Source organism: Sciurus vulgaris, assembly GCF_902686455.1.
Source record: "Sciurus vulgaris genome assembly, chromosome: 14".
NCBI classification, from domain to species: Eukaryota; Metazoa; Chordata; class Mammalia; order Rodentia; family Sciuridae; genus Sciurus; species Sciurus vulgaris.
The window spans coordinates 95592203-95736381 of NC_136475.1; the positions used below are offsets into that span (position 1 = coordinate 95592203).

Consider the following 144179-nt stretch of genomic DNA (forward strand, 5'->3'; position numbering starts at 1 on the left):
CTGACTCTTATTTTGTATGAACTGATTTCTGTCTGAGCCCTTTCTGCCACCCAGAGGTGACACATCCCCTTCTCAGCTGCTGTCCTGTCCCCTCCAGGGAGTGGCTTTGTCAGCAGGGCCTGCCACGATAGCACCAGGGGCTGGCAGCCTGTGACCATGCTGGCTTCACAGTTCCAAGGACCGGGAGCCTGTGGTTGGTGCAGCGGGTTGGGCTCCCCCAAGGCCTCACTGACCACCTCCTCTTTACTGTGTCCTCACGAGGCCTTCTCCCTGTCCCCGTACACCCGGGCGCCTCTTCCTGCAGGGATGACAGTCTGCTGAGCCCCCTCTCCTGGTCTCCTTTAACCCCAGTGCACTCCTTGAGAGCATGTCTCCCAACACAGCTGCATCTAGTTAGGCTTCCAGGTGAATCTGGAGAGGACAGTGCTGAGTCTCTATTGGTAGCTTCCTCCCGTCCGCGGTGGGCCTCGTTCCTGGACGACATGCCCAGCACAGTGTGTGATGCGTCGTGTTCACTTGGCCAGTGCCAGTCCTTCTGGGCACACACTCATTTCTAAAGCAGTCTAAGTGGGGCCTTAAGAAACCGAATGTGTTCTGCGGATTGTTCATGTAGGGAAATGCATGCTTCCAGAGGTCCCGGGTCCGTGTTTCAAGGCACGGTCAATTGCGGACTGGACACCATCGGTACTGAGGCCACTGACGCCCCCACTCTCTGACTGTCAGGCATGATGCTGTCCTCCGCCCACCACAGTGGCCTTTCTCCTCACTGTCTGGGGAAGGACTCCAGCGTGGAAGCAGGGAGCCATGCTGCAGGACGGGCATGGAAAGGCCTTGGCATGGACGGCTGGTCTGCAGCCCGGCCAGGGCCCCTCACTCCCGCTGCTTCCCTGGGTGCGGTGCTTCCTGGGAAAGGACCTTTTGCTTCGTTCGTAGGTATCTGGTGGTCACCTGAGACGATGTGAGAGGCAACCAGAGCTTTCACGAGGACAGAAGGCCAAGTGCCTAGGATGCTGAGCAGCACGGGACTGTGATTTCCGGCCTCCTAATAATGAGCCAGAAGCTGTTCCTCTGGTCCAGTGCCACTTTATACTCTCAGAAGGGAATCAGACCCATCATCCACAGGCATGGCTGCTGTACCATCTATGGACAGGAATGAGAGCCAGGACCCCAAGTCTGCCACAGATGGGTGATGAGGTCGGAAAAGAGAACAAAATGTGATGGGCTGACAGATCTGGCTCCATGAGAATGTCATAGACCAAACTCTAAGGAAAATAACTGGACAGACTCCATGTTGCTCTGAGATTCCATGTTATGTAGGAAATAAGCTTCTCCCATGGGAACACCCGCCTCTGTGCCCATCATCAGTTACTTGGTGTGACATGTTTAGTGATATACAATGGCAACTCCTATGTAGTAAGAATTGCTCTCTTTTGATCCCTATTGCTCCTAAACAATGTACCATGTGAACAGTGATCATGTGGATGTTAGCAACTATTCTTTAGTTTGTACCTAGGTAAGGGTCAGTTTGACCCACTTCCCCCTCTGTCGATGATCTCATGATGTTAATGTGTAATTTCGAATCATAGCAACAGACACTTATGATTGTTGTGATTTTTGGTATAAGAACCCCTACAACCCTGTGGTCGGGGCTGTTCTCCCAATAGCCAGTTTTTGGGGCATTGTGTGAGACAGTCAGCGGCCAGCTTAATAAAGACTCTCAAATTTGGACTTCTCAGTGGTGATCGGTCTGTTCTTAAGTTGCGCCCCACAACAAAAGAACATAAAGAGGTGGCGGTGGCCGGGTTGGGTACCGGGGAATCTGCACACAAACAGCCCCACATGGCATGAGTTCAAATAGTTGTATCCTCTCGGGAAGAACAAAGATTCTAAATAAACCAGAAAATAATCGACTGGTTATCGATTAAAGACTCTAAGAACAAACCTCAGGAGAGTCAAATTTCAGTTTACATCAAAATATTCAAGTCAGACCCTATGGACCAACGTCAGCAGTGAACTAAGAAATAAATGCAGAACATGAAAATGTGCCATTCTGACTAATCCTCCTGGAAAGAGAAAAGGAGGGTGGTGAGTTTTCATTTAACTTCCATCAGAATCAGGGGCTGCCGCTAAGTACCGGAGACTCAGGTCGCCAGATCTAATCTCAGCCTTTGATTCACTCAGACTCAAAGCAAAAGAAACATGAAAACAAAAATTCTCTTGGCTCTAAATAGCTTTCCCTCCAAATTAACTTTCTCTGCACTCCATTGCTCACACAGACGCCTACCCACCCGGCCTGTGTTTACAGAGCTGAGATTGTCTTTGCTTCCATTCCGAATAATTGGGAGTAATCCTATAATGCGGCCTCACCTTCAGAAAAGCACGCAAGGAATTCCTCCACACTCCTTGGAGGCAAAAAGATCGTTCACATTTTTAAGAAGTCTCTGCCTTCTGCTTTTGCCTGGGATGTTCCTGTCCTGGCAACTTCTAGTCAGCTGTCAGGGGTTGCTCTCTGCTCACATTTGTAAGAGCAGAGAGTAGACACTAATTAAATCTCATAATTTTCAGATATCTCGACCGAGTAAACTGACAGAGATGCTATCAGTGGGCCTGTGGTCCTGCCTGATCGAGTCCTCCACACAGCCCTACGATCTCCGAAAACCGTCCCAACAGTGCGGGCAGGAGAGCTTGTACGGGACTCTCCTCTTCCTGAGAACCTGGGAGGGCAGGGAGGGTGGGGAGATCCTGACTGAGGATCCATCCCTCATGCACTCATCCCTAAACTCTGTGTTTCAAGGGAAAAAACAGCTCCCTCACCTCTGACCTTTACTGTGTTGCCATAACCCTCCCACCCGGGGCAGAAAGTGGGGCATATTTTCACTTACAAATAGAGTCAAAGAATGCAGCTCTTCAAGGGTCACCTGTTAACACCGAAATGCTTTCAAGGTCTGCTACCTGCCAGGCGCACCCAGGGGGCCACCGGCACCTTCTCCTCTGCCTCCAAAGACAGCTTGAAGTGTTGCTCCCCTTCGGGGTAAGGAAATTCAGGTGTGGGACCAACATGCCCAGGCCCAGTGAAGCACCGACCTGTGGACTCGAGAGAAGAGGGGAAGGGACCTTCCAGAAAGTAAAACTAGATGGACACATAGAAGTCAGCTAGGGCCCCCCAGGAAACACCCCAGCAGGAGAATCCAGAAAGGATTAGGCACAAAAGGAGGATGGTCAGCGTCAGGGTGGGCGTAGTGCCATTGGGCTGCTGGCAGCGGAGGCTTACCTTGCCTAAGCCTGGGGGGACGTGGGGAGACAGCAGCTGGGCACCTGCACGGCCACACTGATGGAGAAGCAGCTTCAGAAGGATCGAGGACCTTCACTAGAGCAGACAGCCGGCACAGTGACCCTGCAGGCCCAGAGCCAACCTGTCCCCCAACCCAGGGGCAGGTCAGAGAGTGCTGATACCACAGTGCCAGCCTCGGGCAGCCTGGGAGTAGCGGAGCCCGCCTCCGCTCATGCCCTCCCTGTGACTCCTGCCTTCCTGGTGAGCTATGGCCTCTCTGGGCCGCTGTCCCTTCACGTGTGTGGGCCCCTCTCCTTCTTGGACTCATTTGAGGGAGACAGGTGGTCCAGGATGCTGAGAAGGGCAGGGACTGTAGGGGCAGGCATGGAGGAGCACATCTGAATGGAAGCTTGGGGAAGCAGGAGCTGGGAGTGGAGCTACCTGCTGACAGGGTCCCAGGCACAGGGCCATCATGCTCCACCTAGTGTGGACAGTGGCCATCTGAACAGAATCCTGGATCAGGTCTTCATGGACATGGAATGTCACCGGTGTTTCCCGGTAAGCGGCTCCTCTGGTGGGGGTCAGGAGGTGACTGCTCCTCCCCACCACAGCTTCACTCACTGGCTCCTCATCTGCTCAGTGGACCTTGGTCAAGCACGTGCCGTGAGTGCGTATTAACTTAGCGCGTGCGCAAAGACCTCTGAAGTCGTCCGTCTTTGGGGCGTTTTTAGACTACGTAGAAAGACAATCTTAAATCCCACAAATAACTCTAATTCCCTTTCAAAACTGGTAAAACCCACAGCGTTAGACGAATGAACGTAGGAACTGTCGAAAGGAGTGGGAGGCCATTCTAAATCTCAAATTGGAAGCTCAAGGTCCAATTCTTCTCTTGTGAAAATTGTCTGGAAGCAGCTGGCTCTAAACCTGAGCTAACCCTGACCTGACCTTGGCCTGCGCACTCTGGGGGTCCAGAAACTGCCGGCCTGCCCGTCTTCGCCCCCCAGCATGTGCCACCCAGGCTGTTGGGTAGCGCCACCAACAAAATGGTCCAGGACCTGGGCACACGGGCAGTGAGGAGGGCGGGTGGCATCAGCGATCTGAGCCCTCCAGGCTGAGCAGGGCCACCGCCACCACCCAGGCCCGCACGCCTCCCTGGCTCGGAGCTGGGCAGAGTGGAGCCGAGCCTCCCTTTCATTAAGGTGAGACAGGCTCGCTACGGAGCTCCCAGGCACCATCGCCTCACGTCCTCCCTGAAGCCTCCTGAAGACGCTTGCTGCAGGCAAAAGGCTTCTCCGCGGCCTCCAGTCTGCGCCTCGTCAGCCCCGGGGCCGGGATCCCGGTCTTACTTGTCTTTGAGTCTCCTGCACAGAGAGTGCTGGGCACGCGGAAGGGCTGGTAGAGGCCTGGGAGAGACAGTGCCCGCGCAGCTCCAAGTCTGTGGCTCCGCCTCACAGCAAACACTGCCCAGCACCTGCTCCTCGACGCCTCCTCTCCTTCTCCCTCGGGCGAGGCTGTGGTTGGGGATAGCAGCAGCCAGTTCCCTGGCCCCCACTCGGCCCTCCTGCTGTCTGGAGCACCTCGCGTGGATCCTCCTGCTTAGTTTCCATGACGAATTCATGAGAGAGTTGAAGCAGAGTCTCCCCAACTTCACGTGATGAAACCAAAGCACAGAGATGTCAAGTAAGTGGTCAGTATTGCAGAGCTCTGGAGTGGAGGAGCAGGACAGCGGGACGGTTGGGGTGACTTCAGTGCTCCGTTCCCGCCGAGCTCAGCTCACGGCCTTCAGGACAGGCCTATGCCAGCAGCCACATGGACCCTTTGCTAGTGCCCAGGAGAGGCGGAGAAGCTCTTCCCTCCACAGCTGGGCTTCTTCCTCTTCGGCCTGTAGTGCTGCATCCACCTGGTGAAAGCAGGTCTGACCCCCCAAGCCCACCCGCAGGCGGCTTCTCACCTCCTGCTTGGAAAACATAAAGGTGTGCCTCTCTCCTGCTCTAGAAATGCCAGCGCCCGAGGTGACTTACGGGCTTCCCAATCTCTCCCCCGTGCTGGGATGGAACCCGAGGCCTCCTGCATGCTTCAGAAGTGCTCCGCCACGAAGCCGCACCCCCTACCCAATCCTCAGCCTTTCGGACCCACTAGGTAAGCCATCTTCTTGTCTCGTTTGAGAGTCAGAATAACACTGGGAAAATGAAGATCTCGGCACGTCTTTATTTTGCCACTTCATGCCTGTGCGGGCCTTGAGTCAGTCGTATCCGTTCTGTGCCTTCGACACGCCTCACCTTAAAGACAACGCTGATGACAACAGCGTGGTGGGGATCTGAGCGGCCAGCAGCCCGTGGAAACAGCGAGACCAGATCTTTGAAGCAGCACTGGCCGCGGAATACCGCCAGGTGACTGCTGAGAGCCAGGCGCTCCCAGCTCAGCCCAGCCAGATCTCAGACTCAGCTCCCCTGGACGAGCTGTGAGTCCTACGCAGGAGACGGCAGCTGGGCCTCGGCCTGCTGTGCTGCTGGCCAGTGTGCAGACATCAGGCCAGTGAGATCGGGGAGGAAGGGCCCGGGGTCCACAGAGGGACGTGGAGGGGTGCACGCAGGCTCCCTGGGCAGGCGCCTCTGCAAGGCAGGGGAAAGCCCCTCCTGGGCTGTGGATGGAACCCGGGTCCTGCTCAGGGTGGGCGGAGGAAGCCCCTTTCTCCTCCCTTTGGACAGAACTGTTTTAAAAACAGATGATGAGAACTGACAAGCAAATTCCCCAATTTTTTGTTTAATCCAGTGTCATGAACAAAATTGTAGGAGTTTTTCACCAGATGTTGCCAGCATTTTGATCATTTTATTGATTTCAGATTCTTTCTGTGGCCAGGGAGCCCCAAGAGAGAGAGCGCCAACAGGCACTGTGCACTCAGGAAACGCAGGCCTGGCCTCTGTGACGGACGGCTTCCTACCAGAAGCCAAATTATCTCCCGTTCTTTAGGACCACCAATTCAACTGCACCTCTCTTCTCATATAAAAACTAGCTTAAATGTTAGAGAATTAGAATAGGTTTGGGGAACTGGAAGTCATTGTTTAATTCCAGGTCAATGATTTTCATTTATTATACCATGGGAAAAATGTTTTATTTGTTGAGTCTCAGTCTACTCATCTATGAAATGGGAATCGAGTTACAATATAAAAGGTTGTAGTATAATGCCTCATATATAGCAAGGAGTTTATAGGATTGTATTTTTCCCCTTGAAGAGTATAATTTGAACTTTGACATAGTTGTATATGGCTAGCAATATGGTCTATGAAAAATTTGCAAATATCCTTATGGTAAATATTTAAGAAATTAGACTGGGTTTAGATAATATAGATAATGAAAATAAAATATAGAATATAATATTTTATATTATTAAAAAAGCTTCCTGCCTAACATTTGCATATTTTGAATGTATGCAATACAGTTCTAACGCAAAATCCACAGCACTCAGACTTTATTTTATTTGTCATTGGATTATTTGTTTATGTTCAAATCTCCTTAAGTGAGACCACAGAGTTTCATGGAAAGGGTACACAATTTAATGTTAGAGATGAATTTAAGCTCACCACATTTCATTGGCTGAAGTCATTTATCATAAAATACGCACGTACAATTGATGAGACATGTGTCCCCAGCACACCCAGGCATGACTGCTACCTGTGACATCAACACTTACCTCAGAGATGTTCAAAGGAGAGGAACAGGGATCCAGTGGAACAAGTCATTTAACTAATACGATCTCTAATTTCCCCACCAGAAAAATAAGTCTGGCAGTGACAGCTAAGAGGATATTGAGGGAATCACACATAAAAAGTATATGAATGTCCTTTTCAAATTCCAGAACATGCAGAAACTATTATTTATAAACAGAGGTCTGGTTGGATGTGATTAGATGGAGATAGGAGGTCTCTTCCTTCCTCCTGGTCTGTCTTATACTAAGCCTCATTTCTGGGTATTCCTTCTGCTGATGAATATTCTTGTTGGTTGTTCATGTGATGCCCTGACCTGAAGGTAACAGGTTTTGTGTTTATATCATTGTAAATGTGACAACATGTAACAGATCAGAACAGATCCTCTGAATTTGCATTACTTTGTCTTAGAAGATGACTTCTCAATTTTTTAAAAACTTTTTAACTTTAAATTGTTTTGGTGATTTTTGAAACACAGAAGTAAAGGTATAGTAGTTGTTCAAGAAAAAATTTAGAGCCCATTAAGGTTATTCACTTGAAAGAATTGACATTAGATTTCAACCATATCCAGGTGGAAAAAGGAGAGGAGAGGAAAGGAGAGAAGAGAGGAGGAAAGAAGGAAGGGAGGGAGCGAGGGAAAGGAAAGGAAGGAAGGAAGGAAGGAAGGAAGGAAGGAAGGAAGGAAGGAAGGAAGGAAGGAAGGAAGGAAGGAAGGAAGGAAGGAAGGAAGGAAGGGAAAGAAAGAAAGCATAAAGAAAAAAAAAAAAAAAGAAAAACAGAGAAAGCCAAGTCCATTAAAGAAAAAAAAAATTACCCAGTTTTGGGAAATAATTGGACTATTTAGATAAAAAAAAATTGTTGGAATTTTTTTTTAAGTCTAAGATATGAACAATTTTACAGAATCCTCAATGGGCCACCTGACTTTGAACTTGTGGACTGGGAAGGCGGAAGGGTTCCCTGGGATTCCTGTACACTGGGGGTCAGGTGACATGTCCCAGGACTGCCCAGTCTGCCTCCTGGGCTTTGGCCGACACCCCGTGACATGAGCAGCTGCAGTGTGGACAGAGCAGGACTCGGCCTGTAGTCCCTCCGGCAGCCTCTGATCTGGCCGCTGCCCTCGGCTCCCTGGAGGAAGGGCCTGTCCCTCTGCTCTGGTTCTTTAGTGGTAAGTTCTGGTGAGTAACCTAGTTCAGATGTTCTGCTGGTTACGAAAGGCATGCAGCCCACAGCACAGTGGCAGGGGCGGCACTAACAGAGTCTCCATGACACCAGGGTATTTTTGAAACATGGGTGCCAGGGCTCTGGCGTGTCCTATCAGGTGCCCCGGGGTTATTCCAGGGTCACCTCCAGGACATCTCAGACAACAGAAGGACTCTGTTTAGACCACTTCCCGTCCTTGAACCTTCCCTCAGGGTGTGTCGCCAACCGACAACTCTTCTCCTTGACTTGTCAAAATCCTGGGTGAGCTTCACCCAGGACCAGCTTCACTGGTCTCCCCTTCAACCGTGAAACCCTCTCATCTCTGCCATCCCGACAATGCCCTTCCCAGCTAAAGCACCTCGCATGCCTCCCTGGGAGCTGCTCCGGCACCCAGGGATTCAGAGATGTCTGTCTCCCTTATGAACTGAAGTTCAGTGGTATTCTCATTGAAAATTCCAGAGCTCAAGCATAGAATTTCTCAGTAGCTGTTGGTTAACTTTGGTTTGGAATAATAGAGAAAAACACCTTTGGAAATTAGCATGAGGAAAGAGACAGGAAATCAATATAAAAAAACGATGGTTTTCACAGAAGAGTGTTCATAGGGTGCTCCCTTCCCTTGCCTGACTACTGTCCTGTTAAAGTGAACCCCATGGCTTCATTTCCAATAGGGAAAAAATATACATGTATATGCATATATACATATATATACATGTTTATATATACACACACACACACATATATACGTGTGTGTGTATGTGTGTGTGTGTGTGTGTGTAGGTGAATCCTAATGAGTGAGAATAAAAGAGAAACCATTCGATCTTCCACCCTGGTACTGTTTACCATTGCGAACCAGAGGCATGCTGGTTTGGCCTAACAGTGAGCTCCAGGGTATGAGCAGCATCCCTGGCCTGCCCCTGAGATTCGAGTGACAATCATCGAGTCATGTCATCAGAAATGACTCCAGACATTCCCAGAACTGCACCAAGAAAGGGGAGGTCTCCCCAGCTTGCAAAAGACTCTCCTGGCTGTGCTTCTTCAACTTGGACAACTGAGACTCTCAACACAGTAGAGACAGGAGGACCCAGAGACCAACAGGGTCAACTTCCCATGAAGGGTCAACCCAGAGGAGCTCAGCATGCTTCCAAAATAGACCAGCAGAGGCAAGTAAGGCCATGTCGCCCTTGGTGTCTCAGCTCTCTCAATGCCACTGAGTCCTTGCCTTGGCGCCCCGTGTCCCCTGCCCTGCCCCGCCCCACCTCTTGTTTCCCAGCCACACTGAGCTGCCGCACATATTTGAAGGCGCTCTGTTCTCCAAAGCCTGGACTTGAGCTATGTCTGGCAGACTTCTCTGTCGGTAGGTCTCCTGCTCTGAAGTTTCTCTGTGTGTGTTTGCTTCCCACAGCTAGTGGGAGCTCAGAGGCCACACACCTCTTCCCCCTTATTAGCTGGCTTCTCCCCATTCAGTGACGTTTGTAGAAAATGAACTGAAAGGCCATATTTTGCCTGGTGGAAAGCCTTCTCTGCACTCATCACTCTTGGGCTTCAGAGAGCTCATCAAATCGTGCAGGATGGAAGCACGTTTCCCGTGATGTGAACGTGCCCCGTGATCCTCCCCAGGGCTGGGCGTGCTGTCGGGAGCACCTGCCAGCAGCCGTGCCAGCTGGGCACCTGGCCTCTCTGGCAGCGGGGACGCGAGGCCCCACCCCTGAAGCCGTCCCGCCCAGCCCTGGGATTCAGCCGGCAGCGAGCATTCCAGGAGAACGTGCACATCTCTGCCCATAGGTCACTCCCCTAGTGGACTCCTCTGCTCCTTTTTCAGAGTGGACACCGTGATGTGACAAAGAGGACTCCGTAGCTGATCCCTGCACCTGTCTTGCGGTCTCATCACTCAAAGCTTCAGGAGATACTGCACTGGAAGTCTCGAGGTTCTCAGCTGCCAGGTGCTTGTGTCTCCAGAGCTGTGCACCTGCACTCCGAGACCACGGCGCCCGCTGCCGCTCTGTCGCTCTGTCTGTGCAGAGACCAGTGCGTGTGCAGGGCCAGGGTGCACCCACTCCGCTCCCAGCACCTGCCCAGGGGGCAGCACAGTGTGGACGCCTGACCTCTGGTCCACGTGTTGAAAGACAGCTCACCCCAGCCCCCTGCCCCACCCTGTGGGCCACCCTGTGAGCTTGGCCTGCATGGCTCCCTTGCTTTGCTTCTGTTTCCCCACCCTCAGCTGCTCCCCTGGGAACATGCCCTTAATACATTGCTGGCACAGGCTCTTGTCTCAGGATCTGCATCTGGGACCCAACCCAGAGCGACCTCTTCCTCAGCAGGGAGGAGGGTGAGTCAGAATCACTAAAGGATGTGAGTGGCCACGTAAGCTGTGGGACTGTGCTGTCTCTTCAAACTGAACAACAACACGCCACAACCGAGTGGCCAGTTAACAACAGAAATGCATTTCTCATAGTCCTGGAGGCTGCAAGTCCAAGATACAGCATCTGGTGAGGGCGCCTTCTCGCTGTGTCCTGGTGGTGACAGGGGCGACAGAGCTCATGCAAGGCTCAGTCCAACGCTGGCCTCCTGACCACCCCAGAGGCCTCACCTCCCAATGTCACTTGGGGATTGAAATTTTAGGCAGACAAGCAGACCCTCTTGGCGTCCTCGTGTTAGGCCTCAGTACACCCATTGGTAAGCACTTCAGAGTCAGTGGCATCCGGCGTCACACTAAGTGTGGGTCCCTTCTGAGCCAGGGACCTAGGAAGCAGCAAGGTGGGGTGCCCAGGAGGCTGACTCTGCCTGGCAGTCTCATGGTTTTCCATATCCAGCTACCTTCCAACAACCTCTAAAATCTAATAACACCGGTTACAGCTTTTGGATGATGCATTTTTTTCTCTCTAAACAGCTTTTATTTAAAGCATTATCACTATAAAAATAGCCGTAGAAATAGAAGACATATGGGGAAACGTTTTTAAAAGATCAAAAACCTCAGTAAAATAATCTATGATACAAAGAGAATTTTGGAATTCATTTCTCCTGGCAAGATTCTGTGCACACAGTAGTCACTCAATAAATACTCATTGACTGATTACAATTCCAAGTGTTTCACATTTTTATTGGTTTCCTTTCCACTTGGCAATACTAGAAGCACAACAAATTTGAAAATATGAATCTTAGAAAGGGCCAAGGATCCGAATCCAAAGTGATGACTTTACAGATGGGAAGACTGAGACCAATATATTTTAAGGAATTCTCCACGGCCGTGTACCTGACTTACGAGGACAAAGAGCTGTGCTCCTGCTGCTCTCGAGAGCAAGGGCCTTGATTTATAATTGTGGACATTCCAGTAACATAAACAAAGTCTCACTGGGGGTGTGAAGGTGTGTTAGAAGACACATCTGCTGGGGGCCGTTTATCTATAGACATAGCAGAACATAGCAGCACGCATTTGACCGGAAGTGGGGATTTCAACGGGCAGAGGTGGGAGGAGAGGGTTTCCACGTGGACAGGGCAGGGAACGCTGGTGCAGAGACCCAGGTACATCTGGAGAACACGTCTGCTGCTTCGATGAAAGACCTCATCTGCCGGCGATTTGGAATAAAGCTATTTGTCTATGAAAGGGGCGTGGCCCATGGTACAAGTCAGAAGTTATGCATCCGCTCTGGGAGGAATTGGAGGAAGCAGACGTGCAGGGAGTAAAGGTTTCCCGGGCAACGAGAAGGACAATGAGGAGGATGAGCTGGAAGGGGATGAGGTGGCAGCCAGGACATGTGGGACAGGGAGGTGGCTGCCACGGTGGCAAAGGGGACCAGAATCTAATCTCCAGTCACTCAAGGAGATAGCGTCCTGCTCTCAGCTCTTAAAGGTTCTTTCCTTGTGATGAGGTGGTAGAGCAGCTATTCTCGGGAGGTAGACATCGGCAGGAGGAGTCACCCCAGGTTTAGGAACCCGTGGCTTTGATGCCATTGAGAACAGTGGGACTCTGGTGACAAGACCCACCCCATGGTGAACTGACTCAAGGGCAGGTTGGACCCACTGTGGACATAGGCAAGAGCCATGCTGCCAGAGAAGTGGTGGAGCCATGTGAGAGCACAGGCCAGGGTGTACTGCTAGGGGTGACCACCAATTCCCCCACACCCAGCAGATTCAGAAGATACTCAAGGTGGGGACTGAGCTGGATGCTCTGGCTCCTCATCACTCCAAGGTCTCCCTGTGCAGCCAGCTGGGACCGCAGTCTGTGAAGACCGGGCTTGAGCTTACAAGATGTGCACACCCATGGCTGGAGGCTGGAGGCCTCAGTTACCCAGCAGCAAGCCTCTCCCAGGGCAACCAGCTTCCTAGGAACCATGTGACGAGGAGGGCAGGGAAGCAGGGAGCTGCCCAGGCTCCATTGCCTGGGCTCCAAATCAGATGCCACCACCTCTTTCTTTCTCTGTTAGATCACATCTGTTCCTCACTCAAAGGGAGGAGACTAAACCCCATTCCTGAAGGAGGAGGAAGAAGACATCTGCAGATGGATTTTTGAAACCATCATATTGGCTTAGCTGGGCTGGGAATGAGAAGTATCCAGGTGGAAAGGGTCCCAGAAGGGTGACAAGGAGGAGTGGCAGAGAAACTGGACACTTCTGGCAAAGGTAGACCCAAGGTGGTCAGAAGTCCATACAAACAGTGCCAAGGCATTGTGGGCTAATGACTGTGGGCCAACAGGGAGAGGTGGGCAGCTTCATGCCAATGTGCCTTTTCCAGGTATGTGAGTCAATTACACCTGCTTCCTCTGCAAGCTGAGGTGATATTTTGTTTGCCCAAATTTTCTTTTTCTTTCTCCCAAATTGATGCAGAAACAAACTCCATTATCAAATAGTAAGAAAAGCTTCAGTGTTCCTCCTTGGAGTCTCTTTAGTGCACCAGCAGGCTGCACAGTGCGGTCCTTTGCAGGAGCAAGATGCTTCCCAGCCCCAGTCAGCCCTCCGCAGGCCTCTGTTCCCCGTTATCTGGGTCCATTCACCAGACTCACCCTTCCCAGGTGCTGCTCCATCTGCATAAGGGATGAGATATTGCCTCTGCATCTCACGGTCAAGAACAACTGATGGACATGCAAAATACTCGGTAGCATGACTAATAAATACCCATGTGCAGTTTCCTGGCTCCAAGTGAAATCCTGCAACTCACTTAGACTTCTTTGACTTGGATGCTGAGCTCAGCCAGCACCATCTTAGTCTCAGCACCTTCCCTCCTCTTCAGGCTAAGGAAAAAAAAAAAAAGTGCATACATCAAAAACAATTGCAGAGCATTTATAACAGAAGCATCCAAGAGTTCATTCTCTAGTATCAGGGGGTGGAGGAAAGAGAAGGCAGGATGACGCCATGGATAAGGCCCTGGACTTGAGACCAGAGCCTGGACTGGGGAAATGGCTCTGGCCAACTAAGGGGGAACTTAGGAGTCTGGATTCAGGATGATGCTTCCTTCTGGTTTGCCAGCTGTGTGCTTGCATTAGGTTGGCAATTCCCCCTCTCCAGACTCCTGCAGTGCGGAGGTTTCCCCAGCTTCTGTGTCTTCTAGCACAGCCAGCGGAAGTTCCCCTGAAGCCTCCTGGGGTAGGTTATTTATTTATTTTGGTTCTGTTATATTAATCTGATTTTACATTACCTTCTGCCAAGAAGTCCAAGATCAGAAGGACGGAATTTGACCATGATTCTGTGTCCCTTGGTCAAAGGTGGTCCCTTGATCAAGACCTCTGTGTGCCTCTGGAAGGCACCTTAGTTCCTCACACAGACTTTCCCACTCGACTGGTCTTCTGATCAACCTGTCACTCCAAACTCCATCAACAGATAATAAGAAAATGAGTGCTCTGAGACTCAGCGGATTCACAGCACTCTGGTCCAATATCCCAGCCACTGCTAGCCTGTGCTGTCTCCTGGGACCCCAACTGTAGAGCCACTGACAGGAAAGATGGAGGATCCTGAAGCCCATGTTTGGCTACTCTCCATTTCACAATAGAAAAATTTAAAAAACAAACAAAAAAATAAAAAACCAGGATGCAGTTTGCCTGCTGCCTCCTGATACATTTCTTTTTTATGCCAGAGGTTTCTTAGAATGTAGAAAAGCATGCTTCAGCAAAGGGAGGCCAATTTTCAAAACCACTCATTTGGCAAATACACCAGCTCTCAAGCTGGAAAGACCTGCTTCTGATTCCTCGCAGTTTACCTAATTCAAAAGCAGTGGTAATCCTGTTTTAAAAAAAATTATCAGTTCTGCCAATAGCCTTGGGCTTTACTTGCTGCCACAGTGCTGTGCGTGGAGGGAGAAATGGTGATAACGGGTCTGATGCAGTGGAAATGCACCGTGGTCCACGGGGAACAGGAACGTCTGCTTGAAGAGCTACCGGGCACAAAATTTATGGCACCCTTTACTTTACAACTGCAGGGCTCTCACTATAAATGCTTTTGTGGGATCAGCCATTTATTCCTTGGCTAATAACCTATCCATCCAAATAGCAAAGTCTGAATAAAGGTTTCTATTCCTAAAAGGTGCAGCGTTTGACCAGACGACAATCAACATAACCGCACTTTACTATCACCAGGTCAACTTACATGATAAATTCTGCATTGTTTTATGGATCGAGTTCCCCAGCATGACAAAGACCTTGGAAGAACACCAGCACTGTTAAAAAGTGGGCGGGCGTTGGAAGTCTACAGGAATCTCTATAAATCTTCTTTCCAGCATTATAAAACGATGTGTCTTCAGCATGTTCTTCCTTCCTTGATGTAGGACTACATGTGCTTACCAGAGTAAAATCCACGAGGGACATCAATGCTGCAGGAGATCTGGCTAAAGCCATTCTCTTCTAAGTCATACATTTGCAAGGAATTGACTAATTAAATCATGCCGCAGGTCTTCGTTCAGCAGGAAAATGAGTTGGCTAATCTGAACTCACACAACAACAGTAGAAGCAGGTACCTTCCCATGGGACCGTTCTCTGGAGTCCTGCAGAGCACTCTTACTTGTTTGTATTTAATGTCTAAGGTGATGCACTCTTTCTCCAACCTCATGGTAAACGCATGATCAGCATGGAATGATCCTGTAAGAAAACCCATGTCCAGCATGGACCTACGGACTGCACTGCTGCTGTTGCTGGTACGTATGGCTGTGTGCTTTCCCCAGGACCACAAACCGGGTGATGTGGAACAACAGAAATGTGTCATCTCACGGTTCTCACAGTTAGAGGTACACAATCAAGGTGTGGGCAGGGTTGGGCTTCCTCTGGGCCATAGGAGGCACTCCGCCCCAGGGGTGGCAGTCTTCCCTGTTCCTTGGTTGACAGCCACATTGCTCTGATCCCCCTCTGTTGCCCAGGGCCATCTTCCCTCTGCACACCTGTATTCTCCTGGGGCGTCTTCCCTTCTGTCTCTCTTCTCTTGCATACCCAGGGTTCTACTGGGGAGAGGTCAATAGTGGACGTGGGAGCAGATGCCACTGGCTAGCCATAAGAGCCCCATTCTGTGTCTGACATCACCTTGACAAGTCCACGTGAGCTCAAGGGACTTTGGTCCAGAAACAGTCTTGTCTTTATACCCAGAATCGCTGTGTACTGGGGAAGATGGCGTTGACTCAATTCTTAATGGCTGAGCCACAATATCAGTGTGCTAATTTTTAGTGGGAAATCAGTGTCAGACAGACTGAAATGTTCATTTTAATGTGGGTGTGAATTCATGTCTGAGGCTGAACTACACAGGCAGTGAACTCAGAAAACGTCTTATGAGAATGGAAATTAAGCAGGAGGAGTCACTTGGTGATTCAAACAACATATTACCTGAGCTTGGTACTGCCATCTTCTCCGACTTGCTGCTTGTAAAAAGTGCATAATAAAATGATCACATCTGACATCTATTGCAAAATTACTTTGTGTTAAGCATCATGCTGAATACTTCTCATACATTTCCTTTCATCTTCTCACAATGGTAGGAAGTCGGCCGTGCTCTCATTTCACAGAGAAGGAAGAAGTCTGCTGAGTCTTTGCTGACAGTGCACAGTCAATAAAGGGCAGACCCACGATGGGACTCTGGCCAGATGGTTTCCAGAAGCCAAACTTCACCTGTCGCACTGTCCACGGGGAACCTCTGCTTGGGATGGTGGTGGTCGCACTGCTTGCTGTCCCTCTCTGCCAGCCTTCACTGTTCTTCCCTGACTCTGTGTTCAGGATCTTTCTTGACAAATGCTAGTTAGTTAGTATCTGTGAGTGGTCCAAAGAGAAAGCTCGCTAGTCGTGATTCTGACGTGAAAGAATTTTGTTCTTAATGTTGACGTATTGCACACAATACAACCCTGTGCTCAATAACTGGTAGCAATAAGTCTTGGAAGAAAAACGAAGCCACCTAAGAGGCCGCAGGGTGACACGGTGACGATGTTGGAGAGTGTGGTCAAGGGACAGTGTCTGATGGCAGCCTAATGCAGCCAGAGGAGATGTGAGAAACGCAGGAGCAAAGGCATCTTGTGCCACCCGAGGAACAGCAGCGTGAATGTCACTCAGGAAGGGGAGGAGCCGGGAGAAGTGGGAAGGGAGCCCACCCAGTGCTGGGCCTGGGCCCTGCCAGGCCTTCTCTCTGGTCTCTCGCGGGATGCAAGCAGACGGAGGCCTTGAACGAAACGCCCCGCACCGGGCTTGTGTGCCTGCCCCAGTACCTCCCTCCTCCTTCCCGTTGTTAGGAATCCAAGCTTCTGCACGGTGGGGGCCAAGCGGCAGCACGGCGAGCGAGGGAGGACCAGAGCGCTCACTGTACCCCGTCAGCCCGCGCCACCACCCAGGAGTGTGCGAGGAGAGAGCACGCTCACCTTAGCGGATGCCCGCCTTGGAGGACAGTTACCCCGGGCATTTTTATGAATCGTCCCTGCCTCTCCAGCTCCAAGTCTGCGCTCCCCCCTCTGAGTACCATTTCACTTACAGCCTTTAAACAGCATCAGCACTTGGCTGTGCCTCAGTTATTGGTGGGATGCGGCTACCCAAGCACCCTGCAGGCCCGTGAAGAGGTGCGCGATGTGACTCTTCATCTTAATCACACATCCATAGAAACGATTCCATCCCGGACACCTACTCTACCCCAACACTCCTTCAGGTCTTTCACTTGTGTTAAAACTCACTTAATGCTTACAGCAAAGCTGCCAGTTAGGTCTGTGGCACTCGGAATTTCTAAGTGAAGAAGGTTTGACCTCTGACCTCAGCCAGGACACAGACCACACACTTTGCTCCAGCATCTGCTTTTCCACCAGGACGCCCGGTCGTGTTGCTAGCGCTGGGCTTGGCCCACACTCAGAGCATGTTTCTGAAAGCAGTTGTTTTATTTAGGGGTTGAACAGCCGCTGATCAAACTCTGTAGCAGTGCATCCATGTGCATGCCAGAAAGAACCGGACAGGAAATAAGAAGACAGGAAGAAGAACACATTTAGAATGTCTAGAATATGTTACTCCATCCCTCAAGGACCTCGCCTACAGATGATCCACCTAGAAACGGCCTCTGCGTGCAGTCAGCGGCTTTTCCTGGCATCTGGACCTCGACCCTCTCATTGCAGCTTGGGTAACAATCCAGGCGCACTGATGTCATTGTCTTTTTCCTGGTGATAGTTTCACTCAGGCCTGGAGCTTCTATCCTGTTCTACATTTAGCCTTCAGATTTTATTGTCCTCAGCTATAACATAGGCATGTCCCCTGGGCTGTTTTTTGAACAGAAAAAACAAATAAGATATATGTAGAAAACAAACGAGATATATGTAAGAAAACAAATGAGATATATGTAAGGTGATTTAAAAATAAAATATAAGACTGAAGTTTCTAGCATTAACAGATCAATTTTCTGAAATCGCTGGCATTGGCTGTGTGGACCTTCGCACCCCACCACGTGCATCGTTTCCCCCTTGCTGGGCTACGTAACCCCTTGGCAGCTATGCTCAATCCTATCTGCTCGGAATTTTGTTTTCCATCTCCCTAGTAAGTGTAAAGAGACTACATTTTCTCTCCGCGTTCCTTGATGCAGTATAAGTTAAAAATGTAAAAATTGTTACCCAAGAAATAGCAATTCAACCTCAAAATGCTAGTGAGGAAATGTACAAGATACAGAGAGAAAGCATGTTCTTGCTTCTCAATTACCTTTCAATAATACCACCAGATATCCTACCAGTGTTTTTGAAGCACCTGCTATGCGGTTGACGTGTTCTGTTAGGCGACTGGGACATAGGGAAGAAGATAGATAAATCCTCCTGTGTGTCCTACTGTCTAGAGGACAGCCAGCACAATAGGACAAATTCTGATACCGACAACATAAGAAAATTCCATTCAAGACGAGAGAAAATTAAACTCGAGATGAGAGAATGAAGAGTTAAAGAAGAGGCAGAGGCTGCTCTCTCGAGAGTTTCCACAAAGATCTCTCTGAGATCAGAAAGGTAAGAGACTCGTCACGTGACTGTCTGGAACACTGTCTAAACCACAGAACTGCACATGCACCCGTCTGTGCTGAGTGGAGTGGGGGTGTTGCAAGAACAGAGGGAAGATTCCCTGGTGGGGCTGCAGTGCAGCCTGGAGAAGGGCCGGAGGTAGTGGAGGGGTCTAGGCGGTAGAGCAGCCTGCAGACCAGGACGAGGTATTTGCATTTTATTCTTATTGCACAGAGAAGCCAGCTGTGGTAGCAGGTGATTAATCAAGAGTGTGTTATGGTAAGACTCTGTGTTCCCAACAGATTGCTCTGGCTATTGTGTGAAGAGCTGTAGGGAGTAGGCTGTGGAGAGGACACTCCAGCATGCAGGGCTGCAGTTGGGAGCAAATCCTGAGAGGAATTCATGTTCAGGAGGAGCATCTGCAGAGGAAAAACTAGGCAAACTAGAAGTGTCCAAATATGTTTTCTGCTCCTTCTACATGATTGAAAAGAAACTGCCTAAAGCAGTAATTATAAAATCATGTTGATGGGCATATACTGTACAAGAATGTCATTTTCATGATACAAGCTCATATGAAGGGGTGAAAATGGAACTTTGTAGAAGAAAAGTTTGCACACAATGAAAATTAAGTAGATACCATGTGGACTAGGTGTTATAAATTAAGAAGCTAATTGTAACTTCCAGGAAAATCTCTGAGAAAACACTTCAAAATATATAGTAGAATAAACAACAAGAAATTTAGAAAGTTCCATAAAATATGTATTTAACATAAAAGAAGTCAAGATAGAGGAGCAAAGGAGAATTTAAGAAGACAAATATTGAAATTGCAGACACAGATCTCATCTTGTCAGTAATTACATTTAATACAGATGGATTAAACACTCCAATCAAAAATAAATGGTGGAAGAAAGGATTAAACAAATGATTTATCCACAGTAGTGTCCATTTATCTGAAACTGAACTTTCCACGTGTTCAATTACCTGCAGTCAAACACAGTCCAAAAATATTAAATGAAAAATTCCAAAAATAGATAATGCGTATGTTTTACAGTGCATGGTATTATGCTCGATATCCACCTGCTGCACCTGGATGTGAATGAGCCCTTTGTTCAGCATGTCCACCCTGTATATGCTACCCACCTCTTGGTCATTCTGTAGCCATGTCAGCTGACAGACTGCTGGTGCTCAGGTGGCCTTATTTTCCATAATAATGGCTTCAAACCACAAGAGTAGCGATGCTGGAATTCAGATATGCCAAAGAGAAGCCATAACATACATCTTTTCAGTGAAACGTTCACTACTTAGAAAAGAAAAGGAAAAAAAAAGTATGATAAAATTTCCAAAATCTATGGTGAGGGCAAATTTTCTACTTGTAAAATTGTGAGGAGAGTAACAGTTGTGCTAGCTTTGCTGTTGCACCTCAGATTGCCAACGTCGTGGCTGTGGTGAGTGATAAATGCCTGTTTATTCATGTCATTTCACTTCATCTCTTAGATACCAGCAGAAAAAGAGGGAGGACAGTGTGCTCCAATCTGTGGAGAGACAGAGGGAGATCAGATGCTGATAACTTCATTACAGTGTGTTGTTTCAATTGTTTTATTTTTTATTAGTTGTTTTTATCTCTTACCGTGCCACTTTATAAGCTAAACTTGCTGTGGCTGTGCATGCATAGGACAGTCCATGGCATGCGTGGGGCTAGGTGCCGCCCAGGTGTCAGGCTCAGGAGCACACCTTCTGTGGATGAGGAGCACTGCAGCACACGCTGTCTATGAAGGACACATGAGGTACACTTCATACCAAAGGCTTGAAGAGGCTAAAAATAAAGGTGACAAAACTACAGGCCACGAACATGAGGACCATGAGGGAACTGGAGAGGCCATGCTGTCCTCAGACAAAACGGAGTCTAGACAGAATTGGTAGGGACACTAAGAAGGACATTTCACAAGGACAAAAGGGCCATTCCTTAGGAAAACTTGTCTGCCTTGAACCACTGGGCCCCCAAACCCAAGAGGGAGATGTGGCAGGATTGAAAGAAGAACTGGCCTTCAAGAAACAGTGGCAGACTCAATGGCCCTTTGTCAAGAATGGATATAAGAGCTAGGGAGAAGACAGAAGAGGGAGAAGATAACCCGAGCAGCACCGGGACTCAACTAGATCTGACCAGTAAGCGCAGAACGCACAGACTGTTCTCCACAGCAGGTCACGTGCTGACCCATAAACCAGTCTGCTAAAGCAGTCTTATTGTTTGTTTATATTGGAATAAGATTAGAAATCAATAACAAAAGGAAACTTGGGTAAATATTTCAAATACGATGAATTTAAATACTACACACCTCAATAACATATGGTCCAGAGGAAAAAGTCACAAATAAGATTAGAATGTACTCTACATATTTTTTTAGAATATACTCAGATTATGGGAAAAGAAACAACATAAAAACATTTCTGGAATATAGCTAAAGCAGAACTGAGTAGGAAAATTATAGATATGAATGCCTTTTTAAAACTGAAGAGAAATTTCTCATAAACATCTTAATACTCCTCTTAGAAAACTAGAAAAATGAAATAAACAGCAGGAAATAGACATACCAACAAAACCAAGAGTTGGTACTTGACAAACCAGATTAATCAAAGAAAACAGGGAGAAGACTCTTCAGTTTTATAAAAATAAAGAGATTGAATCAATAATTGAAGAAAAAGCAAAACACCCCACTTAGAAAATACAGGCCCAGTTGCTTTGTAAGTTATTTCTACCAGATGTTTAAAATCTTTTACAAGCTATTGCAAAGCTGAGGTAGGAAGGAAACACTTACCCTCTAGTTTTGAGGTCAGTGTTACTCTGATACTAAGACAATGAGACATTGCAACGAAAAAAAAAAAAAAATATAGACCAATATCTTTATAAAAGCAGATGCAATAATCCTCCACAAAATACCATCAAACTGAGTCCCGAAAATACATAAAATGTGATACACCATGACCAACTGGCATTTAACACAGGAATGCAAGGTTGGCTCAACATACCAGAAATGATAAGTGTAATATGCCACATTAATATAATAAAGGGAAAATACCCCATCATGATCACACAGAGGACAGGGAAGGATGACAACATTCTACTCCCTTCCACCACAATACTCAGCCACAGGACTAGGGAAAAGCTTGCTCAGCATGATAAAAATATCTGTCAACAGAGGCGGGGGTTGGGGGGGCGAGAGAGAGAGAGAGAGAGAGAGAGAGAGAGAGAGATAGAGAGAGAGAGAGAGAGAGGGAACTAAGATAATGCTTAGTAAAGAAAGACTGGGGAAAATGTTTTGCCTTAAATCAGGAACTTTCACTCTCACTACTTTTCTTAAATATTGTAGTGGATGGTCTGGGCAGGAAAAAGAAAAAAATAGAAGTCATCCAAATTGGAAAAGGAAAAAATAGTAAAAGAATTTTTTTTGCAGATGGCATGATCTTCTATATTAAAAAATTAAAGAATACATATAGATGATTATATATAATAATGAGTGATGGTACAAAACATAGGATTAATATAAAAATAATTACACTTCTGCACATAATAATAAACAGGTGAAACATGAAATTAAGAAAACAATTTCATTTAAAATAGCGCCTAAAGGAATAACATAATTAGGATAAAATTTAACAAAACGCAAGTGTTGTTTGCTGAGAACTGTAGAAATAAAAGAAAACCTACCCAAAATGAAAGACTGCTTTTATTCATGGATTAGGAGAGGTAACATTGTTAAAAATTACAAACTGATCTACAGAGTCAGCGTGACCCATACCAAACTTCCAGCTGATGTTTTAAATAATAAATTAACAAACTCATCCTGGAATTTGTATTGAGAAGGGACCAAGAATAGTCAAATAATGTTTAGAAAAAACAAAGTTGAAGCATTCACATTCCCAAAGCTGACGGCAGTGTGGCATTACATCAGATTAGAGGTACAGAGCCACAGACGGGATCAAGATTCTGCTTCCTTCTTTGCATGGGTGGAAGTTCAGTTTTCTATCATTATTTGTTGAAAAAATATTTCCCTATTTAATGTTCTTGATACCTTGTGAAAAATCAACTTACCATGAACATACAGGAGTATTCCTGAATTTTATTTTGCATTATCTTCCACAATTAACTCAAAATTCATCAGAGACTTAACTATAATACTAAAACTGTAAAACTCACAGAATAAAGCATCAGGGTAGAACCCTGTAACTTTGATTTAGGTGATGGTCTCTTAACTACAACACCAAAAGCCCAAGTGATTAAATTAATTTGGATGGATTTATCTGTGTCTAAATTAAAAGCTTTTTTATTTCTAAATAAACCTTCAAAACCTGAGGACAGTTTACAGAAAGGCAGAAAATATTTTCAAATCATATATGCAATATGGGACTTGGATCCAGAATACACGCATGAATAATTCTTACAGTTCAACAATAAAAAGATGAATAACCTGATCTTTAAACGAAAACGTATTGGAATAGACATATTTCCAAAGGAGAAAGGCAATAGCAAATGTTGGCGGGGAAGTGGGGAATTTGAACCCTGGTCTACTGCTATCATAGGAGCAAAATGGCACAATCATTCTGGAAAGTATGTTAGCTTCTGCGAAACGTTAAGCATAGAGTTATCACACTGCTCAGTGTCCTGCACAAGAGAACTGAAAACACGTCCACACAAATACCTGGACAACAATGTTCATGTCCGTGTTCTGCTGGGCAAAGAGGAGGAGCAAACCAAATGTGCATGGACCGAGGAACGGATGAATCGATGTGCTCCACCCATACAGTGGTGATTCATTCAGTCAAAAAGGAAAGGAGTATTGATATTGCTACCTGTGTGGACCTTGAAAGTACACTAAAAGAAGGAGTCAGCAAAATACGATCTCATGATGCACAATTCCGTTTATAGGAAATGTCAGGCACAGCTGAATCTGTGCAACAGAGTGTGTGGTTGGTGGTGGGGGTTGGTGTGGGAGGAGCCACAGCTACTGCTGTGAGTACAGGGTTTCTTTGGTGGTGGTGGGGTGGTAATATTAGATAGCGGGCAACTGTGGATATCATAATTTTTAAACATTGACTTTTATAGTTTAAAATAATATTTTTTATGGTATATAATCTACATTGCAATATAAACTATTATTTTTTAAAAAGCATGTATTTATTAGCTCACCAGTTGGTAAGTCCAGCTGGAATCTGGCTGGATTCTCTGCTCAGGGTCTCATAACGTCACAACTGGGGAGTTGGCAGGTGGTGTTCCACTGGAACCTGAGCTCCTTTTGCAGGCTCATTTTTATCCCTGGATTAATTCAGGTCTTGGCAGTGAGTAGGTCCCTGTTTCTTTATTACAGTCAAATGGGGCCTCTGTCACTCCAGGGGTTTCCCATTTTCCAAGCTTCCTTCCCCCATTGTCTCAAAGCCCCCGATGGAGAATCTCCTTCTGTAAAATCCCTTACATGCTTGGGACCTGGTTTTCAGGATGACACTTGTCTCCTGGCAGGCCTCATCTGCCTGGACCAGTGCTGGCCAGGATGGGCTCTCGTTGCTAAACCTGCTGTGCCATGTGATCCACCCCAGTCAGGGGAGCTTCCACCCCATTTACAGTCCTGAGCATCCTCTGGTGTGCAGGGCAGGAGTTCATCCATCCTCTCTTCCCCCTACCTCGCCCCTGTTGCTTTACCTCCTCCTGACGTCTGCCGATCACTCCAAGCTCTCCTCTTCAGGATTGCCCTGCGGATGTTCTTGAGTACCACCACACAACCTAACACAGAGAAGAACATTTAATACTGTCCTGAAAGTAGTTTAGCTGAAAACCCAAGGTGACAGGTCCATAGCCCTCACTCTCAGCCTGGGACATGGAGTGACACCCCTGGGGCTGCTTCACGCCTAGTCTAAGCACGGTGCTGAATTTTATCAGCCTCTAGGAATGGTCCTGTGGCTGTTCTAGGACAATCTTGGTCTCATTTCGCATATTCAGAAACTGAGCACTCAGAATTACTTGTGCTTGTATGTAGGTGATGGTGAGAACATGTGTGGGCGGGAAGACAGATGACTGACAGAAACGTTGCTTTATTGCTGCTATTGCTTCACCCTATTCTGCTCAAAAATGGGAAATAGCATGGAAGTCAACAGAACATAGTGGAAGTCATCACTGATGTGCACAGGTCTGCTGCTGATCCAGCAGCTTCCCGGACCTGGCCCTCTCTCTCTCCTGTTTCCTGTTCCCTACCCCTTCCATTGGGGTGGATTTATCCACCATATGCCTGGATTTTGAAAGCCTAATGGCAGGGAAGTCTAATCGCAGCCACATGAAGCCCAAAGGGCTTGGCTTAGTGACAAGGCCTCCCTGCAAGAAGCACAGACCTGGCCAAATGATCATAATTGACCCAGACTATGGTCAAAGAGCACTTCAGCTCTGCAAAGGGATTTTATTCACCAATCATGATCTCAGATAAAAACTAGGGATCTATGTGTCTTTGAAGAAAGGTTTTTGCCAATTTGGCAAATGGTCTTAGGCTCAGCTCTCCCAGTCATATAATGGAGGCAAATAAAACTAACCCCATTTTTTTGTGAGTTAAATTTAAGAGACATGTATTGTTCAGAATATATGTTTACTTATAGTTTTAATAAAGAACAAGCAATGTTTTCATAGATTAAAAAACATCACTATGTGCCAGTTGGGGATTTTATTTATGATACATTGTGCAAATCCTAAAACAACCCTTTGAGAAACTTCCATACTATTCTTTTGCAAGACAGAAGGGGAAGCTATCCAAATAGCAGTGCTGCTTTCGAACACTGATCTTACACAAACAAGCTCTGCAGCCTGCAGTTGGCATAGGCTGCTCATTCCCTCCGTCTAGACCACGGGTCTCTGTTTCATTCTGTCACACTGACTTGTTGCCTTTCCATAAGCTTCCTAAAGAAATGCTCATTTTTTTTCAAAGAAACTTGAACATTTTACTATTGTGCTTCTTTTTCTAGAGGAAACGCCTTTTATCACCAAAGGTGCACTGACTCATTGGGTAATGCAGAGCGCTGAACACGTGGAACAGGTGCTTTCTGAACAAAACCATCCAACTGTTCATAATGCACCAGTAATTGCAAGTTTTCTTTCTAAAGAAACACCTCAGAATATTTTCAGATGAATATCTCATGTCACTGAGAATTCAGGTGACAAGCACCTCATTTTCTTCAAAAAGTAGCTAGACTCCTCCTTCAGAGAAATTGCTAAGAAGTACTCAAATCTCCTTCTCAGATCCTTGATCTGTCACCTGTCTTTGAACTTTAATTAAGGGAAGCCCAGACTCCATCAGAGCTCGGAAGGGAGGAGGGGAAGCAGGGAGTGCCCCAAGAGTCGCTGCTGTATCTCAGTCACCTCTATAGTGTTCTGGGAACCTCAGGGAGAGGGTGGGAGTGTCTGCCAAGAGGGGAGACTGAAAACTTGTCCCTACCCCAGGGCAGCATGCAAATAAGCGGCTAACACTTGAAGAGCGCCCAGGAGGTAGGCAGATGCCACCTGGGTTCCACCTGCCATTGGCTGTGGACCTGTCTCCCCAGTAGGAGCCAGCGCTTCCTGGGAGGGTCCGCATCACCCCAGAGATGTGTCTCCCTTCTCTACGAGGGCTGTCCTTCCACTGGGAAGGTCTGTGCTTCCCTCAGAGGTGTCTGCCTTCCTGTGGAGAGCTGCTTCCCTTCCACACTCTGGAGCAGCAGCAATGCCTGTGCCTTGGGTCTCCCGGCTGAGCCTGAACCGTGGGGTAGTGAGCATTTCAACCTAGCCCTGAGACCAAGTGCTGATTTAGACCAGGTGGAGTTTTTAATGACTGAAATAAGTTCATTTTTAATGCCTGGACATGATAACAAACTCTGAAAACTGCCCAGTCAGAAAAGGGAAAAACCAAACATAGTAATACCTGAGTTCAAAGACAGCAATCAGAGAAAACAATTTCTTAACTTTCCTGTCAACGTCAGCCCATGACACTTGGAGCCAGTCATGTGTGCTCAGAAATGCCTTCAAATAGAAAATACTCTAGTGGAAACAGTAGATAGGAACATGCCCTCAAAAGTTCTGGATTTCCGTAAAAAAACATCGTTTGTATTTACATCCATTTGTCTTCCGATCCTGCCTTCTCTACCCTTTCCCATTTCACTAATCTGTTTCAGTTCAGAATATTATTAAGTTCCTACTATGGATTCAGTACTGTGTTATGGGCATACAGGAAGCAGAGGCCATCTAAGAAGAACTGGACTCAAAATAAAGATTCAATAATTTAAAACAATGGATTAGTAACCATATTAAATATGTCAAAGACTGGATATAAGGTGAAGAACACCAAATCTTCAAAATGTGTGTTATAGTTATTTTACTGTTGAAAAATGTCTCTGTCGATGGCCAGTGAGGCCCAAACCAGGTTACTGAAAAAGGAAAATAGGTAACTTGGTTCATCTAGACATTTTTAAAGCCAGCGATTATGTACTCCTCTAGCAAAACAATTAATGTCATTAAAACAGGATGTTAGGACCAAAGAATATATTCTGAAGTTCAGGGCGGTGAATTTTAACCTTAGCTCCACATTAATTGCCTATCAGATCCTGAGCAATTCTTTTGACGTCCCCGAGCCTACTTTCTCATGGATAAGCAGAAGGTCTAAACCTAAACATACATCCCCAGGTTTTCAAAGTCAAAGAAGAAGTGCTATTTCCTGTTTGGTAACCTACATATTTTAATGCTTAGGTTGGGTCTTTTCCATGACAATTCCAGAAGGTAAGCAAATTCACTCATATCAAGCCTCCCACTGCAGTTTTTCCAAAAGATAAACTGAATTTTAGGGTAACAGATGTTTGCTTATTGTAGGAAGACAGGGCTGTGGAATCCTGGCAGCCTGGGGCATTTATTTGTTTCCAAGCAGAAGCATTTGAGACATTCTGACTATTTGTAAGGAGTCATAGGTTCTGTCTGTAAAAACGTGGCCTCTGTCCATTCTGTCTTCTCCTCGGCATGAGATCACTATAGCAGTGATCGTTTAGGGAAAGGTAAATTCAGTAAAGGCTGTTTGAAGGACACCTACCACTGTCAAAAAATATGGCTGTTTTTAATGAGGCATGCTCTTTTCATCTGAAGTTGCATTTCATCAGCAGGGTAAGTTTTTCAGATTGTTATGTTCTGGGTTCTGCAGGTTAGCTAGCTAATCTCAAATGTGATTGGCATGCACAGTCTCTTAAACCTGTCAGGCCACCTTGCAATTAGGCAGAATGCCACCCTAGCAGATGGCATGAATGATGCCAAACAGCCCATACTCATATCAGCCCTGAGCACTCAGAGAATTTCCTCTCGCAGAACGTCAGATTGCGGGTCTGTCGCGCCGTCAGCAATGATGCATTTCATGTTACACATTTTGGAAAAAATCATACTGTTTTCATTTATGGCCAGATTTGGAACCAGAGAATCACAGACGCAGAGATACTCAGGGTTAAGAGGTACTTAAAAGGCAATGAATGCAACACAGCTTTTGCTGCTTCATTCATTCACTCATGCACCCAGCAAATACTGAACATCCATGACCAGTTAGACGCCGTCCGTCTATCTACCAAACCATTTGGCCATGCCGTTGCCTAACTCATTTTGGCCACCTCTGCTAACAGGGACCTCACTACTGCCATGCTCATTATCCTTGTCACCCTCCACTAACTAGCATAATGTTGACAACATCCTCTTACCCTCCAACATCCAGATGCAGATCTGCTGCTCTATATGAATGGGTTCGCAGACAAAACGCAACCAGTGCAATGACTCTGAGTGGAATCTCAAAGTTGGCTAGTAGCTTTTCTTGGACTATTAATGACTCACTACTGGAGATTATCATTTCTTCACTTTGTTTACTTTTCATAAAGTCTAACAACCTTTGCAATTCTAAGAGAGAACAACAACAACAACAAAAAGTCTACGGTATTGAAAGTGTCCTCACTGTGACCTGTGTAGTGAGGTGATGCAGGAACAGCTGCTTCAGTACCAGGTGCATTTAGATCACAAAACTCCATTTACCAGTTTGGTGCCTTGGTGAGCTACTTCATCTTCCTGAGGCTTCATGGCCTCAGCTGTGAAGTGGAGACACAGCTGCAGTGTGTGACATACCTAGTCCCTCTTTTAGCATTCATATTCTGCAACCATGTGTGCATGCTTCATGCTCGGACACGTTCCATTCATTACGGAATGTGAGGAATTCACCTCAAACCAGGTAAACACTACTTATTGCTCTTGAGCCCTGGTAAAACAACTTGTTTGACCAGTACAATGTACAGACAGCATGTGTGAAATGAAGGAGAAACATAAAACTCTGGGCATGAAGTAAACTCACAATCAAATGCAGGCTTGTCTGTCTATATCTGAAGAGGGTACACCACTGTTCAGCAAAGGTCCCCAAAGAAAACCCACCACAAGAAAGAAAACTTTGAACCCATGTACTGAGGTCATTAGAATATAGGAAGCACTGTTTGGCCTGCTTTTAGGACCTGCTCACCTTCCCAAGGCCCCATTCTCCTGACATTGCCAGGTGGCAGGTGTGCCAGAATCCAGTGCATGCTCCTACATTTGCCTCCTTCCTCTGCACTGTTTTCTGTCCTTGCTCCAGGCACCTTAGATTACTGGATGGAGACTAGAGAGAAAGGGTCTTCTCCCAAGAGGCCTATCCTGTGGTCCAGACTCCAAGGACCAGGGTGGCTCCCACGCAGAGAGGGTGCATGAGGGTGTGAGCACACGTGAAGGCTGCTCTATAGCGGCCTCCTGGAGACTGGGGGACTTGAGGCCCAACAACTGCCAGGAGCTTGAGGCCCAGGCAGGGCCACCCTTGGAGGAAAAGGCACCAGTGGTGGCAGCTGTGGCTGGGGGCCTTGCAGCAGGGAGGTGCTTTGGGCACCTTGGTGTGGACCTTCCCCATCGCTGTGAGTATGCATGATGCTCTTAGCCAGATGGTCTTACGGGATGGATTGCATCTCCTCAAAGTGCACATGTTGATGTCCCTGTCCCATGTTGATGTCCCTACCCCCATGTTGATGTCCCTATCCCCATGGTGATGTCCCTATCCCCATTTTGATGTCCCTGTCCCCATGTTGATGTCTCTGTCCCATGTTGATGTCCCTATCCCCATGGTGATGTCCCTATCTCCATGTTGATATCCCTATCCCATGTTGATATCCCTATCCCCATGCTGATGTCCCTATCCCATGTTGATATCCCTATCCCCATGTTGATGTCCCTGTCCCATGTTGATGTCCCTATCCCCATGGTGATGTCCCTATCCCCATGTTGATATCCCTATCCCATGTTGATATCCCTATCCCCATGTTGATGTCCCTATCCCATGTTGATGTCCCTTTCCCATGTCAATGTCCCTATCTCATGTTGATGTCCCTTTCCCATGTCAATGCCCCTATCCCATGTTGTTGTCCCTGTCCCATGTCGATGTTCCTATCCCATGTCAATGTCCCGGTCCCATGTTGATGTTTCTGTCCCATGTTCATATTCCTATCCCCATGTTGATGTCCCTATCCCATGTTGATGTTCCTGTCCCATGTTGATGTCCCTATCCTATCCCCATGTTGATGTCCCTGTCCCATGTTGATGTTCCTATCCCATGTTGATGTCCCTATCCCATATTGATGTTCCTGTCCCATGTTGATGTCCCTATCCCCATGTTGATGTCCCTGTCCCATGTTGATGTCCCTGTCCCATGTTGATGTTCCTATCCCATATTGATGTTCCTGTCCCATGTTGATGTCCCTATCCCCATGTTGATGTCCCTATCCCCATGTTGATGTCCCTGTCCCATGTTGATGTCCCTGTCCCATGTTGATGTTCCTATCCCCATGTTGATGTCCCTATCCCATGTTGATGTCCCTGTCCCATGTTGATGTCCCTATCCCATGTTGATGTCCCTATCCCATGTTGATGTTCCTGTCCCATGTTGATGTCCTTGTCCCATGTTGATGTTCCTGTCCCATGTTGATGTTCCTGTCCCATGTTGATGTCCCTATCCCCATGTTGATGTTCCATGTTTTATTTGTGCTCTTATATGGAAATAGGGTCATTGGAGAAGTGATCAGTTAAGATGAAATCATGCTTGAGTAGAGTGGGTGGCTAATCCAGTCCTTTATAAATGGGAGAAATCTGGAGACTGACACACTCAAGAAGCACATCTCCTGAGGATGAAGGCAGAGCTATTGCTGAGGAGCGCCGGAGATGGCCGGCAAGCTGTCGGAAGCCAGGAAGGAGGTCCAGAGCACATTCTCCCTCAAAGCCTTGGGCAGGTACTCACTCTGCCCACACACTGATCTTAGACTTCAGCCTCCACGGCTGGGAGAGGGCAAGTGTCTATTGTTTAAGCCACCATTTTGTGCCTCCTTGTGACATCATCCTAAGCAAACTAACACGGATGGGAATAGACCTTCCTCTCACCCATAAAGCAGGGCCAGAGAGAAGTTCAGGTGCTCTGGGACAGCAGAGCAATTGCCTCAGGTGACACCAGGGATCCCCTGATGGGACGAGAGAGTGGTTAAGGATATTTGAAGAACAGCAGCTTTCATATGTATGTAGACAGAGCCAAAGAAATCTGTTAACTGTCTTTATCAATCCCAGCTTTACCAATCGGTTTGTAAGGTCCTCACACAAGCAGTCACCACCATGCATGCCCCACCATGCACCATCAGTCTTTGAAGCTCATCAGATCTGCCCTGGTGATGGCTCTCCTATCTTTCTTCTTCACTCCTACTGTCCTGTGTTTTGGAGATGTCACCATTTCTTGCCTTGACCAGCGAAACTATGTTCTGACTGCTCCTCTAAAGTCCAACCTTCCCAAATACAAATGCTATAAGTGCATTGAGGGTTCTGTAAAGTACACATGATAAAACCCTTAACCTAAATGTGAAACTGCAGGAATCTCTTCTCTCCAGAATATGCGTGCTTAAAAATCCAAGCTGCTGACTGAGCTCAGATTTTCACACCCATTCCGTGATCCAGGGAGCCTGGGTTCATCTTTGTAAAACCAGAGAGTGATGACCGTATCTCCTTCTAGTCTGGTGGGTGGAATGAATTTCCCATTAGAGAGCACCTGGAGTACCATTTAACACAGAGTTGCTTGATAAGTAACAAAAGCCTCTGTAAGTGTCTCATGTTTCAGGTCTCCGCACTCCGCACTCCGTTACAATCACTCCAGAATGCTGGCACTTCCAGGACAAATCGAGTCATATTGTTTCATAGATGGCTGCCATGGGCTTCCCAGGCCTCTATCTGCCTTGAAAACTGATTTATTTTTTAAATGCCTGGGGTCTCTTCATGAAGCCTTTCCTGCCTACAGGTAGACTCCGTCACACGCCTGCCTGTGTTCAGCACAGTTCTGTAGAATTCTTTCTTGGCAGAGGACACCACACAGCAAGAGTCGACTTAGGTTTTCCTCCCAGGGGCCAGGGATTTGCACTTGACCAGCCTTAGAAAGTCCTCACTGCACACATTAAAAATAAAATCCGTCTCGTTTTTATAACCAAAGGTAAAATTTCTATGTCTTGTCCTCCGATGTGATCAGCTCAGGACAAACTTCCTGATGCAGTAGTTAAGAAATAATAGATTTGGTAATGTATTCTTAAGAACTGCTGCGTTCAGACCCTAAGTGACAGAACCAGGAACAATGGCTCAAGTCTTCCAGTAGTCAGGTTAGACTGGTCATCACTGTGACCAAAATACCTAACAAGAACAACTTAGATGGGGGAAGAGATTTTGCCTCACAGTGTCAGGGGATTCAGGTCAGCTGTCAGTGGATTGACCCACTGGTGAGGACCAAGCCCTCTTGATCCAGTCCCTTCCCCAAAGCCCCACTGCTGCACAGGTTGCTTTGGGGACCAAGTCTTCAGCACATGATTCTTGGGGGACACTTCAAATGCAAACCACAGCAAAGGTCAATATCCCAGGCTGGTTTGACATAAGCACACAAGTGTGAGAGCGTTGGTTAGAGCTGGGCACGAAAATCCAGCAAGAAGCAAGCCCCTCTCTTTTCCACCTATGTTCTTCTCAAGTGGAAGTCATCATGGGATCATCCTCACGTTCCTCAGAGTGTGAGAAAAACAGAGCAAGTTGTGAGTTCAGTGTTCTATTTTGCAATTCTGTGCTCTTTTCCCAAGAGCCTTGTGTATCTTGTTTGAAAGAAACGGGAAAGAAAGTGGAGCTGGGGCCTCCCCGCACAAGGGGAGGATCATCCTGCCAGGGTCCCCCTTGTTCATGAAGGGGAAGAACAATGCCTGTGGGACTCGGGTGCAGATGGCATTGCCCACACCTCCGAGGCCGAAAGGGTGGATGGCCACTTGTGACCAACCACAATCAGGCGTTCAGAAACACCTGAGGCGTCACTCAGCCTGGGTTCCTCTTCCCGTCACATCCCGCGCCAGCATGAGCGTCTGCTCTCAGTACTGAACGCAATTGCAAATATTTGTGAGCCTCACTGAAGGTGGCAGTTTCTTCCTGTCAAGTCTCCAAAGCCTAAGACAGGTCTGAGCTTGACCTATGTTTTGTACTACATATACAAATATGCAGAAATAATGTCAAGAAGTGACTAAGATCAGAATTAGCCATTACACACCATCAGGAGAGTGTTTGGTGAGCTTCTGGCTTTTCTTTTATATCTACCATAGTTTCTTAAAGTAAAACTCAACTTTAAACATTCATTGGGAATGCAAACTCTTATTCTAAATAAACACAGGATCAGGCACTGGGCAGACATCAATTTGAAAAGTAGTGTCCTAAGCCTTAGAACTTCTGCTCACTCTGATTGATGGTCTATGGGAACATCGGCGATTTAATGAGACATTAGGTAATTTTCAAAATATTAAAATATATGTGAAATCCAATGCAAAACCCCTGAAAGAAAGAGAGCAGAGTGCATGCTGAATTCCTGCATGCTGATTATTGTCCTAATGATTCAAGGGTGCCACCCTGGGAGTGCTCGGCAGAGGGCCTGGCACACACTGGCCTCGGAGAGTGCCGCTTGCTGCCCTGTGGCAGAGTCTGCACACACCCTCCCTTGCACTCCTTCCTGCAGTAGGGTCTGGGACGTGGCTGTCCTGCTGAGCAGCTCAGAATCTTCAGGTTTGTTGAAGGAACGGCACTTACCTCAAGTTCAAGGGCAAATACCCATTTTTTGGCAAAATATCAGAAGATCATAAGTACTTCCTAGGGGTACAGTTAAAAAGCAGAGAGAGTGAGAGAGAAAGAAAGAGAGAGAGAGAGAGAGAGAGGCCCGCAGCTTATCTATAGTGCACATGGTAAGTGATCCACTGCTGTGCAGCTGAACCCTGTTCTCCCACCGTGGGTACAGGACTGTCTGTCTGCTCAGACCGCCTTTGGTTCTAAGTCACATCTCTGAATTTTAAACATGTAGCCCGCTCCTATACCTGGGCCAACCTCAAATTTTGCAAGTGTTGCCTATTTAAAGACAGAGTGAGAAGAGTTCTCCTCTTTGACTATTTTTCTGACACTGATCTGAGATTTTATATATGCACACATATGTATATATTTGTGTATATAAATACATATTTATATATACATATATGACTTTCCTGATAAATTCAGATGAACATGAGCTTCTGTAAAAACTAACCTCAGGCTGGTGCCTGAGAGGACAAAGCCTCTGAGTGAGCCACTGAAAGCCACCGTGCTCTTCAGACGCATTCACAACAAGGACAAGGTCGTCAGAACTAAAAGAACAGTGATTTCTCTTTTTCTTTTTTATGCACTGGTCAGTGCTTCTCAGAACACAGATAAGAAAGGGCCTCCTCCCCTTCCCTGTCCCCAGCAGAGGGATCCAACCCAGCACATCCTGGCACAGGTCGTGTCTCCTGAGCCGCCAGAGCCATGGTTGCCAACCATATACTTCTGTGTGCATGACCAGCCAGCTGCCGACCTCCAGGAGGGAAAAACAAAGAGGAAAGGAGGCAGGTGTGTGGAAGGAGGCCTCGGAAAGTTCAGACCAAGGGAAGGACGGAGCAGGAGGCAGGAAGGTGTAAGACGCAGGGAAAGACGAGAAGACGCAGAACACACGCCAGAGGATGAGGGCGGCCCTCAGGGAGATGCCAGCGGCACCTGCCGTAGGCAGGGATGGAACCTCTCAGTCGAAAGCCTGGGGGGCTTCTGTGCAGGAAGTGCTTGACCCATCCGCCCACTCCTCCGACCCTGCATTCATCGGACAGATCTTTACAGGCAAGTGGTGCCTTCCAGGTACTGTGTCAGGCTGGGGCACAGCTTTGTCCTGCTGTCGAGGACTTCAAACTCTAGCAGGAGAAGGACTGTAATCTAGCAAACCAGCAAAGAAGTAGGACACTCCTCGTTAGGGGTTCCCCGGTCGTATCTTAAGGGAGGTACCAGGAGCGAGGGTCTCGATTCCTTCAGGCGTGTGTGTGGAGACCCCTCCGCCCGAGGCAACGATACAGGTGGTAGGGCCACCGAGAAGTGACGGCAGCAGAAGCTCCGTGAGGGCGCGGACCTCCGGAGGACCTAGCGCCTCTGTAGGAAGAGGCCACAGAGCAGCCTGTTCTCTCCATCGCGAAAGACGCCTCGCCAGAGCCAACCAGGCTGGCGCCCAGACTCCAGCCTCCGGAACCAGGAAGCACAGACCTCTCTTGCTCAGAAATCACCCAACCACAGCGACTTGCTGTGGGAGCCCAGCGGATGGAGATGGTGGGAGAGGGCGAAGAGTAAGGCTGGGACGGGCCTCGGGGAAGGCCAGGCCAGCTCCCTCTCTCTGCCTCCGCGATGCTGTCCCAGGACAGCATCGCTCAAAGCTCCCAGGCGAATTTTCAAAACTCCAATGTCTCGAAGGAAGAAAACACTTAGAGGTTAGGAGTCCAAATGCAATGTCCATGACCACTGTTTTCATTATACTTTTCTTCTTCTTTTTTTTTTTTTTTTTTTCAAAAAAATTAAAGAAGAAAGAAACTTAGGAATGAACTAACGGGGTAAGCCTTTCCCAGTGTCTGCCTCTAATGATTCCCTTCATCCTGCCCTAGATCTCTAGTGACAACCTCTTTATCACATGTGTTTCTTAATGACAACAGACAATCCAAGGTCAGTTTGAAGAGTAAGCCATGGGCAGGTCCAAATGCGACATGGAAGATGTGTGCTGGACTCCGTTCCACAGCGGGCCGGGGCAGATCCACTGATTGACTTCCAGCTTCCAAGCGCTCTTTTTTTTTTTTTTTTCTAATTGAATAACAAATTTTTATTTATTCGAGAAGTTTGTTTCCTTAGACTATAGTTGTTTTAAAGAGTCTCACCGAAAAAGCGTTGAATTTAAAAAATTCCCTGCCTAAATTCTATTTAGCTAATCCCTGGTAGTCTGAGTTGGAAATTCTGTTTTTTTTTTTTTTGTTTGTTTCTTTGTTTTTTAATAATGTATTTTTTTTATTGTAAACAAATGGGATACATGTTCTTTGTTTGTACATGGCGTAAAGGCATACCATTTGTATAATCATAAATTTACATACAGTAATGTTGTTTGATTCATTCTGTTATTTTTTCCCTTCCCCCCATCCCTCCCACCCCTCTTTTCCCTCTATACAGTCCTTCCTTCCTCCATATTTGCCACCCTCCCTAACCCTAACTCTAACCTTAACACTAACCCTACCCTCCCCCCATTATATGTCATCATCCACTTATTAGTGGTATCATTCGTCCTTTGGCTTTTTGAGATTGGCTTATCTCACTTAGCATGATATTCTCCAATTTCATCCATTTGCCTGCAAATGCCATAATTTTATCATTCTTTATGGCTGAGTAATATTCCATTGTATATATATACCACTGTTTCTTTATCCATTCATCAATTGAAGGACATCTAGGTTGGTTCCACAGTCTGGATATTGTGAATTGAGCAGCTATGAACATTGATGTGGCTGTATCTCTGTAGTATGCTGATTTTAAGTCCTTTGGGTATAGGCCAAGGAGAGGGATAGCTGGGTCAAATGGTGGGTCCATTCCAAGTTTTCTAAGGAATCTCCACACTGCTATCCAGAGTGGCTGCACTAATTTGCAGCCCCACCAGCAATGTATGAGTGTACCTTTCTCCCCACATCCTCGCCAACACCTGTTGTTGCTCGTATTCTTCATAATCGCCATTCTAATTGGGGTGAGATGGAATCTTAGGGTGGTTTTGATTTGCATTTCTCTTATTACTAGAGATGTTGAACATTTTTCCATATGTTTGTTGATTGCTTGTAGATCTTCTTCTGTGAAGTGTCTATTCATTTCCTTAGCCCATTTGTCGACTGGATTATTTGTATTCTTAGAGTAGAGTTTTTTGAGTTTTTTATAGATTCTGGAGATTAGCGCTCTATCTGAAGTATGATTGGCAAAGATATTCTCCCACTCTGTAGGCTCTTTCTTCACATTGCTGATAGTTTCCTTTGCTGAGAGAAAGCTTTTTAGTTTGAATCTATCCCAGTGATTGATTCTTGCTTTTATTTCTTGTGCTATGGGAGTCCTGTTAAGGAAGTCTGGTCCTAAGCCAACAAGGTGAAGATTTGGACCTACTTTTTCTTCTATAATCTGCAGGGTCTCTGGTCTGATTCCGAGGTCCTTAATCCATTTTGAGTTTAGTTTCGTGCATGGTGAGAGGTATGGGTTTAGTTTCATTCTGTTGCATATGGATTTCCAATTCTCCCAGCACCATTTGTTGAAGAGGCTATCTTTTCTCCATTGCATATTTTTGGCATCTTTGTCTAGTATGAGAAAATTGTATTTATTTGGGTTTGTGTCCGTGTCCTCTATTCTGTACCATTGATCTACCTTTCTATTTTGGTACCAATACCATGCTGTTTTTGTTACTATTGCTTTGTAGTAGAGTTGAAGATCTGGTATTGCAATACCTCCTGTTTCACTCTTCCTGCTAAGGATTGCTTTAGCTATTCTGGGTTTCTTATTCTTCCAGATGAATTTCATAATTGCTTGCTCTATTTCTGTAAGGTACGTCATTGGGATTTTAATTGAAATTGCAATGAATTTGTATAGCACTTTAGGTAGTATGGCCATTTTGACAATATTAATTCTTCCTATCCAAGAACATGGAAGATCTTTCCATCTTCTAAGGTGTTCTTTAATTTCTTTCTTTAGTGTTCTGTAGTTCTCATTGTAGAGGTCTTTCACCTCTTTTGTGAGATTGATTCCCAAGTATTTTATTTTTTTCGAGGCTATTGTGAATGGGATGGTTTTCCTAATTTCTCTTTCTGAAGATTCATCACTTATGTATAAAAATGCGTTGGATTTATGAGCATTGATCTTGTAACCTGCTACTTTACTGAATTCACTTATGAGTTCTAAGAGTTTTCTGGTGGAATTTCCAGGTTCCTCTAAATATATAATCATGTCATCAGCAAACAGGGATAGTTTGAGTTCTTCTTTTCCAATTCGTATCCCTTTAATTTCTTTGGTTTGTCTAATTGCTCTGGCTAGAGTCTCAAGAATGATGTTGAATAGAAGTGGTGAAAGAGGGCATCCCTGCCTTGTTCCAGTTTTTAGGGAGAATGCTTTCAGTTTTTCACCATTTAGAATGATATTAGCCATGGGCTTAGCATAGATGGCCTTTACAATGTTAAGGAATGTTCCCACTATCCCTGTTTTTTCTAGTGTTTTGAGCATGAAGAGGTGCTGTATTTTATCAAATGCTTTTTCTGCATCTATTGAAATAATCATGTGATTCTTGACCGTAAGTCTATTGATATGGTGAATTACATTTATTGATTTCCGGATGTTGAACCAACCTTGCATCCCTGGGATAAAACCCACTTGATCATGGTGCACTATCTTTTTAATATGTTTTTGTATGCGATTTGCTAAAATTTTGTTGAGAATTTTTGCGTCGATGTTCATTAAGGATATTGGTCTGAAATTTTCTTTCCTTGATGAGTCTCTGTCTGGTTTAGGTATCAGTGTGATATTGGCTTCATAGAATGAGTTTGGGAGGGTTCCCTCCTCTTCTATTTTATGGAATATTTTGAGAAGTATTGGAATGAGCTCTTCTTTAAAGGTTTTGTAGAACTCGGCTGAGAACCCATCTGGTCCTGGACTTTTCTTTGTTGATAGGCTTTTGATGACATCTTCTATTTCAGTACTTGAAATTGGTCTATTTAAATTGTGTATGTCCTCCTCATTCAGTTTAGGCAATTCGTATGTCTCTAGAAACCTGTTGATGTCTTCGAAATTTTCTATTTTGTTGGAGTATAGATTTTCAAAATAGCTTCTAATTATGTTTTGTATTTCAATCCTGTCTGTTGTGATATTTCCTTGTTCATTCCGAATTTTAGTGATTTGGGTTTTCTCTCGTCTTCTCTTTGTCAGTGTGGCTAAAGGTTTATCAATTTTGTTTATTTTTTCGAAGAACCAACTATTTATTTTGTCAATTTTTTGTATTGTTTCTTTTGTTTCAATTTCATTGATTTCAGCTCTGAATTTAACTATTACCTGTCTTCTACTACTTTTGGTGCTGGTCTGTTCTTCTTTTTCTAGGGCTTTGAGCTGTAGTGTTAGGTCGTTTATTTGTTGAGTTTTACTTCTTTTATTAAATGCGCTCCATGAAATAAATTTCCCTCTAAGTACTGCTTTCATAGTGTGCCAGAGATATTGGTATGATGTTTCTTTGTTCTCATTTACCTCTAAGAATTTTTTAATTTCCTTCCTAATATCTTCTGTTATCCATTCATCATGTAATAGCATATTGTTTAATCTCCAGAGATTGGAATAGTTTCTGTGTTTTACTCTTTCATTTATTTCTAACTTCAATCCATTATGATCTGATAGAATACAAGGTAGTGTCTCTATCTTCTTGTATTTGCTAACATTAGCTTTGTGGCATAATATATGGTCTATTTTAGAGAAGGATCCATGTGCTGCTGAGAAGAAAGTGTATTCGCTCTTGGTTGGATGGTATATTCTATAAATGTCCGTTAAGTCTAAATTATTGATTGTGTTATTGAGATCTATGGTTTCTTTGTTCAATTTTTGTTTGGAAGATCTGTCCAGTGGTGAGAGAGGCGTGTTAAAATCATCTAGTATTATTGTGTTATGGTCTATTTGGTTTCTGAAATTGAGAAGGATTTGTTCGACATACATGGATAAGCCACTGTTTGGGGCATAGATGTTTATGATTGTTATATCTTGCTGATTTATGCTTCCCTTAAGCAGTATGAAATGACCTTCTTTATCCCTTCTGACTAACTTTGGCTTGAGGTCCACATTATCTGAAATGAGGATGGATACTCCAGCTTTTTTGCTGAGTCCATGTGCATGGTATGTTTTTCCCCATCCTTTCACCTTAGTCTATGGGTATCTTTTTATATGAGGTGAGTCTCTTGCAGGCAGCAAATTGTTGGATCTTTCTTTTTAATCCAATCTGCCAGTCTATGTCTTTTGATTGATGAATTCAGGCCATTAACATTCAGGGTTATTATTGAGATATGATTTGGTTTCCCGGTCATATGGTTCATTTTTAAATTTTATTTATTTATTTATTTGACACAACTTGGTTCCTCCTTTATTTGACAATTCCTTTAGGATAATTCCTCCCTTTGCTGATTTGCTTCTTTGTTTTTAATCTCTTCCTCATGGAATATTTTGCTGAGAATGTTTTGCAATGCTGGCTTTCTTTTTGTAAATTCTTTTAGCTTTTGTTTATCATGGAAGGATTTTATTTCATCATCAAATTTGAAGGTAAGTTTTGCTGGGTATAAGATTCTTGGTTGGCATCCATTTTCTTTCAGGGCTTGAAAAATGTTGTTCCAGGCCCTTCTAGCTTTTAGGGTCTGGATTGAAAAATCTGCTGATATCCGTATTGGTTTCCCCCTGAATGTAATTTGGTTCTTTTCTCTCACAGCCTTTAAAATTCTGTCTTTATTTTGTATGTTAGGTATTTTCATTATAATGTGCCTTGGTGTGGGTCTGTTGTAATTTTGTGTATTTGGAGTCCTATAAGCCTCTTGTACTTGATCTTCCATTTCATTCTTCAGATTTGGGAAATTTTCTGATATTATTTCATTGACTAGATTGTTCATTCCTTTGGTTTGTTTCTCTAAGCCTTCCTCAATCCCAATAATTCTTAAATTTTGCCTTTTCATGATATCCCATAGTTCTTGTAGATTCTGTTCATGATTTCTTACCATCTTCTCTGTTTGTTCAACTTTGTTTTCAAGGTTAAATATTTTGTCTTCAATGTCTGAGGTTCTGTCTTCCAGGTGTTCTATCCTATTGGATATGCTTTCTATGGAGTTCTTAATTTGGTTTATTGTTTTCTTCATTTCAAGGATTTCTGTTTGGTATTTTTTCAATATCTCTAACTCTTTATTGAAATGATCTTTTGCTTCCCGTATTTGCTCTTTTATCTGTCGATTGGTGCGATCATTCAATGCCTGCATTTGCTCTTTCATCTCATCGTTCAGTGCGTGTATTTGCTCTTTCATCTCATCGTTTGCTTCCCTGATCATTTTAATTATGTACATTCTGAACTCCTTTTCTGTCATTTCTTCTGCCATGCTGTCATTGGGTTTTATTGATGTAACATCTAGATTTGTTTGCAGCATTTTCTTTCCTTGTTTTCTCATATTGTTCAGGTATCAGTGGACCGCTGAGATATTGCAGATTTCCTCTATTGACTTACAATGTCCCTGAAGATTTCTATATATATCCCCCCTTAGCCTTCAGTAGCCTGAAGTCTTGGAGGAAGTTGATAATGCAGTGCTCCACAAAGAAGCTGCCTCTCTAGGAGTGGTGGCCTTCGGGTGGGGTATATTCCCTGCTAGTGGGCAGAGGTGCCTCCACTTGTTGACCAATGGTCATCTAAAGGGGACCTAGGCTGTGGGCTGAGGCAAGGCCTGTTTGGGCCTGAGTCTCTGGTTTTACCGTCCTTGTGGGGAAACCTCACCCAGCAGGGAAGACTCACCCGGTGGGGAGGCGTCGTTGGTCAGTTCCCTCCTAGAGGTTCCCATCAATTTACAGCTACCGCCTGGGCTGGGCTGCCTTCCTCTGCAACGTTCCCAGGGGCCCGGCCCTACCTCCTGGGCCTGGAAGCCTCGCCCTTCACAGATGAATCTCCTTAGGCTGCCCCTCCTCAGAGAATCTGCCCACAGTCCTGGAACCTTCGCTCCGCCCTAAGCTTGTCTCTGTGCGGCTCTTCCACCAAGAAGCCTCCTAGATCCTGGGACCCTGTTCTGCACCTAATCGCCTGACTATGCGGCCCCTCCTCTGAGCAGCTACCTGGGGCCCCGTACAATCTGTCTGCATCCCAGAGACCCGCCACACGCCTCTTCCTCCTGATAGCCGCCCAGTATTCCGGTGCGGTCACTAGGAGTCCGAGCAACTCATTGTGTGCCTCCTCCTCCCACCAACCGCCTGTAGCCCTGGGCAATCACTCCAAGTCGAAGTGACCCTCCCCGTTCCTCCTCCTCCTCCAGGTAACCCCCCGGGGGTTCAGGAGCGGTCGCTCTGAGTGGCTCTGAATCCACGTGACCCGCTGCACGCCTCCTCTGGCTAGCTGCCCGGACCTCTGGTGCGGCCACTCGAGACCAAGCGACCCACCGCGCTCCTCCTCCAGGCAGCCCCCCTGTGTTCAGGAGCGGTCACTTTGAGTCCAAACAACTCACCACTTGCTTCCTCCTCTGAGCAGCCGCCTGGAGCTCTAATGCAGTCACTGCGAATCCAAACGACCCGCCGCGCTCCTCCTCCTCTTCCTACTCCTCAGGGCAGGCCCCGGTGTTCAGAAGCGGTCTGAGTCCAAACATCTCGCCATGCAGCTCCTCCTCTGGCAACCGCCTGTAGCTCTGGTGTAGTCACTCCGAATCCAAGCGGCCACACTCCTCGCCACTCCTCCCCTGGGCAGCCACCGGAGCCCCAGTGGTTGCTCTGAGTCCCAGTGCTGTGCTGAGCTGCCTCCTCTCCGATGCTCCCAGTTGTCCCCCAAGCGCTTTTTTTAAGAGGGAGCTCAGACAGCCTGACTGGCTGAAATCTTGAGAGGACTGATCAGATGATATATAAATGCACACAAAAGTATACAACTTCCAGAGAATGCTGGCATGCCCCAGGGGGACAGCCTGTGGACACCACCTGGACTTGCACCCCAGCCAGAGTGACTTCCCCCACACAGGTGAGGGATCCGTGAGCCGGGCTACGTGGAGCTGCACGTTTGAACTCACACAGTTGTGTGGTTTTCCATTCAAAACAAAATATACAACACGGAAATGTTGTCAGGGTTGGAGTCACCAGGGCATTGCACCGAAATTCCATTTTTTAGAGCAAAAGGGTGCTCTTCATCTGCCCAGACAGCCTGCATCTACTAGTCACTGATTTCAAAAGGTGATAATTAATACATGGCTTGTAACAAGCTTGAAAAGAGAAAAAGCACCAATCAATGAGTCCACATGGTGCCCCACGTACAGAACACAGGAGCCAGGGAAGCAGGGTGTGCAGACTTCTTTGAATCACAGCAGAACCAGGCTAGTTGTCATTAATGACGGGAGCCCATTGTGAGTTAGGAAATTTCACAAATTAGCAAGTCAGAAAAAAACATAATTAAAAGAATTAGGGACACTGAATCATGGTATGTGCAGGGTTCATTTATTTTGACAAGTATAATTTAATTTTACTTGTTTAGGGTAATATTTCATAGTATACTAATGAATGCACTCTTGTCTCTTTTGTAAAAAGTAATGAAATACTAGTAACGTGAGCCCTCACTGCTGCTCTCTGTTACAGAATTGCCCCTGACAGGACAGGTAAGACCACCGCCGGGTTTGCACTTGAGCGGCTGGGCTGGAGCAGCGGCGGCGTGGCGGGGAATAAGAAGTCACCATGGAGGAGCAGGAAGGTGCTCCGTCCATGTTCATGAGAGAAGATGCAGAATGCAAAGAGAGGCATTAAGTGAGGGCTTTGTGGCCGTCTCCTGGTCCCACATAGGGCTCTCTCCTCTGGGGAATCAGAACGGCCCTTTCTAAAAAGACAGTTTCCGTGCGAGGAGGCAATACTTCTCCAGGACTCGCCGGTCTCTATCACTGCCCCTGACGTCCTCCAAGGCAAGGGGACTGAGAACCTAGAGCTTTGCTCCAGCTCATTGTTTTGTCTTCTTTTGCAGGTCCCCCCACCCCCCATGGGTGAGTTCATTGATGATTCCTCACAATCTTTTAATAGCTTTACTGAGATACCACTGACAAGGAATTTCTATTTAAGCGTCCAGTGCGATATGTATATGCATACATACAAACTCTGTGAAGTAGCCCCATAATCAATCTGATTAGCACATGCCTCCATTCTCAAGGTGACCATTTTCTTCTTCCCTCCCTTCCTTCCTCTGTGGGGACACTGAAGCCTCATCTGCCCTCAAGGCCCATCACTAGTGCACAATGCAATTCCGGCGACCACAGTGCACTGAGCATCGGGTTTCTGCAGCTGGTTCATCCTGCAGACGTGAGACGTGGTACCCTCTGGCTAACATCTCCCCGCTGTTTTGGAAATGTAAATTGGTACAGCCACTGTGGAGAGCAACACAAAGGATCCTAAAGAAATTAAAACCAGAACAACCACCAGGCCTAGCAATCCCATTTGTAGTGCACACTTGAAGAAAATGAAATTGAGCTCTCAAGAGATGTCTGCACTGCCTTCGTTGTAGAGAACTCAAAGTAGCCGAGACACAAGGGAAGCTAATGTCCACCAACAGGTGACTCAATAGAGAAAATGCCACACACGCACGCACACGCACGCACACACAGAGGAATATTATTGCACCTTGAAAAGAAGCATGCCTACCACTCTGCAACACAGATGAACCTCAATTCCCTCACACCCGACTCCTTGCTCAGCCACTTACGCCCGAGTCTGGTGGCCTGCAGCTGAGGCTCTGAGCTTCACATCTTAGTCTCCCTTCTCTCCTGCGCTTGCTCCTTAGGTAGTCTAAACCGCTCTCGGGAACATGCGAGCACTCGGGTCACACACCTTGCCTGGTTCTGCATTGCCATTCATGCTAGTGATAAACTGGAGTCTGCATTCATGAACTGAAATTCAAGTCCCCACCAAATCCTCTCTCATTCTTTAATAAGTTCTATCTTTAATAAATTAGTTTATTTTATCTAATTTCCCCCACATGAGCCTAGTTCTCAGGCCTACAGTCTCATTCCTTTGGCCTCTATTTTTCTGTCTACAAATGGGACTGGATTAACTAAACTTAGGCTCCATTTGCCTCCTTTTTATTCCATTTTATTTAATTTTCGGTTTGCTCCCTAACCTTCTGCAGTCCCTCGCTTGGGCCCATCCTCAGGGTGGCCAATTCCAATGGACGAGGCTCCATGTGAGAGCCAGCTCTTCCTGTGGTGCTCAACAGTGGCGATCCCACTCCCCAGAAGGGGCTCTCCCTGGTCAGCGTGGTGCCACGGGGCTCTGGGTCTGTCCTCCCTGTCACCCACGCTCCGCCTACGCGCCTGGTCTCCTTCCTGCTTTCCTATTTCCCAGGGTCGCAGAGCCTCTCACTTCTGCTCCCTTCTCCTCACTGCACAGACTCCTGGCTCTCGACGCACCCATGCGGCCCCATCCCCACCTTGCTTGCTCTCTGGAGTCCCAGGGACTGATGCCCAGGCCTGAATGTCCTCCTGACGTCACAACAGTTCCTAGAACTAAAACTGACGCCCAGGGAAGTCCTGATGCCAGCCCCAACAGGGTCCCTCTCTAACTTCTCTGGATTGATAGGCGGCTCCATCGCCACGCAAGACTGCTGGAGGAGACGCCAGGTCCTCTCACTCCAGTGACCTGGTGAGCCCCAGAGACCTTCTCCAACAACTTGGGGACCTGCCGGCACGTTTGTGCTCTAATCTTCACTTCCCCTAAAAGAGCCCCCGGTTGGTCAGATTGCACTTTTCTCCCCATGAAGTCCATGCTTCCATGTGGCCATCAAGGTGTGTACGTGGTCAACCTCAAAGTTCCCCTGTAAGTTTCTCAGTTAGAATGTTGTCCACAGTTCCTCAAGGTCTGTGGTAAGAACCCAGGCTTCACCATAGAAGTATAGTCCTTTGTGATAGTCTAGATTTTGCTCTTCTCCTAATTCACCCCTCACTGTTCAAAAGCTACCTTCCTAAACTGGACCTTCCATCTAAGATAAAGCCTCCCATCAGAACCCCAGCTCCCCAGCCGGCCTCTCCTGATCCTCATCGAATTGTCCCATGATTAGCCACTTGGGCTTCTTCCCCACTAGAGCTTGTCCTTCAAGGCTAAGAATCTTGTCTTGGAGGTCGTGAGATCCCTTGGACTTCTTTGCCATCTCTGGCACCCAGTAGATGCTCAGTGCTGGCTGTGTGCACACTGCACTCCCCAGACTCCACGCCAGGCACAGGAGTTCAGTCTTTCCTCACAGTCTTTCCTGTGATGTAGTGCGTCATCTCGTGTCTGGACAACACACCAGCTCTGTGGAGCCCACTGGTGTCTTCAACCAGGCGGCACCTGGTAAGGCACGGGGAAACAGGAAGTAGAAAAGCCCAGGCGGGCCTGAGTAGCCTCCCCACCCGCTTCCTCTTGGATTTGCTGCCCCCGCATTGAACACTTGAACTTTCAGCTGCTGAGATTTGGAACGAGGGAGCTTAATTAGTCAACAAGACATGACAACATTCTGTTATGTGAGATTACATACACCTATGGGGTGTTAGGAGTCACACAGTAAAACCCAGCAACTTCGGAGACCTGAGAATAGTGTTATCTTCCAACAGCACATGGGAGACTGTCTCCAGAGATAAAACGCACAAGACAAATGGCATCTCTAATTGAAATGCGATGGAAAACAGAGTCCCTGGAATTCCAAACACAATTTCTGTCCCAGGGTCCCTGTATGGATTTGGGTGAGCTGTATTAACAAAGAATGGGGAATATTTTTAAGTTGAGAAAGCAACGTACATTTCTAGAGGTTCACGTACAAATCTGTTCAGATGTCACATTGCTGGATAACAACTTCCATTTCTTATACAGTTTGTTATTTATTCCTCCATACAAATGCAAAATGCATACATATTCATTTTTTTTTTTTTAAAGAGGAGGATGTTCAGGAGTCCCGGGGGGTTCCTTTCCACATAATGACACTTCCAACTGTGACAGCACTCACTGTATAACGGAAAACCAAAGCCGCATGGATGCAGGAGCGGGTCCCTCACAGGCAGAGCTGAGCCCCTGACCCAGGTGGCTGGGCTTGCTCTCGAGTCTCGAACCCTGTACCCCTTGGCCGCACTGCCTTCCTCTGGGGAGTCTCATGCAGGCCACTTGCTTCTGGTCGTCCAGGCTGGTGTGAATGTGATGGCTTCGGGTCACACTGGTGCACAGAGACTCTGCCAGTCGCCCTCCTGTCTGCCCTGGAGGTCGGCAGCGCCTCAAGCTGCCCTCTCATTCAGCGATGGGACAAACATTGCAGTGTGGTGTGCAGATCTGGGGGTGACAGCAGACAGGTGTTCTGTGAGAGCTGGCCATGACCTCCTCAACCACGGACGGAAGGCAGCAGGCAGAGAGCTGAGCGGAGGGAGGTGGACGAAGGCATGATTTTGTTTCAGATGACCAGGGAAGAGCTCTCCCAGGCAGTGACTGCACAGGAAGTACTCCACGGAAGCGGGGAGGACAGCCCCGGGGCACCAGCTCGCCTGCCGTCTCCACCAGGCCTCAGCTTGCCAGGACCAGCGGACAGGCTTGGCGGGCACCTAGGCTCTCCCCTGCCCCGCGTGTCTCTCCCTCTCTCCTCCCCTGGCTCTCCGCATCCTCAGACCCTCCCTGTGGGGACCACGGAGGTCCTGGTCAAGACTTGACGTCACAGGCCAGCCAGGTGCGCCATTGCAGAGGCAGGTACAAAGGAGGCGTTGGCTACCCTGGACGGCTTCCCAGCTTTCCAGGATCTGCAGGAGATTCCTCCCAGCACAGGTTCCGTCACGGTTCTCCTTCAGAGATGCCCTTAGCGTCCTCTAGCAGGGACAGAGGTCCAACACTGTCCTTCAGCACGTGGCCTCCACAAGTCACAACTCCAGTGTGTTCTCGCCTCCTGTGGTGACTGGGCTGCTGTCCTCAGGCAGTCAGAGCTGGGACAGGTCCTGCTTTCAGCTCAGTGAGGACATACAGGACGTCAGAAAGGTTGCTGCAGACGCGCGTTCCTGGCTGGTGATGGCAGAACCCAGCTGCCTCCTGCCTAGAGGGTCAGGCCCCTCCAAATCCTGCCAACTTCTGCACCCTGCAACAGCAGGGGCTAGTGTGTGGGCCACTCGAGGCTTAAGGTGACCCAGGCTCTGGTTTCTATCAAGACCATATCCACGTCTTTGGCAGTGGGCAGTTCTACTAAGATGAGTTTATGTCTGGACTTATTTGAGTTTTTTCTTCCAAGGACTCATTGAGACCCTTGGCTCCAGACTCTAGTCTGTCGTATGTTGTGAAAAACAACTCTTCTTTTATAACTTCTGCATCAATGTCTCTCCTCCATTTCTTCCTTTGGTTCTCCTCTTAGAGGTGAGTGGCCTCCAACAGCAGCCCTGAGTGTACATTGCTAGCTGGTTCCCCTGTGTCGATAAAGAATTCAAACCTGACTCTCGCTCCACTGAGTCTCTATGTGCCTCATGTGTGCTGCTTATCCCCTTCAAATTGTCTTAATTTTAATTATTACATTTTTCCTTTTCAGGAGTTTTATATTTTTTCCTCCAAACCCTGTCTGATGTGTTCGAAGTGATCTTTGTCTTTTCCCATGGCTCATTTCCTTTCTCTGTCTTTCAACAATTTACACATGCTCGTTCAGATGAACCCTGGATTTGGGTTGTCAGCCTATCTTCCAGGAGACTGATTTTCCCAGAGTGCACTTGACCTGGGTGTGCACTGCCTTAATTCTCTGTGCCAGCCCCTGTGAGTGAGCGCCACAGTGACAGACGCACTGGGAGGTTCTCAGAACCCAGTTTCATTAAAATTCCAAGTCAGGTAGGCACAGCCTATGTCCCCGCCAAGGCCAAGCTGGCCTGCAGTACTTAGTTCCTACGGAGGTAGAGCAGGAGTGCTGAGCAGGTTTGGATTTCAGACTTAAGGGGACTCAATGTCTCAACTTTTGAACCCCATGGTCATTGCACCCAAATAGGTGCAGACAAATAGGCAGGAAGATCCCTTTGGCACACACCTGGGACAGCCAGTGTGCACCTCAGCTGCTGCCGCTGCTGCTGCTGACCTCAGCCAATGACTAAGTATCCCTTATAGTCCTGTGTCTAGAATTTGCAGGAAGCTTTAAAGGCAGTGGTTTCAGGACACCTGCGCTGTCACATTGCAGCAATTGCAATGAAAATAAATTGTTAGAATTATTTTCTATAGGGATCCCAGTAAACTTTCCACTGATGGAAATATATTAACAGCATGTATTTTTCAAACTAAATGAAATAACCAATTAATTTCCCAATGGATTTATTTTCATTTATGACTCATTATGCTTTAGAAAATATCCGTTCTATCACCGGAGAAAGCAGTCTTCCATTTACATGAGTATCAGCATGTGAGAGCCCTGGCACTCCATGATCCCGTGGTTCAAATGATGTGATTTAATCCCAACGACACCCCTTGAAATAGGTCGTCTGTTTGTTTGTTTGGTTTGCTAAGAGAAAAAGCTGAGAACCAAACTAAGTTGGAGCAGTCCTTTTCCTTACAGGTCTGAGGGATTGCTGGGCGAGCTCTGAACACAGGCCTACTGGAATCTAGAGTGGATTCTCCAGCAGCCCCACATGGCCCCTGCCACTCTGTGACCAGACCCCAACCTCCTCAGCCTCAGCTCTGGAGATGAGCCAACTGTATTCCTCAGAAAAGTCACCCAGGGGTCCTTCCCCACTGAAGATTGACAAGCCTGCCGTGACATCATGCTGCCTTGTACATGACTAAATGAGCTCTCTGATGACACATTTCCTGTACTTGAAATCCGATCCTCCAGGATGTGCCAACTGTGACCGCGGCGTTGGTGGAGATGAAGAAAAGGAATAGTGAATCTGCAGTACCAAGCAGATGTGGAGGCAGAGCCAAGCTGGCCTCACGTGGAGGCACGGAGGTCCCGCGGCCATTCGGAACTCATGGAAGGAGACCCCTTGGTGCTGCGCCTGTCTCTATCCAACACGGCTGAGCTGTCGCCTTCCGGAGCTTTGGCAAGTCGGCCTCCTCAGGGACCTGGGGCAGAGGTGAGACGGGAAGACACGAGTAGCCAGACAACAAGGTCCGAGGGAGGAGAGGCAGAGGGTTCGAGGAACCAGGGCGGGCAGGAGAGGGAAGGCCAGGAAGGTGGGGAGCGCCATGGCTGCCGTGCGAACCCCCTCGCCCCTTCGTGTAGTGGGATGGAGACCTCGGCCCTGGAGGAGACGGACGGGAGGTGCTTTGGAAAGGACGAGGCGGCGGGAACATTATGCCTCGCAGCTCATAAGGGCAGAGCCTAGAGCTGGCCTGACGGGCACGCGTCCGGGCAGGCCACGCGGCCCCGCGCAGCCAAGGCGTGAGGGGCAGGGAGGGCCTGGGCGCCCTGAGCAGAGCCCCCTCCCCGCTGCGCCCCCTGGTGGAGAGGGCTCTGCGGCGCATGGAGAGGGTCGGCACTCAGCGCAGCCTCAAGTCCAGGCCAAGGGTCCTGCTCTGCACCTGAGGGACAACGTGCCCAGCGGACGTGAACAGGTGAACCTGGAGGCGGGGAAAGACCGGGACGGCAAGGAGTGACCTGGGTACAGGAGAGCCCACAGCTGCTTCTGCAGTCACACGAGAGGACCCTCTGGGCCTGCGCGTGGACAGCGGCAGTGGCAGGAGAGGTCTTCCCAATGTGCTTCAGAGGAGAACCAGGGCTCAGGGAACAAACGAAGGAAATCTCGTGTGTGTGTGTGTGTGTGTGTGTGTGTGTGTGTGTGTGAAGGGACTGGATTTCTAATTTGGGCTAATTATAGGAACATCATTAAGAAGGGCAAAAGACCTGGTGTGGTGGTCCTTGCCTGTAATGCCAGCACCTCAGAAGGCTGAAGCAGGAGTTGCAAGTTTGAGGTCAGCCTGGGCAAATTAGACTGACCCCATGCCAAAATAAGATTATTATTTTTTTATTGTTAACAAATGGGATACAACTTTTTTCTCTGGTTGTACATGAAGTAGAGGCGTATCATTTGTGTAGTCATACATTTACATAGGGTGATGATGTTTGATTCATTCCATTATTTTTCCTTCCCCCACCCCTCCGACCCCTTTTTCCTCTAAATAGTCCCTCCTTCCTCCATTGTTGTCTCTCTCCCATGCCCCATTATGTATCATCATCTGCTTATCAGCAAGCTCATTTGTCCTTTGGATTTTTGGGATTGGCTTATCTCACTTAGTATGATATTCTCCAACTTCATCCATTTGCCTGTGAATGCCATAATTTTATTCTTCTTTGTGGCTCAGTAATATTCCATTGTGTGTGTGTGTGTGTGTGTGTGTGTGTGTGTGTGTGTATCACAGTTTCTTTATCCATTCATCAATTGAAGGGCATCTAGGTTGGTTCCACAATCTGGCTATTGTGAATTGAGCAGCTATGAACATTGATGTGGCTGTATCTCTGTAGTGTGCTGATTTTAAGTCCTTTTGGTATAGGCCAAGGAGTGGGATAGCTGGGTCACATGGTGGTTCCATTCCAAGTTTTCTAAGGAATCTCCACACTGCTTTCCAGAGTGGCTGCACTAATTTGCAACCCCACCAGCAATGTATGAGTGTACCTTTCTCCCCACATCCTTGCCAACACCTATTGTTGCTTGTATTCTTGATAATCGCCATTCTAATTGGGGTGAGATGGAATCTTAGTGTAGTTTTGATTTGCATTTCTCTTATTACTAAAGATGGTGAACATTTTTTCATATGTTTGTTGATTGCTTGTAGATCTTCTTCTGTGAAGTGTCTGTTCATGTCCTTAGCCCATTTGTTGACTGGGTTATTTGTATTCTTGAACTTCTAAAGGACTGGAGGTGTGGCCCAGTAGAAGAGTGCTTGCATAGAATGTGGGAAGTGCTGGGCTTACTCCCTAATACTGGAGAAAATCCCCAGTTGGACAATATGGAGAAACGGCAGATATGAGGGTTGGGCAGGACTGGACAGAGCGGAGTGTGGAGCTCCCTACATGGGTGGACATGGAGGACCATGAAAAACGAGGCAGAGCTGACCAGCGTGAAACTGTCAGGAATTAACAGCGGTAGTGAGATGGACATTAGCTTTCATAAGCATCAGCCTACATTTGGAAATGGAAGTCTGAGGTCCTGTGATGATTATGTTGATACTATGGCTTGACTGGGCCGAGGGATGCCCAGGGGTTGGTGAAACAATATTTTGGGGTGTGTCTCTCTGAGGGTGTTTCCAGAGGGAGTAAGCATTTGAATTGGTAGATTGAGTAAAAGGTCACACTCCCCAAATGTGTTAAGGGCCTGAATAGTAGGAAAAGGCAGAGAAGCGTGGATCCCTTTCCCTGCTTGACCCAAGACATCACCTTCTGCACTTGGACGTTGGAGCTCCTGGCTCATGGGCCTTGGGTCTAGACTGAGCTTACCACCTGCTGTCCTGGACCTCCAGCTGCAGACCCAGATCTCTGCCTCCGCAATTGTTTCAACCAATCCTTGCTAATAAGTCTCTCTCTCTCCCTTCAGTAATACTGGGATTGGAACCCGGGGCCTTGCAAGTGCTAAGTAAGCACTCTACCACTGATCGGAATCCTCAGGTATGGCGAAGTCACCCAGGCTGGCCTGGAACTTGTGGAGCTCCTGCTTCACCCTCCGGAGTGGCTGGGATTACAGACGTAAACCTTTCTGTACATTACCTTGTATCCTATTGGTCTGTTTCTCTGAAGAACCCTGATGAATGCAGGTTTCAATGAGAAAAAAAAAAAAAATATATATATATATATATATTATGCTTAACATATAAATATAAATGTATAAAAATATAGATGAATTAATATTTAAATATATATGTGCATATATATATATATATATATAATATAGTGTTTAACATTAGGCAAAGAAGGGAAGCAAGAGGGATAGTGAGGAATGGCAAGCTCTGGAGCCTGGAAAAGTGGACAGGACTGAGCATGAGAGAATGTGCCCCGTGTGGGACGTCCAGGTGAGGTCTCCAGGTGTGCCTACCTCTTCACCCCTCCTTGGCCCAGAAAATGGGGAAGGGACACAGTTGGGAACAGACACATTCTGGCTCCTGTCGGATGCCCACGCCAGCCTGTGTCACACCCAGCCCACCTTGTGTCATACCCAGCCAGCCTGTATCACACCCAGCCCACCTTGTGTCACACCCAGCCCAGTGCAGACGGTACAAGAGCCACAAATCAGCAAGAGTGCGCTATTTCCCTAGAGGAGGCTTCTGCTCTGACCCCCTAAGTGGGTTGTGCATGTCCATATTTGTGTGCACGTGTGTGCACACGTGCCTGTGCAGTTTGTGACATCAAATCCCTGACTTCAAACTCGCGTGGTCATGAGCAGGCCCCGCCCGAGGATGGTAGTGGAGTGTCCACGTCCTCGAGAGCCTGTGTTCCTGGGTGCCGTTCAGAAAGCAGGCTCTTTCTTGGGAAACCTCCTTTGTTGGTGTGCTTGCTTTTCCCAGCCACCAAGTCAGGTGCTGCCCTAGACATAGTGTACACCTTTTGTTGTCTGAAAAGCGGTGAAAATAATCATCAGCTCGTGCTCTCCCAGTGAACAAGTGACTCTAACTACTCACAATTTACTTGAAATGCTGGAAATCATCAGGCTTTTTCAATCTGCAATTTTTTCTGAATACCTTTAAGTGAATGATAATTTTGTTAAGTATGGATTTTTCAAAGTGGAATTGTGTTAAGTCTCCATTTTTCTTAAGACAGCAGAAATACATCTAGGCCCAGGATTCTTCCATCTGAATAATTAAAAGCATATACTAAAAATGCCTTCCCCATTCCACAGACCCAGTGAGCTCTGGGCTGATAATGGAATAATCAAGTGATTGAAGAATGGAGCTAGCCACCGAGTCCCCGAGCCAGCAGGAGAGAGCAGAAAGAGGTGACCTCAAGGGCGACATCAGGAGGGGTGTGTGGAGATGGAGTGTGACCGGCAGCCTTGGCGGGAGTGAGGTGGGGGAGGGGTGCAGGGGACACAGGGCAGCGGATGTGGACGGCGGACCTGGCAGGAGGGGCAGGTGTCTAATAGGGAGCACGGCAGGGGGCAGCTTCCTGGTGGGGAGAACCCTGGTCCATTACAGCTTTGGGGCTCAGAGTCATTTTTCAAGAGAAGCTGCTCAGACAGAATGTTTGGCTCGTGCTCCTTTGTGCTGCTGGACACATGGGCAGCGCCCTTGCGTCCATATTCAGGATGGGGGCAAGTCCCCAGAAGGGAACAGAGAGAGGTCAGCACAGTCATTGCCTGCTTTGCGCCACAGCAGGCGGGGAAGGGACCCTGGATGGCGTTGCTCTCAGGCTCCCCAAGGTCACGAAGAGGCCGGCACCTGGGAGAGGGAAATGGGCCAATAAGGCAGCTCTTCCCTGAAGCTCCATCTGAGAGGAGCGGAGGGAGGGCCTCCCACGTGCCCCAACAGCTTCTGGCAGAGACCCAGCTTGGGGGACTGACAGCAGGAGGTGGGCCTGGCCCATCTGAGACCAGCTCACAGAAGAGAATACGCCCCGTGCCACCTAAACGGACAACTGCCACACCAACACTGAACGGAGCTGGCTGTGCGGATGATGACCCGGTGGCACAGCACTGCATGGCCCTGTGTTGCACACCGCTGCAGACAGGGACCTTCTTCTGGTAGAGAAGAGTGCTCTGTCCCCAGCTTGCAGGCATAGACACAGCGTGGGGAATAAAATGGAGATGATGTCGACTGATGAGCCTCTGGCCTTCGCGCCCCGCATCCAGGGCTGGTGCACGCTTGAGATTCTTGGAATGAATACCATTTATGACCTTCTCCCTTTGATGCATGAAATAGCTTGGCTCACACACTTTTTAATGTGATTTTTATAGAATCTTCCAGAACAAGACAGAATGAGAAGAAAACGAGCCAGTCTGTGGCATCCTCTCTTGAAAAATCACGGTGGGCCACAGCAAAACTCTGAAAGTGACAGTGTGAAGTCATCTGGTGCTGGCTGTGCCGGGTGGCAGATGGGAAGCAGGTGCGCTTCTGCAGGCTGAGCTGAAGGAGAGCGGCTCCATTAAAGAGCACGCTCACGGCGTCCAAAAGATCTTGAATTGCCACGTGTGGCTGCTTGTCCCCTTCCAGAATGGTTAACTCCTTTCACTGGGGGCCATTGTCCTCTCTGCAGCCCAAAGCAGTACGACTGTGCTATTATTTCCCTTGTGGACACACGGCCTGGTGAGCTGGCTGTCGGGCCAGCAGACCCTTCTGCAGACTGCAATTGAAATAGCTCTCGGGCACGGGCCTCAGCTGCTGCCTGCCTAGCCTGCCTTTAATTGTGGCTGGACCCAGTCTTCTGGTCAGCTTGGGCCTGCCATTTGCACAGACCGCTCTTCTTTCAATGCTTCACAGGATCACACTTCCATGTCCCTTCCAAATGGGCAAGTCCATCTCTGTTCTTTCTGCTCTGTGCAGCCTCCTTGGACCTCTGATGGACCCTCTGCTGCCACACCCCAGGGTGGCTTCCTCCCATTTCTCTCCTGCCAGCCCAGTGTGTGGTGGTCTCACTGCTCTGACAGGGATCAGGGCTGCGTGGTGCTGGGAGGCCCCACACAGAAATGGGCCTGTCCCCTCATGCAGGGAGGATGTGGCTTTTCAGAACGAATTTGGAACAGGAAGGATATTCAACAACCAGCACTTGGTGTGGGTGGTTTCCAGGAGAGAGGTGGAAAGGCAAGGGGGTTCTGTCCAGGGCAGAAGGGCCAAAGACAGAACTACCAGCACTACAGCTGAGCCTCAGCCACACTGTGTCCAAGACCAGAGCAGCTCTTGCTTCCCTGGCCTCTAGACCCGGGAGATTTGAACAGGGATGGAGCCCGCTCACACATGCCCCCAGGATCCAAGCACCTCAGAGGCCCTGGCCCAGTGTAACTCTCATGTCCACTATTTTAGAATTATTTCTGATAAAACTCTCTGTTTATGACTGAAACTCAGGGAAGTGACACATTTCATCTGAGACTGAGAGCTAATTAGTGGCAGAGCTGAGACTCTGTCATATTAACTCCTTATTTTAAATCAATTGCAAAGTTTTCAAATGTTTCAGATAAGCACATCTCCACATTTTATGACCTTTTTATGATTAATCCAAAAGAATATACTTGCTTTAAATAAATTAAGAGCATGATACACCTTGATATACAGTTTACCTTCTGAATGTACAGGGGATTGGTCTGGGACCCCAGTAGATAGAAAATGTGCAGATTCCCAAAGTCCCTTGAATGAAATGGTGTAGCATTTGCATGTAACCCACCCACATCCTCCTGTGTATCTCTAGATTCCTTATAATATCTAAGACAAAGTAAAGGCTGGATCAATAATTGCTATACTGTATTTTTTAGGAAATGATAAAAAGTCTGCATGAGTTCAATACAGAGTCAATTTTTTTCTTAATATTTTCAATCTGCCATCGGTCAAATGCATGGGTGTGAAGAGTGGATGTGGAGGGCTGGCTGAGCACATTAATGGGAGGAAAGAGTTCCTATTTACTAAGCTCCTATTGTGTGCCACATTCTACGCTACAACCCAGCAAGATGGGCTTTGTTTCCCTGTTTTGCTAGTAAAGAATCTCTCAGAAGGATGACATGGCAGAGTCGCTGAGAAAGATCAGACCCGCAGCAATTGGGGAAAAGAGGACTGGCCAGGTCTGCCCACTCCAGGGCCAGAGCAAGAGCTGCCCAGACATCAAAGAGCTCATCATCGAGAGGAGAGGTTTGCTTCTGAACAAAAGACGGACTGCAAGAATCGCTTCAGTTGCTGCTCCTGCCTCAGTCTAAGGAGGGAGGAGAAAGCACAAAGCAGGAGAGAGGCACAGACAGAGCTGGCAGCTGCTGTTCAGCCCGGGCACCTCTCAAAACGACCCCCCCTTTCCCAGCCAGACCGGAGTCCGCATCTCGGTTCCCACCTCAGCCTGTGTCCTGCCAAAACCTCAGGGGAGGGGCTCTTTCCTGGGGACTGTCAAGGCCGTGTGGCCAGACCAGTTCCCGTTGCACTGCACAGATGCACGACTGGCACCAGGATGCCGCGGGCTGTCCGCATTCACAGGGTCCGATTTCAGAGACTGGGTTAAAGGAAGGGCAGTGGAGCCGCACCATTTGCAGAGGAAAAGAGAAAAAATCATTGCTTGCTGGGTATTTTCCTCCTGCCTTTCTCAATCGTCTCCCTTTTCATCATTCTTTCCCATTCAGCACTTCCTATTTATATAGATAAACAGAGTCAGTAGGACACCCTGAATATCTAAAGCTGCATCATCCATGCAGCATGTCCTGTCTCATCCATGGCGGCACTTTGCTCAAGGCCATGCTGCATGCACACCATGCAGACAGAGCCTGAGTCCCTGGCCAGCCAGGCGTGCATGTCTGCATGTGCACACACACATATGGAGTGTCCTAATGCCACTTTGCCCACGCAAATAAATCTCTCTGCTTCTCTGTGTGATGTGATTGTGGGTAAGGCCTTTATATTGCTGTGATTACCAAAGGGAGGATAGATTTGCATCTGCTAATAATCTTGACTTTTCTGAACGGCAATAACAACGTCCCAGTATGTTCGCTCATATACGGTTCACCTTGGCCGAATACAGCTGTTTGCTTGCTCTTGATGGATTTCCCCATATGATCCTGCCCTGCCATGGATATGTTGATGCTCATTCTCCTTTGAGGATTTTGGTCCCAAAAGCATCCCTCAAATGGGAGAATGTGCCATTTCTTCCACGGTCAAGTCATTTGGGAACAGGAGGAGAGTGTCCAAACACCCCATTTTCCCTTCTGTCAAATGTCCTTTGTGAGGTGAAACTCCAAGAATGGAAATTAGCTGCTTCTGTCCTGAGACTCCGCTCGAACCATTCTTTCAAAGGGATTGTCCAGAACGACGCTCTCTGACCACTACAAAGCGGACACGCACGGCTGGCTGATGGCTCCCTCAATAGGAAGGCTTTCAAAGCCTGCTCCATGGTTCTGAGAGAGCCTCTGCTCTGGGTTACGCCAGGATCAGGGCTGCCAGGGGCAGCACAAGGACAGTTCTCAGCTAAATTTGAGGAGACCCCAGGGCATGCAAAGCATGGAGAACTTGAAAACCATGCTTGTCCAAGGGATGGTGGAAGGAGAGGGAAGAGGGGCAGGGTAATCATAATAAAAGGGTTATATCCACCCTGTTCCACTCTGAGCATAATCCTACAAATGTCCCTCCTCCAGACACTAGGGTGGTGGCAGTTGCCAACAACCCTTTATTACTGGAAGATAAAAACCAAGTGGTTAGCAAATGTCAAGATAAAAAATCAAATCAGCTGAACCAGCGACTGGCAGGGCCTGTGGCCAGAGGGGCGTCTGCAGCCAAGCTCCAGGTGCAGGCGGCTCCCCCAGACTGCAGGACATCTCTCTCTACTTTGAAACACCCAGCCATCTCTTGGAGCGTCGAATCGATTAGAGGCCACCTTTTGTGAAATGGATGCTATCATTGTGGCCGTAATGTATGCAAAGAAATTCTGCGGTACAGGATGATTAAATTATAGTATACAAGGCAGGATTTCTACAGCAGGTTCCCCCTCTGGGTTTCTCACTTTTATCTACATTATGATCAGGTCTGTGAAAATTTAGTGCACATGGTTTTGGATCTGAAAAAATAGAACATTTCCACATGTTTCTGTGTGTTTTTAAAGTGGAGAGAGCAATGCCACTACTTTGAGATCTAACTGAGCCTCGGAGGCAAAGGCAGCATGTTTCTAAAAGGAAAAAAAAATAAAAGCCAGTACAGGCTTTCCCTGGGGTCCAGAGCACTCAAGCTGCCCGCTGCCTTCAGCCCAGCACCCTGACCGAGCCCCACAATCTGGAGACATCCCCGGACAGAGCCCGTAGGCTGAAAGGAGCCGGGGTTAAGGTCTCCAGTGACCTGGACTCGTCTTGCCCGGCTGTCACTCGGGAGCAGCCCCCACCCCATTTCCTGGGAGCCACCATTTTAGCGTGGTCTCTGGATGACAGCAAGATGGAGGTGGACGGAAGCGGCCGAGGCCCCCTCCCGGCTCCCAGGCAGGTCCACAGCCTGCTTCAGCTGAGTGCGGAGGAGCCGGCGGGGAGCTGGGGCGCGGAGCGCTCCGCCCACAGCCTGGGACTCCGCAGGGAAGCAGCCCGGCGCACTGCACTGCTGCCTGCGGCTTTGGGGGGCTGCTGGCCGCACAGAGGATTCTCCGCGGACCCCATCCCTGTGAGGCTGACTGATTCCCGGGCTGGCCGTCTCTCCCTCTTTCTCTCTTTCCAAGCGGATGGCGCGCGTGAAAAATGTACGTGGCGAGCACAGGACCGCTGGCGCGGGCGCGGCCCTGCTGCTGGGACCGGCCGGCTGCGTGGGCTCCCTCGCCCCGGGCCCTGAGTCAGCAGCCTGCCCTCCATCCTAACAAAGACGCCTGACTCCTTCCTGGCAGAGCCGGCTGGGGGCTGGAGAGCAGCGAGCAGGGCTGGGGGCCGCGGTGGCAGCGGAGCCCAGGACTGATTCCTCGGCGGGCCTCAGAACCCGGTGGCGCCTGCTCTCCCGTTGGCACAGAGGCGGGCATAGCAGGTGTGCGTGGCTGTGTGTGGAGCTTGCTAGTTCACACGAGGTCTGCGAACCTGTCAGCCATCAGTCTTTTCCTAAGTAGACATTTCTGGGAGTAAGTAAAAATTCACGTAGCTGGCCCCGCCACCAACACACACATACGCCCCTAGATATAAACCAACCGTCGGCCCAAAGGAAAGCTGCCCTCAGGTCACAGAATCTCCAACTCAAATCCAAATCCAAGGCTGGGTGCACCCTTCAGACAGCCCGTCCAAGGGACCCACAGGGCCAGGGGCCCACAGGCACACACATCGCCCAGCGGCACTTGGATGAGACACACTCCGAGAAGCCCTTTGACAGTGGGATGGTGGACCACGAGCCGAGCTGGACTGGGGTGAGACCTGCTGCCATGGGGCCAGTGATAACGGCTGTGTGGAGATGACCCTGCAGCCGAGCCACACCACGGGCACAGCCGCCTGAGTTCACCTCTGCTGTCCTCACTTTTCTCCTCTCAATAATGGATTCCCTCCAGCGTCTGGAGAAGAGCCCCTGGACTGGAGGCGAGGGAAGCAGCGTGGACAGAGCCACCCGCGACTGTAAGCAATTCCCACATTTTTCCTCTCAAGCGCCTCTGTGTCCCCCCTCTAGCTCCCGGTGCACCCAGGGGACCTGCACACTGTCCCACATTCTTCTTTCTCTCTGAAGTAGATTCAGTCAGAGAAACACCGGTGCAGGACACAGGCAAGAGCAGCGATACTGAAGGAACTATTTACATGAAAAAGCCAGTGACAAAACAGTATGTGCAGAAAGAGTCTGCTATAAATGTCAGGGTGCACCTGTGCACGTGAACCTATGGAAAATACAGGAGGAGTGTATTCCAACCTAGTGGTGGGAGTTACCTCTTGGCGGTATGATGATTGATTATTCCTATCTGATTTTCCACTCTTTTCAATATTTTCCTAAACAAACTATGAGGAATTATTACTGCTTCTACAATCAGAAAAAAGAAATTTAACATAAAAAAGCCAATCAACTCAACATGGAGCTGTGTTTGCTATTTGGCAGCTTTGGAGTTCCAGGCAAATAGGACAGTGCTCTCAGAGGGCTTAAGATCTACTGGAGTTGTTTATTCCAATTGTCACTGAGCTCAGTCTCTCTTCTGGACTGTGACAGTGCTTGTGTCACCAAAATCTGCACTCTCCTCGTTCTTACAATAGTAGGGTCCCATGTCGAGCTAGGCACCTGGCTGTCAGGAAGCATTTCCCTGCGTCCCTTGCAGCTGGATGTGGCCACATGACTATGTTCCAGCCCAGAGGATGTGAGCAGAGTTCACATGTGTGCAATTGTCACCCACGTGATGTCAGAGAGACAGGTGAGACTTCACCACATCCAAATCTAAGCACAGTGCAAGACCATTTATAACACAGCCTCCCTCCCCCCGCCACTCCATAGGTCTCGGTGTGGAGGACTTTCAGATAAACTGACCAGAGAGGACTACCACCAGGGCCATTCTTTCTCCCAGCCTGGTGTTACCAGGGACACAGGGGTTTCACTTTCAATCACTTCCTGGACTTTGGGATCAGATGGGCAAACCTAGTCTCTCAGGAACCCCAAAGTTTCCCTCTCTAGAATATTTTGTAAGTCTTTTGAAATAGCCCAAGAATTTCTTAGCTTTTTCTACTTAGAAATTTTTTTTTTTTATTGCATTTGCCATAAAATACCCAGTTCCCCTTCCTGATGACCATACCCTCAAAATAACCACTGCTAGCCCCACTGGTAAATTGTGGCCAGGGAGGCAGATATTGTGCTTTGTAAAGTTCTTGGAGCTTGTCCCTGAAATGCTTTCCGCCCAGTGCTCAGAACAATGTGTGTCTGCTTTGGTCTTTGCCTCAAGGGTCTTTTCCAAGTCATCCTGTGGGTTCCCTGAACCAGCCCGAGGTCACAGAGTGGAGGTGTGCAGATACACTTTGACAGCAGACTGTCCTTCTGAAGCACTGGCTCTAGGCAGAGGATGGAGGGTGCCCATACTGCTGTCCCAGGACTGCAGAGGCCTTCACCACCACGGTGGTCTGCCACAGCCGTAGAGCCAACTCCAAATCTCCTGCCCGAATCTCTTGTTTTTGCTTTCCACGAAGAGCCAGTCACCAAATTCTCCTCCTCCTCTCTCTTTAACACTGCACTCTTAGGGAGTATTTCAAAGTTTTAAAATTCTGTGGACTGAGTTTAGAATCCAGCTCTCCTGAGTCTGTGCCTGCTAGTGTGGCCTCAGCCTTGCCTCCTGACTTCAGAGCCCTCTGGCAAGAGCCCTGCCCCATGGGAATTCACAGGTGGCTTGCACTTCTCTGATTGCCAACGTATTGGGGTGAGTGTTTTGAATTATTCAAGCCATCTCTGGGTCACAGTCATCAAAGATGAGCTCCCTTTGAGTACACAACACCCTAAGGTGGAGCTCTCGCAGTCCCCCGGCTGACGTTTTCTGTGTCTTAGATGCTGACCACCGATTTGACTTCCCAGTAGAATGTCCTACTTAAGGCTCAAGAATTTCAGTCCTTAGGTCAGGCCTCACAGCCCTAGAAAATGCATTGGATTTTGGAGAACTGATCATTTCTGTAAAGGCAATAGGTTTGCTACCTTGGAACGTGTGACTAAGGTGACAAGTCTCTGTCCTCTTTTGACATTCTGTAGCATAGAAACATTTCCCCTCTGGATGATGGCTCTTTCTTCCTAGAAGTTCACAGGAAGAGATAGGGCCTCATTGTCATTTTCCTCATCCTTCCCACTTAGGGGAAGTTCATCCTCCCAGCAAATTCTAAAGAGCTTCAGAATGCAGCGCGACGCTGGTGTTCCAGTGTTCCTCCCAATCCAATAAAACCTGATCCTAATTTCTCTTCAGCCTGCTGGCTGCAAATTCATCTGTCATGTTTTGAGCCACTCTTCCTGGGCCGGAGCAAAGTCCCTGAAGTTTCACATAGTGCAATCACAGACGAGGGTCCCCAGGTTCTTCAACTCAGGTGTTCCCTCTAGATGGGCTGCCTCTGAGCTGAGTTGGGGCACAAAGTTTCTTTTTGTTGTCCCCAAGGCCATCGCACTCAGGGTCTGCACACCTTGTGTGACCCAGGTGTGTGAGTGGGGTGCTTGCTGTAGGGGCTCACAACCCCAAAGTCTCAGCAAAAGGAAACCATTGTGTTCGCCATCCACGGAGACATTGGGGCCTTCCCCTGGCCTGCGTGCTCTCCTCTCTCCTCACACAAAACCCCGCACCCTAATTGCATTCCACTTTCTTCAGAAGTGTGAATACCTTCTAGTTATCGTCTAGTTTCCTAGTGGAATTACTTCCAAGTTGTCCAGACACTTCTGCTTTTGGTCTTGCGACACAAAACCAATAACATTTCCCACAGGCAAGAGAACACACTTGCTTGGCCACAAAAGGGGAGAAAACCCACAAAGTGACTCAGGAAGTCATTTTACAAGTGACATGACCAGCATCATCTCCACGTTCAGTCAGGAGGTTCTTGGTGAAGGCCAAGGACAGGAACGACAAATGAATCCTTCCTCTCCTCCAGCTCTGATGGATGAGCCAAGTGCAAACGCTGGAAACCTGGCCTCATGAGTGCCCTTGGCCAGCAGGGGGTGTGAGGACCTGCAGGCTTGTCGCAGAGGTGACGCTGCAGATAGGCTGAGGGGCCACAGTGCACTCAGCTGCTCCCTCCCTCCAGGAATCCAGAATGTCCACCATGTCCAGAAAGCAACCTAGTGAGACCAGTAATATCCTCATGATCAATTTCAATTCTTGTCATCAAATCATCCAATTTCACTTGTTGGAAGTCTCTTCGATATTGTACCCAAAGTTTCTCCCGTGATCACACATGCATTCTGGGCATCCTGAGATGTTGACAGTGGCTTCACACGGATGGAGACCACCTGAGTCACCCCAAGGCATTGCGAGATGCAATCTGGATGGTAGGTAACGCCCGCTGATAGGAATTTTGGTGGCCTGCCTGGCAACCTAGAGACGCGGAAGGAGGCCTGGATATCATTCCAGTCTCAAACTAGACTGCCTGAGCGGAAACGAGAAAAATGCATGAGATACCAAGGAGGCAGGCGGCTGCTGTCATAAATCTCAGCCTGCGGGCCTTTTAATGTGTCAGCGCGCCCCGGCCGTTAACCGTATTTAATTGCTATCTACTGTAAGTTCCGTAGATCATTACCATACCAGGCATTTCCCAAAGATTCTCGTTAGCACAGGACCAGGGAACACAAAAAAAGCGATGTGACAGGAAACAGCTAGGGGAGCTTGCAGGGAGGGGCTGAGACCGTCAGCCCACGGGAGAAGAGACCTGCTTCTCAGGGGGGCACCATACTCAAATGCACAGCTCTTCCCTGCAGGACCCAGGACGGAGGAACCGCTGTGCTTTCCCTCCTGGTGGCTCCTCTCCTCCAAGGCGCCCTGTTCCTTCGCAAACCGCATTCACAGGGCCCTGTTGGGAGGAAGGGCTCTGGAGGCACCCACAGTCCGCACCTGGAGATTCTGAAAAAGCTCTGGATTTTACACTGACAGTGTGTGCACTTGGCAGGGGTGTGTGCTGTGTGTCTCAACAGCAGCAGTACCAACTGCTGTGCTAGGCCATTGCAACTGAAGGTCACCTGAGACCGAGTACCCAAGGACACGACAGCAGAGGACAAAGCTAACAGCAATGGCAGGTGTTCAAACCCACCCTCCTTGCCACGTTTCAGGGACTCTTTTAATTAAGTCCTATTGTCGGAATTGGGGCTTTATGTCTTACTTTTGCCCTTTAACACGTATTTTGAAAGCTCGAAGGCCTGAGTTGTTTCTGGCAGCCCCTCAGATGTGAATTCTCCTTGTGTGAGTCTGCAGCAATTGTGGTGGTGAGTTTCCACAGGTGCTGTGGGCTCACCTTTAGGAAGCTTCTTCCCCTGGAGTCCCAGAAACTCCCCCAGGTGCATAGGCATCTCCATGGGGACAATGACCCATTCGCCTGAGCTGAGGACCTTTGGGTTTGCAATTAGGTCTAGACTGCATTCATCAAATTTCAGCTCAGTATTACCAGGCAGCACAGACGGTGTGAATGGAGACCCCTCCACCTGCATCTTCTCACTGCTCCGTGTGACTGGCATCCCAACCTGAGCGGGGGGCTGGCATGTCTGGGTGCACTCTCTGAAATGGAAGGTTAAACACTGCTAGTTTTTATCTGGAGACACGCTAATTCCACCCCATTCCATCCAGTTCATGGATTTAGCAATTGCTCAGTTCTGAAGTTCATGGTGCACAGAATCTGCCAGCTCTCTGAGCACCCCCATGAACTTAGGTTCATGCCCTGAGATGTACTTTTGATCCCCATATCTCCAAAGATCCTAGCTTTCAATCCCTGCTCAATGCTCTCTTTAAATTTTCCTCCTCTAGTCCCTGTAAATGTCTCTGTGTGTGTGTGTGTGTGTGTGTGTGTGTGTGTGTGCGCGCGCACGTGTGTGCAGTGCCTGCCTGTGGCATTCTTTATCATGCGGTTTATACATCTGGCCTTCTCTCACGTTGGCAGTGCAGATCTGGAGGAGGGAGACTGATCTGTACACCTGCCTGTCTTGTTCTCTCCGCCCTCACTCTATACCAGGAACCTGGACCTTAGAGGACAAATGAGCTTAATCACTGGGTAAGCAGACTGGAGCCAAACATAAGCACGTGTGGACCCCCAGTAGCTTCCAGGTAAGAGGCACAACTTTGGCACAAGAGCCCTGGACTTGGGTCTGAAACCGTAACCAGGTTTTCCCCTTGGGTGGTGGTGACTTGGTTCTCGCAGCCAGGCAAAGGGCAGAGTGCTGCCCGAGCAGGTGGGAAGGGCTGATGCACCACAGCTGACAAAAGCCCAGCAGGCTGCCTGGCACTCCCCTGCAGCAGCAGGACCCTGCTCGGCTGCCCCGCCTGGGAGCAGAGGCCCGGTGGGCGGCAGTCTCAGGTCTGGGAAACTGAGGAGCTGAGGCCCCAGGCGTCACCTCCAGAAGCAAAGCCAGGAGCGAGGACCACATGGAGTGAGTCCTCACCTGGGGCCTCAGCCTCCACCCTTCTAGCCTGCACCAAACGGAATGAATACAAGAAACTTCAGCTGCCAGAACTCACCAGTGAAGGGGAGCACGCCTGCTTCCCAGCAAGACCCCCAACTGCCTACCTCGGGTGCTGCTGGCAAGTGGTCTGCACACCTGCTGGCTCTCCAGCACCCCTTCTGTGGCTCAAAAGTGGGCAGTTGACCCTGTCCCAGAGTGGGGTGGGGACCTGGCGTTGATTAAGGAGCCCAGCACCAGGGCGAGGAAGAAAAGCAATACAGAGTTTCAGGGATCCAGGAAGTCACAATTCCTAGAACGCTTGTTGGTGGTAGTGTTATCGTTGTTGGTGGTGGTCGTGGTGGCTCTTCTTGTCTCTTTCTCTCTCTGTTTTTTTCTTTTTGGATTCTAACAAACGGATACGTTGCCCTCAGTGGCCAGAATAACACCTTCCCAAAAATGCACTTCTGCAATGTAACTTCACTCAAGGTAACACAGAGAACCCGCCCCGGTATTTGCAAAGGATAGGGTGTGAGCCCTCCTCACCTTCCTCATTTTTAAGGAATGTCCCAGGAGCAGAGCAGCAGGAAGGTGACTCAAATGCCTTTATGGGCTGAGCCTTGATTGAGCAGCAGCTCACAGCCCACAGACTCACCTCCCAGGCCAAGCACTGCAAAACTCAGATACTCACTTCTGTCTGGGAAGCGTGGACAAGACTTACTCAAAGCATTGCCACAGGGTAGGGCATGTAAAGCATTAATAGTATCTGACACTCAGCAGATGCTCCAAATGTCACAGCTATTAATATTATTGCTATAAAATAATATTATTAAAAGAGAAAGTCATAATGATGTCCGTCAGAAGCTGGCAGCAGCAAAGCGCCTTTTCCATAGGCATTTGTTTGCTTAGAAGGCAAGACCAGGCCTGACTCCTGCACCTAGGTCAGTGCCATCACTGGTTGGTCACAGTCGCTGAGCGAGCTGGCAGCTGAGTTAGGCCACCTACATTACGGAGGTAAGCAGCGGGCAGCTATCCCAGCCAGTAGGCCAAGGACAGACGTCATAAATGAGCGACCCCGCCTGACCCTTCCACCTAGGTCAGTGCCATCACCGGTTGGTCATAGTCATGGAGCGAGCTGACGGGCGAGTCAGGCCACTTGCATCACGGAGGTAGCAGGCGGGCACCCAACTCGCCTGCCTTGTGGAGCCAGGCGGCGGGTAGCCTACCTGCCCAACCACCAGGCGAAATACATTCTGACCACCACGCCGAGGTTTGTCGCCATAACGGAGCAGCCAGAGGCTTCTTTATAGGCTGGTGCAGGCATTTTGAATTACTCCTGAGGGCATGGCCATCATCATTGGAAGGGCAACTTCCTTCCTGAGACACCTACAGGAGGACAGAGGACCTTTGACAGGACTCAGGAGCCAAGATGAGGAGGTATGGAGAGACTCGGGACCAACTCAGAGCCACCTGGGAATATACCCCATCTGAAGGCCAAAGAAGGCCAGCTTCCTAGTGGAGCACCACATTATCAATTCCTCCAAGACTTCAGGCTCCTGAAGGCTAAGAGGTGAGTTATTGGAAATCTATAGAGACAATATTAGTCAATAGAGGAAATCTGCACTATCTCAGAGTTTCACTGCTAGAGGGGTAGATACCTGACTAATATGAGAAAACAAGGGAAGAAAATGTCACAAACAAACCTAGATAGTATAGCAATAATATCCAATGACAGCACAGCAGAAGAAATGTCAGAAAGGGAGTTCAGAATGTACATAATCAAAACGGTCAGGGAAGCAAACAAGGAGATGAAAGAGCAAATACAGGCATTGAAGGATGAGATGAAAGGGCAAATGCAGGCATTGAATGATCGCACCAATCGACAGATAAAAGAGCAAATACAGGAAGCAAAAATCATTTCAATAAAGAGTTAGAGATATTGAAAAAACAAACAAACAGAAATCCTTGAAATGAAGGAAACAATAAACCAAATTAAGAACTCCACAGAAAGCATAACCAATAAGATAGAACACCTAGAAGACAGAACCTCAGATACTGAAGAAAAAATATTTAATCTTGAAAACAAAGTGGACCAAACACAGAAGACAGTAAGAAATCATGAACAGAATCTACAAGAACTATGGGATATCATGAAAAGGCCAAATTTAAGAATTATTGGGATTGAGGAAGGCCTAGAGAAACAAACCAAAGGAATGAACAATCTATTCAATGAAATAATATCAGAATTTCCCAAATCTGAAGAATGAAATGGAAAATCAAGTACAAGAGGCTTTTAGGACTCAAATACACAAAATTACAACAGACCCACACCAAGGCACATTATAATGAAAATACCTAACATATAAAATAAAGACAGAATTTTAAAGGCTATGAGAGAAAAGAATCAAATTACATTCAGGGGAAAACCCATACGGATATCAGCAGATTTTTCAATCCAGACCCTAAAAGCTAGAAGGGCCTGGAACAACATTTTTCAAGCCCTGAAAGAAAATGGATGCCAACCAAGAATCTTATACCCAGCAAAACTTACCTTCAGATTTGATGACAAAATAAAATCCTTCCATGATAAACAAAAGCTAAAAGAATTTACAAAAAGAAAGCCATCACCACAGAACATTCTCAGCAAAATATTCCATGAGGAAGAGATGAAAAACAATGATGTAAATCAGCAAAGGGAGGAACTACCCTAAAGGAAAAACAAAATAAAGGAGAAATCAAGTCGTGTCAAAAAAAAAAAAAAAAAATTAGCCAAATGACCAGGAATACAAATCGTATCTCAATAATAACCCTGAATGTTAATGGCCTGAACTCATCAATCAAAAGACATAGACTGGCAGATTGGATTAAAAAGAAAGATCCAACAATTTGCTGCCTGCAAGAGACTCATTTCATAGAAAGAGATTCCCACAGACTAAAGGTGAAAGGACAGGGAAAAACATACCATGCACATGGACACAGCAAAAAAGTCGGAGTATCCATCCTCATATCAGATAATGTGGACTTCAAGCCAAAGTTAGTCAGAAGGGATAAAGAAGGTCATTTCATATTGCTTAAGGGAAGCATAAATCAGCAAGACATAACAATCACAAATATCTATGCCCCAAACAGTGGCTCATCCATGTATGTCGAACAAATCCTTCTCAATGCCAGAAATCAAATAGACCACAACACAATAATACTAGGTGATTTTAACACACCTCTCTCACCACTGAACAGATCCTCTAAACAAAAATTGAACAAAGAAACCATAGATCTCAAAACACAATCAATAATTTAGACTTAACGGACATTTATAGAATATACCTTCCAACAAAGAGTGAATACACTTTCTTCTCAGTAGCACATGGATCCTTCTCTAAAATAGACCATATATTATGCTACAAAGCTACTGTTAGCAAATACAAGAAGTTAGAGATAATACCTTGTATTCTATAGATCATAATGGATTGAAATTAAAAATAAATGACAGAGTAAAAAACAGAAACTACTCCAACACCTGGAGATTAAATAATGCGTTATCGTATGATGAATGGATAACAGAAGATATCAAGAAGGAAATTAAAAAATTCTTAGAGGTAAATGAGAACAAAGAAACATTTCAAAATCTCTGGGACACTATGAAAGCAGTTCTTAGAGGAAAATTTATTTTATGGAGCGCATTCAATAAAAGAAGAAAAATCAACAAATAAACAACCTAACACTACAGCTCAAAGCCCTAGCAAAAGAAGAACAGAGCAACACCAAAAGTAGTAGAAGACAGGAAAAGTTAAAATCAGACCTGAAATCAATGAAATTGAAATGAAAGAAACAATCGAAAAAATTGACAAAATAAGTAGTTGGTTCTTTGAAAAAATAAACAAAATTGATAAACCCTTAGCCACACTAACAAAGAGAAGACAGAAAACCCAAATTACTAAAAATCGGAATGAATGAGAAAATATCACAACAGACACGAGTGAAATACAAAACATAATTAGAAGCTATTTTGAAAATCTATACTCCAACAAAAATAGAAAATCTCGAAGACATCAACAGGTTTCTAGAGACATATGAATTACCTAAACTGAACCAGGAGGACATACACAATTTAAATACATCAATTTCAAGTAATGAAATAGAAGAGGTCATCAAAAGCCTACCAACAAGAAAAAGTTCGGGACCAGATGGGTTCTCAGCCGAGTTCTATAAAACTTTTAAAGAAGAGCTCATTCCAATACTTCTCAAAGTATTCCATGAAATAGAAGAGGAGGGAACCCTTCCAAACTCATTCTATGAAGCCAATATGACCCTGATACCTAAACCAGACAGAGACGCATCGAGGAAAGAAAATTTCAGACCAATATCCTTAATGAACATTAATGCAAAAATTCTCAACAAAATCTTAGCAAATCGCATACAAAAATATATTAAAAAGATAGTGCACCACGATCAAGTGGGTTTTATCCCAGGGATGCAAGGTTGGTTCAACATCCGGAAATCAATAAATGTCATTCACCATATCAATAGACTTACAGTCAAGAATCACATGATTATTGCAATAGATGCAGAAAAAGCATTCGATAAAATACAGCATCCATTCATGCTCAAAACACTGGAAAAGGTAGGGAGAGTGGGAACATTCCTTAACATTGTAAAGGCCATCTATGCTAAGCCATGGCCAATACCATTGTAAATGGTGAAAAACTGAAAGCATTCCTCCTAAAAACTGGAACAAGGCAGGGATGCCCTCTTTCACCACTTCTATTCAACATTGTCCTCAAAACTCTACCTAGAGCAATTAGACAGACCAAGGAAATTAAAGGGATAATAATAGGAAAAGAAGAACTCAAACTATCCCTATTTGCTGATGACATGATTATATATTTAGAGGAACCAGGAAATTCCACCAGAAAACTTTTAGAACTCATAAGTGAATTCAGTAAAGTAGCAGGATATAAGGTTAATGCTCATAAATCCAATGCATTTTTAAACATAAGTGATGAATCTTCAGAAAGAGAAGTTAGGAAAACTATCTGATTCACAATAGACTCGAAAAAAATAAAATACTTGGGAATCAATCTCACAAAAGAGGTGAAAGACCTCTACAATGAGAACAATACAACACTACAGAAAGAAATTAAAGAAAACCTTAGAAGATGGAAAGATCTCCCATGTTCTTGGATAGGCAGAATTAATATTGTCAAAATGGCCATACTACCAAAAGTGCTATACAGATTCAATGCAATTCCAATTAAAATCCCAATGACGTACCTTACAGAAATAGAGCAAGCAATCATGAAATTCACCTGGAAGAATAAGAAACCCAGAAAGCTAAAGCAATCCTTAGCAGGAAGAGTGAAGCAGGGGATATCGCAATACCAGAACTTCAACTCTACTACAAAGCAATAGTAACAAAAATGGCATGGTATTGATACCAAAATAGACAGGTAGATCAATGGTACAGAATAGAGGACACGGACACAAACCCAAATAAATACAATTTTCTCATACTAGACAAAGGTGCCAAAAATATGCAATGGAGAAAAGATAGCCTCTTCAACAAATGGTGCTGGGAGAATTGGAAATCCATATGCAACAGAATGAAACTAAACCCTTATCTCTCACCCTACCAAAACTCAACTCACAATGGATCAAGGACCTTGAAATCAGACCAGAGACCCTTCATCTTATAGAAGAAAAAGTAGATCCAAATCTTCAACTTGTTGGCTTAGGAGCAGACTTCCTTAACAGGACTCACCATAGCTCAAGAAATAAAAGCAAGAATCAATAACTGGGACAGATTCAAACTAAATAGCTTTCTCTCAGCAAAGGAAACTATCAGCAATGCAAAGAGAGAGCCTACAGAGTGGGAGAAAATCTTTGCCACTCATACTTCAGATAGAGCACTAATTTCCAGAATCTATAAAAAACTCAAAAAACTCTACACGAAGAATACAAATAACCCAATCAACAAATGGGCTAAGGATATGAAGAGACACTTCACAGAAGAAGATCTACAAACAATCAACAAACATGTGAAAAAATGTTCACCATCTTTGGTAATAAGAGAAATGCAAATCAAAACTACCCTAAGATTCTATCTCACCCCAATTAGAATGGTGATTATCAAGAATACAAGCAACAACAGGTGTTGGCGAGGATGTGGGGAAAAAGGTACTCTCATACATTGCTGATGGGGCTGCAAACTAGTGCAGCTACTCTGGAAAGCAGTGTGGAGATTCCTTAGAAAACTTGGAACGGAACCACCATTTGACCCAGCTACTCCTCGGCCTATACCCAAAGGACTTAAAATCAGCATACTACAGAGATACAGCCACATCAATGTTCATAGCTGCTCAATTCACAACAGTCAGATTGTGGAACCAACCTAGATGCCCTTCAATTGATGAATGGATAAAGAAACTGTGGTCTGTATATATATATATATATATATATATATATATATATATATATACACCACACCATGGAATATTAATCAGCCATAAAGAATAATAAAAGTATGGCATTTGCAGGCAAATGGATGCAGTTGGAGAATGTCATGCTAAGTGAGATAAGCCAATCTCAAAAATCCAAAGGACGAATGATCTCACTGATAAGTGGATGATGACACATATAGGGGATGGGAAGGGGGCAGGAATGGAGGAAGGAAGGACTGTATAGAGGGAAATGAGGGGTGGGAGGGGTGGGGGGAGAAAAAAATAACAGAATGAATCAAAAACTATTACCCTAGGTAAATATATGATTACACAAATGGTATGCCTTTACTCTATGTACAAAGAGAGAAACAAGATGTATCCCATTTGTTTACAATAAAAATGAAATAAAAAAAAAAAAAAAAAGAAGGCAAGACCACACCGGAGTCCTGCTGAGATTTCAGATAACACGGCTTCCATCCAAACTTGCCAGAAAGAACCACTCAGTAGCTCCTCATTCTGAGCAAGCGCTAGTGCTTGAAATGTGACACTCAGGTGACAGAAGACGAAGCCCAGAACACCGGGCTATGGCTGTGGCTGTGGCTGCCAGGTTCTGTGCCCGGCTTTCAGGACAGAGCTGGTCTTGCCCACGGACACAGGAACACATTTGCCGGAACCCAGCAGGCCACGTCCGTTCTTACAGGTGAGCCTCCTACACAGAACCCAAGCTTAAGAGCATTTGGACTAACTGCATGTGGACCCCTAGTCGGAGGCCGTGGGATGAGCAGCCATGGGTGATGGTTGGCAGCGGATCAGCCAGGGAGACATTGGAGCTGGGGGCAGGTGGACCCCGAGGTGGCCTGAGCTCACATCCACCTAGGGAGGTGTTTTCTCCCCCAGTGTCCTGTGTCGGGGCCTTTCCCCAGCCCTGCTGAGGCCGTCACTGAGATCTAGGTTAGTTATATGGATTTTCCACAGGGAATTCTGTTTGGCTCCAGGTTTAGAATCGCTCATGTGCACAAATCCCTCATTGTGTAGGTGGGAAAAGACGTCGGTAAGACAAAGCGACTGGCCACCAGCCGCCCTCTTCAGTGGTAGAGCTGGAAGTGGAACTGAGCTCCTCTGCTCCTGGTCTGAGTCAGTGCTCACAACACTCACGGGAGAGAAGTCCCCTGGAGCCAGGAGACCCAGCAAACGGAGCCACCCTGAGGCTTCAGGTGGGAGCAGGGGTGCCAGAGGGGAGGCCTGGGAGGCTCTGCCCTTCACCTTCAGTGCCCATCGTGCCCACAGTGGTGACCATGGGAAGCGTGGCCGTGGCTGGGAAGTGGGGCAACAGACCGCTAAGCAGAGCACTGGAAACAACCTGCCGCTGTTTGATCCCATCTTGGGGGACTGAGGAGAAGGGATAAAACACGGAGTCCAGCGTGGACATGGCCTGGCTTCCTAACCACCAGGACAGAAGGGCCTTCACGTGTTCAAATGCCCTGATTCCCATGGGAGGGCCGGTATCAGGGCAGGGTCGTCCTGCAGTTTCAAGCAGCCTGTGGCTGGCGGAGCTGAAACCAAATCTCAGCCCTCAGGACTCCAGTTCTTTGCTCATTCACTCCACAAAACGAGAAGCATGTCCCCACTGGGCCTGGGCACCCCTGTGGTCACTGCACACAGACAATGTGAACAGAGTCCCTGGGCCCTCAAGCATGGGCTCCTTGGCTCCTTCTGTAAGGAACCAGGTTCCCCTGTGCCAGAAGCCCCAGGTTTGTTTGCAGGTGGAAACCCACCGTAAGAGCGGATGCGCTGTTGAAGAACAGGAAGTGAGAAAGAGGAACCCGGGACTTCCTTCCTTACCAGCTGGGACTCCACTGTGAACCAGCCCCTGCTCACTGCTGGGCACAGTGGTCAAGAAAGGAACCCAGCCACACTCCGGAGAATGTGTCCAGTGGGCCAGGGAGGCCCCACAGGGCCGGGCCACAGACAAGGATGCCTCGGGTAGAGAATGGGGATGGAGGTCCTAGAAAGGGACCTGGCAAGGCCCAGACAGGCAGCTGCTCCTGACGCTCAGGGAGCTCATTGCCAGACATGAGCAGCCTGTGTGGGTCACTAGAATGCTGTCCTCGGGATGGTTCTGACACTTCTGCTCCCACGGGGGACTCCCGGCCAGACCTACTCCCGCTGGCACAGGGAACTCTACTCCTATGACCTGTAGGGTGATAGTGCAACCTCAAAAATATGTGGAGGAAGGAAAATCTATGGGACAGCGAAGAGCTTAGCAGGAAAGAACTTTTAGGGCGACTGTAATGGTGGGTCCGTCATCGTGCATGCCTGCCGAACCAGTGAGTGTATTCCACCAAGAGTGAGCCCTGTGTCAGCTGTGGACACCGGGGCTGCCAGGTTGAGAGGAAGCTAGGAGGAGGATTGGTTCTGGAGCCTGTCACCCAAGTGGTGCACTCGAAACAGTCACCAAGCACCACCTCGCCTCCAAAGGGAAGGAGACGGCAGCTAGGGGCCACCTCCAGCCTCTGAAGATCCAGAGCATGGCTAAGTGCTGAAGAGAAAAGCAATAAAATTCCCACAGCATGCAAAAGCGGAAGAGCACAGTTTCCAAGGAAGGGCGGGAGGGAAGGAGGCAAGACAAGGTCGGGTTCCCAAGTGTGTGTCCACAATGACCTCCTTCTCCAGCTGTGCCACACCTTCCTGCAGTCTCCACACAGGAATTCTTTCCAATTATTAATGTGGTAAGTGGATTAATCCACTGATGAGGCGACACCCTCCCCATCCAATCATTTTCTAAAAACCCCACCTCTGACCTTTGCCACATTGGGGACCATGCTCTCAACACATAAGGTTTTGGGGGGATGTTCCAGCATCAAACCTAACAGTGTGTCTGCCCTTGTGGACAAGACCACAGCAAGGCCACTGCCGGCTACTGCTCCTTACCAAATCCAACGGGAGCTCATGGAAGGATATTTGCTTAATTTCAGATCAAAGCGGGGCTTTCTCCTCTCTCTTCAGGTATCTCAGGAGATAAAGGACATAGTTAAGTTCTCGCACGGGCTGCCAAACAGAGCAGTATCCACCATGCACTTGGAATGGCTTCCTGAGCTCTGTGGTGGCCCTTTCCTCCTGGGCAGCTGCAAAGGGCACGTGGTGAACTGCTGCCACATCCTGATGGCCCAGCAGAGGGGTGAGGAGGTGACAAGAGCCCGTGAGCTCTCTGCCATGCTAAAGGACAGAGGGCTGCCCGGGAGCAGCAGCTGAGGTTCTGCTGGCTGTGACAAGCTGGGTTCACTGACCCATCATGACAGTGCCAGCTGTCCGAAATTCAGCAGCAGCATGCACGGGACAGAGCTGAAACCCAGCTCTCCAGGCCACACAGGGCATTTCTGCGAAGCTGACATACACCTTGACAGTCTCCAAAGACAGCATCCCTGTGACAGGTGAAGCAGTCAGGAACCTCAAGGGGAAAGGACAACATTCTAAGACCGAAGCCCAAATCTGCTAAAAATATGGTCACCCAGGGACCACAGAAAGAGCCGAACAAAATGGGCCCACAGTGTACCAAGGAGAATGGAAGCTGCCCACGGAGCGTGGAATGCACAGAGGCCACCTGCAGCAGAGCTGGACTCACCCACACCTGCAGAGAGGAGTCCTTCCTCACTTGCCTTTCCTGCTCCTGGAAAGGGAAGAGGAGAGGAGGAGAGGAGGAGGAGGGTGGGATGGGGAGGAGGAGGGGAAGGAGGGGGAGGGGGAGGAGGATGGGGAGAAGGAGTGGGAGGAGGGGAAGGAGGGGAGGAGGAAGGTGGGAGGGGGAGGAGGAGGGGAAGGGGGGGAGGAGGAGGGGAAGGAGGGAAGCTAGTCACTGACCATGCACTGAGAATCCTTCTTGGAACTTCCACATATTTGCTCATCTAAGAATCACAGCTCTCTCCAAAGAGTAGATTCTGTAGCTCTTGTTGCCATCATTGCTTGCATTTCACCAACTAATTCCATTTGGTAAAATGTAAACAATGACATGTGCTCAGACACACTCTGTGACTTTCAAGGATAAACAGCTAACAGGCAGTTAACCCAAGATTGAATAGGTTCTGTTTGAAACCCACCTCTCTTGCCCACAGCCACTGCACAGGAACAGAGCTTCCCATCTACTCCATCAGGATGGAATGTTCTAGATCATGGCTTCTCCACCATCTAAGCGAGGTCAGTGACCCTGAGACCAGAATCACCTGGGATCTGCCAGCGGTGAGTCACAGCCCTGTCCCTTATTAGCTGCACAGCTGCCACATCCTAGGGATGGGTGGGATGAGGATTCCACCACTGAGCACCACCTGTTTACATCTTACTCAGCTTTGACTCCAATAAACCCACTTCCGTAAGCTTTCCCTTTAAAAAGAATCAGTCAATCTCCTGGTTTTAGAGTGCCTCTACGTGTACAAGCAGCAGAGGACACCAGGCGGGGAAGTCCACAGGGCCTCTCTGTCCCTACAGTCCCTTCCTTCCCCCTTGGTCAGTGTGTCCTGCTTGCTGCACACGGTCAGCCAGTCCTGACACGTTCTTATTAACTGAAGCACGGTGAGGTTAGGGTTCAGTCCTTGAGTTTCATGGCACTTGATTTTAACAAGCGTCGATGACTCATATGCACCCTCGTGGGATCGTACAGGCCAGGGCCTCTGCCCCCACAGTCCCCTGTGCTCCCCTGTTCAACTGTCCCACCCTACCCCCTGGCAATCACTGGCCTTTCCACATGTCCCCAGGCCCACCTTCTCCAGGACTCTGTGCTGTGCCTCCAGCGGGGGCTTGGCCTCCTCTGGGGCTTGCGTGGCCTGTTAGTGCTCGTGGCTTCCCTTTCCACCAGGGAGGCGGCGACTCTCCCCCTGAGCCAGTGCTGCTTCCTACACCCTAGAGTACGGAGCAGAGAGCTGCGGCCAGGAACCTGCACAAACCTCTGGCCCCGCCTCTCTAGATACTCAGCGCTGGGCTCTGTGCCGCCCTCACAGAGCCTCGGAAGGTCCCAGCAGCGGTGGGCGCTTCACAGATACAACTCCGAGGAGCTAAGGGGACTGGGGGAAGGTCGTGGCAGGGGAGAGTGGAGCGTGGGATGGCGCCAGATGGAGCGGACGTGCCACCTCTGCCCACTTCGTTACCCTGCATCCCCACTGCGTCACCTCTGGTGCTGACTCTGTCCCCTGGGGAAGGAGGCTCATGTCCCCAGCAGAAGCAGAGCCAAGCACAGTCTGGAAGCCACAGGGACCAGAGAGGAGACCGGGCGGCCCCAGCACTTCCCGCTGCCCGTGTTGGCAGCTGCTGAGTGAGGACTTCCCACTTCTCATCACACCCGAGGTGCCCACTGTGTGCCAGGAGGAGACCAAGGGTTTCTCACTTTGATCAGCTGATCTGCAACCTTCTATTGAGCATCTGCACAAACCCAGCAACTAGGAATGGATGCCCTCTGAATTTTCAGATGAGAAAATGAGAACTTTAAAGGCATGCAGATGAAGCCTCCGACGCGGGGGAGGAAGAGGAGCCTTATCCGGGAGACGCAGAGCCTCCTCCCCGGATTACCCGCTGGCCCACACCCCCAGTTGCTTCTACCTTGATGTCACCTGGGGTCACCAGTTCCAACCTGGAGGAAGAGGGCAGGTCCTGAGGGTCCAGCTCATCCAGGGCCTTAGGGCAGGTGCAGCACTTGCCTCCCCCCAGAAGCCCTGTGGCCACAGTTGTGTCCTTGCCAAGGACAGAGGCTGCCTGCTTGAGCTTTTCGTCCACTGCCCCTCCACTCGCTGGTTTAATAGGATTTCCTTTCTGCTTGTTTTGTGCCACATATTGTCCAGGCACTGGATGTTGTCCAGGCACTGGAGCGTTGGCCGTCTGTCACACAGAGGAACATGCCTGCTCACCTTCCAGAAAGGCGAGGGTGAGCAAAGCCATCCTGAAGTCGGGCAAAGGCGAGAGCTCTGGAGAGAAACCAGCGTGTGCAGGGGTGGCAGAAGTCAGGACTTCCAAGGAACGGGGCAGCAGGGCTTGCCGATGGAGTGACAGCCTGCAGAGACCCCGGGAGGCGAGGGAGGAAGAGTGATACCGCTGCTGGGGCTTTTCCCATGAAGGGGAGGACAGCAGCCGAGGCCGGGGCGGGGGCGCTTGGTGGAGTAGGAAGCCAAACTCAGCCGGAGGCGGCCCTTCTTAGAACGCAGGTGTGGCATCTCCAGCCAGCCAGTGCTCTGGGTGTGGGAGGCTGTCTTGCAGCTGTTTTCGTCCCAGCGGGTTCCCTGTGCCAGTCTCGGGGAGAATGAGGGAGCAGGAGACTCCTCTGGATGCCATGATGCCATTTGACCATCGCAGCTTGAGCACAGCTGTGAATGGGCACAAGCCCTCCCTGCAGGGTCTCGCCGCCCGGCTGAACAAGACCTGAGCATGAGCTCACAGCACCTGATGGGAAGCTAACCAGACAGCCTGGCAGCCGAGGAGGGCACGGTCGGGTGGGATGGAGTCGACTGGAGTCTCCTGCATGCCATCTTAACCTCCTTTGCCTATGGGCCTGCCGGAGGCCCTGCTGCCTAGACTTCAGGGGCCGTGCAGCCAGCTCTCACCAGAACTCAGCGTCCCTGAGAGGGGACGGCCTTCAGTTGGGGCGGTGGGGCAGTGCCCCTTGCCGTCCAGCTCCGCCCCCGTGAGCAGGCCCTTCGTGGAGAAGCGGAGACGGGTGCTGCAGTGAGACTGTCCCGGCGCACCAAGGGTGCTGGGGCCCACCCTGCCCTGCGGCCAGAGTGAGCGGAAGCCTGTCCATGAGCCAGGGGCTCTAGCACCCTGCCAGGGAAGGGGCGGCTGCCGCCCAGAGCGAGTGTCTCACCAAGAGCTGGAGCTGCTCGGGTGGAGCTCAGCATGCAGTGGTCATTGCCCAGCTGCACCCTGTCAGCAGGGGCAAGAGGAGGAAGAGGGGGACTGGTGCCCACCACACAGGGCCTCATTGGGGAAGTTACAGGGGCCAGCCCCGCGGGCTTCTGCAAACTTCTGAGCTGCCCGTTCATGAGTGGAAAACCGGAGACTCTCAATATGGTGACCTTCCTGTAGCCCTAGACCCACCTCCCACCTTGGCCCTGCAGCCTGTTTGCTGACAGCCCTAGGACCCAAGTAAGCCTGGGATGGGTTCATGTGCCCAGGTGACACAGGGGACAGTCCACAGCTCCTCCCAGGAGCGCTGGCCACCCCAGACAGAGGCACAGGGTGCATCCCGCATGTCGGAGAAGCCCACGCTGAGTGTGCAGTGTGTTTTCAGACTCCACGAGGGTGGGGTTCTCAGGAGAGGCCACCACAGTGGCCATCCAGGAGCCTGGTGTCTGTGGGGAGGCCTCCTCGAGGAGGTGTTTGCGCTGAGGAAGAGGAGTCTGGGTGTGCCAGCCAGATGTGATGCCGCCGTTCGCTCGTTTCAGATGATGCCATGAATCTTGCCAGGTCTGTGATGCGTTTGATGTTCTCATGATCATCTTCGGACAGACACCATTACACCTATGAAACCAGACATCAGTTCGGAATTGACGGAGGAAATGGGGGCAGATTCAGCTGCCCATCTCGAGCTCACTTCTGGGGAGAGGTGAGGCCAGGGGTAGCCGGTCCTCCTGGTTTCCAAGGGGCACAGCCCAGAGAGGCTGGAGAGAAGACTGGAGGGCAATGTTCAGACTCCTCTGCCTCCTTGGGTGGCTAGAATGAGAGAGGCAGACAGCAAGGAGATTTCAGGGGCGCCCCACGCCCCTGCGGAGGAACCAATTCCAAGCCACAGCCCCTGGACACGCACCGCCTCTCTAAGAGAGGCTTGCCTGGTGCCCGGCTGTCTGTTTGAAGATACTTTTGTGAGAGGCTGGCCTCTTCCTTTCCAGACCCACAGCACCCGACCATGATCATTTCAGAAATGAAGTAAGCACTTACTAACTGGCTGCAGATTCGGTGACTCCAGGGGTGATGGGAGACTCCACTGTTCTCAGGCAGGTCCAAGCCGATGCTGACTGAGCAGAAGCAGAAGGATGCTCGGGTTGCATGGCCACAGGACCATTCCACCTGCGGCCCACCCTGCACGTGCTCTGGCAGAGACACCTTGCTACAGGCATCAGCCCAGGAACGCACACCACTCTGAGAATCTGTGTGCATCACTTGGCAGGTGTGTGCACCTGGGCCAGTCGCTCCCTTGCACAGTGCCACTGTCCACACGTTAACAGTGATGAAAGCATCCCCAGATCGAAGGCCTCTGAGAATTCAGATGATGGCAAAGCAATCAGGCCCAACACTCCGCATCCCGAGTTCAAACTGTGCCTGTTACCTTTACTTCTCTCAGTACTCAGACCAAATCCTCAGAAATGCAATCACACCGACTTTGCAGAAGGGAAGCCGAGGCCCCAGGAAGCGGAGAGATTTGTGTGAGAGCTCAGAGCGTTGACCCACCACCTCCGGTGTGAACTGCAGCCCTTCACCACGCCAGTGTGTCTCTTGTAAAAATAAACAAGAAATAATACACAACCTGCCCACCTCCGCACATACACGCTTTTGTGATCCAAGAAAACGCCGCACATAAGGACAACCCGTGAGTGGGGGACCTATGGAAGCTACGATTTTAGGTTTTTCATTCTCGTAACTTTGTGGTGGCTAATTAAGCAAAGTGATTCATTACAAGACTAAGGCGGGGGCTTCATTCCCACCTGTAACTTTTCCGAGATTGTTTATCTGGGAAACCATGCGTGACCAAGAAAAGTCCCTCAGCAAGGGGCCGGAGCTGGGGCAGGAGTCCAGAGGTAGTGTTTCTCCCAAATCTCCGGCCGCCGGGTCCAATTACCTTGCAGCCTTCTACAGGGGGATGGGAGAACATGGGGTGAGCAGCAGGTTTCAGAGCGACAGGTCCCCATCCCCCGCCCACACTGTGGCAGGAGCCCCAGGAGACCCGCCCACCGCACCAGGGACAAAGGGGAGCCCAGCGGACATGGCTGAGTCTGCATTCAGTTTGCAATGTGAAGTGGAACTTTCACCTTTTCCAGCAAATTCTGTATGTTCCAAAGATTTAACTTTCTCCTTACCCCCTCCTGGCCGAGGAGGAAGAAGAATCGTGGGGTTTATTTTAGTGCCGAGTGTGAGCAAGAAACCCCTTCAGGACCTAGCAATCGGTTTTTGTTTTGTGACCAGTTACTGACACAAAAGGGGGACCCACCCCCATCCCAAGTATTCAATTAACCCCGTGTGACTGCAGAGGAGGAGGCTGGTCTAGGCCCCATTCACAAGGTTCCGAGGGGGGCTTTTTTAAAGGATTCTTCTTAACAAAGGTTGCCAAACTAAGTAGCTTTTTTTTTGTTGCTTGGCTCTCCTCTATTGTTACCGCCAAAGAGACCCTTTCCACTTAATTGGGGCTTTAGAATTCCACCTCTATTGTATTTGTATGTAGGAAACACTCTGCCTGAGCCTGAGGTTTGTGTGCAAGCACGTCTGCATTTAGCATGCCAAGGTTGCTGGGCTATGTCCACAGACATGTTCTGCAGACGGGAGTCTCATCATAAAACCCGAGCCACCGTGACAGGGTGATTGGGTGGAACCCCTGTTGTGTCAGGCGCTGTGATCGAGGCTCTGTGGGTTTGGTTTCCAAGCCACAGTAAGCTCTCTGTTACAAGCCAGAACTCTGAAGTTTGGGGAGAGACAAGCCTCACCACACACTAGCCAGGCTGGGACCAAGGGCTCCACCTCCCAAGAACTGGCAGGGCCTTGGGTGGCTGTCCTCAGAGCTCCCAGCTGCCGCGGAACCCCAGGCCGAGCAGAAGAGATGTGAGCATGTGTGCCCTTCGTACGCATGGTTTAAGACGCAAAGGCCTCGGGGAGCAGGTAGGAAGCAGACATGGGGCCTGGCCTCAGACCACAGGCAGCAGCCTGGACAGCCTGAGAAAACCGAGACACGCTTCTCGACGATTTTGGTCCACAGTGACTTACTCACTTGTTTTTTTTTCTCAGAGCCAACCTGAGGAAGGAGTCCTCCGTCCAGAGGGAGTGGCTTGTCTTCTATTGACGGGAACAAGCAGAAGTCACCTCCTCACAGCCCTCAAGCCACATCGCTTCCCCAGACATTGCACGCAGCCTGGCAAGCCAGCAGATTCGGCACTGATTCTGAATTTCCAGTTCCTGGAGACGAGGATGGTAACCTTTGGGCCCTTCCCTGTGCCCATGGCTATCAACAGAGCTGGGTGGCCAGGTGCCGGACCCGTGTGGCTGGTTGGCTTTTCACCTCTGTGTCCAAAGGACAAGTTCTCTCTGCTCAGGTCCAGAGTTGCAGGAGCCCACGCCTTAGCCAGTCACAGGAATGTGTACACGCAATCCACAGGCCAAGCGTGGCAGAGCCTTACCTGGCAAGCACTGCATGCATCCAGAGGCATGGGAACATCCACGTAGCAAATCTTAGGCACGCACAAAACACACCCAGCTGTGGGGACAAAAGACGCTGCCTGTGACATCCTGTTTGCCCTGATGGTGGAGAGAGAAGGGATGTTTTATGCTTAAAATATAATACAACAATGTGAGTAATATGTAGTTATCACTCTCCTTGCCTATGTAGAGAGTGGCTTTCACCATGTTTAAACAAAACCAATAAAGGAAGTTGCCTGTTCTAAAAGTTTGTCCAACTATTCAGAAGATTTCATTAAAAAGCATACATGGTATATTTGTACGAAGGAAATCAGGCCCTGGTCAAGCAGGATAGACTAAGAATCCCTCTCCCTTCCTGGGCACCCTGCAGATACCAGACTAATGTCTTAGACATAGAGGGACTTAATCAATATCAGCAGACTGATCAGCCATTCGAACAGTTCAATCGAATCTGGACATTCTGCATCACCGCATGGACTGGAATGTCCATGCTGCAGCCAGAAGACTCCCATAGCTGGGTTCGCCAAACCTTTGAGCCATTGCGCCTCTTATAAAATGGCCAGAAGCCACAGAATAAAGACAAAATTCTTAACAAGAAGACACAAAATAAGAGAATAAGCAGGAAACATGTCTTTGCATTGGTTGAAGTAGAAGTTAAAGTTGTCTGTTACTCATGCTATGTCCTTGTGGGGGCCAAACAGGTGACCTGCAGATAGGGTTGTCACTAGTGGGAGGGGCGTGTTGGGGGGTAACCTGAGTGCATGTGTGTGTGTGAAGAGATCACTCAGCCCCATTAGGAAGCACAGGTGACGCAGGGTGATACACCCTGAGCTCATGCCACGTCCCCAGCCTTCCCAGGCCGTCCTCAATCTGCATGTGCACCTGCAGCTGGCTTTGCTCCTCAAGTCCCTAGTTCCCTCCAGGTCGAAAAACAGACACAGAGGAATAATGCTGTTATAAAGAAATGCACCAATCTCAGAAAGAACAGGATCCGAGAAGTGATGAGGAAATAAAGACAAACCACTCTTCTTTCTTTTTTTTTTTTTTTTTTTGGTTGCAGTGCTGGGCAATGAACCCAGGGCCTTGTGCTTGCGAGGCAAGCGCTCTACCACCTGAGCTATATCCCCAACCCACAAACCACTTTAAATTGCCAGAAACTAGCACACATGCTCCAAAAAAAGACAACCAAGGACACATAAAGCCACAGAAAACCTTGCTGCAGAACCTGAAAATACTCTTCGTCACAGTTTATGTTGTTTGCTTTTCTCAAGAAGAAAGACAATTATACAATAAATGTTAAAGGATCTCTGTACAAAATCAGCAAAGTATCATGGCATTAGATGCTTCAAAAACAGACGTTTGGCTTCATGGGCCACCAGCATTCCCACACTGATGTGCTATTTCCTGGTGGTCTCAAGTCCCAAGCTATTCTGCTTTTAGTCATTAAGTCGCATTTGCAATAAAACTACAAAAATTGGGTAGGACCCAGGACAGCATGGAAGCCAGCCTGCCGCACCTCAGGGCCCCGATCAGACCCTAGACACACTGTCTCTGGACCTGTGACTGCACTGTCCCAAAGCAAATGGGCTGGCCTCCACCTCCCTCCCTGGCACATTCCTGCCACAATCCCAGCAAACTCCCGCTGCCTTCCAGGTCCATGTGTGAGCACAGGAGGGATCAGGATGAAGGCCCTGTCTCTAAGCTGACGGGCACCTCGCAAGTGCAGCACACCCACAGGCCAGAGCGGAGTGCTCTCTCCCAGCTTCCTGGTCATGCCACAGAAGTGGGCCGCTGACTGGCAGCTCTTATTTAAATTCCAGTTTGCGCTGATGAGCTCATTTCCTCTCCTCTGTACCTGGCCATGTGCTGCCTTCCTCACTTTTTCTGTTGCCACGTTTTGTCAGGTACCAGTATCCAGTGGGAAGTCAAGAAGGAGACAGGGAGGAGAGCCGGGAACGGGCTCCAGGGAGGGGCAGAGAAGCAGAGCACATTCAGCAATGCCATGCTGATCCCTACGCTCCAGCTGTGGGAAGACCATACCACCAGCCCCAGGCCTGGCTCAGCCTGCATCCTGGTTGTGCACCTGCCAAGGAAGGTTCAAGAGAGGCTGGGTGGAATCTTGATGGAGCCAAAAAGAGACCCAAGAAAGGTTCTCCAGAGCAGCGTTGCTCAGGCAAGGCCCAGAGTCCAGCTGTGAGTGTGGGTCATTCTGGTGCAGGAGGATATAAGAAAGGCAAGAACACAAGAAGGGGACGTGGGAGGAGCTGGCAGCAGGAACACTTGACCAGAGTTCAGTTCAGCCTCACAGTTGACAGCCCCCTCCCAAAGGGAAGGAATGCACCACCCACCTTCCCTGGAACCCCAATGGTGCGGCATGTCCCAGGGCCTCGGGGGTTTCCCCTTGCCAAGTCCTCGGGTCCTTTCTGGAAGTGGAGCTGGATCTTAGGACAGATGAGGAAACCAGGGTCCAGAGATGTCTTCTGACTTTCCCAAGGCCCAGAGCTTACGGATTGCAGAACCAGAAGCTGACACCAGGTCATCTGACCCCCAAAGCCACACCTTCAAAGGGACCTCAAAACTTGGTGATATCATACACCATTTGTTATTTATTTTCAGATGTCATAGGGAAGCAGATAATGCTTACGGCAAAATGCAGTAGCCACCCACATGCCAGAGGCTGCTTGCAGGACTCTCTGGAACACTGGGCACACCTCCCTGCAAAGGCAGGACGATCAACATGTCAGGTTTGGCCAGCCCTATGGTTGCCGTCCAGCTATGCAATGCTGGGTGCCTCTGCATCCTGGAAGCAGCCATGGAGAGCTCCTGGGTCCACAGGTGGTGGGGGGTGTGCTCCTGTGCAACCTTTTTGGCAGCTCATCCCCTGTGGGCAGCGGCCAGCAGGACTGGCTCCGGGGTCTGCTCTACTATTTGTGTGTCTGTCCACACTGGAGCATGAGCCAGGAAAAACTCTGGGTCCCCCTTGGATAAGACGAGCTAGATGTCTGAAAAGGTCCTGTGCAGGCTCCGGGCCTCCACAAAGGTCAGGCACCTCGACTGCACAATTCCAGAGCTGTGCAGACCACGGGGTTAACAGTAGGTCAGGAGCGCTCTACAGAAGGGAGGGGTGGCCATAGGCAGCTCAGAGAAGCTTGCTTGTCATTGTGCAGGTGGATGTGACCCCTGGGTGAGGACCAGGAAGCCCCGTAGAGGCATGAGCAGGGGTGAGCCCACGTGGAGGGACAGGCACCCGAAAAAAACCAGGTGGAGGGAACGCAACCACCTCTGTGTGAATTTTGAGTCTGGAAAGACAAGGGAGGGCCAGGCCAGGGGCTCCAGTGCCTTGCGATTGGAACTGTGGGCCGATGGCAGTACCAGCGTCCCCGGGAGCTGCTGTGGCCCATCATCTCTGCATTCCTCTAAGAGCCTATCCTGGGGAAGTTCGCATGGGTCCATTCTACCTCCATGATGAAGGTCACTGCAGGGTGCCCCCCTTCACCTTTGCTTCCACAACTCTGAGCTCCAAAGCCAGGTTGCTGACCAGCCCTTAGAAGTCACATCCTGTGGCTGCCAGGGCTGGGCCCCGCTTCGACACAGGGGCCATTTTTACTGCTGAAGGCCCTCCCTGGATTTGTCTTCTCCACCGATATAGTCATAACATGGTCTCTTCTGGAAGCTATTCCGTGGCCTGGGATCCTGCCAGAGACCCCACAGTCTGTGTGTTCTGTGGCCAGGTGCACAGTGCCAGGCTGATTGAAGGGATCTGGCCTTGGCCGCTGAGGACTGTGCCAACGAGACGGCTTGAAATCCTCACCCTCATTCTCCTGGGAGAAGAGGGCTCTGTCCTATGGTACCCTGTAGGTCCTAGGTGGGAATGCATCAGAACCATCTGGGGACAGAGTCTCAGAACTTCGGTCTTTGAGGAAGGGGCCAGCATCACGTCACACAGGTGGCTCCAGTGCATTGCGCTCTCGAGGCCCCTCAGGTACTCCGCACCTTCCCTGCCAGGGAGTCGCCAGTTCCAGGCTCGCTAACGTCCCTCTCTGCTTCTGCCTGGTCTGCCTCATCCAGGAGAGAAGCCTGCAGGGCTCGGCGCTTCTTCACCTTCAGTGTCCATGCTCACCACAGGGCCTGGAAATGGCGTTTTCTGCAGCTCCCACCTCAGAAGGCTGGCACAGGTTCATGGACCCCACAGGCTTCCCAACAGAAGCCCTGGCTCCAGGTGTTGTAAGGCAGGAGTCTCCTGGGCCCCAGGGCAGGGAGCTGCCCTAAGCGAAGACCCCGTGTGTCCTCAGCATCCCTGTGTAACTGTTCCCGACTGTCCACCTTGGGCCACCTAATCATGTGTCCTTTCCCTGCTGGGGCTGTCAGCTCTTGGTTCTGCACCAGGTGCCTCCCTGGGCAACACTGGGTCAAGACATATCATTCCTGCTTTAAATAAGAACAGACAAAATCAGTAAAAAATGAGTCACATTTTTGTGACCCAGTCATGTGAAAAAGTATTCTTTTTGTAAATTATATAAAATAACAAATGCTTAATTTCTAATTATGGACTAATATAACATGATTATATATTTTAATAGTAAATGAAAATAACCTGTTTAATATGGACATTTGATAACAAAAATTGTTAAAAGAAAAGTACATGGGCACAAAATAATGACCAGATGAAAATCATTAAAAAAATGATTGTGTACAACCATGAAAATGAAATTATGTACCCCATTTGTGTACAATGAATCAAAATACAGTCTGTAAAAAATTAAAAGTTAAATAAAAATTTAAAAAAAATGGAAGCTACTGCCACAAACATTTCAGTGTTTAGAACGTGTCATTTTTAAAATGAAATTTTAAAGCAAGAAAAACAGTAATTGCCAAATCGTTTGGTAATTTTTGACTTCATTTCATGACAAATATTCCAGACATAGAAAAACTTGTCTTCATTTTTTTTTCATTTTTCCTTTCTTCCTTCCTTCCTCCCTCCCTCCCTCCCTCCCTCCCTCTCTCCCTCCCTCCCTCCCTCCCTCCCTCTCTCTCTCTCTCTCTCTCTCTCTCTCTCTCTCTCTCTCTCTCTTTCTTTCTTTCTTTCTTTCTTTCTTTCTTTCTTTCTTTCTTTCCCAGGGATTGAACCCAGGGGAGCTTTACCACTGAGCCACATTCTCAGCATTTTTTATTTTTTATTTTGGAACAGGGTCTCACTAAGTTGCTTGTTGCTGACACTGGCTTTGAACTTGTGACCCTCCTGCCTCAGCCTCCTGAGCTTCTGGGATTATAGATGTGATAGATGTGAACCACTGTGCCCAGCACTGTTTTGTTTTAATCTTGGCCAAATTCTTGTGAGTGCATCCAAAACATCTTGAAGTTAGGGTAAAGCTAGCACCTCTGAATGTGAACTCAGCTTATTTGCTAACTATAATTTTTTTTTTTTTTTTTTGCTTATCCTGATTTTGGTCTTGCTACTAAAATCAACTTTGCGGATTCTAATTTTAATCAGTTTTTTATTTTATGAGGGAGAATTCCCCAACTTGCACATTATGTCTTTGAATTATTTCATTTAAAATATTCACCAAGAACTGTGCCTGTCGTGGGAGCCACCCTGGGAAATGCCAGGAGTGGAGCGTGGCCTCTGCGCCGCCACGTGTGGCAGATGTGGTGTGTGCGGGCGTGTGTTTTTCACACGGCATTTGCTCTCACACCTCCAGTGATGTCATTGTCCAGCATGAGGGATCAAGAGCAGCTCTGTTCAGGAGGGACTTCCTTACGCCTGAGGTGTGAACACAGCAACTTCCCAAGGAAAGCGGAGGCCAACACAAAGGCTGGAGGAACCAGAGACCAAGAAGCAGGAGAACTGACTTAGGGCTGGAGAGCAGAGGACTGGGCAGGGGTCTCTGTTTCTAGCACGGGCTCTCCCAGCGGCCCAGCCCTGGGCTCCCGGCTGGGGAGTCACCAAGGGAAGGTGGCCAAGTGTTTTCCTGGGGGCCACGAGTTTAGAAGCGACTTCATGCAGGCGCCCGCCAGTGCAGAGCTCTTGGTATGAAACATGAGCCCTCTCCCTCCCATGCAGCAGTTGGCTGCAGGTTTCAGGTCACTCACTGCCAGCGAGGCGGCCAGGGAAGCGGCTCTACAGAAGGCGCAGGACCTAGCAGGACAGAGGTGCAGGAATTCTGTAATGGGCGCACCCAGCCTGCTCTGCAGAAGGAAGGACGGCAGGCCTTAGCTTCTCCGCCCGCTGGCCTACTTCCCAGGGTGGTGGCTCCTGTCAGTTGACCAAAGGCCGGAGGAGCACAGGAGGAACTCTGAGCCGGTGGCCCCAGGCCCACTCTCAGAAGCGGGGACCCGACTCCTTGGTAAATGACAAGTCTCCCTCCCTGTCTCCTGCTGTGTAGATGAAGGCTAAGCCACACCCAGGGAACTTCCACACTACCAGACCCTCGGAAAGGGTGGGGTAGGACTGTCTGAATCAAATCTCTCCGGTTTGCCCACATCGTCTTCTGATCAGCAAAAAACGGGAGGAGCAGAGCAGGTGGCCTCAAGTGTGCTGAACAGCCTTCTGCATTCTCCTCCCTCCCTGCCAACGCCGCCACTCACCCTGCCTGTGGTCAGCCCCCTCTGTCTGGGGACTCCTCTCTGAAATGCTGCTCCCCGTCCCGGTCTGAGTCACTGTGGCTACTGCCTGGGTCCCCACACTACCCTCCTGGCCAGCCCCCGGCGGCAACTTCTGCCCCCATGACCCACTATCCTGGAGAAGCCAGGCCACCCTCCCCACAGGAGTCAGAGCTGGCCTGCCCAGCTGTAGTGCCAGCCTTTCCCAGCCAACTTCGTTAGGACACGTTAGCTGTCCAGGTGAATGGGCATCACTGGGACACTTCTGCAGACCAGGCCGCCGTGCTTTAACAGCACGCCCCCTCTCTATCTGCCTCCTGGAGACCCTTTCCTTCCCTAATCGTGCCTCCTCCCCATTCAGGTTTTTTGCTTGTTTATTTGTGATTTATTATAATTCTCACATGCAATAAACTCCCCCAGAGCACTTTTAACAGAACACAACAGCCTTATCTGCCCTGCTTCCCTGGCCTCAGCCTGGACGGCACCCTCTGGCTTTCACCTGGCCTGGGTCACACTGTCCCGCCTCCGGCTTCTGCACCAAGCCCTGCATGGGGACCTCACGGCCATCGCACAACTGTCTTGGCTTCCGCTGTTCTCACTCCCTCCACCTCTTCTCATCCGCCGTCCAGCCTAACACTCAGCTCCTAAGTCGCCTTTCCTGACCTTGGTGCAAAGCCAGTGCTCTCTGGTCCCCACCTGGCATTCTTCATTTTCCCTGGTGCCTTGTCCAACCCTGTCCAGCAGGTGAGGCCCCGGGAGCACACTGTGCGCTCGGATTTCCTCACTGTGTGTCCTCAGGAAAGGAGGGCAGAAGCAGAACCTGCGGCTGCCGCCTCACCCACGGTGCTAAGAGAATACTTCACACCTTTACACCATGTGTTCGAGTCGGGCACCCCCGTCCCCAGAACCTTGCCCTGGGTGGCTACAGCAGCCTCGAGGCGGGGAAGTGGTTCACCACATCAAGGCAGCTGCCTCTTCTCCACCAGGACTCGAAGGCACCAGAGAGAAAGCGAAATTGGATGTCTCTTGCATCTCTAGTGGACGTGGGAAGACGGGAGTTCAGGTAAGTAGGTGTGCCTAGAATCAGGGCCCGAGACCTTGTCGTGCTCTGCTGCCCATCTTGGGGATTGTGTGCTTCTCTAGAGCTCAGATTCCTCGCCTGCAAAAGGAACAATTGGGTTCTAGGGAAATGGCCAAAAGAATTTAGGTACACTTAGATAAATGCTGGAGAAGGCCATTAAAAATATCGTAAGAAAAACTTGAAAAAGGATTATGGCAAAAATAAGGACTTCCACATATAAGTACATTACAAATTACACAGAAAGCTTTGAAATCATTGGAGAGGGCTATCAGATGATACCTGTACCTGGGGACTGGGGCAGCATTGCTCTTATCTTTATTCCCACAGGTACGGTCAGAAGATGCAGGGTTCTCACCGCGCCCCCAGCTGCCCGAGGTGATAAGGCTAAAGTGCAAGATGGTACCCCTGCAGTTTTCAGGTTCCCTCTCGCCGGCCAGGCAGTGCTGGAAAACTCAGGGACGCACTGGTTTGGGATCTATCTTCCTGCTTCTTGGTGGGGCTGGGTAGCCTGCCTCTCTCAACACTGCATTCACATGTAGGCTGGCCTGGGGGCCAAGGGAGGCCGCACAGAGGGCTCTAAGGAAAGAGAGCCTCTCCTATCATGGGTCACCAGTGGGAGGTGCCAGAGGTCACACCTTTGCCACCCACAGGGAGTGTTTTCCTGTGAGGACTTCGGCATCAAAAAGCAGAGCTGGGACAGAAAGAAAAGCAGATATACGCAGACAAGCACTGTCTGGGCTGACCTGCTTGAACTGCCTGCCCCCAGCTGGAGCGATCTGCCTGGATCTTGACCCACCTGCTTTCCTCCATGCCTAAGCCAGTTCCAGCACACTTGTTACAACCCTTGTGCAGATTCTAGTGTCTGTGCAGAGCGCGTCGTCATGCCCTGGTGGCATAGTGGATCGGCAGACTCCCAGAGATGGACATTCGTGCCTCACTTTTTTTACAAGGGGCCTTGAATTCTGTCTCTGGGTCAAGATCAGAACTTTAAAAATCCTTTGTCTGAATGATTCTAGTGAGGGTGTTAACATACTGTCATCCAAGAGCTAAAGAATACTAGAAAAAACAGCTTAAAGGAGCAACCCATTTCTATCAAGTGCTAGATTTTCACCATCTGCCTAGAGTTCACTCTCAGCTTCGATGAAGCTTGGCTTTGAGCCTCCAGTCACCCAGGTGAATGTAGACCAAGTCTTGTACCTTCAAGATGCATACATCTCTTCCCCAGAACCTTGGCTGCATTCCAGTCCCTCTTGCCTCTGAGCTGCAGCCTCTCTGACATGCCAATCCTGACATCTGGGCCCTGGACTACTTCTTGGGTTCCCTGGTTCCACTGTCCACAGAGTTCTAGTCCTTGGAGAAGCACACATCTCTTGGAAGTCTCCTAACCTTCCCAGGATTTGGATGTTCCACTTCCCTGCAATTGTTCTCCTTCCTATGTGCCAGGTATTGAGCTAGACTCTTGGTGTACCAGGATGGCAAAGCTCTCAGCTCTGCCCCAAGAGGCACCAGCTCATGGGGATGTAGGAAAGGGTAGTGCAATGTTACACAACAGAAACAACAACACTGGGTGCTTTCAGGAAGAAAAGACACCTGCACTGGCTGGAGGAATCAGCAACTAAGCTTAGCCTTAAACAGTGAACACAGGTCGTGCAGGTAGCCATTTGTACAGCCTGAACAGAGACATGGAGATGAGCAATACCAGCAATGAGCAGGAAAACAGCAACTGTGTGCCGTTAAGGCCAGAAGCAGTGTCTCTGGAATAAATCCAGAAGAGAATATAGGAGCTGAGCTGGGAGATCATGCCCCACAAGGTCAGCCCCATGTCATGGGAGGAATCTTGGGCATGATCCTAAAGGATTGGAGGCAGTGGAAGATTTGATGGCTAGAAGTGCAGTCCCCTATGTCTCTGCATCCCGTTAGGGTTGGAAGGACCTGCGGGGTGTCCAGGAGAGCTGCCTGCTGCTGAACCCTGCTCTGCCCCAGCTTCCCAGCGCCAGAGCCGCCATCTGCACCAGACATCTTGGAGGCTGACCTCGGTTTAGCTCAAAGGCATCATACCCATCTTGTGGCAGGGCTTCCCTGTGCCCTCACCATCCCCCAGACCTGTCGCTGGGACAGAGACATAACCCCCTACTAAGGCCAGGGCACCAGGACCTGCAGAGAGCTGCCATTAGCTGGGAGTGCTCACATCTAGACCGAAGCCACCATCGCAGCCCATACCCAGCTCTGCCACTGCAGAGGCTCTGGAAGGCTCCTAGCTTGGCTGGGACCAAGACCCAGCTCTCTGGCACTTTCAAGTTTTTACCCATATTTCATTGTCACTTTTTCTATCTTAAAGGACTGTGAGAGGATGGGCACCTCCAGGCTCTGTGCCAAAAGCAGCAAACAAAGGTAAATGGGACTCAATTCTAACCCAGGAGCTCAAACCTGTCGCAGCAAATACATAACCGTCTTTTTCAGTGAAGAACCCAGACACTACGACACTGTGTGATTCTGCAACACCAGCGGCTCCCTAGTGACCCTAGGATGGACTCTGCCTTAGAACTTGCACTGCAGCATCCCAGGGACGTTCCATCGCCCCCATCCCAACCCTGATCTGAAGGCTCCGAGAGAAATCACCCCTGGGACATGCTAATCAGACTGGGCTGCAGCTGACACAGCGGTGAGCCTGGGCTAGACTTCGGCATTGGTTTGGTCCCTTCTGAGACCATCTCCCTGATTTTAGAGGGGACTTTACTACCCAAGTTCATGATCAATCTGGCTCTATCTTCTTAACAAGGAATTAGGGAAACGTGAGAGACACTCAGTAATCAGTCTGTCTGATGGCAGCGTTCAGCCTCAGCAGGCTGACTTCTCCTCGTACCCACAGCAGGCAAGGACCAGAAAAGCAGCCTCCAAATCCCCAAGCTTCCCCTCACCTGAGCAGGGTCCCTTTGTCACGGCACCAGCAGACAGTCAGGAGGCTCCTGTGCTTCCAGCGTGGCTTGTCTGGAAGCAGTGGAGTAGCGTGCAGCTTCCTCCAGCGAGGCAGCCTTCAAAGCGTCGGCCAGACTGCAGAATGAAATCTGGAAGTGGGGATCCTCCCAGGGCTGCCAGGCGCTTGGCACTGCCTGGCGTGGCCAGCTGCGTCCGAGCTCCATTCAGACTGCTGACCTGGCACAGGCGCTGTGTGATATAACTCGCTCACACGGGAAGCTTTAACTGTCTCTTCCCCACACCCGCAGCCCAAGACGCATCCTCCTGCGACGCCACGATTCCCACACCCCAGCTACTCTCTGCCAGGGCTCTCGCCTTCAGGGGTTCACAGCCCAGCCCCTGCAGAGCATGCCGGCCAAGAATTCATCGTTTCTCCTAGAGGGATTATTTATCCCAAGGTTTCTGCTTACATCTCTCTTGCATTAGTTAAGCCAATTAAAATCAATATTAAGCATGAAGATATTTACAAAGATCCTAGTGCTTTTCCATAAATACCTATCAATTGAAGTCATTTTATTCTTATGAAAAACCCAGCCACCATTCCCTTATTCTTGTGCAGCATGCTGTTCTCATTTAATTCATACGGCTTCAAAGTTGCATATGGAAAGGATGTGATTGAGGGGACGTGGCTATTTTTTAAAAATGTAGCCACATCAGAGATTAATAATGCACATCAGAATCGGGAGTGCATGGTGGGAGGGATGCGTGGTGCGTGGGAAGGGCAGCAGCTGACTTCGCCATGGGCTTGTGCTGCTCACTTGGTCCTGGGACTCCAGAGTCCTTGGCTGGCAAGCAGGCAGGCTACTGATGCCACCGTCCCTGCTGGCATGGCGATGGCGATCCTCGTATTTTATTTTCTCAGGCCCGGACACATCTACCTTGCGCGTAGCTTGTAGAGACAATGTAAGTTTCACGAGGACCACTGCAGACCCGCGAGATGTGAATCTGCCCTAGACCCTTATCGGCTCTGGCACACTGTAGCTGTGGGCCTCAGCCTTCTCACGTAGGAGATGGGAGACATTGCCCATCATGTGGACTGACAGTCCCAGAAAGAAATAGATGCATTGATATGCACAAAACCACCTGGAACCGAGCTGGATCATGTCTGTGCACCCTGGATAGTGACTGTCACTGTTGCTCTTCTCCGTGGTTCTAAGTGCAGCACTGTTATCTTACTGACTTACTATCTTATCAATACTGGATATGCAGATATCTTGTAATCAATTGACCTTCCATATCCAAGGGTTTCAACTGTGGATTGAAAGTACTCAGAAAAAAACAATTGTGCCTGTTCTGAAGAGGTACAGACTCTTTTTCCTGACATTATTCCCTGAATGATACAGTATAACAAACTATTTACATAGCATTTGCATCAGGCATGATAAGGTATTTGCATTAGATATGACTGTTTACATAGCGTCATATCAGGTATGATAAGTAATCTGGAACGATTTAAAACACATACATGCAGGTTCTATGCAAATACTGTGCCATTTCATCCAAGGGACTTGAGCATCCATAGGTTTTGGTATTGTGGGGTCCTAGAACCAACCTTAAATAGATTCTGAGGGACAAGTGTATGTGTAAGAGTCACGGTAGTAAAGAAGTAGGATTCTGCTGATGTTTGCAAAGATGAGGTCACGTCTCTGTGTTTGGAAGGCAGAGTTATGTCTCAGCAAAATTCCGGAGGCAAGTCCTGAGCAGCACTCTTTAAATGCCGTTTCTTTATCATCATATACTCCAGGGCACTCTATAAAGTGTTTCCCCTTTCCTGATCATTGAAAATACTCTCTATTTTAAAACAAGATAACACCTATGCATAAAAATCATGAAATTTTCCAAAAGTTGTCCATCTGTCAGTGTAAATTCAGGATAGGAACCCAGAAAGTCACACCCAAAGTCTTGATCACACTAATGACCTGAGTGAGGGAGAACTGAACAGATAGCAGGAGAGAAGAGGTTTGCCACAGGCACAGGAATTGGTCCTTCTCAGTCCCTCCTTCAGGTGTCACAGTGACCTACAAATTCTTACTGGAACACGGATCTATGAGCAAGTGTGATTGCTGATATATTAGTTACATAAATCCCACGCTGAACAAGAGAGTAGCCCTAATGACAAGAACCGAGGATCTAGATGGAAAGCATCTCCCAGCCACAGCCCCTTCCAGGGCCATCCATCCACGCCCAGTCCCAAGGCCTAGCATCCCCAGCCAGCAAAGGGGACGCTGGGCAGTCCAGCTCCAGTATCACAGAGGGGGTGGGAGGGAGGCTGTCCTACACACTCCTCTGTGGAAAACTCCGGAGGGGAATGCGGCTGAGCGGGGGCCTCCACCCTACAAGAGTCCCGATCCACAGCCAGGCTGAGCTGTGTCATGTTTTAAGATTTAGAAACAAATAAGCAAAAGCCTCCTTCTCTCCACTAACCTGTCATTCATTCAATCAAAAATGTATATTGCAGGCTGGGGCCACAGCTCAGTGGTAAGGTAGAGCACTTACCTAGCAGGTATGAGACACTGAGTTTGATCCTCAGCACCGAATAAAAATAAATAAAGGCATGGTGTCCATATATAACTAAAAAAAAAAAATTTTGAAAAAGAGCCATTGCCTTAAAAATTTCTGTTGATGTGTTGAACACACTGCAGAGCTGTATGCCCAGGCTGAGCGCTCACTCGCTAGGAGCAGGGCCCTCACCCCTTCTGAGTTCATGAAAATTCCAAGCATTACAGATAACTTTGCACAACCTGTTTGCTTCCTGCGCAACACTCTCTGCTGAGTTCAGACCCGCTTCCCACAGCCCTGCTGGCTCCCCCTCTCTTGGTTCCCTGCGTCTCTGATTACCATGAAGTCACCCTGACATTCTCGTTCATTCCACCAATCTCTCTCGTGGGTCCACAGGGTCATGGCAGGGTCCTGCTCACCTGTGTCCCTGAATTCTAGCCAGCTTTTCTCACCCTCTGCACTACTGAAATCTATGACCAGAGCATTCCTTTTCGTGGGCAGACTGACCTCACAGAACACATCACAGAGTGCTGAGCAGCATCCCTGGCTTCTACCCTCTAGATGCCAGCAGCATCTCCCGGGTGAGAGTTCAGATAAGTCTCCAGACATTCCAAACATCTCCTGGGGCAAAGTCAACCCGTTCAGCTCAGGCATCACTGTACAGATCAGATGACTGGATCACACTTGATCCTTGAAAGCAGAGGTTGTGAAGCAAATGTCCAATTGCAATTAAATTTATTTAATGTAATACAAGTTGCAGTCATTTGGCAATTAATATGTCTCAATTTATTTCTCTGCAAGAGACAAACCACAAATTCATTAATTCATTCATTTAATTAGGAAATTGAATGGATATACTGGGCATATAAATATTCCATTTTAATTATTTCCTAGCCCTGAATGGACAGTTGTAAGAAAAACAGGATTCCATCCAAGGTGAGTAGACACATAAAAAGCCTTCCGAAAAATAGACACCTGGCCAGCTAACAAACACAGCCATCAGTCCTTGCATGAGTCAATTCACCTCAGAGGTCACTGTTGTCCCCGTTCAGCCACTGCCACCAAGCCAGTGCTCAGGTGTGATGCTACATAAGACACAGGTCCTGTCCTGGGCAATAGGAGGAGGCAGAAGTGGGTTCAGGAATGGACATGGTGAATTATTTACTGGTATAATAAATGTTCATTCAAAGTGTTATGGCCTAAATATGAGGTGGCCCCCAAAAGCTCATGGGTGGGACAATGCAAGAAAGTTTGGAAGTGAAGTGATTGGATTATAAGAGGTTTAACTCAGTCAGGTCATTAACCCCTGATAGGGTTCACTTGGTGATAACTGGAGGTAGGTAGGCTGTGGCTGGGGGAGGTTGGTCCCTGGGGACAAGCCCTGGGGGGGTATATTTTGTCCTGGTGAGGAGTGCTCTCTCTCTCTGCTTCCTGGTACCATGTCCCCTGCTGCTTTCCTCCACCACGCCCTTCCATCATGATATTCTGTCTCATCTCAGGCCTGGAGCTCCAACTAAACTTTTCCTCCTCTGATGGTTCTTGTCAGGTTTTTCTGGTCACAGACAGACAAAGCTGTCTGAAAGGGAGCTACATACCGACAGTACGGTGTTCAGAAAAACGGATGTAACGTCAGGCAGAACATGGGAAGGAAGAGACACTGAGAGATGAGGAGGAAGTAGAGTGGAAACCAGGGGGCCCTGGGTCTAGGCCGTGTACCTGTCTTGGTCTGGGCCAGTGTCCGTGGTGGCTTGAACACGCCCCTGAGTTCTGTCCCACTGCGTGGGAGGTGGCTCTACTGACACATCTAGCAGAATGTGGCCTCAGTGGTGCCACATGATGCCAGGGGCCAGGCACGAAAGGCAGCTTCTCTGCCCAGCTCCCTCCGTCGGGGGTCCCGCCCTTGGAGACCAGATGCCAGGAAGTTCAGGATGTGGCTTGGCTGTGTGAAGCCTCAGCTAAGGACCCAGCCATTGGCCACCCTGGCCATTGAGGTGGGAGTGAGAAGGGAGCTTTTCGATGATTCAAGCTGCCGGTTCTGAGGTGAAGTGGAGCAGAGAGGAGCTACCTTCAGACAGCCTTGTTCAAACCGAGATTTGTGAATATAATAAAAATCATTGTCAAAGCCACTTAAGTTCGGGTGGTCTGTTACGCAGACAGAGCAGCCTTAACAATATACAGATTTGAAAAATGCCTGGATATTTGTAGCTGGTGCACAAAGTCTCCTGTGCAACTCAGGAAAGGTTCCATGAGGTAGAAACACGATCTCCCTTAAGACACACGTACAGGCTGCACCCAGTAAGGGCTGAGCAGAGGGTAAATGGTTCAGCCAGCACGCGGTGCGCGGGGAGGGAGCCCGGGAGAGCACAGGTGAGGTGGGGACCGTGTGGCTTCCTGTGCAGGCGAACTTCTGGGTTCGACCAGCCCTCTGAGGACAGGCCGGAATGGAAGAACCGGCAAAATAAAGCTCGATTCAAATATCAGAACTATTTTGCATTTGAAATCTTGTCTTTGCTATGTGATCACATTCACCTACCAGCACACGTACCTTTCCGAGTGAGCAGCCTGGTGGAATTTCACACTTTCTCCACTACCTAGCTCCAAAACATTTCCATCGCCCCAAAAACCCTCAGACCCGTGGGAGAGCAGTCGTTCCTGGCAACCAGTAGTCTGTTTTCTGTGCCTATTTTGGGTATTTCACTTAAATGAAGTTGTCCGATGCATCGCCTCTGGGTCTGGCTTCTTCTGCTGAAGTTCGTGTCAGACCTCATTTACTATTATGGCCGAGTAGTGTTCCATGGTGTAGGCAAGCCATTTCGTTTATCCAGACGCAAAGCGATAGGCGTGGGGTTGTTTCCACCTTTTGGCTACTGTGGATCTGCCGCCAGGAACGTTCTTGTATGAGTTTCTGTTTGAATGACTGTGTTCACTTCTTGTGAGTCTGTACCTTGGAGTAGCCATGCGGGGTCACACGATAACATAATGCTTCGTTTATTGAGGAAATGCCACACTCTCCACGGTAGCTCCTTTTCATTTCGCATTGCCCCCAGCGACATGTGACCGCCCGAGTAGTTCAGCTGTTTGCAGTTTCATTGTACTTCTGTTTCCTCTTGATTCAAGCTCTTCTGCAACTCTGCTGGTGATCTGCCTCATGTAGGAGTTCTAGGAAGATTATCAGGAGGAATTCCAGGGGAAGAACGTGGGGGGTGTTACCCTTCAGGGAACCCCAAAACAACAAGAGCTGAGCCTCAATTTCCACCTGCCTTCGCCAAATATTATGTGAAATTACAGCCCTTGGAGTGAACCAGGACATCACACTTAAAATCCAAGGTCTCAGAGACGACGTGGAGAAGCATGTCCTCACTAGCAAGTTCGCATGCCACATGTCGAACCGTAAGAGAGTCACTGGTCTGTCGTTCTTCAGGGAAGGTAGAGTTTTGTCTTTGTGCTGAAGATCACAAATGATAGCTCATTCCCTGTGTGTTACACATCCACACATCCTCAGTATTGAAACAACTACTGAAGATATGTGCGTGTTCGTAAGTTTTAAACCATATGAAATCATTTTATCATTATTGATTAATAAATATTTATAGAAGTTTTTAAGCATTAAAATCATCAACAAGCCACAGAGACTAGATTACCATCACTAGCATTTGGTGTATTTTCTTCAAGATAAACATACAACCAAAGATGTGCAGAGGGTGGGTCTATAGGTTTTTGAATGCAGAGGTACAGACACGGGTCTTTGTGACCCGTGTCTCTCTGGTTTTCATTCTCTTCTTATTCCCACTGGTGTGCAGGATGCGAGACCACAGTGCCAGAGGACTGGGAAGAAACGCTCCGAGTTCCTTTTTACAGCCTCCTTCCAAATGCCCAAGTCACATTAGGAATATAACTCAGGAGATTCTGTAAGAAAACAAGGACTCCCAGAAACAAGGACGAAAAATGATTTCCCCAAGACGACACAAAGAGGACAGGTTCTCCCTGCTGCTCCCTGGTGGGACCAACTCTGCACACACCCTCGTTCTCAGGGAAACGTGGTGGTGACTCCTGCCACTGGGGTCCGCAGGATCTCTTCTCCTGGGCGAGAGTCCGGAGCAGCAGAGGCTCAGCTGGGTGAGGAGGTCCTGGGGTTCTTCTGCATCTCAGCAGCAGCTTCTGCACACCAGTGATTAAATTAGTTCACTCTCCCACTATGGACCCGTCCGCAGACAGGAGCAAGCCCTGGGAGGCAGAGGCCCCGCGCCCACATCAAGTCAGACATTAAGCCGTGGTGGAGACGACAAAAAAAATTCACATTTTCCATAAAACCAGATTGTGGTTGGAGAGTCATGTGTGAATATTAAATGTAAATCAATTTATTTATGTGTGTCCAGTCTGGGGGCTTTATTTAATTTTATCTTTTACTATAATAAATAGCACTTTGAATTCTATTTCAAACTTTTTATAATATTCTATTGCATAAATCTCAAGTTCCTTACATTTGATCATTTCTTGGTTCCTTTGATAAGAGTAGAGGAGAATGTTCTACCATGTCCTAGAAACCCAGGGATTAGCCTCCAGTAGCAGGCACTGTCAGGGCTTCAGGAGGCCGAGGAATCCTGTCCTAAAAGCACACCTCGGGCGGACCCAGCAGCAAGGAAGACAAGCTAAGGAGCTCCAGAGGAGAGGGGTGCGTGGCCTCCACGGGGCCCGCAGACCCAGGGCTCCTGTCACTGCCCCTCGCTAGCCTGGATGCAATTGCAGAATTCCCCAGTCCCACCTCAGTGCTGCCTTGACCCTGGAGCCAGAGACAGCTCCAAGGCTCCATGCGCCTTCCCATCCCCAGCACAGGCTCAGAGCCAGGCCAGGCCACAGAGTGAAGCCGGCAAGCACCTTGGGGACATGCTCCCGCCTCTCACCTCCCGCTTCCTGCTTTCCAGCTGTGCAGGAGAAGGCGTCCAGGCCAGGGGCCACGGACCGAGCACTCCACACCAGAGCCTTGTAACCTGGGAGCAGAAAGATGAGATGGTCATGCGGTGGCAGCCACCACCGTGGCCTTAATGAGTTATTCCTTCAGATCAGACTCTGTCGCCCTCATCGCTGAGGTTTTTTTCTTTTTTTTAAGTATGTGTGTACAAATATATATTTATATAGCTTTAATTATATTAATGACTGGATGGGCACCACTAAAATAAAAGCACATAAGTAGTTAAAAAAATCGAGTCCCCTCTCTACTATAAACTGATTCTGTGGCCTTTGACCTATTGTTAAACTATGTAAACCTCAGTTTCTTTGTCTACAAAATGGACTATAACGATGCCTGTTGTGCTGTGAATGCAGGTCTCCAACTTCAGGGATGGGATTTACGAGGTGGGGCCTGGAGGAGGGTTAGGTGGAGGGGATCAGTGGCCTTGTGAAAAAGGCCTTTTGCTCCTGGGCCATGGGCAGGCCTGGTCAGAAGGACCAGTCATGAGGTCCTCTCACCTGGCTGCAAATCTGCTAGTACCTTCTTCAGTCTCCAGCACTGCGAGAAATGCATTTTTGATGAGTGTAAGCGACTCAGTCAAGGGTATTTTTGTTACAGGATCCCAAACAGACCACAGAACTGCTGAAAATATGAAATAAAAAATCCCAACTCATTTAAGCTTTTGTGAACTCATTTATTTCTTCCTTGAGATTAATTAAGCAGCAGAAAAATATTAAAAAAAAAAAAAGAAATTCTTTGCAAAGCAACTGGACCTTTGTCTAGCTGACATCACCACTGAGGACAGTCAGGAGTGGACACTTTTCCGACTACACTTCCTTCTCACCAGAACTGGAACACAACCATCCTTCCTCCTTTCCAATGCCGTTTCAGTTCACTTCCCCAGCCCTCTCGGAAGAAGGAAATGGAACAGTCTTTGCAAACGGGCTTCATAAAACCTGAACACTAGGGGAGGAGCGGGCACAGGTGCCCTGACTCCATTTTCCCCTCCCAGGGTGGGGTGGATGTGCTGGCCCTTGGCGTGGAGGAAACTCAAGAAAGCACCCGACATCTGCCTGCGAGCTGATGTCCTCGGGAGGGAGGGACCAGCCCCAGGGCTCCTGTGGCCCCAGGTCTGCGAGTGGCAGCTGGGTGGGTGCCCAGGACCAGACGCGTGTGCCATGCATGCACAGCGGAGGTCTCGGGGACAGGGGCTCCTTGGGAGGGAGAGAGGAAAGCTGCAGGCGTGCTGGCCGGGAGGGCAGGCAGGCCCGGCCCGAGCGGCCTCCTCCGCGCTCGCCCTTGACGTGACCCTCTCTGCCCAGCGCCCTCATTTTTCATTCAGTCCTCGGAGGTTTTCCATCTCCAGGGACAGCAGTCATGCGTGGCCATAGGACCAGGGTAGCCTTTTAAGGGACACAGGGTGTGCTTTTTCCTCCAGGGTTCCCAGGCAGATTCAGAGGGATGAGCATGGCTCATGAATATGTAATGAAGAAATTAACGTGGCCAAGCAAGGGAAGCCTTGATGTGGGCTGAGGACTTTTTCAAGTGAGCTGCTTTCCCTCTGCCCCCCGCCCCCACAGTCTGGTCAGATGCTGATAAAAACCTCTGAATGCACCCGGCTAGGCTGGACCACACAAGGTGGGTGCCTGGCCGTGTTTTCCGGGGCGCCTGCGAGGTATTCATTGTCATGTGCGGGATTCAAAGGATGGGCAGAAATGGCCCAGTGGCGCGGGGCTCCTGAGACCTGGAATGGAAGTTCCCATCTCCTGCTCAGACCTGTGCTGTGAGCCGGCCCAGTCGCACGCACCTTGCGTTTTTGTATTCTTTGCATAAGCCACTTTTAAATGAAATTGCTTTTAGTTTGCCTCTTAATTAGTTCATAACCATTGACCTAATGTACTTTCTCATTTCCTGCTCTGAATGAGAAATGAAAAGAAATTGAAGCAAACTTGTTATTCATTTTTACTGGTCTACCATGTTCCTTGCAATTTTCAATGATCTAAAGCACTTCATCTGTAACTGCAGGAACCGATACCAAAATGAGCGGGATCGGAAGGCGTGGCACCACGGTCGTGAATGTGTCGCTGCTGTTCGCAGCCTGGGAGAGCAGCGCTAAAATCGGCAGTGCTAAAATCGACAGCACATCCTCCTGACTCGAAAGGTGCGATTCCAGGTCATCAGGGGCTCGGTGTCTTCCTGCCACGGTGCGGCTGTGAATCCTACCTCTGCACACTGCACTGACTTTCCCTGCACGATAAGGCTCCAGGGGACATGAGCCCTGGGCCCGGGGCAAATGGGGCTGCACCCCACCCTGGAAGGACCTGTCTGGACAGGTTGGCTGGGTCCCACGCTCCTGCTCAGATGTAGGATGCCTGGCATTTTCCTTGTATAATGATTACTTTTATCTGTATTCTTTCATTCTAGGATTTAAAAACCTTTTCTAAAAAATTAAAAACGAAGCCATTCTATTGATTGCAGCCCTTCTTTGTGGGGTGCTCTCCTCACTGCGTGTTCATCCGCCAGCTGGATGGAGTCTGGGAGAATGACCTTGTGTGTATTGCTTCTGCACCTGAGCCCCCCACTCATCCATCACTCACCCCAGCAAGTCCGCCCTCGGCAGCAGCCGCAACACCCGGCCACACCCCTCAGAACTGTCCTCGCTGCCCAGGGCCACAGGATGCACCTCTCAGGGTGCTACAGGGCTGCCAAGCCCACCCCCTGCTCCAGTCCTGAAAAGTCACAGTCCCGCTGACTCAGCACTCATTCAGTCCTGCAGCAGGGCCCTCCGGGCCAGTGAGGCTTACGTTTCATGGTCCCAGTGCTTGGCGTGCCCGGTCAGGTGAGGGGATAGAGGCACAGCCAGCCCGTTGACGCCTGCACAGGAACCACCAGTCGATCTTCTTCCTTTCCTTTTCCTCGCCCACTCCACCCACAGCCTGCAGGATTAACAAATTTAAACTCTAAACTAAAAATGGTATTGCAGAGTGGAGAGAAACCAGCAGAGCTAGCTTCTAATTCAAGTTTGAATTACTCCATGTGTCAGTCAGGGTGAGGGGTCACTTAGGATCTGCGTTTCTTCTCATCAGCTTCAGAAACACTGGGTCTCTGAGGAGACCCCCACGCTGAGCTCATTTTCCCTTCCTCTCATGTCCTGCACTCTGGAGCCGGCGGCTGCTTGGTGTGGCCCCCCACACCCCTGCCTCCCGCTGGGGCTGACTCTGGGAAGCACCGTCGTCTGCCCTGGAGATCAAATGCAGACAGCCCAGCCTGCGCCCGCTGGACCTGCCCCTCCCTGCCGGCAGCACAGACTGAAAGCTGATCGCTCCGTCACGTGAAGGTCCAGGGTGGCTTTCCTCGTTCCTAATCATTTCGGTCACACTGCATGTGCTTTGACTCATATTACAAGTACAGCCCTGGTGGCCGGTGTTGGAGGCATTTTTACGAACCTTAATCACCTTCCCGAACGCAGCCAGCAAGCGAGTTTTCAGAAGGCGCCGTTTCAGTATACATTCCAGCTGTGATTACTGTATGGTTTCAGTTTCAGCTGATGGTTCTGCAAATTAATGTGGTTCAGTTCATTTTGGGGTTCATGGTGCAGGTCGGGTCAAGACCCTTGAAGCATTCCTAGATAAGGGGGTGATATTAATTTCTTACAATAATAATGATGAAGACAGACATGAAAATAACCCTTTGTCTTCAACCCCCATGGTCCTTGAAGAAATAGAAATGAAAGATCTCTGAGCAATTTTCTTAGCTCAGCACAGGGCCAGAGCTCTTGTGGGCTATGACGCGTCCACGGAGATGCCTGAGATCAGCGGGCTGCCGCCGATGCTCCCACGACCAGGCTCCCTTCAGAAAGAGCCGCGCAGGAACCACAGCACATTTTACCCTCAGGAGTCCTCCAACCCTTTCAGGGCATTTTTGCTAAAACACCTATCAGTTCACAGTGGGATTTTCTCCTGTTTTGTTTTTGCAGCACGCCAGCCTTCAGAAAGTGCATAGGAGCCGCCATGTGGTTGACAGTTTGGCCCTACAGACCCATGGGCCTGAGTCTCGGGGCAGTGCCCCGTTCCAGAACCAGCAGAGTTAGTGACAGGGAGGACCATGCTTCATTTGAATCTCCCACAGGACATTCAGGCAGTCCCCAAGAACAATCCCTGAGCTCATCCGTGCCACCCAGTGGGCGCACAAAGCCAACTGGTGCCACCTTTACAACCACTTCTCAAGCTTGGCACACATCTCAAGCTCCCTGGGGCCTGACAGGCCTGCACCCCACAGACCTGCGCCCTTCTCTGCTCTCCTCACCTCCCAACACTTTCTTACACATATCTTCTGTCTCCCCCACGTCTTTCCTCTGCTTCCATATATTCCCCCTCCCTCTACTTTCCAATTCTTGTTACAAATACTCAACAAATGAGGAGGGAAATGAAAAGTTCTGGTGTCAGGAGTTAGGACAAAAGGGAAGAGGGAACTGTTCATCTAGTCATTGGCAGCATGAGCAAAAAAGGGAGGTTGAGAGGAAAGGCTGAAGGCCGGCTGGCCACCGACCTGCATCCAAGCAGCAGAAACTAAAGGGCAGTGGGAGGTGACCAAAGACCCAAGAGTCCCCAGGGAGAAGAGGGTGGGTGCTTGGGCCCACAGGGGCAGCGAGGGTTCTGAAGCCACCAAGGCAGTGTTTCAGACCTCGTGTCACGCAAAACCAGAGAAGGGATTCTCCAGGAAGAGCAGGGAGTGAAGCAGCCCCAGGGAAGGGGAGGAGAGCACCTGCGGTCAAACACCCCAGACCCAGGTCACTCACTCAGACTTATAGGAATAATGCGGAGCCAGAAGGCATGAGATTTTGAAAAAATAAAAATAAAAAGATTGTATGCCAAAATACTGTCCATCACTTAGTAAGTCATTGTTCTTCCAAAGCAGTTTTGTCTGATGATTTCCCTAACTTCCCTAGAATAAAAGTTCCGCGCTGTGTCACAAACATGGTAATGAGAACAGAGTCAATGCTCACTAAAAGAAATGAGGTGTCCCCAAAGTTCATGGCAGGGAGCTGAGCAGAGCTGAGGGCAGCCGGGTGGAATTCCCGTGCCCTGACCCGGAGGGCTGCCTGAGAGGGAATGCCACCCGCCAGCCACCGCCTTTCGCCAAGAGTCGAGGACAGACAGCTTATGATTTATTATCCCAAAGATTACACACCAAAGAGGGAACAGTCAAACATCTTTATCGAAGGTCCTGGGTGGGGGGGAGTTTTATCCTTGTTTGACAAACTGGCGCTCAGAATCCCAGTTCTTGGCTAAGACGTGCAGAACGGGACAATCTGGAGGCAAACCCAGGCCCACGCTGTCTCCCTCGGAGCCAGGGCCTGCACGGCTGGCCCACAGCCCATCTCCCCACACATGGAAGAAGCAGAAATACAAGGACCACCATCTGCTAGTGACAGGGGTGACACAGCCTCAGGATTCCCAGAGGCAGGTGGGACCTTCTCCTGAAGAGTTCCAGGAGCGCTCCTGGAGCAGTTTGCAACCTCCAGGAGCACAGGGCTGCGACCAAGCACCCTACAGGCTGTAGAAGAACTGAAAGCTTTAAAACAGACCCAGGGCCAGCCTAGACCCTCTCACTCTCTGTGCTGCTTCTCTAAAGTCACCTCCCAGGTCCTGTTCCAGCCAGGCCTCAGGTTGAAGGAGAGCTGGAACCTCCTGGCTCTGCTCCAGAGGACTCTGGGTGGAAAACAGATGCCACCCTTCCCTCCGTTCTGTGGACAGCAAGACCTCTGTGTGGACAGACACAACCCACTTTCTGTCTTTCATGGTAACACTGGGACAAGTCAACGTCCAGAAATGACAAGAAAATGCAGCCCAGGCCTTCCCTAGCTTGGGCTCTTCGGGGAACTAAATGAACCAAGAGGAAAGAAACAGCTCAGAATATTAAAATAGCTCATTTCCGGGCTGGAAAATTATCCTAAAATTAACTATGCCCCTAAAACAGAGGTGTCTAAACATGGCAGGGACCATTCAGAGAGAAAGTGACCTCCTGCATCCACTGAGACTTAGCCAGGGGAATTTCAGAGTCCTCTCTAAGAACAGATGCAACCCACACACCACTGGATTGGATTTTGGGGTAGGAGACCTGGGGAACTTCATGCTTCCCAGATGCCCAGTTTAGCAATGAATGTCACTATCAGATATAAAGCCTGGAGCTTGTAACCATCGTGCATTTTTGAACTTCAGGGTTAGCTCCAGACATATTCATGCTGCTTCTTTATTAGATTGCAATTCATGCACCCTGAACCTATCCCTTTCTTAAACCACACAATGCAGTGTGTTTTGATATATTCACAGTGGTGTGACACTCATTCCAGAATAGAATCAATATCCTAAAAAAAAGAAATGCTTTTAGCAGTCATTCCTCATTCCCCTCCCCCACAAATCCTACCCACCATTAATCTACCTTCTATCTCTATGGCTGCACCTATTCTGAGCATCTCATGTAGAAAGCAGTATGCAATGTGTGACTGATTGTTTCTTTCGTGCATGTTGTAGCTTGTGACAGTACTTCATCACTTTTTATGGCTAGATAATATTCCATTGTATGATTGTTTATTCACACAAGCTGATGGACACATGAATTATTTCTACCTTTCAGCTATTTCTAAACATGTTTTGGATTCTTTTGGCATGCATCCACTAATTAGGTTGCAGTACTCACAATCTAATCCTATCACGTGGGCATGTCTCACACATGAGCTTTTAGGAGATACCTTGTATCTAAACCCAAACAGCCCCCTTGGAAACCCTGTTTCAGATGCTGCTATGTGTCCAGGATCCTAGATAATTATCCATCTTGCTGTCTGCTCCTCCCTTAGAAACCTGTATGGGGCCACCTCTCTGTTGCCTAGCCCTGCCTGGATGGGAATCTGCAGCACCTAAAGAGAAGAGTTACTGGCCTGGACCTAACCAGCTGCCTGAAACCCAGCTGTTTACTAAGGAAGCTGTGACGGGGGGAAAGGTGAAGCATGCTCAGCAAAGGTGAAGCATGCCCTGAGGAAGGTGGAGGCCGTAATCTTCACAAGGGCAGTGAACTAGAAGGAAGCAGCTACCCAAGGACGACTTCTGCAGCCCCACAAATTGAGCTTTTCTCAGTTCCCAACACCAGGACCTGCCAGGATTTGGATGTAAGACTCCAGCATAGCACAGGTACATTTATAGCTGTGAGGTGCAGATGGACTGGGGAGTGCAGCTCCCTACAGATGAAGAAATGCACTTCCGAATTCCCTTCAGACTCCAAGGAGAGCCTGTCTTCTCCTTCCCACAGACCCTCACACCCTGATGACCCCGCAACACTCTGCCATCTTCCTCTTTCCCTTCCAGTCCATCTCAGAATATCTCTAGCATGCTCCACCACAAGTTCTGTCCTCCCGTTCATCCACAGACCAGGAGTCCTCCCACCAACCCGGCTAACCCTCCAAGCAGGCCCCAGATCCACCTCCTCCATGTCCCAAACCTTCCAGTCACAGAACAACCCATCCAAACGAAGGGAAAGGACGTCGGGACAAGAGGGAGTGTGGCCAGGGGGTCTGAACTAAGGCCACGCTGCTCACCCAGCAAGGGCCGTCCCTCCTTTCCTCCCACTGCTTATCGACCCATAAATATGACATGAAGATTCCACATTAACAGTGAGTTGCTGAAAGAATCCTTGAGCTCGGATGCTCTCCTTCATCCTTTTCATCATCAAAGGCCAAGGAAAGCCTACATTTCCTTCCGCCCCTCCTCAGTTTCCTGAAACCTCACTTGGTTTTGGACCCTGTCCTCATAGGCTCATCAGTGGCTTCCTGATGCCAAATCTCAGCCCACTCCGCTTCCTCCCGTAACCACAGGCTCCACTTGCCTCCAAGCTTCCTCTTGGCCTGCATGGTGGCTCCCGCCCCTCCTGCCTTTGCAGCCCTTGGGCTTTGTCCCTGCCCTTCTGAGGGCGTGGCAAGCGCTGCTGGGACTGCCCACCTTCTCAAAGGCAGCCCTTAGTCCCTGGAGGGCGGGTGGCACCTTCTCTCCCGTCTTCAGAGGCCCGGATGAGAGAGTGCTGGTGCCGGCTCCACGGGCTGGGGAATGGGCAGGCCTCCTGTCCACAGGGGAGACAGCAGGGAGCAGGGCGAGACGGCAGGGCCCCGGGCAGGGCCAGTGGGGTGCGGCTTAGACAGAGCAGGAAAAGCTGAACCTGGAGGCCAGGCGCCTTCCTCCACCCTCAGTCAGGGGCCCTGAGACTGTGAAGACTCAGCAGTGCAACTGCCGGCAAGAAGGGAGACTGCCCGCAGGCCTGAAGCCCAGGCTGCCAGTCTCAGGGACACAGACCTGGATATTCAGAGACAAAGGGGAGGCAGCAGGGGCTGCGTCTGAGCAGCGTCCACGGACCCTGATCAACCAGAATTTCCTTAATGATGAGCCTGTTTTCCAACCTAGACAAACTAGGGGTGCCCTTCTATGCCAGTTCATAGCCCCTCAGCCACTACCCAGGCAGACCACGGGAATGGCCGGGAGCATTCCCACCTCTAGCCTGGCCTCAGTTCTGTCCTGGAGGACCAAGTTGGGTCATACAGCCATTGTGACACGCCAGCTACTGAGCACAGCTGTGTACGACCCAGCCCCTGCCGCAGGCAGCCTGGAAAATCCCTGTAAGTTTAAACAGGCCTTCTCCCAGCCAGGCCTCTCTGTGAACCCCGCTGCAAGGTGGAGACAATGACTCACTCAGCCCCACTGGGAAGTCTGGGGGCTGAGTGGCAGCTCAGGCACGGAGGGCTCTGCTCTCTAGGGGTGACTGGGTTCTGGGTACCAGGGGAGGCGGGCACTCCTTGGGAGCTCTCCAGGCTAAATCTGTCCTTTCCCTTTCGGCTTAGAGATAAAAGCCGTAAGTGTGTTGGGAGCACTCAGCACCCAGGAATGTCCCCACACAGCTGACAGGCTCGGCTTCCATTCGGAGCGTGTGAGATTCAGAATGTGTGGCTTCCGTTCAGAATGTGTGGCTGCCAGACCCACCCTGTGGGTCAGCAAATGCCAAGGAAGTCCTGGAAACGGACGGATGACAGAGCCACATCTGAGCTGGTCCTCCTCACGCCGTTACTCAGCACCCTGACAGCAGATCCGGAAGTGTGGGTTGGGAACCTGCCTGGTTGGTGGTGCTTTTTCATTCACAAAACACTTTCGGTCCATTAGCACCTGTGACCCTCCAGACAGACTTTCCTACCCTCCCCGCTCTGCTCCGTAATTTCCATGAAGCCTCATCACTTGGCTGCACACTCACGGCTCACGGGGCGCAACACTGGAGGGAATGTGGCAGGGCCCGCAGACCAGCCGTGGAGTCGGCTCTGGCTCTCCCCACCTGCCTGAGCTCAGCTGGGTGTTTGCCTTCTGCAAGGCTGTCCCTCCTCTGAAAGGGACATGAGGAGGCTGAGGATCCCACTGGCTGCTGTCGGGATTAACCGATGGTGACCGTACTCAGCACCTGTCTAGAGCACAGTCAGCACCCCTGTGCTCCTGTGACAACCCAGTGACTTGGAGGCCAGCCCACACTTCATGTATTCTATTTCTCCCCAGAGATTAGCACAGCACTTGGCAAATGGGCATTGCGTTGTTTAAAGCGAGGGAGAAGAGAGGCCCCGAGGAGCTGAGTGCTTTGCCCAGGGAGGAGCTCAGCCGTGGACACCTTATCTGATGTTCTTCCTGGCATCTCAGCTTCCTGGACCTCTCCTCCACTGTTCAGAGACCAGATTGCCCTGTGACTTTTTCCCAGTGTGCTCAGCTCGTGAAGGAAGTTGTAGGAGACTTGTTTGTTGAGAATGGTCAGGAAACCCTGGTTTTGCCAAGTAGAGACCCAGAATGAAGGCTGTTGAAGACTGCCTGCCGGAAGCAGAATGGAGCAGCGGACTCTCAGCCTGTTTCTGTGCAGTTCCACCCAGGAACGTGAATGTCAAGTGGGTCCTTTCAAATCCAAATGAGTTAGGTTAACTTGGGTTTGAAACCTTCAGTGTCTTCTCATCATCACTTGGGACCAAAAGCAGAACCCCATGCTGGCCTGAGGTCTGTAGTACCCAACATAGCTCCCAGGTCCTGCACCCAGGACACTACCGTCCCCTCTGCCCTGTCTTAGTTTTAGGAAGCTGCTTCCTGCCCCTGGGCAGGAAGCCCAGCTCCTCCTCCTTCTGGTGGACTTTCCTGTTCAGAACTCGGCTGACACACCACTCCTTCCAGGAATCCTTCCTGACTCCCCAACCCAGTCCCTTCCCTGGACCCTCTGTCCTGTCCTTGGGTGTTTGACATCATTTTCAAGCACACACTTGGTATAGTGACTGTTTACCGCGTCGGGGGGACTGCCTCAGAGGACCGAGCCCACACGTCTCCATCCATGTAGCAGGGTCATTGTGTGGGCTGGTCTTCCGGAGCTCAGCCACCTCTCACAGATTTATAGCCTCACAGACGAAAGAGATTTTAGACATAATCCAACCCCAAACTCCCTCTCTTCCCAGACCTACCAGGGCATGCATTCCACCAGATGAATGGTTTTCCAGACTTCGACTGGACTCATTCTGTGCAAGAGATCTATATTGATACATAATAGGATTATAGGACTCAGAAGAATCTTTCAAGAACTGTGTAGAGACAAGGAATGCTAAAACACCCAGAAGAAACTTGCCCGCCTTTTAGAACAAGCTACTTTAAATCTAATAAACAAGCAAGAACATATATAAGAAATCACAGAAATAAGAGTGTCGAGCTGGGTGTTTGGTATGAACTCTTCCCATTCCTCCCTGCTGGGAACCAGCCTGCTCTTGAGTCAGGATCAACTGCACACTCACTGGACATTTCCTGTGTCCAGGTTCTATTTCCGATCTCTTCTGTCTGGGACACTGAACTGGGTTCACTGCTTTCAGCCAGATATGCTACCACCAAGAGCTCTCAGCACCTCTCCGGTTTGCTCAGACTTCAGTACTTAGATAAAATTGTTTTGCTTAAATTACAAAGGGTTTCCCAGGTGCATGCTCATTCCTTTTGCAGAGCTCCTGTGTTTCATTAACTTCCATGTGTCCAGAATCTAATGCTGGGACACTGTTGATATGCACTGAAGCCTTGCTATTTCTGGGTCTAATTTCTGCAGTTAAACCCTGAAATAGGGTAAATCTGTGTCTCGTAGGCACAGAGGGGCAGGACCACCCTCCCCCACAGTTTCCTCCAGTGTTTGTGAATACCACCCAGACCAGGCAAGGAGGGTTATAGTCCTCACAAACACAATTATTTTCATATTGAATGTAGGCTGGAAGGTTTCTTCTACTTTTCATATGCTCTTTTCTCTGTTGATTTTTTCCCTTCTCCTTTGCTGCAAGAGTCCCTTGACAGTGTCCCCATGTTACAAATACACACTTGCCCCAGGCTTTGACTGAATTTGCTGTCTGTTTAATACCTCCTCCATATGGGATAGATTAACACAAAAAGCTTTCGCCTTGTACGACACTCAGAGGCTTTCAAGTAACGGCTGGGCATTTGGGGGTGGGACATGAACATGTAAGTGGGTGCATGCACCAAGAACAGAAATCCATTGAGTTCTCCCAGACCAGACGTCTACATTCTGCAGGGCTCTCAGCAGCCAATAAATTTGACTTGAACTTTTTTATTTCATGCATTCTGCTATTAAAGCAAACCCTTCTTTCTAAACTAAGTATAATTGCAAGATACTATTCTGAGTGCCAAAAACGTCAACTGTGAGTTGCAAACATGGACACATTTAAACAGAACCATATGTTAGATTGAAAGGAAAAATTAAAAAGGAACCAATTATTCTACCTTTTGCCGAAGAGATAAATCGCAATGAAGCAACTATGTCAGAAAAGAACTATGAAGCTGGTGATCATCAGGCAATAATGAACTGATACATTTTCGCCAAGGAAACGAGTTACCAGTGCTCCATGGACATCGTCAGCAAGACAGAATCTCGTGGAGTCCATAGGCATCGAAGAGAAGGACACGACACTCCTGAAGCGCATTTGACCTCATTCACATTATAGTCAGCAGCAAACTCACTGGACTCAGACTAGAAAATCTTGGTTTTGTCTGTGGTCTATCAATAAATAACTTTATGACCTTGGATGATGGCTCCTAATCCTCTTGAAGTAAGCACCACAGGGTCCTCTGTCATATGTCATCGTGAGCACCTTGTCTCAGCCCCTTCCTTCCTGGGCTCACTCAGTGCTCTGGATTATCTTCTGAGGCAGACTGCTGCTGATGTCACAGTTCTGAACTCAAGGAAACTGAGGCTCAGGGATTTTAAATAACCAATGAGGCAGAGATAGGACATTGGAGGGTAAGGACTGCAACTTAGATTGATTTTCTAGGGCCTGTGACTTTCCACTGGGGCTTGGAACTTCCTTTCTTTGCTTGAATATCTCAATCTGCTTTAAGTGGCTGCTCTGTACCAGCAGAAGCTGGTTCATATCTTTACCCATTAAATCTTAGTGTGTTTCTGAGAGAGATGCATCAGCTTCTTTTAAGTCATCAGAGCCAAACTTTAAGGGGAAAAATAGTGTGCATGTGTAGGTGTGTGTGTTTGGAAAGCACAAGATCAGTTCATTAATCCCAAGATCTAATGGAGGCTGTTACTTGAAGATGTGGCCAAAGTCATTTAACAAAAAATGAGCTGATTTTTTATAAAAGGTTTTTTAAAAAAGAAGTTCTGGGCTGTAGCTCAGCAGTGGAGATCTTGCCAAGCTGCAAGGCCCTGGGTTTTATTGCAGCACTGCAGTAAATAAATAAATAGTTGGAAATAGTTGTTCTGTACATGAAGAATGAAGACACAAAAAATACGTGGAGATGATACACAATGGAAACCTGCAGAAGCATGAGGTGGATGATCCCAAATACTTCTTCCAGATCAATAATTTAAAAATCACTGATTTTCCTGATCCAGAAAGAACACATAAGTTTTAAAGTGAGCTCATTGTAGAATAACTTATAGATGGAAATTCAGGAAACTGCTAACATGTCACAACCAAAATGTGAGACAAAGGAAGGAGATTAACCCCGAGCTCTGGGCTTCTCTAGCCTTTCATTTTGTGTTTGTGTTTCAGATAGACTAAGTTGTCACCGCGACTCCCTGCACTGAGTGGAATTGGGGGGCACTGGAATTGGGGGCAAGCTACTCATCTGCAGTATCGCCCAGGGGCTGATCCAGCTCCCGGAGGTGAGACCTTTCTGCGCACACCTGCTTGCAATTACCCAGCATGAAGCAGTCACTGTGACTCAGGCCGGAAGTCACAATCTAATTCTAGACCATGTGTGAGGTGGCCACATAGCAGGTACATTTTTCACTGAGAATTTGCAGTTTCTTAGACATGAAGTTGTGATAAAGAGAAATAGAAAGTTGTTGAGAAATATTCCACCTTTCTGGACAAAGTATGTTTCTAGTCTGTTTTAAAATATACATAAAAATAATATTGACAACTCCACTTAGTGAAGTGTGACAGTTAATCTTATTGCAACGTGTTAGAGTAGGTATTTTAGAGCACTTAAATTCACTGTTAATAAAGTTGAAACTTCCTCTCTAGATAGGAAGTGAATAAGGCAGAAGATAAGGGAATTTGCAGGAAAGCAGTGGTTCTCCCATGCCATATCTGGCAGAAAGCTTCCTCCTCCCCACGGGGGCCTGCTTCCTTCATTCAAAGCCCGATTTCACCATTTCATCCTCATCCTCTCTCTCCACCTGTCAGTACATCTATCCATCCACACACACACACACACACAAGAAGAGTCACAGAATTTGTGAGAGAGACCCAATACAGAGTGAAAAGTTTGTTAAAAAATTATTAAGAGTGTCAAAACAGACAGAAGAGCACTAAACCCTCTAAGCTGGGCCATGTGTGACTACACAGACTGTGTGAGCAGGATGTTGTGTGTGTGTGTGTGTGTGTGTGTGTGCGCGTGCACCCTTTCATTATCCTCAATCTTCTTGAAAAATACCAGAAGCTCAAATCCCTTAACCTGCACCTCTGAATGGCATTTTATGCCACATGTGTGAACAGAAGACCCCTTGCAGCTGGGGCTCTTCTTGGTCAGGACTGTGGTAGGAAGCCCGTGTTTCCAGCCACCCATCCAGAGGACCTTGCTATGTTGCCACAAACTATGCAAATGGCTTGTGATATATTATAGCAAATTAGTTCCCTGAATTATAGACCAAAAGACTTTTTCACATCAGGTCATCTGAGCTTCTGATGCGTCATTGGCCTCCAAACTGTCCTATGTCACCATAGGAGGCCTTCAATGTCCCCTAAGTGTAACAGGAAGCGTGCAGGAGGAAATCGCCCTGGAAGATGACCGGGAACTCCCAGGCTCCACTGGGTCCTCTTGGGTGCTTTGGTCTTTACCTGGCCCAACTCAACCTGATTTCAGCATCCCAGGCTTCCCCGCTCTGGCTAGCCTGCCCTGGAAGACCCCCTTAGTGTCCGCCTTCTGCTTTTGCATCCTTATCCTCATCAGCATCCCCCTGACCTCCCACCTGGGTCCTCTCACCTGGGTCCTCTCCGCTGCTGGGGGGTCCCAGCTTCTTGCTCACTCTGCCCCTCCTGTGTAGAGAAGCACTTTCCAGTGGCAGGCTGCTGCTCCTGAAGGAAGAGCATCAGGCAGTTCTCGACGGATGTTCTTCCTTAGATCATGTTCATAAAGCACCGAGTGAGCAGGTCTCCGAGGTTTTTAGGAAAGCCCAGGGGAGCAGACCCATCTGATAATTGCAGTTGTTTATTATCCTGGACTCACATGAGCCACACCCAGGACAGGGTTTTCCCTGGCATTTGTGGGGTCCACCAGCTGTATCCTAGGTCACAGACTCCACATGGGAGGAGGCCGAGGCACAGGAAGGTCATTATATCCTCGTGACATGTACATAAGATAGAATTGCTCCCAAAATCCATCCATGGAAGTCTCAGCCTGCCCTAAAACCTTACTTGTAAAGGCTTAAGCTGTCCCTCAGAGCTTTGTATGATTTCCTGGCCACTTAAGTTTCTGGCTTTCCTTAACCATACAGGACTAATTACACTTCTCCAGCCCAGGCACCACACTGCCACTTTTCCATGTTGATTTATACTACTCTTTCCCTAACAATGACTCTCAATCTCCCTTTTCCTTCCTGCTGTGTCTGGTCAGGCCATTTCCAAGGTACCATACACAGTTCTTTGAATCCTCTCATGTTGTTATTTGCATCTCTCCTGGTTGAAGGGCCTTGTTAAAAAAAAAAAAAAAAAAAAAAAAAAAATCCCTAAGCTTCTATTTCGAACGCCACTGGGATTCCTATACTTTGTTCCCTGTTAAGCCAGGTCTTGGGACACCGAGGGGAATATGGCACTCCCCGCCTTCAAGAAGCTCACAACGTAGAGAACGAATGCAATTCACAGACGTACACAGACGGCACAAGTGTGACGTGGCATGTGGCAGATGGTGCGTCAGATCGAGGCCCGGTTTGAAATGGGAGGACTTCGGGCAAGCAGGCCTGAGGGTAGAATCCAGAGTCACTGCAGAAATGCTCCACGTTCAAAGTCTAAGTAAAAGCCAGACTTCTAATCATCGAATGGGGAGAAGGACCCTAAAATAGTAATGAATTTCAAACTTCACTGATATGCCAGAGTTTGTTTTAATTCTTGTACAATTCTCTGTGGCTTAGAGGCCTTGATATTTCTGTCTCTTCTTGTGCTGGGTTAGACTTTTTGCTTCCTTTAAGAAGGATCTGTAAGGAAAACATGTGCTCCTCAGTTGTCCACAGGAAAAGTAACTTGAAAGAAAAGTTATATTTCCAAATGCAAACAAACACCCAATAGTGATGTCCCCAAATGAAGTTCCCTGCACTTCATGGTCACTAACAGGCATCTCTTCCTCTCCAAGAAAAGCAGCACACAGTCAGGAAGTATTCCCAGCACCATGGTCCCTGCAGACCATAGACACCAGTTCCTTTTCTTTTCCATGCCTGTGAGGCCAAGTAAGAGCCTAGGAGCACAGCAAAGGAGCCGTCTGTTCTCTTGGCCTGCACTGAGGTGCCTTGTTCCTTCACCTGCCAGGACACTTTCAAGGTGAAATTCAAAAGCATAGTTACGGGGGCTGGGGAGATAGCTCAGTTGGTAGAGTGCTTGCCTTGTAAGCACAAGGCCCTGGGTTCGATCCTCAGCACCCACCCCCCCAAAAAAAAGCATAGTTACGTAGTGTGGAAAATTACATCTAGACAGATGCCGTCCCTTATGAAAGTGAGGAGTGGCAAACATGGCCTTTAGTTACCAGGAACTCTGTCCGGGGTGAGAAGTGATCAATAAACTATTGGTCTAATACGGTCTTTCCTTCCTTTTACAGTGGGAAAAATGGATCATTGTGAAAATTGTGATAAAATAAAAATATAGGGGCAGTGATAGTGAACTCCCTATGCGTAGATTTGCCAAGCAACTGGAGGGAAGAGGTGATGTATTTGGTCTATTGATTATGTTTGCAGGGGACCATGGGAGAGCTTTGCACTCTGGGTGGATGCAAGTGGGGGCCCAGCACACATTCGGAGGCTAATGAAAGCACTTGTGCTGTTGGAAAAGCTAATTGGCTGGTAGTTTTCAATCCTGGCAGGAGTGGATTTTCTGAAACAAAGTAGAAATATCACAATAATTCATCTGATAGCATTTTTACAAGGTTCTTGAAGGCACTCTCGGGGATCGCTATTGCTTCTCTTCCAAAATCCCTTAAAGGTTATCTTTTTATCAATAGAATACACATACTTCATTTTTCAAAGGTCTCTAGTGCCCATAGAAGTATTGAAATAATATAACCATGGAACAATATGCTTTAAAAACAATGGTGACATTTCTTGGCAAACAACTGGCAATGTTCTACATTTGGTTTGCCTTTGACGGTAATTAGTTGACAGTGTTCAGCTTGGTTCACCTTTGAGGAAGTTGTCAAGATAACGTAGCTCTATTGCCTTTTAATTATTGCAATCATTAAAACATCGCACAGATTCAAGCCGTTTTCATTCGGTGAGAGTCAAAGCTTGTAAACTCAGAGGCGGAAACCAATTTGAGGCTAACAGAGACAGAGCAGTAAACCCATTATTTAATCGACCAGACCGTGGATGGGCACCTACCATGTGCCAGGCACCGTGCTTAAAGCTGGGGAGATGTGAGGAGGAATTAGCCCTGGTTAGTGCCCTCCAGAGGCTTATAGACACACACAGCTAACCATAAACCATTTGATAAGTGATCTAATTGGCTATCAAAAAAGCATTTTGAGAAGCAGGGAAGGGAGCGTTCCATTCTGCCTGGCAGAGCTGACAAAGCATATCAGCTAAAAATCTTCCCATGGAAAGTGATCAAAATCACAACCCAAGCTGGCTTGAAGAACCAAGAAATAAATATATATTTAAATAGGGACACTAATACCCAGGTGGGCTGCACTCAGGGTCTGGGTGGGTTTCCCAGATGGCTCTTCTCATTCTCTCCTGGGTTCCTTGTCTAGGCAGGGGCACTGTCTAACTTTCACATCAGGTGCTGGGGCAAGATGGCAGCATCAGCTCCAACGGTACATTTCTTCCAAGTTCAAGTATAGCAGGAATAGTCCTTGCATGTTTCAACAATAGTCTTTTTGTGTCTTGTTGGCTCTGAGCCAATTAAGAGGAATGTATTTTTCTGATTGGGCCAATTAGAGGCCCCCACAGGGGCTGGAGGAAAAGTCTACTCTACCCAAACCTATTGGGTTAAGAACCTTGAAAAGCTGAAACACACACACACACCCCTCGTATTGAGTTAGTAGTGATTTGACTAGATGTGGGTGAGGAAGCAAAGATAAATTATATATATGCTGGATCTTGAAGCAGGAAGACAAAAAATGAGAAAGTCTGCACCACTGTGTGCTGGGAAGCAAGGTGCACAGAAAGGAGGATGCACAGGTGGAAAGATGTAATTGATGTGCATTTTTTTTATTATATTCTATCTCTGAACAAGCAGGCTCAGCAAAGTGGAATGATGACTGGCCTATGGATGTGGACTCACAAGCAGTTCTAGAAACAGGAAGTATTCTGCAGGGTGAGGTTGAAGGCTGAGGGTCAAAGATGACTGGAACCAGAATGTGCACTAACCATTACTGTCTATCCAGCTGGGGTGCTTGCTGGTAAGGATTGGTCACTAAATGTGTCGTCTCTGAAGGGAAAGTCACATGGCTAAGTGAGGCGGATCTTTAGAGGACCTCCTAGCGACATTTACACACAGGAGCTACAGACGAAGGTGAGGAGATGGAGAGGAAAGAGACAGCCCAGAACACCTCCACCTGCTGATGTCTGTCGACGCCGAGATTCCAAGGCTTCTGCACAGCCAGCTCTGCATTTCTTCCCAGCACAGATGAACTCCTGCCTTTCTGATTCATTAGAAGAGTCAACTGTCTATTCTTAGGTTCTTCATTTGCAAATTCAACCAACCACAGATCTAAAAAAAGTTCATAAAAATTGCATCTGTACTGAACATGTGCAGTTTGTCATTATTCTCCAATAATGACTAGACCAACTACCTTCTTAGCAATCACATAGTACCAGGAATCATAAGTAACCTGGAGATGATTTAAAATGTGTACAGAAAGATTTGCAAAGGTTTTATGCAGACACTTTGCCATGTTCCATAAGACACTCCAGTGTCTGGATTGCAGTATCCCCGGTGTCCCTAGAGCCCACCCGCAGTGGACACAGGAACCACAGTGCTGGTGAGTTAAAAAGGCTGGAAACTCTGTGTGTTTAGAGTCATGCTATTGGGAATGCAGAATCGTTTCTTGCTGTTAAACTCAGTTCCACTTCTGTACTTCATGACCCAGAAATCAGTCAAAAATCACGATTGTGCAGCCAGTCTCCGTGGTTAGGCCTCATTGAACAAAGCACCTTGACTCATTTTGCAAGTTTGAGATGTGGTCTAATTAAGCACTGTAATTGCTATTATCCTCCCCCTACCTGAAGGCGAGGTTTTGGGAACATGGATCTAAGCCATGGTTCAGTACAACACAGCATTATGAAAAGGAAAGAAACACAGAAGGGAAGAGACAGACCTGGGTCCTACCTCCAGCTGTGCTCTTTCAGAAGAGAAGTGATGCGCCTTTCCGAGCCTCGAAACCTTTCAGGTAGAGTGGGGCTGCTACTAAGGACTACTAAGGTTCCTTGAAAGATTAGGCCTTTCATAGGGTTGCCAGAAACCTGGGCCGGCCCAGGCAACAGCTCTCTGATGTGTGCCCCTCACATGGCCAGGGACGTGGTGCTTTCTACCCAATGCCTCACGCTTCAACATTGCCTTGCTAATTCTCTCTCACCCATGGGGACCACACCCAGACACACAGCCTGAACTTCTCTGTCTCCTTCAGGATGTGCTTGTGCCTGTCCTCTGACCCCCCACAGCCCACGTCTTTCCTCCTCGTAGCACTTTCTATGCTACCTTCCAATTCTAGACCAGTACAAGTCCCCGTGCCTCCAGATGTCATGAGTGCGGGATCACACCCCTGTCGGCATGATGTGTTCCCAGGACCACCATGGAGTCTCCCACACCCTGGGCTATCATAAGTATTTGTAGAGTGAATAAAGATATGAGGGAGCAAATTAACTGAGCATTGAAATCACACACTCAATGGTTTCTCCTCTAGCTCAGCATCATGGAGGAGTTGACCTGGGTCAACTTCTAGTTGGCTTGTTCAACGATGGCAAGAGCCTGCATGATCCAGGTCCCCAAAGATTATCTGGGTGGTCACTATGTCTTCCCATTTCTGTCAACCAACAACTCAGCCCATCCAATGGCAATTCTGGCATCAAGAAAAGAGCACTAGACTTAGAAAATGCAAGCTCAGATTTCAGCTGTACCATTAAATTCTCCAAGCTCAGGGAATTATCAAGATTCCGACAGATAAATAGGTTGATAGATAGACAATTTTTTTAACTTAAGTATGTAAATTACAGAACACAGTTCACAGTTCATTATTTGCAACTTAATATATACAAAAGACTGATAGAGTTGTTGTGGAAGTTAAAAAAGAGAGTCAGCACAATCTTCACACAACGGGAAAGATTTTCATCACGGTGTGTTCCTAGGAGCCTGTTCTGCACCTGTAACAACCACAGGCACAGTCCAGGCCTGATAGGTGAGTGCAGGTCAACTCTGGCAAGATCGACTTCCCTTCCTACTCTTCTCTCTCCTTTCATTCCTCAGAGATCAGTAGATTTGGGTTAGTAAAATGAATAAGGTTTTCGTGGTTTTCCTTCAGTCAGGTGGACAAAGTGATCATCTCGCGTGGTGTCCCTTAAGAGAATTAATTTTGTAGGGGAAGCACATCTGCATTGTATCCTTTGTAAACCTGCACACAGCACAAGGGAAATTCATTTAGCATCTTCTCATTTGTTGCTCTTCCATCACTAAAATACTGTTTTGCAAAAGCAATTTCAAGTCCAGAAAGCTTACAAGTTCATTTTACAGGCCTTGTTAAGTTTTTGTTCTAGAAGCAGAGGAAATATAAGCACATTCTGCCTCTCTACTCCAGCCCTGAATACACTTACACAAACCCCTACGGATTTGAGATTGGTTTGACATTTAGAATTTAGCGTTCATGCTGATTCTAAATGTAGTCAAAAGCACCCTTCTCTCTTTCAGTAAATGAATTTTCAATTTACCAATAAGAAAATCACAGTATTGGACTGTGCTAAACCCGACTCAACGTTGCATTTGTTGTATAATTAATATTAATTGAATATGCATTGATTTTGTTCTTTGGACTAATGGAGTAATTTTAAAAGAAATGCTTGTTTCAGTAATTAAGCGGATTAAAATAGATAACATATATTTCTTGCTTAATCAGTCCAATAATTGAGTTCCACCAGTTTAAATTCGTATCTACTCCCTATTTAATCAAAGTTAAATGCTATGTATATCCTGAAAGTAAATAACATATGGAAAGTACATTTAACTCCTAGAATCACATTTCAAAAATTGCCATTACTGTAGATGTGCTATTCTTATGGTTCATCAAGGACAAGCTTTCTTTCAAAGTCCTTTCTGAAACCTCACTAAGAAGGGCATTTCTGCGACTCTGGGATGGGCCTGGAATGTTGTGCTGCCAGCCTTGAAGTTCAGTGGCCCCAACATGTAAATTCAGTACCAGGCCTACACACAGCCAGTGTGTGGTGTGTGCTGAGGTCTCTCACAATGCTGGGCTGGGGCAGCAGCCTGATCTGCTTTTAAAAATCTCAAATAACTTAAAAACCCATCAACTAAGGGAACAGGGAGGTTCCATGAGCTTCCTGAGCCAAAATACTCACCAGCATAGAAAAATCTAGGAGCACGATGCTCCTGTGAGGTGTGCAGGAGCAGAAAACTGGCCGCGGTGACGGGGGTGCCTCCTGGGGCTGCTCAGCTACCTGGCGGCCCGCCTCCTGTTTGTGTCGGTATGGGATAGAACCTGGGGCAGGGGGGGATTTACCACTGGGTCACATCTCCAGCCCTTCTGATTTTATTTTGAAACAAAGGTCTCACTAAATGACCCAAACTGGTCTCAAACTTGCCATCTTCCTGCCTCAGCCTCTGGAACCACTTGGATTATAGGTGTGGCCACCACACCTGGCTGCTACCACTTTTGTGTCCCTTTAAATGAAGCCCTTGGAAACTACACTTTTTTCTTGCCCTAAAATTCCAGATATATTGAAGTAATAACTTGTTCTTACTTCCTATGAAGAAAATATTTGCAAATGGTTGATGCAAACCACAAAATAATAAGCAAGGAGAGTTTTAAATGATCTTTATCCTAATTCCCTTTTCTATTGGAAACACAGAATTTGTAGCACTCTAGAGAAAATGATGCAATAGACCGCTAAGCAAATTGTAACTGTGGACTCAAATGATTTTCATCAAAATTGAATTGAAGATTCCAATTTTTAAACAATTGTTAGTGAAAACAGCCAACATTTCCTGAGTTTAGGATGCCGGGCACTGCAAGGCCTGGCTGGCAAGGTCTTCCTGGATCTACCCAGAGCTAAGGTCACCTCAGAGCCCCAGGCGGTTTTCAGCAGGATGGGGCTCACTGAGAGAGGCTGGCCCAGGAGTCATGCTCAGCTTGAGAAGCCAGCAGCGCCAGGAGGTACGAGGAAGAGGTACAGGAGAGGTGGGTGCACGAGAGGAAGCATGGGGAGCAGAGGCAAGAGGTCGGCTGAAAGCCCTGTCAACACAGGCTGGGAGCCCCACGAAGCTGCAGGATCAGGGAGACCGACCGACTGACGTCCACCTCAGAGGAGACTGCCCAGGGGTTCTAGTTAAGTCAAATTAGAAAAAGTCACACCAAAATGGAAACAGCTTTATTCACATGGTGGGGTTATGACTGAGGATTCTGCCTCACAGATCTCTGTGTGATATATTCCATTAATAAAAATCAGTCTCAAAAGATTGTTTTGAAATTCTACAGTATCAACAAAAGACATCAATACTTTTAGACCCTCAGGTGGAGGAAGAGCAGGCTGCAGACAGAAGACGACAGGCAGAGAAAGGAGCTCTCCCCTCAGCCTCTGAGCTGTCCAGCGTCATCAGGTCAGAGGGGCCCACTGGCCTCGGCCCACTGGATCTAACGCTAGGCCACCCAAAGCACCTCACAGACACTGTGGCCCAGCCACTGACACGCAGCACCGTCACGGCATAAGCACGCACGTCACCTGGGGTCAGCCTCAGAGCCTGCGGGGTCCTGAGCGTGGTGAATACGGGGTGTGATGAGTCCCCAGCTCACAGACCTGGCTGTGGACAAGGGCAGTGGCCAGCAGCAAGGCGCACCCCGCAAGCTCGCCCCCTTGGCAGAACGCTGAGTCTCAGGCCTCACCCTCCACCCAGGTAGGAGCAGCAGGTGAGTCAACACTCAAGAGTATGAGACGCTGGAAACAAAAACCGCCTTCATCATGACCCTGCCTAGCGCCACGTTGCCCAGTGAAAATCATCGCACTAGGGCAGCCCCGCCCGCCTCGTGAAATCAACTGTGGTGACGCCATCTTCGTTCCGGCAACACCCGACATGATTTTTAAATGATCAGAGAGGCCGTGGAGAAACCCATGACACCGCGCTTCTGCGAGACTTCCTCTGAGGACAGGCCTGGGGTGCCGACTGCTTTGTGAGTATCGCCCGTCGCAGTGCAGAGTACGCCCGCGTTCGCCTGCCTCGGCCCAGCAGGCTCTTCAAAAGTTTGTAACATGGCAAATGGCAGAGTGTGGCTTCTTGACCATTCCGTGCTTGGTGAAGTGTGTGCCAATGACTGATGATCCCGTGCTGGCCTCAGTCAGCTGCTGGCCTGTTCCTGGGGTGACCTTCCTCACGCCTCCTCACCTTGCCCCATTAGGGCTCCTACTTGCAAGAAAATACCTACTGCAGGATTTTTCAATTTCATTCTTAAAAAAAATTGAGAAAGAGTTAGAGATAATTGTAAAGGACAGAAAGAAGACATGGAAAATAAAAGTCACGTGAAGGCTCAAGGCAAGCCAGATATATGGGCATCCACCCACAGCAGACGAAGGCCACACGCTCCCAGCGTCTTCCTGAAGCCCTGGAGCCTGTGTGCCCTCGGAAGACACAGGCTATAAGACTTCTGAGCAAGTGGGAAATGACAGATGTGGAACTTGCCAGGCGGGGGAACCAGGTCTTAAGAGATCAACACTTCCATTTCTTGGCTTTGGAAATTCTTTCTCTTACCACACAGCTGCCCCACGTGAAGGAGGCAAAGAAGGGGCCTGGGTGCAGAGGCAGTGAAGTCCCTGGGTGGCATCCCCGCCCAGCTCCCCAGCTAGCCACTGCCTACTTCCACTGTGGGAGGGAGCATCTCCTGTCCCAGAGAGCGACACAGTCACGCATAGCTGTCCCTGCCAGCCCAGGCTGCAGCTCATGAGAAGCTCAACGGATGGCTGCTGTCCCGAGCCACTGCATTCTGGGGTGGTTGTTAAGTGACAGTCAACAGAAAAAAAGGACCCAAGAGATGAGGACTCTCCTTTCAACTCTGCCCATAATTCATTGAGGGATCTTGCAAAATTTTTTAGCTGCCTGAGTTTTCAGCTGCAGTTTGCACTGACCTCAGGCTCCCAGGGCCTGTTGACAAAACAAACAAAAGGACTTGCAGACATGCTCCTTTCAGACACCTGTAGCTGAGCCATGCTCCTGCCCGAACGTTTTCCTCTTCTCCACAGATGAATCTGGGGTGCAGGCATGGATGAAGAAACACAGAAACAGACTTCTTATCCAGGAAGTTCAGAGCTTTACATAGTAATAGCCATCTTGCTTCCTGTCTCAAAAGCCCTCTGGGGGACTCAGGAGATAGTACATGTGTGCAGTCAATTCAATTGTTCTTGGACTCATTCTGTTGTGCACTTGCGACAGATTGGCATCCGGCGACACCTTCCTGTGGGAGCCTGCTCCTTCCTGTGGAAGTCCATATGTGCAGAGTCTGTCTGAGCACACCCACAGGCACTGAGTTGTCTGGGGAAGCCTCAAGCCCTTTCCCCAAGGCTTGGTCCCTTCTCAACAGTCGATGAGCTTGTCCTAAGGGACCCTGCACACGGATGCAGCCGGGCGACTGCAGGGCTAACTCACTGACAGAGGCAGGTTGCTGAGCAGAGAGAGGAGCCCCTGCTGTACTCAGTGAAGGCAGAGGCTGCCATCTAAGATGGCTTTCAAGGGTAGCACAGAGCTACATATGAGGGTCCCTTTTCCTTTGCCTCCCTGGGTAACTGATTTTATTTGTTCATTGTGAATTGGGACATTTTCACATCTTTCTCCTAGGGACTGTTTCTCTGGTCACTGACCTGCAAAGACTCTGCCTCATGAGGTATCTGGGATTCTGCACAACTGGAGCTGCACCCCTAAATATTCAGGGTGCCTTTCATGGGCACATGTACTTGTGTTAACTGTGCCTTTTAAAACTCGAGTTAATCTTTAACTCCAACGATCCAGAAATCTGATTCCAAAGAAATTTATTTTCTTAACGCTTCAACAGTCACTCTCTCCTCTCAGTACTGTGTCTTCGAGAGCTTTCCTTATCGCAGACATCAGAACAAATTGCAGTATTTTAACAGTGTGTGCTCTTTTGGCCTCGCAGGAAGGGTCGCCAACCTCTCCCAGCATCTGCTGACACCTTCCAAGGCACCGGTGTTAGCGAATTACCTGACGAATCCAAGCCCCATTTCCCGAGCAGGAAACTGCCCAGTGGGAAAAGAACAGAGACCCACAGTTCAGTCTCTGCATCACTCAGCCACAGCTGAATGGCTCCTGGGCCATCCTTGCCTTTCCAGTCTGCTCTGCACCAGAGCAAGATCAGTCTTGCTGAAGAAGCATAGTTGTCTACAGTCAAAACACCCTGAACACACACAATCTCTGATTAGCACACATCCTACCACCATCCAGTTCAAAATGGGTCCCTTCGTCCCTGCTGCCTCCAGGACACAGGCCGGCATCTGGACCCCTGGAGTTGAGCGCTGTCCATCTCCAGTGTTATTTCCAGGCTGTGGGCAGCCCCTGTACCCGCTGCCGCCTGGCAGTCATTACAGATTCTTGCCCGTGTGCCCCTGCCTTCTCACCCCCTTCCCTGGCTCCCTTGGTTTTCAGGCCCCTCTCTGCCTGGATGACATTTCTCTCCAGCCACCTGTCCAGAATGATTAAGCTGAGAGCAGATGCCACTTGCCCCAGGATGCCATCCCTGAGCCTCCCCAAATGCAGGTAGTGAGTGGCCCGAATTTGCCAGAGCACCTTTCAGGCAACTTCTCTTGCACAAGACAGAACTTCCTGGCATTGGGAATCTTGAGGACCACATCCTGTCCCTCCCTCCAGCCTGGATGCTCCTGCAGAGCACATCACACATGGAGCATGTAACACATCATAGTGAAGACCAACAAAGCATTCTTTCCTTCTCACCCAACCTGCATGTGAAATTAGAGGACAAAAATTAGTGTAGTAAGTCTTCCACTGACAGCAGGCAGATCTATTGAGATCTAAATTTCGCATAACCTTCACAAGACCCAAAGAGGAAAATACCTGGGTGTGGGATTGCTGGGTCGTATGGTGTTATGGGTTGAACTGCAACCTCTGTAATGTGTTCACGTCCCATCTCCAGGACTGTGAACTTGACCTTATTTAGAAAAAGAGTTAAATTGGGATGCAGCCATGAGGATGAGCACAATCAGGCAATGGTCAATTGTCCTTGTGCAAAGGGGGACTTGGTGATGGAGACAGGAGCATGTGAAGATGAAGACAAGAGAGCGGGGGTGCACTGAGAAGTCAATGGCACCCCAAATACCAAAAAATATGCCATCCAGGCACAGGGAGACCTGGGACGTACCCCTGTGACTCTAGGAGGAGTCGACCCCACCAGCAGCTGGATCTCAAACTGCTAGGTCTCAGCGTTTTGAGGTGATAAATTTCTGTTCAGTCATCTAATTTGCGGTCCTTTGTTCTGGGCCGCAGAATCTCCCGTGGTCCTCTTTCCCCAGTGAGTGTTGATTGAGACCATCTCCCCTGGGCTCAGCGACCATCTGTAGAGTGTCCATACGCCCATTTTCTCTAGTTAATCTGCATGGCCCTTTACGTTCCCAGTTTAAGTTGCCACACATGCTGGAAGTACGCTCTTTGTCATGCCTGTGCTTTACAAATGTCAACACTCTCTCCGTGGCGAGCGGTTCTCTGTAAAATCATCCCTCTCTTTGAACAACAGCAAAAAATGTTTTCAATTTCAATGAGTTCAAGTTGATCAATATTTCCTTTTTTTACTCACTTTTTTCATATAATATAAAAGAAATATTTGCCTGATGCAAAGTCATAAAGAATTACTGTTTTCTTCTAAAAGTTTTCTAGTTTAATCTTTTACATTTCAGGCATATGTGCCTTCTTCTGGTTCCTAAAAGAAAGAGGTGTCCCTTTATTCCCCTGTATGTAGCACATCCTCATAGGCTCTGTGCTGTCAAACTCCTCTACTGATAACAGACTTCAAACGATTTGCCTGCTCTGTGGTCATCCACACCTTCCTTTTGTTTGGGTTTGCCGAACTTCTTGTATTTGTGAGTTCAGACTTCTCATCGAAGTTGGAAATTTTCATTCATTGCTATGTCTTCGCACACTTTTCCCTGCCTGCTGCTCTCTGTCCTCTGGACCCCCAGTCTTATGCATGCTACACAGTTTATGTTGCTCACAGGCTCGCTCAGCCGGTTCTTTCCCAGGCCTTTCCAAGTTTTCACTTTGGTTAGGTCCTCCTGCTGTGTCCTCCATCACCAATCCCTTCTTACACAGTGTCTCTTCTGCCTTGAACCCCACCCAGTGCCTCGTCTTAAATCTCAGGAAATCTCCTGGTTTTCCTGCCTAGAAGTTCACGTGGTGCTTCCCACCTTCCAGGTTTCTTCTGGCCATTCTAATCCCTCTACCTGTTGAGGCACCACACAGCTTGTGCTGCAGTCTCAAACCCACCACCCTATGCACACAATCACAGGAATCACACGTATCATCCTTATCAGCACTTGCTTTCCTAATGGGCTCTGTTCACCTAGGAGAAGGAGCTCCGCGGTCAAACCGTGACCTGAATCCATAGCTCGGTTTGAAGGTCTGGTTAAGGCCAGGAAGCATAGTCGGCTTGGTGAAAGTGAAGGATTTTCAAGGACAAAATTCCATTGATTCAAATCTCTAGTCTCATTTCTAAGATAATAAGCTCCCAGATGTTGACAAAGGATTGTAATTCTCCAAGCTCTTCCTTGTGTATTTTCTAGCCCCCATCATGAAGATTGTTCCATGTTATGAACATAAGGTCAAAGCTCGGGAAGGAACGGTAGCCCTGCCAATCCAGGGCCTGGTGAATGAGAAGGTAAAAGCCAGCACTTCAGACCTCAGTGTCTTACCTAATGCTGTGACCCCACCCCGTTGATAGCGAACACTGCACACACCAGAAATGCCTCTGCTAAACTTCCTGGCCAGACCGGCAACATGAGCATCTCAGTGAGTGAGACTTGGAAATGTCCATTTTCCAAAGGTTCTCACGTGTGGCAGATCTGATGTTGCACTTGACTTCTACGGTAAGTTCATGGTCTCTCCACAGCTGAAATTCTATTCAATTCAAATTACACACTGCATCTTCACCAATGTTTTTATAAAGCCATATCTAGAAGAGTAGCGATTCTTCTCTCCCGTTGTCTGTTCTGCTCCTTTTCTTTCTTTAGATTAACCTGGTTGTGCATGCCAAGCTCGGAGGCAGAGCACAGTGAAAGCTCAAGAAGTGCCCAGCGCAGATCTATTTTTACCACAAAGCCCTAATGCCTCATGCAGGAGACGCCCAAGCTTCAGATCAAGTCAGGAATTTTCAGAGAGCGAGCTGAACCGTCCATGAGGTGGGTCTTCACTGTTGAACACTGTGCAAGAAGAAATGCCCCCTGGTTTCTGAGCCACATGGCAAGGAAGTGATTCAAGCCAACATCACCAATTCATAGCAATCGGGTACATATGATAGTTAGAGTTAAGGACCGTATGAAATACATTCAGTTTTATGAGTTTTTAAAAACACGTAAAACAAAAATAGAACGTCCACCATAAAATTCTCAAAGTGGCTCAAAGTCCACATACAGAAGAAGATCCAGCGGGAACGTGCTTGAACACGTGGATGAGAGTGACTTGCAACAAGCACATAGATTGTTTGCAAGCAAATAAGAGCTACCCGCAGGGTTTGAACTCTGTTAAATAGCTTTAAAAGTTCCCCTGAAACCCTGCTCATCATCTTAAAAGCTGAATTTCAAACCAGTTTCTGCAGACCACATCATGCATTCCAAGTTAGTTGAGTGCAATTCATTGAGGTTTAATTCTACAGCAAAGTCTTTCTATAAATATTTACATTTGCAAAGGTTCTGCGGCTGTGGATGAACTGAGCACATGCAGAGGAGTGTGCACCTTCCAGCAAGGATTTATTTTAGGGGCCAGTAATTGCCTTTGTGTCTGAGCTCACCGAGTTTTTAAATGTATGTTATCCACCAGGTAAACTCCATTCTGCTCTGTGGACACACCTTTGCAAGAGGTTCCAACACTGTTGCTCATCTACAAAAAGCTAACTAACACTTAGACCATAGGACCAATCTTAGCTGTTTTCCAAACAAAGACTAGGACTTGGCAATCACAATTTATTTGACAATGTCTCAACAGTCCAACTGCAACATTCTGTGGCAAACATTTGTTTTGCTGGCAAGAACTTTCAGGCAGAAGCTCATATTTTGAGAACTGTAGGGAGGTAAATATTTGATTTCAGAAAGTGAAGTTAGTCCAAGGATTTTCAAATGTCTCCTCGGGTCAGCTAATATTTATTCTGGTCACTTAAAAAAAAAAAAAAGAAAAAAAGAAAACTCATGAGTCTTTTTAAAATGTGTCCCTAATTTAAAAGTAGTTTTAGAAAACTATTTGTGGGTAGGTCTTACAAGGTTTTAACACATATTTTCCATGTGTGTGCACATGTACAAATGAGAGAGAGAGAGAGAGAGAGAGAGGCTTAGAGAACAGAAAACAGCATCCACACTCCCAGTCCCTGCAGGCCTGTCCACACCCACGCGGCTAGGCCCTGCCGATCTCGGCCCTGGTTCTCCTATCTGCATGTCTGATGCCCTCCCGCCTGGGAGTCTGGGAAGGTACTCCTGTCACTTTTCTCTCCGCCAAGACTTCTACCTCTTCTCTAGCAGGAAGTGACCCTCCTTGGGAGCCCTGCCTTCTTAGGCCTCTTTCCGTGAATCCCAAAGTCAGGTGGTGCCTTCAGCTACTCCCCCCACGCTGTGCTTCGCCTGGAGTCAGCTGCGGGGAAACCATTGTAGGTCCAGAGCCCAGGTGGCCAGCAGGCATGAGAGGGGAGTGGGCAGTGCCCTGGCCTCCTTGCTGTGCAGCACTGGGAAGGCCACGAGCCTTGGGCTCAGAGTGAATCTGCAGGCAGGTGGCCCGAACAGCAGCTCCTGGCGCACATGAGGTGGAGCCTGTCCCCCGGCACAGGCAGTGGCCCTCCACCACCACCAACTGTACTGGGAGGCCAAAACTCGGGACAGGGTCCAAAGTGAGTGATTTTATGCAGTTCCCTATTGTACGATGAGTCCTGGGAGTTCAGTTCAAAGTTCTCTCTGTGACATTTGCTTGTGCCCTTTGCACGGCCCGTTTCCCAGCAGCCTGGGACTTCAGCTGCCATCGGCTAGTTGTCTAGAGCATCCATCTCCTCCCACCATTGTTTTGGTCCTTGGATGATACACTGATTGCTCCTAAAATGATTTTACTCTGACTGCTTCTGGAAGACCAGGAAGCAGGGGCAAAGACCTGAGGACTCGGTGAAGAAGGGTTGCGACCTTCCTTCTGGTCCAAGCTGGCCCCAAGCAGGCCTGCACTCCGGGAAGACCTCCTCTAACTCATTCCTCCAGGGCGTACGGCACCTACCCAGCAAGCTCACAGGACGGCTTCCGGTGCACAGTGCAGGCCAAGCAGCCCTGAGGAAGAAGCCCCCACACTGCACTTGAACTCTGCCCACCACTCTCAGGCCCTCTCAGACTCAGCTGCACATCCAAATTCCACAGAGATTGCCAACCTTGTTCCTCCCTTCTTTCCAACTGGGCTGTCAGCAACAGTGTCAGGATAACCTGCCACGTGATGCTACCATGTACCGAGCGCCTTCTCCCTGGCAGCCTGGGGACAGGCCCTTAGTTCCAATTAAAGCTCCATGCAGCGACCTCACAGGTGAGGAGTGGGGGTCACACGACTCGCATGTCTTGCTGGAGGCATTTGCCCACTAAGGTCGCTCTCCAGATCCAGGCTCAGGCCTGCCTGACCCACAGGTCTGGGTTCCTTCAGCCAGGCTCTGTCCCCTATGAAGATTTTTCTGCATAACACATATTTTTTTCTTGAACTTGTGTACTTATTATCATAGAATTGTTTTAAGAAAATGGAAACTGCTCTCTAAAGTACAAGTTTTTTAAATAGAAGCTCTTTAATTTGACTGAGCACCCTTAGTACCCAAACATGTTAGTTTTTACATAGCTTTAAACTGACATAAAACTACACATTGAAAATATATCTTGCCAATTTTACACAATAAACATGTATTATTTTTTAAAATCAAAGAAAATAAAACATTGTTTCTAGATATACCTATACTCGATGTGTATGTAGAAGACACTGTGACGTTCAGGGCACTGTGCTGACCAGTGGATCTATTAAATCTAGTGAATCTGGGACTGTAACCCCGAGGCTGACGGCGCTTGTCTGCTGTTTCAAAGGAGGAGCAAGGCTGCACCCAGTCACGTGGAGGAGCCAGTCCACACCAACGCACTGCGTGCTGGAGCTGAAATTCCCACCAGCCGCCGCCTCAGGATTCCTGTCCCTCGGACCTGGGTGCCTGAGAGGTTCTGGTCAGAAACGCAGACGGTGACTCTGCTGACCTGCTGAGACCTGAGATTCAGGTGCCCTGGCCTTCCAGGCATGGGGAGTGCCAGTCTTGGACCACACTTCAGGTAGCGAGGTCCTGTACACGTCCTGAAACCAAACCTCTCACAAGTATAAGTCTTCTTCAGTTCTTATTTTTTTTTTTTTCCCAGTAGTATTTGCTGAAACCCTAGGATATTATCTAGAGTTTCAGGGAGCAATTATGTACCCATTTGCTTGATTAGGAAACAGAGGCCCCTACAGTGAAAATCCATTTTCTAAGTTCCAACAAGGAAGAAGTGATAAAATAGTCAATCAAACCCAGTTCCTGAACTCCCTAGGTTCAAGCCATGGGTTTCAAGTTACCCAACAGAATCGCTACAGGATCCATTGAAATAATACAAATAAAACACACAAAACCTCAGAACTACACTTGCAGGTAACAGTGAATGACAGTGTTCACATTGCCAATATGAGGAGCAGGAAACAAGGGGTCAAGCCAAGGGCACCACACCCTGGGAAACCCGGAGAAAAAGGGTCCCACCTGAACAAGGAGTGCTTACTGAGGCCCTCCACAGGGTCAGTGTGCTGTGCCCACCCAGTCACCAGAGCAGCCTTGGGGTGCACTGAGGAGGCACCAGGCACTCAGGAGCCAACAGGGCCTCCTTCAGGGCCCAGCGCACTGCTGTGCTTTGGGATAGAGGAGGAGGAGGAAGAGGACGTCACGCCTTCACATACACGATTACACCACTGGGTGCCAGCCCGACATGGGACCCTCAGCACAGAGGCCGCCAGGGCACAGGAGCATCCTGACCTAGACCTCTGGGGCACACGCGTCTCACCACACAGCACACTGGGCACGCGTGCATCATGACCTAGACCTCTGGGGCACACGCGTCTCACCACACAGCACACTGGACACACGTGCATACTGACCTAGGCCTCTGGGGCACACGTGTCTGACCACACAGCACACTGGTCACGCGTGCATCCTGACCTAGGCCTCTGGGGCACACGCATCTCACCACACAGCACACTGGGCACGCGTGCATCCTGACCTAGGCCTCTGGGGCACATGTGTCTCACCACACAGCACACTGGACCCATGTTCATCATGACCTATATCTCTGGACACATGTATGTAACTGCACAGGACACTGGGCACACATGTGTCCTGACCTCGACTTCTGGGGCACGTGCATCTGATCACATGGCACACTGGACATGTGTGCATCCTGACCTAGACCACTAAGGTATACATGTCTCACCACACAGGACACTGGGCATGCGTGCATCATGTCCTAGACCTCTGGAGCATACACAGGACACTGGATACACGTGCATCATGACCTATATACCTCTGGGATACATGCATGTAACCACACAGGACACTGGGCACACATGCATCCTGACCTAGACCTCTGGGGCACACACGTCTCACCACATAGGACACTGGGCACGCGTGCAGCATGTCATAGGACTTGGGGTACACACATCTCAATGCATGGGCACGCCCATAATGTACATAGTCCCAAATACCCCAAATCTCGTAAGGGTTGTGCTAGTCTGAAGTGTGCTGTGTGTGGGGAGAACCCCACCTGAGAAGTGGGACAGACATGGAGTCTCATTCCCCATGCTGAGGGCAGATTTGGGGTCCTCCCTGTGTACCTTCCAAGTAATATAAGAAAGATGCATTGCCACTGTCCCATTAATAGAATTATGAAAATAACGAACAGCAACTGAAATAAAGCTGGTCAGTACAAAATGCCAAAGAGTCCACCACGGGCAAGGAGTCCGCGTCGGCAGTCGGAATTTGATGGAAGGTGTTGACTCACTTCTGTTTCAGGGGGTTGGTTATGTATTTTTGTTTTGTTTCTATTTTTGTTTTGCAGTGCTGTTTACTATGAGAGAACATGAAATGCAGAAGTAATTGCATTTATTTCCAATTCCTTGTGGTTTCCTTAATTGAAAAACAAATACAGATCTTGGCAATCATTTTTAAACGAGCTAATATTTGCAGTGTTCCTAAAGGTACAAATATTCTTTCACTACTCAGAAAAGTCAGTGCAAACAAAGGGACAGGAAGGGCCTTGGGCTTCCAGGCTGGCACGCCACCACTGAGCTTCACCCGCAGGCCCAATAGGATCGTGGTTTTTTTCTTTCTTTTTTTTACTTTTACTTTTTTATTTTTTTTTATTGTAAACAAATGGGATACATGTTGTTTCTCTGTTTGTACTTGGAGTAAAGGCATACCATTTGCGTAATCATACATTTACACAGGGTAATGATGTTTGATTCATTCTGTTATTTTTTCCCTTCCCTCCACCCCTCCCACCCTCTTTTCCCTCTATACAGTCCCTCCTTCCTCCATTCTTGCCCCCCTCCCACTCCCCATTATGTGTCATCATCCGCTTATTATGATCGTATTTTTAAGGAAGATTTTCATAGCTCAGATTACCTAACCAGGAGTGTTCTCAAAGCAGTGTGCTCCTTGTCGTTGGAAATCCTCAGATTGCCATGTTAGGAGCAGGTAAGGGCATTGGATTGGGTGTTAGAAAAAAATTAACACAGGATTCCTTTGGCCGTGAGGTTCTTGGTGCACACGTTTTATTAGAACCGATGGCAAAGTTGGGGCTGCAGACCTTGCCCCCGGCCCCTTACGCCACCCAGGTCCTCCGGCATTTGGAACGGAAGGGAGAGGTTTCCAAAGTCTCTTAGAGAAGATGGGTTTCAGGCAAAAATTCTGAGGATAGAAAATACTAAAAAGAAAAAGGGAAAGGGATTTATAATAATTCTTACTAACTAAAGGTCTTAATTTAAAAATATGCTTGTAGAGAATGCCCCTATTGTCATAAAAGGATTCTGAATGAAAATAGAAGGTGAAGCTATTTGGAGTGGTGTTTTAAAGTGGAGTAATTTGTCTCAGGAATACACAAAGAGTCACTGAGGCAGGAGTTATTCATTTTAATTCTGGCATATTTCATCACACCCATAAATCTTCCACTTGTAATTGAAAAGCAAAGAAACACATCTAACTTTTACTTTTCCAAAACATTGTGGAAAATGCAATCCTTCATTATTAATAGTCAAGTCCTTCCTTATAGACTTTTGCGTTGATTTTTGTAAATTTTGAGTTAAGTATTTGTGATATATCTTTAGTGTGTGTTAGTTTAGAAATGACTGTCAAATGCTGCATCCTTTTCAATCAAGAAAAGAAGAACTGGAAATAAATGTGGTTACCAGTGCATTTCTTGTTTGTTAGTATTAATCAGCCATAATAAGAACATGCACTAAATATTTTTCTTCCTGATGATAGTGAAGCTAAGAACTGGAACTGTGTCCACAAGCTTTGCATGTAATCCAAGCCCTTTAGTAGCCACAGCAAGGGTTTTCTTTTCTGCGAAGACAAAATAAGTGACTATTTATGTCCACAAGGTAAAACACCTTTCCCATGCCTGTATATGCAATTCTCTAACATTTCTATCCTCTGCTCCAGCAAACACTAAATTTAACACTGTGTAGTTTAGTGAAATGCAGACACTGGGGCCTGACTCATTTTGATAGCTTTTGAGAATTGAGCATTCAAAAATAAATTATAGGTTAAACATAATTTTTGCCTTGGTTTATAGAATCGTGGGAAAAAAAAAGCAAGGGTTTTTATTTGCTTTAGAAATTACAATTATTTTCATCCTGGGTGAGACATTTTGGAATTTGTTGTACATATATTTTAGGAAGATATGTTGTTCTTTCAAAAATTCTTGTATGGTGCACTCTGACCATTTTATACCTGACTTCCCTTGACAGTAGTTCTCAATATTCTATTAATAAGGATAACCTTTACGGCATGCATTTTAAGTGTGTAGGCTTAGTATATTGTGCACATGCTTTTAAAGCATGTGAATAAGATTTGGTACTCACAGTTCTGCAGTTTCACTGACTTGAAGCATGCAACTCATGCACTATTAATTTGCAACCTGTGGCTGGCTTGGCTGGCTGGGCTCACCTCTTGCAGGCCCCTCGCCCAGTATACGCACATTCTCTGGTGATCTTGCACCTGCCAGACCTTCCTTTCTTTATGGACCTTCCTTTATACCTCCATTCTGGAGTCAATGTTCCAGGAAGCTAAGAAATTCCCTTCCCTGTGGCCTCATCCTACTGGAAGTGTGCTGCATCTGCTGGCCCTCCTGGTGTGGAGCACCCTGAGATCGCCCACCTCCTGGCTTCTCCCCTGCCAGACTGTGAGCAAATGGAGGAGGGGCAGCCTAAATCATTCCTCCTCTGACTGTGAGATGCCCAGATTTTGGTCTTACTTTAAAATAAGGAGAAACAGAAACCCTCTGGCCAGCCACATTTCTTCATTTACAAGATTATCAGTTTGACTAGTATCCACTAGGAGGTTGGAGGAATGGATTAGGTGAAGTTGATCTATTGTTCTTATTCAAAGCTTCCTTTAATAGCAATTTCAATGTCTTCATAGGCTTTTTGATGTAAATTGAAGACATTTCTTTTAATATCATATCACTCATAAATCACAGTTCTTTAAACACTGAAGTAAATATAAAATTTATTGAAGCACAAGATACTTAGTCTTGATTCCCATGCACAGGGCACTTTTTTGTCTGAAAACTCCGAGGGTCTAGATAGATGTTGACAGTCCTATGGAGCCAGACGGGATCTCTACCAATTGGCTTACTGAATCTCCACGAGGTGCCAGGAAAGGAGCGATGTGCACTTTGAGGCCGGCAGAGGCTCTTGCAGAAGAGGGAATTGGAACACCTCCCAAGGCCCCGCCACCTCTTTCTGGCTTCTCTCCCAGCGTTCCTGCATGGCCGCATGGTCACCTCCCTGTCGCCCAGCCCCACGCTTCTTGCTGTTCAGCTGGATCAGTGAGGTTTGGTAGGCAAGCGAGACGGAGAGGACGATTCTGACCATTCAAAGCTTATTTTCAGAATTGATTTCTCTCTTTCCTGCTGAGCAAGTCCCCCTTTGTAAAGGAGGCGCGTTTAATAAAATAAGTTGGTGTGTTTGAAGGTGTGTTGGGCTGAGGGAGAGGAATCTGAAAACAGGAAGGAACGCCAACAAGAAAAGCTGGATCTCTTCTATGTTATCATGGTACATTGGCTACAAAGGCTAAAGTCATTTTTTTCCTTTCAGGTTATTTCTTGTTCTTAGAAAGAAAAGAACCACATTGTCCCTCAACAGCGTCAGGCAGAAAATGAGCCAATTGTAAAGAGGTTTGAAGATCCAGATGCTGTGAGACAAATGAGGCCAATCAGGTGCCAGAGGCCAGGGAGGGCCTGGCTGGCAGGGCCACCTGGGGAGGCATGCTTCCAGGTGCCTGGGGCCACGCCACCTGAGCGCGACGCCACTGCCGACCTCAGGCAGGGTAGCTGCTCTGGGTGCCTGGTAAGACCATCTGGCTCAGGAATGCAACTCTCATATTTTGGTGGAAGAGTTTTTCTTAAAGAACAGTCAGTTTGGTTGAGCATGTTAGTCAGGTTATTTACTCACTTACTTACTTACTTACTTACTTAATTATTTACTTTTATCTCCGTGTCCAAAATATCTAACAAAAGCAATTTAGAGGAGGAGAGATTTAATTTGGCTCTTGATGTCATAGGATTCAGACCCTGGTTGGCTGGCTCCCTTGCTCTGGGTGAGGTGAGGCAGAACACCACAGCAGAAGGCTGCTCAGGTCATGGCAGTCAGGAAAGAGAGACAGAGGGGGAGGGAGAGGGAGAGAGAGAGGGAGGGACAGAGGGAGAGAGGGAGAGAGAGAGAGAGAGGGGGGAAGGAAGGGACACAGAGACAGAGAGAGAGGGAAGGAGGGTGGGAGGGAGAGAGAGAGAGAGGAGGAAACCGGGAAGAGGACAAACCCTTCTATCCCTGGCCCCTGTGACTTATTTTTCTGAGGACTCCCACCTCCTAGTAGACCATTCAGCCATTAATGGATTAATCCATTAAACAAATTAATCCACTGGTGAGGTCAGAACCTTCACGATACAATCATCGCCTAAAAGCTTCACTTCTGAACACAGGAGACTTTAAGGGACATTCCAGATCCAACCCATATGACTCACATTTGATGAAAGACACCAGTTTTGAGTCTTGTTCATTGAGTTTTGATGGAGTGCTCGCCTGGTATTAAAGATCACCTCAAACCCAGTATAGAGCAGACCATTGGCTTTACCCTGGGAAAACCCCTCTTGCCCCTTTGTGGTCAGTCCAGCCCTGCCCCAGACACCAAGGACCTTTCTTCTGTCACCGTTACTATGAAAGACAGATGGGCTTTGCCCTGAGTGTGGAGCCTTGGCGAGTCCCCGGACTGCATGCAGCCCAGGCAGAATGCTCCTGTTGTGTTGCTGAGGTGTGCAGCTTCCACTGTGCTGGTCCCTGCACCTGTAGGTAGATCGGGTTATTCCGGGTTCTCTATCATGACGAATCGAGTCAGTGTGGACATGGATATGCTCATGCTTTGAACGTACACTTTCATTTACCTTCACTTCTTAGCAGTGGAAGTATCCAGATGGGTAATTGCAGTAGGCACAATTCTTGACGGACCCAAGGTCACGACCCAAGGTCCCCGCCTCCCTGCGTGCATGCTCGGTGTGATCTTTTCCTTTTTGAGGGGGCAGGGTCTGTCACGCCTGTGATTAGGGTTCTACCATGAAAGAGTTCGCAGATGTAACTAACACTTCTCATCAGTTGCCTTGAAGCTGGCCAAGCGAGATTCTGCTGATGGGCTTGACCTTTTCTGGTGAGATTTTGTAAGAGATACTAGAGCTGCAGACTCTCTCTGGCCGTGAAAGAGCAAACTGCACGTAGTCTACGTGTTTGCTTTGCAACCATCGGCAAGTTCCTTAGTTTCTCTGTTCCCCAAATGGCTCATGTGTAAACTAGAGACTCAGTGGTTATCCCCTTGGAATATTTTTCTGAGGGTGAATGCACTAAATATTTGGCACATAGTATATGCTCACAAATAACCAATTAAATAAGACATTTGATGTGAATATTAACTCTTGTTACTTACACTGTCATTCATTCAACCCTAGCATGTGACTGCCATATCATTATGCTATCCATCTTTCTTTTATTTCTAAATGTTCTCTTATGAGTGTATCATAAAAGAGGTTCACAGGCCACAGCGGATGAAAGGACTTGTGCAGCCGCGTGGGAAACAGGCCCGGAGACTCGGGTCTAGTGAGTGCTTTACTGTTGGGGACCCATGAGGGACCCAGATAGTCTGGGGGAGCTTCATCACAGCAGCAGAGCAAACCGGCTGTGGCGCTGTAGTCCTGGGGCACTGGGGCCGTGCCTCTGTGGAGCTTCCTTTGTAACTCCACAGCCGAGGGCCACACAGGCCCTGCCTCCCTGGAGAGGACATGCCCAGTGGAGCCCCTCGCCAGGGGGCCTCTCCACCACGGGGCCACGGGAGGCCTCATGGCAGCTGGCAGGCCCATGGCGACTGGAGATGGACTTCTTGGCCATAGGTGGGGGAGGCGCCACTGCCAGGGGAGGACTGGACCGGCAGTGGCGGGACAATGCCCCTTCCTCGTGGGCTGAGCTCCTGGTGAGATGGCCCGCAACCCCAGAGACTGTCCTGGCAAGTCCTGCAGGGGCCTGGGACCCAGGAACACCTGCTGGAATTCCTCCCCCTGCAACCCCAGCACCTGGAACTTGGCAGTGCCAGCATCTTCGGGAGGGGGCCCCTCTGCTGACTGGAGCCCAGATGCTCCGCCTCAGCAGCCGGGCTTTTCCCAGCCTCGTGCTTGCTCAGAGTCCATGGCTTCACCTTCCTGGACCCTTCAGAGCACAGAGAACAAACTGAAGTGCTGGCTCAGAGCCGTGCAGGTGCCCGTGAGGAGTGGGCCATCTTCCAGGGTGCACCTCGTCTCCAGGTCGCCGGGCTGAGGCCCTTGCTGCTCTTGTCCAGGGTCAGGAGACACTCCTGACGGTCTCTACAGCCACATTGGAGTCAGGACGCCCCGCAGCTTGTTCAGACTCACTCGCGTCCTTCTGTGGTTGAACAGGACTCTTTATGGGCAGACTACTGCAGCCCACTGCAGACCGAAAAGGCGGGGACAGTCAGTTGTCCTGGGACTCCCTGTAGGTGTGGGAACACTGTGTGTCCGTATCTGTCAGTCACGTAGTAGGCATCCTGTTACTCAGTAACTGCATTTCCAGGTTTAGGAACTCAGGAGTAAGCAAGGTCACATATGTCACCGTGGCCACAAAACTGCCAGATGCGTGAAGGTTGGAGCGAGACGCGTCTGACCATGAAGACCATCCTTCCCTACACGGCAGAAACACAGGAGTCGACAAGCTACTGCTTGAGGACAGAGTTGGAGCACAGAGTCAGAGCTCCCCTGGGAAAAAAGCTGACTGTCTGGTATGGCACTCATTCACGAAAGGCTTGAGGGATCTTCCACTCTGGCCAAATGCGGCAGCCCAGGCCCTGGCCGACTCCAGCACACCCCAGAAAATGATTGCATTTGTACAGTTTCATAAACACAAGACTGGAAAGAGAGAGAGAAGAAGAGAGACTGCAAAGAGAAGAGAGAAGAAGAGAGACTGGAAATAGAGAGAGAAGGGACTGGAAAGAGAGAAGGAGAAGAGAGACTGGCCCCGTCTTGGGTTCCAGTGTGGGAGAGAACACCTCCCCATAGATGCCCGCCAGCTGCCTGGCCTTCCCAGAAATGGCCACACCAGAGCTGGTCCAACAGGCCGCCCAGAATGTGCCGAGGAACTGTGCTTGGATTCTGTCTCCAACAGCTGCTCGGGGCTGTGGGAATGAGGGGGCAGTGGGCAGGCCCGGGCGGGACGCACAGGGCGCCCTGTTGAGCAGATCTAAGACACAGAGACTTGCCGGCGGGCAGGAAGAGCCAACCTGTCAGGGTGGGCGCTGACCCGGGTCCCCCAGCGCATCTCCTTACAGTCGGCTGAAGTGGACGTGCGTTGAGGGATGGCAGCATGCCGTAGCCAAGCGCCCCTGGGGCTCAGGTCCAGCTCTTCCTGGTGAGGGCAAGGACAGCCTGGGCCCTGCGTGGGAGGCCCGGCGGCAGCTGACCTTACAACCTGGACCTCCTGGGGCCACGACTGTGCTTCTTTGCTCCACTTGCCAAGAAACCTAAAACCCGAAGCCTTCCGCTAGTGGGCTCTGGGTAGAGAGGGACAGGGGCACCCAGGCCCATTCCAGCGGTGTGGGGGGACAGGTGCCCAGGGAGGTGAGTTTCAGGAAGGAAGCTGACCCTCCTGAGCCCAGAGCCTGCGAGGCTTCCTCCCAAACTGAAGCCAAGGCGTCGCAGCCGTGTGACCACCGCCTCCTGCCACTTCTACAGCCCCTCTCAGCCGCCTTTCGCGTGTCCTTCCCTGAAAGCCAGGAGACCTCCGCCTGCCCGCCCACTCCAGGGTGAGGCGCGTCCCTAGTGGTGGACATGCCCGGGAGTTTCCCGGGACCATGAGCAATTCAAGGACACATAGTTTTCCATTTTCAGCAGCAGCTCCAGGACACGCCCCGGGGGCCCAGAGACACCTAAGCAGGAATGCAGTTGCTCTCTTCCTAGAAGGAGGTGCCAGCCTGCGGTGGCAGCTGTGCCTGGGCCACTGTTTCAGTTTCCACCTCTTCCTGTGGCCTGGGGACCTGGGCGTTCCTGGGTGTGAGCGGCCCACCAGGCACCTTGGACACAGTGTACCACTACATTCGTAGTTGCTCCTCAGTTGGTTTATTTTCCCTTGGACTGGACAAGAATCTTCAGTCCTAAGATAGTTCGAGTTACCTACTATTCTGGCCTGGGACTCAGGGAAGGCAGGGTGGAACTGTGTCCTGCTCTGCCTGCAGGTGCTCACGCCCCACTTCCCTTCCCACCCTTGGGTGGGCGAAAGGACAGCTGCAGGTGCCTCGTGTCTCTGGAGGGGACAGACCCGCCCAGCATCCACATGGCTATAATATTGCACAGACGTGTTGTTGCCGACAGCTGAGTTCTTGTCTCTGATGCCAATTCAATAACAAGGACAGGGTTTTGAGAAAAGGAAAAAGAGATTTTATTGTTTTGCTAGCAAAGGAGAAACACAGGGACTCCTGCCCCAAGGCCGATGATTCTGCTCGTCAGGGGGGACAGGGGGCTTTTAAAGAGGTGATTCAAAGGCTATCTCCACATATTCTCTGTCCAGAGTTATAATTCACTTGTTAATTTGGGAGAGATTCCTAAGGTCTTCTGGGGCCACCACGTCCGAATGACTTTACGCCTATGGTGGGTGTGTGCTCCAACACAGAAAACTGCCCATGCGGGGAGGAAAGGGAACCCTGTTTCCCCGAAATCAGGGAGAGGAGATGATTAGGGATGGGCAGTGGGAGAGGGAGAGAAAGAAACATGTCTGTTTTAAAAGTGAGCGGCAGTGGCAGAGCAGTAAGGGCCGTGTTCAAACGTCAAGGGGACACTGTTACAATGTGGCCCCAGGGCCTTCGGGGAAAGGACTCTCCTGCTATGTGTCCACTGCATCTCACAGGCTGTGCTCAGTACAGCCACCCCCAGCGGGAAGCAAGAGCTGGGGCGAGCCATGCTTCTCTCAGATGGTCCGTGGACTCCCCAGGTTCAGGGCACTAGGCCCCAAGGCCAACTTCAAGGAACATCTGCACAGAATTCAGCGACCACTCAAGCTTGTGCTCCCAAGAGGTGGTGCTGAGCTCCGAAGCCTGTCCTCCAGGGCTGGTCCTCACACCTTCTCTGCAGACCGCTGTACACCAAGCTGCTGCAGGAAGAGCCAGGCGACAGTCCCAAGTGCTGAACCAAGAAATGGGGCAAAACACGGTCATTCCGTGCTCAGAGAAAGTTGAGAGAAATTCTAAGTAGGTGATCCCAAGGGCCCTTGCAGGAAAGAAAGCCCCTGGTTCCGTGCACCAGCTCCGCCAGAACTTAGGACGTGCACGCAGCTGCCCTTTGTGGGGGGAGTGCTGGTTCCAGGGCAGAGGCGGTGCGGTCACGTCTGCTCCTGAGATCCAAATTCACCTTGTGTGGAGCTGCCAGTGACTTCAGCACCTCTACTTTCAGCAGATTCAAATACCGCGTCCCTGGATCTGGGCTCACCCTAAGTGGTGCAGGCTCCAGTGCTCTTCCGTGTGAGGGACCGAGAAAAACTCTGGGAACCTATGCAGAGTCAGGTAATGGGATCTAGAGAGAAGTCTTGGAACTGTGCACCGAGCCAGATCCCAGCGGAAATGACCGGCCTGGCATTGGCGAGGGGGCCGTGGGCACACCCGGTACCGGCTCTCCGCAGCACAGGATGCTCTGACCTGTTCTGACGTTCAGCTGTTCCGGGGGAATCTCACAGGAGTCACAGAGAGGGGGTGCCAGGAACAGGGGCTGCGTGAACCCTGACACAGGGGAGCAAAAGGACAAGTTGCCTGTCTGGGGGGACATCTGGCTTATGGTCAGCAGTCATAGAAAACGACTCCATTATTCTAAAGACCTGTGGACAGTGAGCGCAGATCCCAGCTCCACCACGTCCACCTGCATCCTGACACTGGAATGCCAGTTCTACCGCCTGGACCTTCGCATCTGTGTGTGTGTGTCGGGTGGCTGCTGAGGTGGCCTCCACAGCAGGCTTCAGTTTCACCGTCCTGCTGTTCTTAGGTGCATACTCTTTCAGGAACAGTGGGGTCAGTGATGAGCTGCCCCTGGCACCCCTCCTGCCTCCCACACAACAGACAGGGTGGCTGGTTGGGGCATGAGCACAGCAGCAGCCGGAAGGACACATGCCCCCTGGATTCCTGCTCTTTCATGCCCTGGATCCACCCACACAGGCTCCCTTGGCAGGGCACGGACTGAAGCGTCTGCAGCTGCCACCCAGAGCCCCCGTGAGCAGAACCGCAGCCCCGCCCTGCTGGAGTCTGGAGAGGGATGCCAAGCAGCCCACAGTCCTCCCAGGACCGAGGCAAATGGCCTCACCACACAGATGGCCCTGCAGCCCAGCCCAAGTTATTTGGGAAGGAAAGAGTGAGGCTTTCATGGAAGAGGCTATTTAAAAACTCTGAGATGGGAGTAAAAGATAAAGGGACCAGCAACGGAAGGTCGGGAGAGGGAGACAGCGAGGATCCCGGCTCCCGGGAGCGTCGAGCAGACACGTGTTGACGGCAATCCTCCCAGCATGAGGCCCTCTGGCTTTCTGGAATTGGACATCGGGGACGTCCAAGAGAACAGGGGAATGAAGACAGCAAGTGGAGTCTTTCGTCTTTTCCACAACTCAGCAGAAACAACTGTTTTTTCTCAGAGTGTAAGGGAGGCAGAGGATGAGTGACCATCGGGAGTCACACTTTATTACAAATAAGTAGTCACCAGCTACTGCCCTATTATTTCACTTAACACTTACCTGGGACCTTCACTGAGACTGTCCCGTAGAGCAGAGAGTGATCTCAGAACATTGCCTATGATAATTCATATATGGCTCATAACAGTCCTATGAAGTCTCATGATTAATTCTGCTTTACC

General features: G+C 48.7%; 1 long non-coding RNA gene across 1 annotated transcript; it reads right to left on the minus strand.

The window, feature by feature from the left end:
* Positions 1 to 17927: 17927 nt before the first annotated feature.
* LOC306644364 lies at positions 17928 to 93062 on the minus strand. The gene is made up of 3 exons (XR_013759358.1): positions 92764 to 93062; positions 24269 to 24349; positions 17928 to 20111 (listed from the first exon to the last, which is right to left on the minus strand). It is a non-coding gene; the product is annotated as an uncharacterized lncRNA (long non-coding RNA).
* Positions 93063 to 144179: the final 51117 nt, after the last annotated feature.